We start from the raw sequence: 144,179 nt of genomic DNA on the forward strand, positions 1-144,179 counted from the left end.
AAGGGTAACAGGATGGAAATAAAACTCCGGACAAAGTTGTATATATTTTGTTTATATATGTGCACTGAAAAAAAACGTCGTCATTTTTCTTATCACATAATTGTTAGAGACATTTTTTTATTGTTTGTTTCATGCATAAAAAAATTAAAATTCACGGTAGGAAAAGCTAAAGTAGATACACGTATCATATACAATAATGGTTTTTATACGCATAGTGTTGCTTTCTTTTACCGTTTTTATAACTTCACCATCAATATGATCAAAATGTAAAGTTTGAAAAAAGGCTTTGTTTTACAAAGTATCATGAATAGTAGGTGTACCTTGATAGCAGTAATTAACTGGCAAATATATCATGTGCAGCGTTCACTTGTGTTGTGTTATATTTTTAGGAAGCATATTCCCCTACCAAGCTACACTGTCAAGAAATGTCATAATTGAAAGCATTTTTTATTATAAAACTCGAGAATTTTTACAATACACATAATAAATATATCCCAGAACACTCACTAACATAGGCATTCCCGTTTTTATCATTTGATACGCCAGAGTTTCTATAGGTACCGAATGCCGGTTAGCATTTACAAACGCCAGTTCGACCTTTAACCTTAAACAGATCCAACCAATCACCATCAGCCAGCAGCACTTCCGTCAAATTTGTTGACAAGTGTACCGGCAAACTGAAGCGGTGGTTTTCTCGCTGTTGGTCTGACAGAACAAGACGATTCAGGATCATGGTTTCCTTAACGACCTTGCTTCTGCTTGTGGCGTTGCCTTTAGTCATACTTGCGAAGGATTCAAAAGCCAAAGGCCCAAAAGTCACGGATAAGGTATTTCCCCACCCACTTATTTACACGTGGAATTTTGATTTTATTTGCTCATTGCCCGTGCCTTCAAAAATTTGGGGAAAAAAACATGACATGCCAAACTTGCTGATATAAAAGCAAATATACATGTTTGGCTTTATTATGCTTTATTTACTATTCGAGCTGGTCTTGTATCTAGTCTAAAATAATAGACGTGTTATACGGGATTCTTCCAATCCCTAACGTCTAAACGGGAATGTGCAAAAAACGGGGGTGTTTTAAAAAATATTGAAATTGTTTTAAGTGAAGAATTTTATGGTTGAAATTGATCATAAAGAGTTATATTCATATTTTACCATGTAAGTGAAATGTTATTTTGCACTAAACAAGCATTTAATGCATTAAAACAAGTTGTTTACCTTTCCAATAAAACAAAAGTTGACTGACACAGAAAACAATTATGCGAAGGGGAACAACTCGATACAATCGTAATAACTCGGCCTCCTCCGACAAAGCTTCGAGATAGACCTCGTTGCACAATCGTAACAACTCGGCCACGGCCGAAATGTTCCGAGCGATTTAAAACTGTGCCCTAAAGCCTAATGCAGGTGCCCTTCATGTATCGTTCTGTTTTGACAGAATGAAATGAAGAAAAGCCGTCAAACTCATAATTATAAGTTGGATATTTATTTTTTGTATACGGAACTACTATAAAAAAAACATTATCTGGTAATATTTATTGTTTTTATGATATTTTATAGACACTATATGCTTTAACCCGGAATCCTGATCGGAACAACTACCCACTTTTGATACTAAACAATTTGTACGTGAAGGATTTGCCATATCAAAAATCTTAAAAAAATCCGTCAACGTACAATTATTTGGACTAGTCTTGTATCTAGCCACAATAATGCATGTTTAGCCTTTAGGGAACTTTTTTAACATTTGGATATTCATTTTGTTCCCTTAAAGCTGCACTCTCACAGATATACCGTTTTTACAACTTTTTTGCATAAATTTCTGCAAACCAATGGCAATGATAAAAGATTGCTGACAAAAGATCAGATTGCAGATTTTCAAATATCTTTTAAAAAAATAATGTTTTATGGCTTAAACTGTTACTAACGGTTAAAGAAAAATGCATAAAACATCAGTTTTTGAACTTAAATGTAAAAATCTGTTATCTATTGTTTTGTCAGCAGTCTTTTATAACTGGTTTCCATGCATTTTCGCAAAAATTGGCTTGTTCCAAGACAAAAAATAAAAAAAGTTGTCAAAACAGTATATCTGTAAGAGTGCAGCTTTAGTGCACAAGTCAATTGTAACCAAGGTTTGTGGGTATACCGGGAAAAATGGCTGTGTTTATACCTCTCTGGTGGCCCGGCAGTACTGGGTGAATGTGGCGGTTTTGTTTTCTCGCCGAAAATAGCGGGAAATGGGCCTTACTTAAATACCTAGGATGTCCCCGGGGTTCGGGGGATTTAACCAGTGATTTGTGCCCGCAGGGCGAAGATTTTACTCGGGATTGGCTAAATGAAAGTAAAAAACCCCGCTATTCCCACGACCTTGTGGGGCCGTGGTTACAATTGACTGGTGCATAAGTTAACCCCACAAGTTGACTGATTTATACCAATGTAAAATACATTCTTTGACTGTAACTCCACAATATTTAACACTGCGTTGTTAAATGAAAACAAAAATTACACAAATTATTTTTAGCCAGTACCTTTCTCTTATTACACTAGTGTTTCATGAAACACTTATTCATATCCGCTTCTTTCAACAAAGCATCGTCATTTTTAGCTCACATGAGCACAAAGTGCTCAAGGTGAGATTTTGTGATTGGTCTATGTCCGGTGTCTGTCGTCCGGCGTCAACAATTGGTTAGAATCATCTTCTTCTCCTAAACCGCATGGACAATTTTGATGAAACTTCATAGGAATTATCCTTGGTTGGTGCTGTTATAAAATTGTTTAAAGAAATTAATTCCATGCAGAACTTTGGTTGCCATGGCAACCTAAAGAAAACGTCAACAATAGGTTATAATCATCATCTTCTAAACCACTTGGACAATTTTGATGAAACTTCATAGGAATGATCCTTGGTTGGTGCTTTTTCAAAATTGTTCAAAGAAATTAATTCCATGCAGAACTCTGGTTGCCATGGCAACCTGAAGGAAAAATTACAAAACTTTTTTGGCAAATGCTATGAAGCCTAGTGCTTAAATATTTGGTGTGTAACATTGTCGATTGGTTATCTACGATGTTAATTCAAATTATGCCCCTGAAGAAAAATTCCAAGTCCGTCCGACCATCTGTCTGTCTGTCCGTCGGTCCATTCGTCCGTCTGTCTTGTGTCTGGCTCAACAACTCGTGTCCGTGCTGTAACTTTTTCTTGTATGGACAGCTATTAATATAACTAGCCACATGTGTTCGACATACCAAGACGAAGTGTTGTGTGCAAGACCCGTGCCATTACCTCTAAGGTCTAGGTCACCCTTAGTGTTTATTCCCAATGGAATGCTGCATATAAGAACATAATAGAGTATAAGTTATCATGTCCGGGCTGTAACTTTCTCTTGTATGGACATAATTTAAAATGACTTGCCACATGTGTTTGACATATCAAGACGACGTGTAGCGTGCAAGACTTGTATCCCTACATCAAATGTCACGGTCACACTCAGTGTTATTCACAATGGAATGCTGCATATATAAGGACATAGAGTATAGGTTGTCGTGTCGGGGATACAAATTTCTCTTGTATGGACAGATTTTAAAATAACTTGCCACATGTGTTCCACATACCAAGACGGCACGTCGCCTGCAAGACCTGTGTCCCTACTTTTAAGGTCAAGGTCACAATTAGTGTTTATTTACAATGGAATGCTGCATATAAGTACATGGAGTATAGGCTGTTGTGTCTGGGCTGTAACTTTCTCTTGTATGGACAGATTTTAAAATGACTTGCCATATGTTTTCGACATATGAAGACGACGTGTCATGTGCAAGACCCATGTCCCTACCTCTAAGGTGAAAGATACAGTAAGTGTTTATTCACAATGGAATTCTGAATATGAGGACATAAGAGTGTTGGCTGTCAAGTATGGTTGGTATTTTTTCTATGCTCAGAGGCAATTTAAAATAACTTGCCATGTGTTTGACACATGAAGGCAAGATCAACTTTTTATGTACTTGTTCATAGGTCAATGTCACATTCGGGGGCATTCGTCACACACTGTGACAGCTCTTGTTCAATATTCTTTGAGAAACAAGCTACATGTATATTGATAACAAAGGTTAAACTCTTTTACTCAGGTGAGAGATTTAGGGCCATCATAGCCCTCTTGTTTAACTATTTAGCAGGTGCGCGTTATCTTGCCACTCAATATACTAAGCGCCGAGTTCTGTCATTCTTGGCTAGGAAAACAACAAGTGGGTTATGGACCCGTAGAGTCGCCAAAACAAAAATCGTCAAAGACTCTGAAGCGGCCGTTATATGGACTAAAGTTTAATTTTGAAGAAATACATTACTAGATGGAATGAATATTAAGATTTTTTGGAAATGGACACTTTTTCGCCAGGACAAACGGGCATGAAGGGCAATAACTTGCACTAAGAAATATGACTTGATTACTTAGTTATTTTGAACTAAAGATTTTTTGCAAACTAACTCAGTAACTGTATGGAGAAAATAAAATTGGGAGGAATAATGTTATTTTCCAATCACTTTATTTCAGGTCTTTTTTGACATCGAAATTGGAGGTAAAAAAGAAGGAAGAATTGTCATAGGTTTGTTCGGGAAGACAGTGCCAAAGACTGTGAAAAATTTCAAGACCTTGGCTGAAGGAAGTGCAGAGGTGAGTAGTTGTCGAGATTTTTTTTTAAATATTATTTTATTTTGATAAGAAATAGAACTGAATTTATTAAAATGGTCCAGAATGTAATTATGTACACATGTACATTTTTTTAAATCACATGTATATTACAAACAACTTTACATGTACTGTAAGGTACATGAAACAGTTGATTATATGTTTACCATGCTTAAAACAATTTTCAGGATAAATCATTGACCTATAAGGGCAGCAAATTCCACAGAGTGATCAAGGACTTTATGATCCAAGGTGGGGACTTCACAAGAGGAGATGGCACTGGAGGTAACTGTTATAACATAAATATGTATATAGTATTACTTATATGGTGAGGTACTCAAAGAATCATTGATATATATATCTTTAAGATGGTCACTGGTGGAGCTTGATCCATGACCTCTTGACCTCATTACTCACTCAAGAGGGGATACAGTTGTCCATCTCTCACTCAAGAGGTCATGGTAACAAGCTCCAAAAGTAAATAAATGTCTTCACAATTGAGCTTAAAATATGTTTATAAAATAATTCTGTGTATACATGATCCCGTGCATGTTACCTGGTACTGATACTACTGAAGTGGCATACCGGTAATGAATTAATATGATTAATAACAACCAATTCATTGTACAGGTAAGAGCATATACGGAGAGAAATTCCCTGATGAGAACTTCAAGCTGAAGCACTACGGCGCAGGATGGTTGAGTATGGCCAATGCTGGAAAGGACACAAATGGATCTCAATTCTTTATCACTACGAAAGTCACATCATGGCTGGATGGGCGCCATGTTGTATTCGGAAAAGTTTTGGAAGGAATGGTAGGTTAAACATAAAAAAGAACCCCTACATCATTAGAGAATAACCATTTTTTAGTGACCAAAATTTTGTAAGTAAGAAGATCAAACAATCATCAGTTTTGTTTTGACTTGTTTGTCTATTTTTCAAAGAAAAGATCAGGTTTTCTTGGACTTATTGCTTTAGTTGAGGTCAAGCTATCTGTTACTACATGTAAAAAAGTAAAGTATAACAGATAATTGGAAAATATAAGCAAGAAACTGTGTAAACATGTTTAAAATGATGAAATTAAGGCATATGTTTAAAACACCCCATAAATCTTGCTACAGTATTTCTGGAGTATTCAATGTGGGAAAAAACAGGCAAGTCAAGTCCTTGTTTGGTGTATCTATAATATATACAATTCCCAAACTCCAGGCATTCAATCAAAACCTTGAGACAATAGGTATGTGTATAGCAAGGCCAATAACTTATTCAAGTTTGTCCCCTAAAAAACCTATACAGGAGTGTATACATGTAGCAAGGCCAATAGCTCTTGTTCAAGTTCGGCCCCTTTTATGACTAAAAAAACCTATACAGAAGTGTTGGCGCTCTATCTTAGGCGCTCTTGTTAAAATGAGAACTGTCACTCTCATGAGAATGAATGGGTTTGTGTAATGTATGTGCCACATGTTTCATTCATGATGGTCTTGTATTTTCAGAAAGTGGTACGGAAAATAGAGCAAACTAAAACAGGTGCCCAGGACAAACCAAATGAAGCTGTGATGATTGCAGACTGTGGCTCTTTGCCAGTTGAAGAATCATTTGCAGTAGAAAAGGCGCCATCTGAAGAATAATATGTTAAACCATTTTTTTTTACATTTAAGCTTTCTTTTTTGATAACAGTTAACATTACCCAGATTTATATTGAAATTTGTTGACAAAATTGCTGCAGTCATTAAAATAAAACTATGGGATTTTGAAGTTGAAATAATGTGCTATTAGATAACAGTTTATATGATTTGTCTATGCAAAATGTTGAGAGTAATAGTAATATCACATATTATGTATCATGTATTTAACTTTTTTTACAATAACTTATTTGTTGTATTATTATCATTGTATGTTTAAAATACTATACATTTTATTCATAACATTGATGTATGAACCATTTTCAGGTAGTTTAAAACAAGAACCAAGCTACTCATTACAAATTATATCCTCTAAGAAAGGTTTATGAATGGTAGGCTGTTGTTTGAAAGATTGTCAAAGATTTACATTTTGATCACTTCATTTTTGTAAAGTACATGTAGATAATTTGTGGTACTAAGTGTATTGTTTGTAATTTCTACATGGATTTGACTGTAAAGAAAAGACCAGGGCTGGCTAATTAATGAGTCACAGAGTGTGTGAATCAAATATAACAAAGTACTGGCAACGATATGCCATTAATTTTGTGCTACAAATCAATTTTGTCTAACGATTATTCTGGAATTAAAGTTTATAAATACTTGGTACTAATCACTATCTTTTCAAAAAGCATCATACTCAAACAAAGAAGTCAGGCAATTCATATACTGATGTGTTGATAAGAGGGTATGTACCCATAATCTTTGTCTAGATTTGTGTTGTGTAATATGCGGTCGGTCACTGCATGCTCATCAGCATATTGTGATGACCTTTGATCTTTATATGATATTGAATGAATGTTGGAGTACTTTGGGCTCAATACTTTTGTATGAATAAAATGGAGGATGTATTTCGTGTTGTGCAAAATTCATGCATACATTCATCTAACCTTGAGTCTCTAAACCTTTTATTAACATGGCCCAGGGATTTCTTCAAACAGTGTGTTTGGAAGCAGCAACAAATTACCATGTTTAGCTCTACTAAGCGAAGAATAAGAAGCTATACTACTCACCCTAGCGCCAATGTAAGCATAAAGGATGTATTTCGTGTTGTGCAAAATCCATGCATACATTCATCTAACCTTGAGTCTCTATACCTTTTATTAACATGGCCCAGGGATTTCAAACAATGTGTTCGGAAGCAGCAACAAATTACCATGTAGAATAAGAAGCTATACTACTCGCCCTAGCGTCAATGTAAGCATGTCAGCACAAATAAATCAATACCTGTATCTCGGCAACTACTTGATGTATTGCATCGAAACTTGAAACTATCAAGTCTGATAACTATATTTTTTGCTCCTTTATGAATTGAGAAATTTTGGTAAAGGTTTCGCATTTAATTAATTTACAGTGATCAATGCATGTTTCACTAAAACTTTGCAATCCTTAAACTTAAATGCGGTCGAATAGTGGATTGCGCTGTCTCTGACAGATCTTGTAAGTGGGTCATTTTGTTAAGGAATGTCACAGTACAGTGATAGAGGTTTTGAATATGTGCTATATCTTGGAACCCAACTTAAAAAAAGATATTCACATGAAACATGGTACACAGTTGGTATACCCAATCAGTGACATTGGTGTATATGTAGCAAGGCCCATAACTATGGCTTTAATAACAGTTTTGGAATGATGCCACTTGATTGTTGAAAAAGTCTGCGGCGAAAAAGTCCAACATGGCCATTTGTGAAAACCATTAAATATATTCACACAGAGCCTATCATTAAATCAACAGAACAAAACAGATACATGTTGCCTACCGCTTGCTGTATAAGGAATCTGTGCTGCTGTACCTCCTGTTTATACTTCCTGTATAAGGATGCAGACTATAACAAAGCCAAGCTTAAGACTCCTGATAGCAGACAATGTTTGGTTTTGAGCTCCACTATTCGAAGAATAGGTGGGCTATACTACTCGCCCCAGTGTTTGTGTCCTGTTAAAGTTTTAGGGCAAGTTGGGATTTTCACTTATAAGTCCAATACCCTACATTCAATTGACTTAATACTTCACACAGTTGTTCAGGCCCATCACATGATGAGGTTAGATAAATCCATATTATTCTTTTAGACAAATAATGGCTCCTGATTGACTATGGAACTTAGGTTAAAGTTCTAGGGCAGGTTGGGATATTGTTTAATAACTTCTATACCCTTCATTCAATTGTCTTAATACTTCACACAATTGTTCAGGACCATCACCCAATGAGGTTACATAACTCCATATCCTTAATACAAGTTATGGCCCCTGATTGACTTAGGTTAAAGTTTTAGGCAAGTAAAAGTTAAGGGCATGTTGGGATTTTAATAAAAAAAACTTCTATACCGTTCATTATATGCACTTAATGAAATTCAAAATTATTTACAATCATCTTACAACAAGAAACATATCTCTGTTTTAAGCCTAAATACAAATTATGGCCCTTGAATTTTATTTTATTTTTTTAAAAAGGCATAATTGTATATTCTTAACCACATTTTCATAATGGGAAATCAAGTTATTTGAATGACTTGCATCATTGTTTGGGCGGGCTGGTGGGAGGGCAGCATCAGTCACCTTATGTATCGAATAATTTTAGTAAGGTTTGACATAAAGGGACCAAACTTGGTATTATTACATCGTTATTGTATTCCAAGTCAAAGCGGCGTAGTCGAGCGCGCTGTCTTACAACGGCTCTTGTTTATTTGACTAATTAACTTTGTTTTTTCCTCTCGTATTCCCCATTTTGTGAGAAATAAAACTTCTTAATAGCTTTCATACATGCCATATTTCTGGAGACCATTCAGGGGGATTTGTTCAGAAAGGCTGGAAATTTAGGGGAATTCTGGTAGTATTCATGGGGATTTTTTAGCAGGTTTAAGTTGGCGAAATTTCAAAGTATTTTTAGACGCAAGTACGAAAAAATGTATTCACATATATTTTGCTATGAAAACCTCTATTTTTTTTTTCATTATACATAATTATTTTATGTAATGATTTATCATATTCTTATGATACACTGTCATGTCATACTGAAATTATGTAAATTAAATTTAACTTCCTCCAAAGTCTTTAAAAAAATTCTGCTTAATACTGTCAGCTATGATGACGTTCAGACACTAAGAGAATGGAATGAAAATTATTAATTTCTTCTAGGGATGCAAATGAATATTCAATCAAACGTTTGATATTTTCGAATATCAAAATCGAAATTTGAATATTCGATCTTTTGTTGTTGAATAAATAAAATAATAAACCTTTAGCCTACAACTGTGTTGTTGTGTATTAAAATTGTTTGTCATGTGTTTAGAATGATTGGCCCATTGTGTCAGAGGTGTGAATTTGTTGACAATACACTTAACACTCGTCATATAGAAAAAATCCCTGTTATATTACAATTACTGGCTATCAGACAAGTGACTTCAGAAATTTCAATTAGTTTCGGTAAACTTAAAGTATAGCGTATATTTTCTCTATTGATGTACACAAAAAGAGTCATGATCCACATGTGGTTTCGTTTGATTATTTTAACCTCAATTGGCGTTTTATTCCATTTGACCAGAATTCTACATTGTTTACAAATTTGAAGGCAGTGGAAATGAAGTTCTTTGATTTTGTTTTATGATTGTTCAAAATGTATTGCATTGGGGTATTTCAAAGGCTCATTTGGTGAAATCAGGGTCTGCTGCCCGTACTGGCAACGACAAAGTAGCGTTAAAATGCTCCAGCTATTACTTCAGCATATATAATAATAATAGTTGACTACAACTTCTTAAATGTGTATTTTGGTAATTGAATATTCGATCGAAAGAATTACCTTATATTAAAATATCAATTTTACCATTCGTTTGAATCCCCAATTTCTTCCTGTTCCAAATAATATTTCTTTGCCATTGATCATTACTTCAAATTAATTGATCACTTGTTGTTAAGGTTTCCTTTTGTCATTTATCAAACCTTTTTTAAACAGTCATTTGACCAGTTGTTTTTTTACATTCAGTCTCACTCACATGCTGGGGTTTCACTTTGTTATTATTGCCTGATTTTTTTTTTATTATTATTTTTTTTTAATTCCAGGGGATTTTTATCTGCCACCGGGAGACCGGGGGATGGATCGAAATTCCAGGGGATTTTTATCCCCGCCGGGGGATATGGCATGTATGAGCTTTATTAAACTTTGGCATAAATCTTCGTCTCAAGAAAAGGGGTTAATAATGAAACTGCTTCAAGCAGGATTTTTCATTTTGACAAATGCAATTTTGCAGCATGATGTATCATATGTTTATAGAGGAAAAAGTTAATGCTGGTTTACACTACAATCGATTGCACTGTTTGCAGCATAATGTCAGTAATGAAATACCTTACCTGAAATTAGACGCTTAATATTTACATTCCATGTAGCTTTATGGTCAAAAGGTTTCCATTAAATACCTGTTTTATAAGGAAACTTGAACATAAAATTTGTCTTAATATATGACCAAGTTTTTACCAGAAATCAATAAGCTGACCAAGTTTTATGAAAATTCGATAAGAACACCTTAACATAAAACTATCAAAAAAGGTAATTAAAAGGTAATTAACGAGGGCGGTTATAATTCAACACTAGAACGACTGCCCGCCATCCCTGGTTTTCGCCAATTTATAACCCAGATTTTAATAAACAGTATGCCAAATTAACATAGAGACAACAAGGACACCAAATGTACAACATAGCTCACTCTTGACTTGGTGCTCAGGTGAGTTAAAAAAACTATTTAAACCCATAATAGGATATAATTTAATCAATAACAATTTACATGGAAAGACGTAGCTTCTTTAAAGTTACACAAATTGCTTCAGAACATCAACAATGCCTTGCTTGAATGGAGTTCTTTTCACAATCCCCAGCTGCTCCACCCTGCTGCAGTCCATCTGTGCATTCTGTGGCCTCTTCGCTCCGCCTGATCCTGACTTATCCGCTAAAATATGGTCAAAGGGAAGATTAAAGCTTTCCGCCATTGTTGCAGCCATGTCATATTTGGTCACGTTTTCATCATTGCTCCAGTGGTAAATTCCGGCTACATCCTTTGACTGCAACAAGATAGATGATTTGAACTCATTTAATTAGTTTAGCTCAGCCAAGCAAAACATACACTTCTTAGGTAGTATAGTAATAGATTTTAGAAATAATTAGTACAGTAAGAACACTATTTTGTTCTTGAAAAATTCCCTGTTAAAAATGAATCATTTGCATTATGGCAAAGGGTAAAGTTTTTGCACAGCATTGAACAAGCCAAGGACGCCATGGCTATCACAATTAGTCAATCTTTTCTTTCAAAAACAGACAAATTTTAATTGTGCCACATAAACTTTTCACTTTGAAAAACAAACCGTGTAAAAATTTATTGTGAATACATTTATTGATGGCCCCATTGTGTGTAAGGTAGACCTAAATTATGGTACTGTAGAAGAATGATAGTAAAACAAGTTACCCAAGAAATTTAAATTCTACCTTTGTTCTTCTTTCAGCCAGTTCTCGCAACACAAAAGCGACATCTTTACAGTGAGTGGGAAACCGTCGCTGAAGGTCACACATTTTGGTCTGGTTACTGGTGTCCTTGACCTTTAAAAATAAGACAGTCACAGCACTTTCGTCCAGTCTTTCAATGTCCCCATACAGAATTGGAACCCTTAAGACACAATTGTCTGAAAAATAGACACAAAAAGGTCATGAGATCAAGCTCACCCAGAAGCATATTTTAAGGCCTATTTAAAAATAACTGTACAGGATGTGCCATAAAACAGACTTAGATGTGTAAAAGGCAGTACATATATCAGCTTTAAACTGATTTCAGTATTGAGATAAAACTTGATGATTAGAAAAACTATCACTCCTCGGCTATGTATTGACATGTACTAAGGATTGTAAAATTATGTAATCAAAATCAAAAGTTCATCAAAATGTGAATGTTAAAAATGTCTTAACAATGAACTTGTTCTTTAGTACTAACTGTGGTAGATGATTTTGATAGCAGTACAACTGACCTCTGTTGACCTCCAGTGTAATTTTCTCTCCTTCCACCTTGCTTTCCCCATACAGGTTGAGAGGATTGGGCGCGTCAGTGACCTTGTAGGGTGGGCTCGTCCCATCAAACACATAGTCAGTGCTGATAAACACCACCCATGCTCCAATTTGCTCTGAAACAGTGTAAGCAGACTTTAAGTTCAAATACTTGTTATCATTTGTTATATATGACCAAAAGCTAATTGGACATAAAAGTACCAATCAAGTTAGGGTTCACTCAATGAAATAACATTCTGTCTTGGTGTTTATACCTGCAGGAAACAGTTCAACTTTGCTGAAATGTTATGTGCTAATTCCAACAAAGTAAACCCCACATGCATAAAAGCTTTGACAACCTTGAGAAAAACAACTACTGAAGCTAGTTTATTAAAACTTAGTGTTAGTTTTGTCTGATGGTCTTCACAGCGAGAAGTTGCAACTCTAACAGTAAGGATTTACTATCCTTATGTGTTCATTCTGTGAACTTGCTATCTCTGACTCTGTTTATCTTATTTTACCAATGCAGTATTTTCATTAAGGTTATTAATATTAAATTATTAATACTTTGTTTGGCATTTTTCGACAGGCTCACAGAAATAACCCTGGCTTTATAGTTTCAAGGCATTTTGTTTTAATCAAATCATGCTCATATAGTTATCAAAGTTGTTGAATACAAACGGATCATGATTTTTTATTTTATTTAATTATATCCTAAAACAAGAGGCCGAAAAGGGCCTATGCTCTACTGGCATGGCTTTTGTGGTCATATCAAACCAGAGCATGTATGTATGGGTAAAAGGCAACAGACATATAGTTTATGTTTTGTGTTTGGGTTACCCGAAAACGTAGCACGTTCAACATCTGAGCCCAGAAAGTATTGTAAGCAGATTAGTTGCATGAACTATTTTAATATGTGCCAAGTAAAAGTCATCTGACAAAAAAAAATGCTTTCAAAACTGTACTCATAGTAAAAATTTCTGTAGTTTTAAAAGTAAAAAAAAAATGGTCAAAGTCAAGGGCATCCTAGGACAACATTGATCAATTTGAACAAACATTCACAATCAATTGTGCTGAGATGGATGCACGAACACACAAACAGATTTTCAAACCTTTCCAGATTTATGTTTACCAAACCTGTGAACCCTGGGTGTGGCCAGAAATGACACCAGGTGCATAACTTAAACATTCACAACCAATTTTGTTAAGATGAATGCGCAAACTACAGAACTTAAAGCTAAACAAGAGCACCGCGGAGTGGGTGCCAACGCTCGTCTGTAATTCCAAGTCGAAAAGGGGGGATAACTCAATATTAATTAAAGGCAAAATTATATGACCTGCTATAAACATGCATAGTGTTAATAGGAACACGTGTAGCAAGTTTAATGTGAAAATGTTGAACGGTTTTTGAGTTATGAGGTAAGGTTAAAGTTTTTGGACGACGACGACGACGCAGACGCAGACGACGCCGACGACGCCAAGGCTATCACAATAACTCGACTTTTTTTCTTCGAAAAACAGACGAGCTAAAAATGGCCTTTGGGCTTTCAACAAGAACAAGGCAGAGTAATTCACAAAATCAGCTGCAGAAACAAAAAGCAAATTGTCTCTCAAAATCCTAGACTTGCAAATTGTCTCCCTTAACTCTAGGCTTGAATTTACATGTACATGTAAACTTGTCTAAAAATAGAATTCGCTCATGCAGACCTGGCTAAAAATAGAAAGCATTTCTTTAAAACTTTCATGGCCCATAATCTAGGCATTCATGGGCGGATCTTGCTGGTTTTCAAAAGGAACCGAGCTCTAATGAATATCTAGATACTGTACAAGTTTCATCGAGATACAATCAAAACTGAAGACTGTATCATGTTCACAAGCAATTGTTTACAGACGCACGACCGCACGGATGCACATACTACGTACACATTACCATCGCATAAGCTCTTCTGGCCTTTGGCCAGTAGAGCTAAAAATAGCCAAAAATCAGGACAGTAGAAAAGAAAAGAAAAACTCTTGCCTTAGACAGAAATATGTACAGCTGGATTACACACCTGCAGCCTGGCAGATATAGCGTGTGGCCAGGATATTTTTCTTTCGCGCTGTCTCCGGGTCCTTCTCAAACACATCCACATTTTTCTCCGCAGCACTGTGGATAACCACTTCTGGCTAAAAAAGCAACAAGTTCATTCATACCCTTGTATTACATACAATTTCATAAGTTTACAAGTTTGCATTCATGTATATATATATACAAATATTCAAAACGCATGCAATTGATATGACGCTAAATCAAATTATAAAAGCCCTCGTTAATTACCTTTATTGGTTAAAAAAAAGAACATTAAAATCGTACTTAGTTGATGTGCATTTGTTTGTCAAGGGTTACCATGTGACTATTGGTTTAACAGTTATGAATATTGCTATCAGTATGGTTTGTTGTCATGTCAATTACTACAAAAAAAGTATGATAATAGAACATGCAGATAAGTAAGAACAGACTTTAAATAAGACTACCACAAGAATCACCCTCTAATACCTTAAACTTTTGCACAGCGTCTTTGACAGCCTCTTCATCTGTAATGTTGACCTTAATGAGATCCCCCGAGGTTCGCGAGAAGGCCAGTCCACATACATCCCAGCTAGAGTCTGACTTGAACTCCCTGTAGATGGCTCGACCCAGCAGACCAGACGCCCCAGTTATCATCACTCGCTTAGACATGTCTTCACATCAACTACAGGTTATAAAGTGTGATTCTCCATTACATAATCATGTTATCAATTTTTGCAAATGAATTGCACTGACACACTAGACCTGTACTTCCATGTACAATTTCCCAAAACAATTTTGTTTACAAACCGTACACATGCATCAAACTCAATATGAGATTCTCCATCTATCCTTGCATGACAATTACTCGTTCATTTTCTACACAATGTACCGGAGTCATGCATAACAAATAATAGAAACAAATATTGGTAGTGTCATTAAGAATAAATGCCAAGTTTTGAGTCCTTGTACCACATACTATCAGCTTCAGTGCCAATTACTAAAGCCCCTTAATACCATGTATAAACAGGCACATCGCAGCCGTAGTCCCCAATATTTTGAGAAGTTGCGTCATGGCACTTAAACATTTTCTATAGCCCTGGTCTCGCGTCTCCAATATTTTTAGGAGCCACGCCTATCAGTGTCACATGTTTTTTCACAAAAGCAGTGGACAGACTAATTAGCAAATGTGTCACAAGTTTATTCAAGGATACTTAACAGTGTATAAGTGCATTATTTGATAAATTGGCTATTTCTTATGCATGCTTACATGTTGTTTCTTAATATTATACAGCCATTAATTTTAGTAAAGAATGGAAAGGCATTTTCAACCTAGAAACTTAAAATTTCATAAACGTTTGTTTCGTATTAACAGTGCAGTGATCATTTCAGGCCAGATAATGGGTGTAACCTATGACTTGAGCCCCTCCCTCAGAACCGCAATTGATTTTGTTGGGGGAAAACTTTAACAATTTCTTATCTGAAATGATGCATTTTAGGCGTATTTTATTACTCCAATAATAATAAAATTAACAAGAGATGTTTGTCAAACATTATGTCCACCATAAGCGCCATGTTGTCAGGATTATTTGGACAATTGAATGAAATATGCATGGACCGAAATGACAGCTGATTTTTCATTTACATTGGTTGTCTTTAAGGCAGTTTTAAGATTATGACCATTCAAAGTGTGAGGAGAGTATGTAAAGTTTGTAATCATGTTCAGATGAAGACTGATATTTGCAGATAAAGATGTATCCTCTTAGCAGCAGGGAATTAATAAATATGACATAAATTTTAATGATGAATATGAGTTATGACCTTTGACTCTATGACCTCAAAATCCATAGGGGTCATCAACTGGTCACCCCCAACCTAAATGTAAAGTTTGAGGGCCATGAGTGCAGCCATTGTCGATTTATCACACAGACAAGCTTTTTGCGTTCAAGGTCACTATACCTTGACCTTTGACTACATGACTCCTTAAATCAAAAGGGTCATCTACTGGTCAGGCCCAACCCCCAAGTCAAGTTTGAGGGCCATGGGTGTAGGCATTATCGAGTTATCACTCAATCAACCTTTTCACATTCAAGGTCACTGGGACCTGATAGCTCATTAAATGATTAGGGGTCATGTACTGGTCATGCCCAGCCTCCATGTCAAGTTTGATGATCAAAGGTCAAGGCATTGTTGAGATATCACTTGAGGAGGCTTTGTTAACCTTTTAGCATTTAAGGTCACTGTGACCATGACATTTGGCCTGATGACCCCTTAAATCAAAAGGAGTCATCTGCAGGTCTGACCCAACCTACAAGTCAAGTTTTAGGGCCATGGGTGCAGCCATTGTCGAGTTATGACTCAGGCAACCTTTTATCATTCAAGGTCATTGTGACCTCATCCTTTGACTCGATGACATCTTAAATCAATAGGGCCCATCCACTGGTCAGGCCAAGTTTGATGACCATAGGTCTAAGCATTGATGAGTTATCACTCTGACAATCTTTGATAATCTTTTACCATTAAAGGTCACTGAGACCTTTGACCTGATGACCCCTAAAATCAATAGTGGTCATCTACTGGTCAGACTCAACCTTGATGGCATAACGTCAAGGAACTGTCCTACTGATGGACCAACAGACTGACCGAAATGTGCAAAGCAGTATACACCCTCTTCTTTGAAGGGGTCATATTAAATTAAACGATTTTTATTGGGGATGGGGGCACCCTCTCCCCTGATCTGCTAGTGGGTATGAATGAAAAAATAAATAAATAAAGGTTATGGTAATGGTGTGTTTTCCTAGTTTTAATGCAGAACAAATCATAAAATATACTATCTTTAATTGTCAATTTTCATAAGTGTTAAAAACGCTAATGATCACTTATTTACAGATTTTTTGTGTGATTGGTTGCGTTTTGGTGTAATAATATGAACAAGTAACTGTACATGAGTTCAAAATCCCTTTAAACTAAGTAAAAAGTGCTGCAAATTAAGAGTGTTAAGTGATTTTTTTTTAATCTGGACCAAAGTTCTAACCTCTACTGCACTCAACCAATCTGAGACCCCAATGATCAACACCTTTCCACGTGCCTGACCAAAAGGGGCTTCAAAACACCTGATAGCAATAAATCACCCCTAAGGAAGGCTTAGAGCACCATTTTTCTTGATCTTAATCTTTTATTTTAGCATTTAGCAGATACAACATCATTTAACTTTCAAATTATGCATATATATCGTAAAAGGGCGTGGCTTAAAGGGTATGTACAATGCACGTGTACATGTAGATCTACAGGACATGTATTTGGCCCGCCCACTTTTCGATCATACATCTGTATACAGTTGGCAGCTACAAAATCGAGCGATCATCGGCGTAGCTCCAATAGGCACGGTAGGCCCGGGCCTACACTTCGTTTCCAAAAATGAAAAATACAAAACGTCCAAATCTGCTATAAAAGCTGAAAGGTAAGGGGGATGACAGCTGATGCCTACTTTATATTCAAGTTAACTCTCAAGGTTAACTAAGTATATTTTTTCTTAAAGTTTAGTGCCTTTTTTTGAAGACAGTCGAACCGTTTAACAAATAGATTCGATAATATTTATACAGCAATCGGCAAGCGTATAATTTCAATGAGCGTCTGTTTTACTCGGCTTTACAAGTATAAGTTGCGAAGCGGGAGTATATTTCGAAAGTCATTCAACATGTTTCCCCCTTACCCCGATCCTGGGATTCCGATGGATCGTGGAATGATGAATTGAAACTCAGACTTTTATCACAGATGTGGGAGTTAGGCAGTGTTTTCAAATTTCCATCGAGGTACGTGTGGGAGACAGAAAGGAAAACAAAATCTGTTTGCGTTCGTTTTGTTTCCAAGGTAGAGGATAGGCATGTCGTTCGTGAACAGTCTTTAGGGTTTGTCACTTGCAAGTCAATAAAGGGAGTATATTTTGCACAAGGCGAATATCTGCAAGGCACCGGCTTAGATATTTTGAAGATTCGGGGCCAGTGCTATGATGGCGCAAGAAACATGGCGGACAAGTACTATGGTGTTCAGGCGCTCATCCGTGAATGATTACTAACTACATTCATTGTAAGTCGCTTTGCCTAAACCTGTCATTTGTCCAAAGCTCCAAACTTCCATGCGTCAGGACCACGATGTCTACAGTGTAGGATATCGCATTTGCGTTTGACTACTCTGCAAAACGCCTCACAGCATTTGCAGATGAACTGGCAGAAGACGTTGCTACAAAGCAAGCGATGGAAAGCTGATAAAAGTTTAAGACCTTGTGTGAAACAAGTTAGATGAGCAGGGCAGATGCGCTTCGTACATTCAAGAATGCCTACCGCGTTGTCGACAATGCGCTCGAAGATCTTCAGGAAAATGGTGACGTCAAAGCCCGCGATCACCTCAACGCTTTACTGTAGTTCCAGTTTATTGTTACTCTTGTGACAACAGAGCACATTTTGAGCAATCTAGTAGGTTTTACAGCAGAACTTAGCGGTAATAGTTTGTGCTTATTACTACATGCGACTTCAGTTACCAATTGAACAAAAATGGGAAAAAAACACAGCAAAAACATAGATAATAACTTCAAAAATTTGAAAATTATTCTCAGAACAAAACGTGTTCCATCTAGAGACTTATGTATGATATTTTATAATTAAAAGTAAATCATCAGTTAAAAAGTATCTGTCTGCTTTCTTTTATTTTTCATACACGATGAAAGAGTGAATTTATGCATGAACATAATACATACATATCTCATATACATCTAGGTGGACATGGATCTGTTGGAGGCAATCGAGCAAACGCAGATGGCCATGCAGATATATCGAGCTGAGAGGGTTGACCCCCTTGTATGGATTGCCCTTTATCAGGAAGCTGCGACTTTAGCTGACGAATTCCATGTACATGTGTAAACATATAACCTGTATTTGCAATCCGCCCGGTTAGCTCAATCGGTAGAGCGTTGAACTGTGAATCGGATAACCCGGGTTAGATTCCCAGGCGGACCAGGTCACTTATGTTGTGATTTGTTATGAACTCCTTTCTACGACCATTCGCACTGTACCACTGCCCCTGGCATGTACAAAAGTTGTCAGTTCCCTGCAAATGTGAAGGCACCTAGTACTGGTTAACCGCCTGATAGCCTGCCCAGGATAGGTGTGCGGTGGTTGAACTGTCACTCTTGGACCCTTCAATGTGCTCACACCGGGACCCGGAGTATAAACTACTAACACCACCACCTGTATTTGCATGTTGATTTTATGTGGTTGCCAATAAATACATGCATTGATCCACTGGTGCTTTTAGCAAATCGTCTTAACGCAATAATTTACAATTCAACGGAACACAAATAAATGATAAAAAAACGTTTTTGTAACAGTTCGAAATGCATCGAGATCCGTATTCAGATATACGAGGTAAACTTCTATTAGGTATTTTGCATTCTTCTACCTAGAACAGTTTAATCGATTCGGCTGTCTTTTAATATCGATTGAATGTTTTATTTTTGTTTTACCTAGATTGACCCAGCAGTGCCAAGACAAGCAGCCAGAGAGAGAAACAGGGTGAACTATGATGTACAGGACCCCGGTCGGTATTGGACGGTTTCCCTCTTCTTTGTTGACCACCTGCTTCAAGAAATGGATACTTGTATCCTAAAGAATGAAGAGCACTTCCAGACTCAGTGTTTAAATCCGACCAAATTTGAAGGTCTCCAGCCGGCCAATGTGGACAGGATCTACGAGGCATATGAACCGGACATGCCCAAGACTCGGCAAGAGTTCAGCGAGGAAGTAAGAAGGTGGAATCTGCGATGACAGCTGAAAGATACAAAGCCTTCGACACTGCTGGCGACACTCAACAAGACATCGGAGGCAGCTTATCCCTGCATATACACTATACTGCAGATACTGCTGACCATGCCTGCCACATCCGCCTCATGTGAGCGCTCCTTCAGTTCCATGAGTCGCATCAAGACATACCTTTGTTCTACAAAGACCGGCGAGAGGCTATCCTCACTTGGCGTCCTCCATATTCATCGCGATGTTGCGATAGACATAAATAAAATCATAAAGACATTTGCTTCAGTCAAATGCATGAACTTGGATTTCATTTAAAGACACTCGATATACCAACTGGACACGCTTGTTTAACCATTTAGCATTACAAACATATTTTCTATTTTGAAGCTTTTTTGACAAGTTAGTATCAACCTTTGTATTTCAGTTCTGTTTTTGTGAATCATACGTAAGACAAAAACTGAAACTATTTTGAAGACTAAAAAGGCTCCAGATATACGCCAAATCGCACCATATCGGATCTATAGTTTAAAAAACTCTAGGGGGAGGGCCCCCAAACCCCCCTACCAAGTGGGCCTATACTTCTAAATAGGCCCAGCTACGCCCCTGGCGATGGTTAAAAGTCTAAGGCCAGGTTCAACCCGCTACCACTCAATGAACAAACAAGATATCAGTATTTCATACCAATAATAATACCTGTTTTCGTTTTCCTGTAAGGCAGCTGGTACGGTTACATACCACCATGTATGGAAAAGTTTATAGGCCGGAAACCAAAAATAAATAAATATGGATATTTCAGAAATGCTCTGTTTAATTCATTTAGAGTATTGAATGGACAGTGAACTTGTTTAGCTTTCAAATCAAAATTATTTTTTCACAATATTTATGTTAAATACTTAAATTGAACCATTTCATATTTTTCCTGGTTGTACATGGTTACTCGGCGAGCGATGAAAATGTAGGTTAATAGTGTAATGTTACCTAGGCCAGTTATGTCCCTTTATCTTGGCAACATAACAACAATGATCAATAATTGTCAATTAATGAGATATGTGATGGATTTGCAGAGATAAATTGATTTTTCTCTTCGTATTTGTTCAGGTAAACATTTGTATTGATGAAAATATGATCGAAAAATCATTCAAAGCACAATTTGCATTGACTGATTAATCGAATATTTATTGACCCTGATTTATATTGTTTCTTCAATTCAATATGCCTGTACAAACAATACATTGTTTCAATTCAACGTGTATATTGTGTGTGGTTATACTCCATATAGAAGCGTTTATTTCAGGGTTTGATTATTGGCTAAACTGTAAACATATACTGTACCACGTATTGTTTCAGGATTCTATCTGGCAGCCATATTTCTATCTAGAAATATTGCTCTAAAAACATGTACATGTACATTCAGCTTAAAGTTAAAGTCGGGATTCTTCTAACCCATTTTACCGTAATATTTTTATTTGCCATAACAAAATGGGTAACAAATGATTTCAAGGGGTAATTATTTGAACTAGGTTTGACGCTATTTAAAGGGAGTCCAAACTCAGTTCTGATTCTTGGATTTCTGATTTTGGAGCTAGGTGTATATGTACATGTAATTTTGCACTGGGGTCTTAGATCTTGTTATACTCAGTAATACTGTACATTTTGTTTTGATAAATGTATGCTTTATACTTGGGCAAAATTTAGGATTGCACTGTGAATATTATAAAAGTTTTGCATAACCCAGAGATTTGGCCAGCTAATTATCCATAGAAAATCTGATCACATTTTAATCAGACAATGTGTTTTGAATGATTCCATTTAATAATACCACGGAAGCATCCACATCAATGTTGTATGTAATTGCTTTTGAATTTCACCTAGTCACTTAATAAATAACATAAAATCTGTGTGTGCCAAAAAATCAAGGCTACAGGGGGGGTCTGTCATGTTCATCCTTTCATTCTACACTGTGTTTGTAGTTCATTGAAAGGAAGACGATTAATTACAGTCTTACAATGAATGTCATTTTGCATCTATTATTGTTCTTTTGAATATTTGAACGAACTTAATTTATACAAATCATATATGTGTGTCTTTCAATTTATTTTCAAGCACTGAAATAACCCCTTTATTTTTGACTTAAAAAACCTAGACATTGTATTAAATGTGTCATTGATTGTCTGTTTTCAGGTGTATATCATACAAGACTCATCAATATATGAACATTGGCATAGGGACACACAAATGCCAAAATCACCATGTCACATAAAAACAATGTGGCCCCCTGGGAAGATGTGGATGATAAGCCCTCAAATGGTTGGAAAAAGAACCCTAACCGAGAAAAAACTGAAACTGAAATTACCATGAGAAAACCAAAAAAACTTTCTGCAAAACAAAAATTTATTAGAGCTGCTAGATTCGATGCATTTTACAAACAACTTGGTTCAAAGTGCAAAGATGAACACAAAAGGATTGACTTGGTGTTGGCTTATCCGAAAGAAGATAAAACGTTCTTGGAAAAAGCAGATGAAGACGAGATAGAGGACTACGAAAAACGGAATTCATTACGAGAAAAATTTGAAGAAGGTATAATTGGTATTTGTTAATCCATTTTAATCCTCTGCTTTAATGTCCTGCATTAACATTGTAAATATTGATCAAATGATGTAAGTGGACTTAAACTAGGTCTTTCTCTCATGATAAGGTCTGCAAAAATATTGACTTTCAATTTATACAAATGAAGGACATTTCATTCTAGTGTTTTAATCTGGTATCTTGAATAATTTGAGCAGTGTTATTTACAGGTAATGCTTGTTACTTGTAATATTGGAAATAACCCCTTGACGGTGATACCCACTTAATGCGTCAGGCAAGGCCGATGATACATGCTTTTTTAAAGTCTAATGATATTTAAATTATTCATAAGAAAATCAAGGGCTTAAGACGATCAAGACAGTTGTTACGGCTTCTATTTCTATATTAAGTTACAGCCATCTTGCACTTAGCCCAGGAAATGCTGTTTGAATTATTTCAAGGTTACCTTAAAAATAGTTCCATTTTTGTCCCATTTGAACAATATAAACGACATGTCAATTAATAATTATTTTAATATATTTCATGATTTTATTGTTTAGTCAAGTGTAAATGATTTATAATTAAGAAAATCCAAGTGAATACCAGTTGAAAGCCTGATGAATGAATATTTAAATACAGATCTTGGACTTTTTGCTTTCAAATGATTTATTAACTCAGAAAATAATAATGTCAGGATTTATATTAAACATTTTATCAAGTTGATTGTATACAACAGAATCAAACATCAGAATGTCCCGAGAGTGGGTTATTTATGTACAAGGCCTTAAATCTGTGTATAATTGAAAGGCAGCATTTTAAATACCTTTAAACAAACAATATCAGGCCTAAAAGGTTGATAATTAGTTTCTCAGGCACTTTCTTTTTAACATTAATAAAGATACGGCACTTAATAAATTAAGAATTTTGTATTCGCTATATTTTTATTATGAGTGTCTCTTTATAGGACCATTACAACTGACTTTACGAGACAAAATAGTTAAAATTTAAATATACTTTTATCTTATCTCAAATAATATTTTTTTCTCATGCATAGATATACAATATAAAGATTAGATAAGATTCACACAACTTCCCCATAAACAATTAAGCAATTGATAGTGTTACACAATTTTAAGCATTTGTAAGAATGAAAAAAATGTGAGTAAATTGAAAATGAATGGGGGGGGGGGGGGGGGGGTAAAAATTAGAGGTGGTAACTGAGAAACTAAACTTTATTTATTTGCCTGACAAATTTACAAAGTGGCTTTACTCTGATATTTCTGATGACAACCTCACTATTCCTCTGCTTTAAAGACATTAGCCCATTGCCCAATGCAAAGCTTGACAAAATTATAATAATATTATACCTTTCATTTAAGGTATTATATAATATGAATTATTCATACAAAATAAAAATCTTCTTCCACAGACTATTTGTTATAATATTGGACCAATCAGAATCCTTCTCCAAGTTATAATGAATTCAAGCAATTACATTGCGCAATACTCCAATAGATGTTGTTTTTTTAATCATATCATGTTATCTTTTGAACACATCTCAGAATGTCACCTGGTTGACAATATGAAATTTCATCCTATTCATATTTTTCAATTCAATTTGATGCAAATATTTCCTATATATATCTATTTCTACCTAATTGACTGGAGGCAACATGATTATGTTCATAAAAAAATACATTTGTCAGATGTAATGGTATATTATTAACTCAATTCATATGAAGTGAACCATGAGCCCGAATACAAGAGAAGTACCGGGGTAGGTACATTTTTATAAAAGACTGTAAATAATATGTATTCTATCTCTTCTTTATGTACAACATGCTCCCCTAGCCTCCAAACTTAAAAGCAGAGGTTTGTGATACACTGGGATACTGGGACAAAGTCAACTTCAAGTCAAGTCAATACTTTTATTCTCTCAAATGCATGTACAATATGAAAACATTGAGGTGCATATTAAAGCCAATAGAGGCTCAAATCAGATATAACATGAATAGATATGGTGATAACATTTGAACTTCATTATCTTTAACATGACTAATTAGATTTGATACTTTGAAAATAAGTTAAAGAGCATGTTGTAATGTTATATTCTTGTCATAATACTATTTTATACTATTTTAAAGCAATGCAAGAGTCACCTTTTTTAGTAAGGAACAACGCCCCCCCCCCCAAAAAAAAAAAAAAAAAAAAAAAAAAAAAACCAACAACAAGAAAAAAAAGAAAAGAAGAATACAAAAACATTGAAGTATATGTGAGAAAATAAACAACAGCATAGTACATAGTCCCATTTTTTCTCTCAGAAAATTTAAATTATTGACAGATATGTGTAAAGAGTATGTTACTTTTTATCTTTCCTGTACAACAATAAAAACAAATGGCCTACATAAGCAAGATTTATATCTGAATTCACTGCCCCTTTTACAACACATTAAAAATGAAAGATGGGAGAGTATGGGACAAAAATATGTTAACATTCTGTAACTTTTTATCTCTCCTTTCCAGCGATGAAAGAAGACGGTCTTCAGAAGCAGAGTGTTGTGATTGGAGACAATGTCTATATCCGCATACACTGCCCCTTCCGACGACTCTGCCAAGAGGCTGAACGTGTGTCCTTGGAAATGCCTTTGAATGGGGTAAGCATGGTGATGTTATATATTAAGATAATACAGCTTGGTTGTCCTGTTGTGTATTGTGATTAGTGATCCCAAAGTGACAAGGTTTTCTTTCCTATCCTGACAAGTGTGTTTTAATTTGACATATTATACATCTTACCTTCCTGATTGAAGTCAAATGATAATACAGTTGTTGTTTGTTTCAAAGGAAAATGATTATCTCACTCACTTAATTCTCACCAAGGCAATCCAGGTTTGATACATGTACCTTGCCTGGGCACAGGTGAGTTTTGTTGGTGGTCACCTATTGTCATCCACATGACTGTTCCACCAGATAGATGTTTTCCCCTGAACGCAAGACTCCATTTGCACATTAAAGTGTGATAAATATTACTTATATATGTGATATAATCAATCCAAACAAGGAAAAATGACATATTCAAAATTTTACATTTTCATAATGTATGATATATCTGAAATACATACGGAACATTTCAGAGTCATATCTTGACTATTGACCTTACTAGGTCATTGTATATACTAATTATGTATGTTTATAGTTGCTATAGCTTGATCCACAATAGCAGCCTAAATGAATAATTATTTTTTTTACTAATACACATGCTTCTATTTTAGTGTGAAAGTGATAACAAAGAAGATAACACCCCGATAAACAGATGGATCAAAAAGAAGTTCAGAACTGATAATGAAGGTAATTATGCACGATACGGAGCCATATCGATTCGACCAAAGCAATACAGTATTTTTAACAATGCAATAATATTGACTGTCAAATTTGTAATAAAATTTATTCAAATGATGTAATCTTACACACTCAAAATCAAGATAAACGGACTCAGCATGTATATCAAGAAATGGATGCACCCATGTTTTATTTTTCTAGGATGCACCCATGTTTTATTTTCTTTCAAAAACATCATATTAATGATTGGAGATGCTTTAGTTTAAGTTTTCAGCTCTTTAGGTTCAAATTTTTGTTTTCGTTTAATTCTTCAATACTCATTTTTTTTTAGTACTGTTACAGAATTTTGTTTGATGAAAACTTACTGGTACAAAATGGAAAAAATCTGGGTACATACTCAGTACCATGTTTTAACGTCCTAGCCTGATGCATGATCATAACTCATTTATATTTGTCTGCATGCATTTTTACATTGTCAGAAACCAACCACTGATTCTTTACGATAATCTCCACTCATGGATGAATGGAGTCGTGTAACACAATGGGTCACACAGGGGGTATCCAACAATAGTGTTTTATCATAATTACATAAAGGCTAGCAATATTGTTATAATCAATAAGTAAATATTTCAACACCTCAAAATGGCATCTTTTAAACAGTAGTTAAACTTGACTGGGATGTAAAATGTATATACATGAGGTTTTCAGTCAGAGGAAATGAAAACAACAACACACATTCAAACTTGAGGTATGAGATTAAATAAAGGAATAGTATCTAACCATCAAAAAGATGTTTACCTCATAGGCTTATTGTAAGCTAAAGAGTCGTATCACTCACGTACAGATTGCGCTGCATGTTGCATGTTGCATGTTGATATAACTTCACAAAAGAAATACTTTATGACACTATATAAATGGAAATTTTCTTTTTAATTACCGTACTATTTCTTTTTCAGTTGATTATATAAGTGCTCCTTTCAAGATGGATAACATTCACATATTTGAAGATTATGATGACCCATCCAATTTCTTCCGGCCTGCCATGCGCTCTCTTCTGGTAGGTGTCTTTTTCTAGTCCCTTGCAGACAAACCCCCTTAACAAAGTAAGAGGGCGTATATTATCTGAGGATCCTTGAGTCATCATATGGTCAGATGGTTGGTCAGCACAGTTGTCAACAATGACCATATAGATGTCGCTGGCTTGGTGTAAGACAGTTAATCAACAAAAAAATATAAGGTGTAACTGCAGCCCTGTGCTAAGTCCTCAATGTGTGTAGTAAGTCACTTCACATGGTCTTTCATAATGGTTCTGAATTGTGTCCTTTGGTAAAGCGAAAAAATGAAGACATTTTAGCATTTCAATGCTTGCAATGTTCATGTTTAAATTGAAAACAAATCTATTTATTTAATATCATTAATTTGTTTCTTATAATTTTTTATCCACATAAACCTCTTTATATTTACCTCTGTTACTATAACAAATCATCATAAATGTACAAGCTAGTTGCATAATGGTGTCATTATAAAAAACAACAACAAATATTTGTATTACAGGTTGACCACATGCTGATCAACATCGACCTACGGCATCTTGGTGAAACTGGGTTTAAGAAGGGAAAAAACAAAGGTACTGGGCTAGTTTTAGATCTAGTTTTTAATGATAATTGAAAATAATTTAGCCCCCTGCCCTAGTGTCTATCCATTGTTACATGAATTGCTATGAAGTTTGTCTGTTTAAACTGTTATAAATGACACATGAAAATGGAAACCTTGCTTTTAATTCAAAAAAAAAATCAAGAATATACATGTATCCATCATAGGCAGACTTGATTAAAAAAAATATTCTTATTACATTCTAAATCTGTTTCACACAAAATCGTAATAATTGATATCAACCATAATGGAAGGTGAGAGTTGTGTAGTGGTTAAAACACCAGTTCGGCAGGGAAGCATTTTCATGTCCTCTTAAAAGGACACTGTATTCAGCAAACAGACTCAATGGTCATTCATTTCAGTTTACAGCCATCTTCACAATTGACCTTATACTAACTATATATGATGGTGGTGTATTGGTATACAAATGTACATCTCTCATTCAACAGGTCACAAGTCCCGCTAGGGGCAATTTCATATGGGAAAGTACTGATTCCTAATCCATTGTTAACAACCAAAAATGAGCTAAAGCTCATTAAGTGTTAACTAACTTTTATTTAATACAATTGAAGGAAAAAAACAGGCATGGGACGAAACACGTGGAGGTATATTTCTGCTTGTTGGGTGTAGTACATGTGCATGGATATAATAGCTTTGGGGTTACATGGCATCGGCTTGTAATTGATTATACACAAAATATGTATGGGCTGATTGGTCAGAATTTTTTTTTAAGTTAACAATGTAGTTAACCCTTTATTGTTAACTTATAAGTCTGTATTGTTCCGGCAGTTTCATGGATACATTATGATCTGCAGTATTCCTAACATGATTTGAGACAAATGTTTCAGCTGTACTGGTTTTATTTAAATACATGACAACATTATAATATATTTTACGTTTAAAACACCTTGTAAACTTAAACAAAGTTCTGAACAATCGGGCCATTGTTAATGAGAATTGTGGTATTGATGAAAAAAAGCAAAAACAAAACTATTTGTCAAATAAGTACTTTTTGTGGATTTCATGAGAATTTTAATGCACAAATTTCAATGTCCAACAAACTCGAAGAGGTTTAGACATCTCAGTAGTACCAATAACAAGTGTGCTTTGGTAATGTGTGTATTTCTGCTGTTGTTTACATTGATCCAGCACTATTAAAATGATTTTCAAATAATTAATAACATACAATATAACAGTTTGCTCTTAAATGCTAGGAATATTTATTTTTTATTTATAAAACAATACTGACATTCTTACTTAACACTGATTTTCCAAAAAATAGCTGATTTGATCATTTTTCTTGATATTTTCAATCTGCCTTTTTTCAATTCATAATCAAAATTTCCTAAAGAAACAAGCATGACTGTTTACAGTAGGTTGTGTAAATTCTGTGCCGTTTATTTGCATTTTATATACCCTAAATAATATAGGGTATAAAACTAATTTGAGGACCAGAATCTAGAATTTCATCTTTTCTGAATTAGAAAGTGTGATATATGGTATATTATATAAAAACATGAGTAGCTGGGATTTGGTTTGTTTGTTGCATATCTTAATTTCAGGCTTAGTTAAAGGGTATTACTATACCATCACTTATAGACAAATAACTTTCTTTACTACCAGTGAGTTTAAAACTTGCATTGGATATGTATGTCAGCTAAGAAGGTTCAACCATGCCTCTAAAGCCTGGCTCGCACTGGCAGGATTTAAGCCTCGATGGCTGGCAACTTAACATTGAGGCAATAATCATGGTGAATCAGGATTATCTGCATGCTATTTTTGACTTTGATTGGTCAAGATTTTAATTGTTGGATAAATATTGACCAATCCGTTAACATGTTGGCTTACTTTAACCAATCCAAAGAAATAACCAGTTTGATGTAATTGGTTGCTGATTCTTAAGCTTGATAATTATGTTTGTTAATTTAGTTTAGATCTGCATGATATTATTATCATTTAACTGTTGAAACACATTCACTTAATGTTTTAATGTTTACAACTTGTCTTGTTAATATGGTATGAAGAACCGTGTCAACCGTCACCATCACCCATATGGTATGAAGAACCGTGTCAACCGTCACCATCACCAAATATGTCTGTGACTTAGTTTTATAGGTGTTTAATCTAGGTTCTGTGGAGGATCCTGAAGGACAAAGTCAAAGCAAACAGGATGGTGGTACCACTTTGTTTGAACCCCTTACTATGCTCTTGCTACATGTATATAAGATTGCTAGTGCTAGAATACATGGGGAACTCCAGGGCCAATGTTTGCGAAAGTTCTCAAGTCTCAATCTCAGACAAACACTAAAAAAAATACAAATCTATATGTTATTAAATGTCATTGAAGCCAAGCATTGATGGTGAAAATAACTGAGTATTTATGCACAGTTTTTGGAAAATGCATGTTGTAAAGTAATTTTTTTTAGATATTAAATTATTTATTAACATCTTCGAGTATAAGTTGAGAGTTGGACATGAGACCGTTGGTCAACATGGACCCCGAGAACAGACCTGCCTGAAACAAACATAGTGTTTCTCATATATATCACTGCTCAACACAATACAACCCAAAGAAAGTCAATCAAAAATATCTGATTTTCTTTTTGCTCATACTCTTCACAATGTTTTGTCTTCTCCTTTGGAACATAAGCACTCAGCTGCCTTCTTGTAATTGCTATGGACTGAATGAATAGTATGCATGCAATTCTGCAAATATGTAGTAATCAAATCTTGGCAAAAATTATTCCCATTGAACTGGATTTGCAACATATGTTTCATATCACTTGATTTTGCTTTATCCTTCTTTTTGCCTTGGGGATAACCTTTCGATTATGCTAGGTCAAAGTATAAAGGTCAGGTATTGTGATAGCTGTGGTGTCGTCTGCAGTGTCAGATTTGGTGTCATTGTTGTGGTGTAAAAACTTTTCAAATGTGTAGCAATGGAAATAACTCTGGCTTAAATAATTGTTAAGTTATGCTCCATGACAAGCTTGAAAAATTTGTGCAAAACATAGCTCAATAAAAGTTACAGTCATGTTACCGCTGACAAAACAACCATATGTAGCCTTTTATGCCTAACTGAAAAACAACAGACGGGTATATTTCTACACAAGGTCTATTTGATTAACTTTTTAAAAAAGAAACAAGTTCTGATATATTGCTTTATTTAACAAATCACACACATTGGAATCTCTATTCCCATAAATAATGATTTCTCATGTGGAAGAAAAAAATAGAATTCACTGAAAAAAACCTTCCTACCATACCAATCAATTAGCAGGTACCTTACATGAGGAAATCAAGGCCTAAAATTCCATTAATTACATTGTCCAATGAGGGGATTTTTTAAGCTTCCAGGAAGCATTTGATAATTTATATTTGGAATATTTCAGCCAAAACTGCTGGGAACTGCTGGGGCTGCATTGATGAAAATGTGGAACTTGGAGAACTGCAGAAAGTTGGTGAGTTAAACATGCCTTAAATATGAGTAAATGTATCAGGGTTTTTTTATTGGAAATCTGATAAAACCTTCTTTTGAAAAGTTTGATCAACTCCTTATTACCCCCAAACACGGATGTATGTTTTACACCCCCACCCAAAATTTAACTAGATTGTTCCTCAAAACTAAATAAAACATGCACTTTAGAAACATTTTAATTCAGGCCCCTTAACAGGTCTAAACTAATTTTGAATCCAGATCTGCAGATTTCTACAAGCTGAATATAATAAATCACTTGGCTAACAGTTTTGTTTATGTCAGTGTCCCTTTCAAAGGTCTAGACTATATAGGAGAATTCCAAATACATTCTAAGCCTTATGACTATCTCATGACTTTATCCCATTTACTGTTCTAGACTACATGAGTATCCTATTTACTGTTCTAGACAACATGAGTATCCCATTTACTGTTCTAGACTACATGAGTATCCCATTTACAGTTCTAGACTACATGAGTATCCCATTTACAGTTCTAGACTACATGAGTATCCCATTTACAGTTCTAGACTACATGAGTATCCCATTTACAGTTCTAGACTACATGAGTATCCCATTTACTGTTCTAGACAACATGAGTATCCCATTTACAGTTCTAGACTACATGAGTATCCCATTTACAGTTCTAGACTACATGAGTATCCCATTTACAGTTCTAGACTACATGAGTATCCCATTAGGTCTAGACTACATGACTATCCCATTAGGTTTAGACTACATGAGTATCCCATTTACAGTTCTAGACTACATGAGTATCCCATTAGGTCTAGACTACATGAGTATCCCATTAGGTCTAGACTACATGAGTATCCCATTTACAGTTCTTGACTACATGAGTATCCCATTAGGTCTAGACTACATGAGTATCCCATTAGGTCTAGACTACATGAGTATCCCATTTACAGTTCTTGACTACATGAGTATTTCATTAGGTCTAGACTACATGAGTATCCCATTTACAGTTCTTGACTACATTAGTATTTCATTAGGTCTGGACTACATGAGTATTTCATTAGGTCTAGACTATATGAGTATACAAAATACAAAATACAAGAATCTTTATTTAACGTCGGGTATGTGTTTACAAGAAACATTAGCTCAATGAGCTATTTTCCGACATGAATAACAGACATACATAACATATCAAATAAAAATAACAATTAATGAGCTTGTGATTTGGAAATAAAAGTATATATGTTAAATTGAACACATGTTGAAGCACGCATACAAATACAATCAGGAACATTGGATTAGAGCATTGAGAACAATGATAACACCAAAAAAAGTTCCACTAGTTGGTATATATCACTGTAAAATGGTTAGTTGTTTCAAAAAGATAACTTAAAGGGTAATTATATGCATTGAAGTAGCAAAATTGTAAGTAGCAAAATATACAAGGGAATAACAGCTTTGTACATCGATGTATAGTTTGTAAAAAAAACTTATGATTAATCTAGCATGATAGGAAAAATCCTTTGAAAGTATTGCTTAGAGGAGGGATGATATGTATCATGTTATTTTGATATTACACCTATCACTGTAAAAGAATGTTTATTGAAAAAGTAAAGTGGTTACACCTAAACAAGATACTTGCTGAAAGAAAAACACAAGTAGTTGTATGTGTTGGACAGATGTTATTTAAATTTGAACAATCATAATTAGATATTAGCCCATGTAATTTAATTTAATTTAATAAGTTGTTATTTTAGTCAAAGAAGTCGGCTGAAATCTTTTCTGGTATTTAAATGCCATATCTTGTCCAGTGGGTGTAAGCCATCCCACTGAAAACAAAACTCCTTTTCCGTTAAGACAAAGGATAAAAGATATTCAGTGAAACATCTTATAGTTCTCAATTACTTCTATTTTTTTAAAGCAAAAAGGTATTATTTACACATTGAACATTTACAAGGGGGACCTGTCCAGGTGCTGATCAGCCTTCTAAATTCCAGGTAGTTTTGGGAGACCCTTATTTCATTTGGCAGGCTGTCCCATACCTGACTTGCCTCAAAGCGGAAAGAGTTTTTCCCATATTTAGTTGTTCTTACTGATGGAACATCTACACAGTTTTCGTATCTCAGATTAAAATTACATGTCTTAAAAATATTCTGGTGAGATACCATACAGACATTTGTAAGTTTCAATAGCAATGTATCTTAACCTGCTCAAATTTAATGTTGGCAATTGAACTCTATGAAGAAGATTTTCGTAAGTTGAGGTGTAATCATTAAAAACAATTTTTAAAGCTCTGTATTGAATCTTTTCCAATTTTTCTGTGTTGGTCTTGCTACAAAAATGCTAAACGACTGGACAGTAGTTGAAATTGGATCTGATAAAAGATTTAAAGACAATAAGCTTAGTATTGGTTGTCAAAAAATTGCTTAGTCTTTGAAGAATATTCAATTGCTTAGCTTTTTTGCACATTTTAGAAATCTGGGCATCAAAATTTAATAAACTATCTACTTCAACACCTAAAAGTTTCACTAAGTCTTGCTCTTCACAAACAATGGTGTGATTAAGTATATTGAATTGTTTTATTTCTTTAACAGACCTTGAGCCAACTGAAAGTGCCTGAAATTTGTCAGGGTCAGCCTGCATTTGATTGGAAGTAAACCAGTTTATCAAAATGTTACTTTCTTCTTCAAGAGTGGTCTTAACAATATCAGGATTTTTATCACACACAGAAAGAGTATTATCATCTGCATAATTATACAAAGCTGCATTATTAATAAAGAAGAAAATGTCCCATTAGGTCTGGACTTTATTAGCATTTCATTAGGTCTAGACTATATGAATATTCCATTAGGTCTGGACTTTATTAGTAACCCATTAGGTCTAGACTTTATGAGTATCCCATAAGGTCTAGACTATATAAGTATCCCATTAGGTCTAGACGATATGAGTATCCCATTAGGTCTGGACTTTATTAGTTGCCCATTAGGTCTGGACTTTATGAGTATCCCTTAGGTCTAGACTACATGAGTATCCCATTAGGTCTAGACTACATGAGTATCCCATTAGGTCTAGACTACATGCGTATCCCATTAGGCCTAGACTACATGCATATCCCATAAGGTCTAGACCTTATGAATTAACCATTAGGTCTAGACTACATGAGTATCCCATAAGGTCGAGATTATATGATATTCCAATAAGGTCTAGACTACATGAGTATCCCATTAGGTCTAGACTTTACGATAATCCCATAAGGTCTAGACTACATAAGGTCTAGACTACATGAGTATCCCATTAGGTCTAGACTACATGAGTATCCCATTAGGTCTAGACTATAAGTTATATGATTATCCCATTTACATGTCTAGACTTTATGAGTATCCCATTAGCAAGGCCAAACTATATGAGTATCACATTTACAAATGAAGACTATAGGAGTATCCCATTTACAAATGAAGACTATAGGAGTATCCCATTTACAAATGAAGACTATAGGAGTATCCCATTCAATCCTATTATTATGAGTGTCCCATTTGCAGGTATAGACTAAATGTACATGTATAGAATATGCAATATGCAGGTCTTGACTATATGATGATGGAGAAGGTCTACACAGAGAAGTTTGTGCTTCATGAGGAGTCAGCCTACCATCCAGACATGTCTAAAGAAGACAAGAAGAAATTGCCCAAGGATGATGAGACTCTCAAACACGACCCTCGGCTGGACCTGACCCTGACCTGGCCGAAGAGCTTCTTCAAGGTTTGTTAGAAGCAATTCAGGGCATTATTCCTGAACAGAAATGAAGAAGGAGCAATTTATAGAAATTGCAATGTTGAAAACAAATCATGCTTGGTCCAATACATAAAATTAATTAATGTATCTTATGAGTGTCAACAATGTGGTCAGCACCTTTCTTCATGGCCTCTTTTCATGTGCAAGATTTGTTATAAAATAAGTAGCTTGAGTATTGGTCGTCCTTAAAAGAAAACTGTCATGTCTGTAACTATAAATACCATCTTGTTAAGACAGTTCCATCCAACATGGAAGATATGTAACTATTTTAGGTAAAAGACTCTATGCACTTTGCCTTGTTTCATATCCAGCCATTATGGAAGGCACTCAACTACTTTGGGGAGAAGATGGCCATGAACTTTGCCTGGACTGGGGTGCTCATTTCTACTCTGTGATGTCATAATTTGATTCAGTTCCAGTCATTGTAAAAAATTCGTAACTATTTTGGGGAGAAGATGGCCATGTACTTTGCCTGGACTGGGGTGCTCATTTCTACTCTGTGATGTCATAATTTGATTCAGTTCCAGTCATTGTAAAAAATTCGTAACTATTTTGGGGAGAAGATGGCCATGTACTTTGCCTGGACTGGGGTGCTCATTTCTACTCTGTGATGTCATAATTTGTTTCAGTTCCAACCATTGTGGAAGATTCGCAACTATTTTGGAGAGAAGATTGGTATGTACTTTGCCTGGACTGGGGTGCTAATTTCCACACTATGGCTGCCCACGCTGTTTGGGTTCGCTGTCTTCCTGTACGGACTTGTGGAGAGGTAAATATTTCATTTCTGTTTCATTTATGATAAGCCCCTGTTGTTAATGTACTTTGATACAATGCTAATACTAAAAGTTATTACTTCTAGTACGTTTTTCAATCTGTCTGCAGTGAAGTCACTAATACAATCACCTACAACAAAACCATGAGATTTTAGCCAACACCATTTTCATCCTTTGGGTAGGGATTTTGGCCAAGACAAATTGGAGCAAGCTAACAAAATAAAAATAGATTTTGTTTAAGAATAGGGGCAGGCAAAGTCTTAACAATTTTATCTTTTTATATTTAGAATAATTCTGAACAATTGCATAGTTACTCACCCTTACAAGTGTAAGCCAAAGAAAGTACACCATGAAATAGTTATTCTTTATACCTGTTTCATTCTTCTGGAACTTTTACATAGACATGATATGACATATTTTTGCAGTACTATCTACAGTTTGGCTACACAACAAAGCTTTGTTTGGCTTTTTTTCTTCTTTTTGTTTTGTTTCTTACATGAAATGCATGCTATTAAAACATTGTATGTTTCTAAATGAATTTAAATGGGCTCTTGTTGCATGTTTTCTTTTCATGGTTACAGCATACGCAATACAGCAGATTCTGCAAGCACAGGACAAAGCAAGTATGTGGTCCTCTATTAACTTCTGCTAAATGTTTAGCCTCTATAAACCTCTGCCAAATGTTATGGTGGCAGCATATGATTATAAGGAATACATGATGATTACATTGTTTGAGGGTTTATTAAGAGTTGTTTTTTTTATGACAAACTGGAATCTTTTTAGGGTGCATGTGCTCTAGATTCCATTCAGTCCATTAGTCAGTTTTTTTACACTCAAAACACTTGGATTCTAATTTTAAATTTAAGTGAACCCTAAGATGGTTATTGTATCAGGCCTTTGGGTTTCTATCTAGGATACAAAAGTTATTCATATCAGCTAATATGTCTCCACTTTGACTCGAAATTATATAAGTTTACACTATGCTTCATTAGATTTTGTATTTCTTTTCAAAGCTCAACCCTCACAGATCTGTTCGTGAACATCAAGGGTTCATTCGACAATGATGTGACACCATTCTTTGCAATGTTCCTCTGCATTTGGGGTAGGATGTTTTGTTATTTAAATTCTTGGTTGTAAACCCAAATATACAAGCCCTTATTTAATTCCAAAAGAATACTCTACTAAAAATAATACTGTTAACAATTAGCATAATTCTAAGTCATGTTAAGATGTTGCCTAGGATGTTGTCTTAGTCAATAGTTGACAGAAAGTAAAATCTTACTGTCATATTTTCATTATTAAGCCTGCGCATATGGGTCTACGTCTCTGTAATTTATTGGCTGATTGTTCAGAACTTTGTTTAAGTTAACAATGTTGTTAACAAGGTTATTCTTAGCTTTTAAAGGTGATATATTTCATGATTTGCTTATAAACAAGCAGAGCTGAAACAGTTATTGTCTCAACATATGTAAGAAGTACTGTGGCCCATGAATGTATCAATTAATTTTTCAGAGAAGTAAATATTTGAAAGTTAATAATGATCACATCAACAAATGTTAACAAAGCTCTGACTAAGGGGCTGACTATATTCTCCATTTGTTTACCCACAGGTACAATATTTCTGGAGGTTTGGAAGAGGAAGCAATCTGAGTTGGCTTATCAGTGGGATGTCGACCAGTTTGAGGAAAACGAGCCTGACAGGCCGGAGTTCTACGGGACAAAAGAAAGAATTGTATGAACATTTAAATTATTTATACCACATTATTTTGGTGATCAAAGAAGTAGTGTTTATGCATAAATTAAACTAAACAAGTTATCAACTGGCATAAGTCAAGGTCAAAATTCTGTTCATAGAATAGTTGGATGAAATGCATTTCTGTATTAAAGAAAGAATAATACAGATTTATATGCTTAATTATGCTCACAGGACCCAGTAACGAATGAAGTGGACTGGTATTACCCATTCAAGAAGCGAGCATGGAAGATCTGTCTCTCAACAGGAACCTTGCTCTTCATGGTAAAAAAAGACATAAATTACAACGTTCTGTAGGTTAACATGCTCTGCTTTAGTTTCCAGTAATTATTTTGCCTACTTGCCAGACAGTCACAGGTAGATTTTTGAGTGTTGACAAAAAATATTTAGAAATCAAACAATTTAAAAAGATTACAAAGCGTAGCCTAATGGATTTTTAATATTTAACTATAGCTAAAATATTAATACGGAATATAAAATCTTAATGATTTACATGTAAATGCCCCATGCTGTGATAGTCTTGTGATGAACATGTAAATGCCCCATGATGTGATAGTCTTGTACATGTAAATGCCCCATGAGGTGATAGTCTTGTACATGTAAATGCCACATGATGCGATGGGCTTCTGATGTAAATGTAAATGCCCCATGAGGTGATAGTCTTGTACATGTAAATGCCCCAGGATGTGATAGTTTTGTTCATGTAAATGCCCCATGATGTGATGGGCTTGTGATGAACATGTAAATGCCCCATGATGTGTTGGGCTTGTGATGTGCATGTAAATGCCCCATGATGTGATAGTCTTGTACATGTAAATGCCCCATGATGTGATGGGCTTGTGATGAACATGTAAATGCCCCATGATGTGATAGTCTTGTGATGAACATGTAAATGCCCCATGATGTGATAGTCTTGTACATGTAAATGCCCCATGATGTGATAGTCTTGTACATGTAAATGCCCCATGATGTGATAGTCTTGTACATGTAAATGCCCCATGATGTGATAGTCTTGTACATGTAAATGCCCCATGATGTGATAGTCTTGTACATGTAAATGCCCCATGATGTGATAGTCTTGTACATGTAAATGCCCCATGATGTGATGGGCTTGTGATGAACATGTAAATGCCCCATGATGTGATAGTAGTGTGATGTACATGTAAATGTCTCATGATGTGATAGTAGTGTGATGTACATGTAAATGTCTCATGATGTGATAGTAGTGTGATGTACATGTAAATGCCCCATGATGTGATAGTAGTGTGATGTACATGTAAATGTCTCATGATGTGATAGTCTTGTGATGAACATGTAAATACCCCATGATGCGACAGTCTTGTGATGAACATGTAAATGTTGCTGATAATATAAAATATAAATGAAAGTTTGAAGTAATGTTATGATATTGTATATTTGACTTTGTAGGTGTGTATAGTTATTATCAGCGTGGTAGGTGTTATAGTGTACCGTGTGATTGCGACTGTTGACTACTGCCCTGGCCTCCCAGCAAGCGAGTGCCTCTTCATCTCCACCCTGCTGTCATCCATTATGAATGCTGTGTCCATTCTCATCCTCGGGAGAATATACGACTATGTAGCAAGGAAACTCACAGACTGGGGTACAAGTTTTAAGATAACTTTTTGTGAATTATGCATAGTTGCGATTGATAAAGATTTCTCCATTTTTTACACAAATTACATTATTACATAAATTATAGATTGTCATATGATAAGTGACACACATAGAAATAAATAAACATGAGCATATACATTTATGGTGATCTAGTGGTATAGGTGTCCCCCTCCCATCCAAATGGGGATGGGTTTGATCCCTATGAGGCTGACATTGATCTAGTTATATGTGTTTGCCTCCCAGCCAAATGGGTATGGGTTTTATCCCCACCAGGGTGAGAGTGATCTTGTGGCATAGGTGTCTGTCTCTCACCCAGGTTGTGGGTTGGATCTCCACCAGAGGTACTCTTTCATGGGCTCTGAAAAAGGACAATTATACTGTTTTCTACCCAAGAGTGGTGCTACATAATGAGTGATTCACATTAGCTTTTAGTTGTCTTCACTAACAAGCTGTAATAAATTAGTTTAAACTTAAGGCATACTAATTTTGCCATGTATTTAAACTCAGAGTTTCAAGTTGACAGACACCATCAAATGCATTGTTTAAAGACAGATTTGACTCATTATTATAATTTCATTTCAGAGAACCACAGGACAGATACGAAATACAATGATGCCCTGATTATAAAGTTGTTTGCCTTCCAGTTTGTCAACAACTACTCATCTTGTTTCTACATTGCTTTTGTTAGAGGGGTATGCTTGTCTATTTTATAAGCTTGTCTGGATTTTGAAGGAAATAATTGAGATATTGTCATGACCAAGGTGTCGTTGTCATTGCCGGCATGTTAAAACTTAAACCTTTGCCAAACTGTCAAAATATTCATATTAAACTTTATACACATGTTGCAAAAGACAATGCAAACATGTGTAGCAAGGTCCATGATAATTTGAGTTATGTCTCTAAATAATGAGGGAATAAAAATGGACAAGCTTTGGCATCCCGCCATGGCATATTGTTTCCTTGTATTATACTAAAGGATTATTTCTGTAATAAGTAGAAGTTGTTCAGAACTTTTAACTCATGTATGATGTATAAGAAAATCCAATTTCACACACAAAACTATATAACAAAATAATATACTGCAGCTGTATATAAGACTTGCTAATTCTTTGATTTGGTTAAAGTTAGTCAAAACATGAATTGATTTGACAAATATTTATCCAATAATTACTGTTAACTATTCTTATTACTTCTAAGTGCAATCTAGCCAAAGATAATCTGTGGATAACTTACCAAGTTTAATACTATTGGCTGCTTAACACTTGTCATTTCATTTAGTCCTTTTCATCAAAGAAAAACAAGTTTTTAAAAACTATGGATTTGAAAAATTGCTGATTGTAGATATAAATGTCCATGTAAATAATAATTCATATTGTATTTCAGCGTCTTGATACTGGCATGTTCGGGAATGATAAATACACAGACAATTGTGAGGGGACATGTATGTCACAGCTCTCGTTCCAAATCCTCGTGCTCATGATCACAAAACCACTCCCCAAGTTTGCTACCGATGTTATTATGCCGTGAGTTCATACTGACTTCCTTAATAGCTGTAACAAAGTCATTTGTAGCCTTTTCTGTTTTTCTAGGAAAGAAAACTTGAGGATCCTGGTATTGACATAAATCTACCTGATGTTGTCATGGTTGGCAGCAGCAGCAGCAGTTAGCTTTAGCAAATGTTAAACCTTTCAAGAAATTCCTATTTAAGTTATGTCTGTTACCAATGAATCTTTACAGATATGTAATGCAAGGCCTGATTCTGTAGCTAAGATAACTATTGATTTTAACCTCTTGACCAACTTTGAGCAGTGAACAAGCATAAGCGTATGCTGGGGTCATCAAATTTTTAGTTTAAAAATTATATCCATGTGTTGATTAAATTCTCTTGCAAAGTCAGCAAACACCTGAGATAATGTAATTTCTGCGACATCAATGAGTTAAGAAAGGTTCAAATGAAGTGCCTATAAAACATGTAACAATTATGCTAATAAATAACCTTTAATATATTTATATATGATCAATATATTAACTCAACCATAAATCAATGGCAATATCTTTTTAATATATATATGCTTAATGCTTTTCATCTTATAGTGTTGTGTCTCTGACTTGATGTTTGGTTACTGAGGAAATGGTTGCTAGAAAAATCATTGGGTGGTTAGTAAGTGGTTGATAAGGTCATTGGTTGCTAATGATGTCATTGTTGCTAAGGAGATCACAGGTAAAAAAGAAAGAGGTTGTCATTGGTTGCTTAGTTAGCCATTAGTTGATTATGAATGAAGTTATTGCTTGCTTAGGAAGTCATTTGTTACTATGGATTTTGGATGTTACTTTTAAACCACTACATGAGGCTACATAAATCCCAAATATCAAGGGATTGAGCCTTGCGGTGTCAGAAAAGATTATTTTACTATATGTTTATAGGTCTTGGTAATATTTCAGGCTATTGGGCTTGGCCCTGTAGTTCACATTGCATTATTGTACACTGTTGTACAAAGTCCTTGATATTTTCTTTATAGGTGGGCATTAAAGTTATGGCGGAAACACTGTCAGTGCTGTGCCTGCATTCCTTTTCTAAGAAAACTCTTGAAGATAAACACCAAGCCAGACTCCGAAAAATCTTTGCTAGAAATTGAATGTGAAAAACCGACCCTCGGAAACTTCACCCTTGGCGAATATACAGAGAAATGCATCTTGTATGGATTGATGATGGTAAGAATAACTTTTTCTATCAATCGTGTTAAACCTTGTTAGCTCGACTATTCGAAGAATAGGTGGGCTATACTACTCGCCCCAGCGTCGGCGTCCGGTTAAAGTTTTAGGGCAAGTTGGGATTTTCACTTATAAGTCCAATACCTTTCATTCAATTGAGTTCATACTTCACACAGTTGTTCAGGGCCATCACATGATGAGGTTAGATAACTCCATATTATTCTTTACACAGATTATGGTCCCTGATTGACTATGAAACTTAGGTTGAAGTTTTAGGGCAGGTTGGGATATTTATAAATAACTTCTATACCCTTTGTTCAATTGACTTAATATTTCACACAGTTGTTCAGGACCATCACACAATGAGGTTACATAACTCCATATTATCCTTAATACAAGTTATGGCCCCTGATTGACTTTGATTAAGTTTTATGGCAGGTTAAAGTTTTAGGGCAAGTTCTGATTTTAACTTAAAACTCCAATACCATTTATTCAATTGACTTAATACTTCACACAGTTGTTCAGAGCCATCACATAATGAGGTTAGATAACTCCATATTATCTTTTTTACAAATTATGGCCCCTGATTGACTATGGAACTTAGGTTAAAGTTTTAGGGCAGGTAGGTATATTTATTAATAACTTCTATACCCTTCATTCTATTGACTTAATACTTCACACAATTGTTCAGGACCATCACCCAATGAGGTTACATAACTCCATATCCTTACTACAAGTTATGGCCCATGATTGACTTAGGTTAAAGTTTTAGACAAGTAAAAGTTAAGGGCAAGTTGGGATTTTAATGAAAAAACTTCTATACCTTTCATTCAATGCACTTAATAAAATTCAAAATTATTTACGACCATCTTACCATCCTACAACAAGAAACATAACTCCATTTTAACCCTAAATACAAATTATGTCCCTTGAATATATATAAATATATTTATTTTTTCTTTTGACAGTCACATTTTTACATTCTAAACCAGTTTTTTACCAAGGGAAAACAAGGAGGGCTATACTATATGGCCCTTGATTTTTTATTTTTTTTTTATTTTTTTTTTTATTTTTTTTTAAATTTCTTTTGAAACCCATATTTGTATATTCCTTACCACATTTTCATCATTGGAAATCAAGTTATTTGAATGACTTGCGTCATTTTGGGTGGTGGAAGGGCAGCATCAAAGTCACCTTATGCATTGAATAATTTTAGTTAGGTTTGACATAAATAGACCAAACTTGGTAATATTACATTTTTATTTTATTCACTTCTAAGTCAAAGCGGCAAAGTCAAAGCGGCAAAGTTGAGCGCTCTGTCTTACGACAGCTCTTATTCTTTGACCCTAGCCCTGTAAAGGATGCAGATTTACAGAGTCTGTTTTGCAATTGAATTTTTTTTTTTAATAAATATATATATTAAAGCTCTCAGATGGAACCCACAGACTGTTAAAGGCAATGCCTGCAGATACATCAGTTTACTGTGATAATGATTATATAATATAGATCATTGTAGGGTTAAATACTCAAATGCTCAAAAGCTAAATACTCAAATTCTAAAAAATACACAGATAATTGTTAAGTCATATACAGTGAAAAACAATGTAGTTATTATATAAACATATTCATCTCGTCCAACCATAAATTCCATATTAATTATATTGAGTATATTTTCATGTTCATACCGGCAATTTCAGCTGTTTGCAGCCTCATTTCCCCTGGCCCCGTTGTTGGCAATCCTGTTTCTGATGATTGACATCCGTGTGGATGCGTGGAGAATGCTCTGGGTGAACCAGAGACCTCAGGCTATCATTGCAGAGGATATAGGTATAAAAACCTAATACTGATTAAAAAAGTATTTTGTATTTTGGCGATGTTTCTGTTTCTGATGATCGATGTCGAGATTGTAGGCCATCATTGCAGAGGATATAGGTACATTTTGTTCCATAGTTTTTATATGTGTATTTTAACTTTTAGTTTAGATTTTAGTTGTTTTTAAATGTCATGATTGACAGTTTTGAAAGATTGTAAGTATGAAAATGTCCACACAAACCATGTTTTTTAGTCTGTCATTTTATTTAAAATAATGATTGAGTAATTGCTTGAATACAACAAAACTTTACAGTTTTAATGCAGTGACAAGAAGAGATGCGCATGTCGCCAACATGGTCTGGTCTGACTATTTTTGACTCTTGAATTATTTCCTGGCAAGTGGTTTGTGATCCTGAAATTGCTTAACTTCTACAGGGTTTTGAGCAATGCCTTTTTGATTGCCTTTACATCTTTTTTCCGAATTTTCTGTCTTATCTTGTAATTTCATTGTATTTCAAGGTACGTGGTTTGTGATCCTGAATTTCCTGAACTTCTGCGGGGTTGTGAGCAATGCCTTCCTGATTGCCTTTACTTCCACCTGGGGAAGCAAGTACAGCACGGCCGACAAGCTCTGGATAGTTATCGGGTTTGAGGTATTACATTGCTTAGTTTTACTGATGATCACTAGTCTTTGTCTAAATATACCCAGAAACACCCTCAGTGGGTCTCAAACATGTGACCCCTACTGCTGACACACCTAGCAGCCAAATGATGTTAACATTACAGATTTATTTCATGAAAAGTACAGTTGACATCATATTAAATACAACACAAACACATAAGAATTTTAGTGTATGCCTAAATATTCTGTGACAATACAGTGCTTGTCTGAATATTCTGTGTCAATACAGTGCTTGTCTGAATATTCTGTGTCAATACAGTGCTTGTCTGAATATTCTGTGTCAAAACAGTGCTTGTCTGAATATTCTGTGTCAATACAGTGCTTGTCTGAATATTCTGTGTCAAAACAGTGCTTGTCTGATTATTCTGTGTCAATACAGTGCCTGTCTGAATATTCCGAATCATTACAGTGCTTGTCTAAATATTCCGTGTCAATACAGTGCTTGTCTAAATATTCTGTGACAATACAGTGCTTGTCTGAATATTCTGTGTCAATACAGTGCTTGTCTGAATATTCTGTGTCAATACAGTGCTTGTCTGAATATTCTGTGTCAATACAGTGCTTGTCTGAATATTCCGTGACAATACAGTGCTTGTCTGAATGTTCTGTGGCAATACAGTGCCTCTCTGAATATTCTGAATCATTACAGTGCTTGTCTGAAAATTACGAATCATTACAGTGTACCGGTATGTCTGAATATTCCATGTCTGTATCTATGTAGTGTATGTCTGAATATTCCATGATAATACAGTGAATGTCAAAGTATTCCATGATAATACAGTGAATGTCAAAGTATTCCATGTCTATACAGTGAATGTCTGAATATTCCATGTCAATTCAGTGATTGTCTGAATATTCTATGTCAATACAGTGTATGTCTGAATATTCCGTGTCAATACAGTGTATGTCTAAATATTCAGTGTCAATACAGGGCATGTCTGAATATTTCGTGTCAATACAGTTATTGCTGAATATATTGTATGTTGCAGCCCTTGGACATGTCACTGACATTTGCAATTTGCAATTTGTTTTAAGCTTGTTTGTATTTCAAAGAAAAAAAGTTAAGGTATAATCTTAGCCTTAGCATCATTATTTTCAGCTGCGTCTTATTAATGACAGAAGAGATATGCAAAACCTAAACCTATTTACATACTCAGATAACACTCAAATAATCAGACAAATCTTGGTACGTCTTGTTAAAAGTAATATGCCAGTACATTCATATTGTGTAACTAATCCCATAACTCCTAATCAAAATGGTTTAGTTTTGACCACAAAAAGCAGACAAGAGTTTACTTGTAATTGACAGATATTATGTTTATGTTTCAGCACATTGTGTTTTCTGTGAAGTTCCTGGTGGCATATATGATACCAGACGTTCCTGGGTCAGTGGCGCTAGCAAGACGGAAGGTAATGTTGCCCTAAATATTTTATTATTTATTTTTTTCCATTTGTAATTATTATATTTTCATCATTCCGTATATAAGCTTACTGTATTTTATTTTTTTTCAAAGAATGAAGTCAAAATATTGTCATTGCTGTCTCTTAATTTATGTGTTGTTTAATCATCAACACAAATAGGTGGGGTTATATAGTAAAATATGGGGGAAATATTGTTTGCATGGCAACAGAAATAATAAAAATACCTCACAAAGTAAAAAAGGAATGAGTAAGGTTTATGAAGCTTAGTTAGTAGAGGAGTAAAGTATTGCTATCTAGTTGCTACTTAGTGACTTCTTTTACTTTAAAAACAACAAATTTGATAATTTAAATAACAGAAGACAATACTAGCTATTTACATTAGCAGACAAGTTTAGGCTTTTGTTAAGATAGTATTAGCTCTGTTATTTGCATAAGCTTAACTACAGTTTCAAAAATTATAACTATTTTGATTTTAGAAACATGTCTTAATTCAATCAAAAGGTGGGTATAAGATTTTCGCTTAGACTTACACAAAATGTATTTTATAAACTACTTGAAAACTGACCTAATACTGACTAGTAACACCCTTTTTCGCTTAAAGCTGCACTCTCACAGATTAAATGTTTTCACAACTTTTTTATTTTTTGTATTGGAACGAGCCAATTTTAGCGAAAGTGCATGGAAACCAGTTATATAACACTGCTGACAAAAAATTATATCGCAGATTCTATATTTAAGTTCAAAAATTGATGTTTTATGCATTTTTTTTTAAACCATTAGTAACGGTTTAAGCCATAAAACATTAATTTTTGAACGGAAATATAAGAATCTGTGATCTGATCTTTTGTCAGCAATCTTTTATCACTGGTTTGCAGATATTTACGCAACAATTTGCTCTTTCCAAGACCAAAAATAAAAAAGTTGTAAAAACGGTATATCTGTGAGAGTGCAGCTTTAACACCTATTTCTGAACTGATGTTAAATGTTTATATCATGTCTCTGTATTTCGCTTAATTGTTTTATGTGTCAACAATGTTACTAGGGTTGAAAGCAAAAAAAAGTAAAAACCTTTTTTTTGTTGTTAATTACCATAGTTTAAAAACAGGTGCTGGTAAAACCAATACTATTCTGAAATTTATATAACCAATTTTGAGAAAGAGAATCCAGAATAATTTTATCATTGTTCTTCCATCTAGTTTAAACTTACCTGTATTTGTTTTAAAACAAGTTATTATAACAACATTATATCAATCACTTTCAATGGCACCATGTTACACATGGTGTGTTCTTGTGTCGTGGGGGGAAACCAGAGTACGCGGAGGAAAACCACTTGTTAGGCTTGGTGACAACAAACCAAACTTATGTGCACCCAGGCCAGGAATCGAACCATGGTCTCCTAGGTTAGCTTTCTTCCTTGTTAGTGAACATTTTATGGATATACCACATGAATGCCAGAGTCATAATGGCATTTTTGTGTTGTTTCACACAACATTGCTTCATACTTTTTTGACATTTAACTGCACCAAAATATTCATTTGACTTATTGAAGATTTTGAATTTTTGAAAGAAAATAGAGTGGTAATTCTGACGAGTAGAACAGCGATTTTGTGTTACCTATGGAAGCCCTAAAACCCTTCTGCTTTCATCGCTTAAAGTGTTTGTATTCTGAATTCAATGTTTTTTGGCTTCCATGCTTACTGAAACATTTTATTGTTGAAGATAAATATACATGTAAACATGTATAGTAAGAAATGTGAGTCTAAAAAAAGCATATGAGTTGTTTGTTGTAGCATTATCATGGATGAAAAATTAAAGTATAATGTGTTAACTGTTTGGTGTTTATTTACAGTAATGTCGAAAGAAGTGGCATTTATAGTGGAAGCCTTTTTCTTCTATGTGTGTGATTTTGTTATTGATGTTTGTTTGATAAAACATTTAGTTTTTCTTTAACCTTAACTTTTTTATAATTTTTTATCATCTTATTTGTCATATTGATGTAGCTTATACGCAATAATGTAAATAATATTAAATGCACCAAATTTCCGAGTTATAAAAATTACATGAGAGCAAAGCTTGAATTGTATAATTTCTCGAGGGTATTAGTTTAGTAACTGTTTTGTACCATATCTTCATGGACAGTGTTCAATAAGTAAACTGTATATGAGTGATACATTGTGTTATTTGTTGCACACTACTTATTGCATGGTAAAAGCTGTGCCTGCTTATTACCATTCTGAAATGAGGATTAATGAATGAAACAAAAGAAGGAAAAGGCTGTCCAGTATGGTACTAACACTGATTGTTCACTTAAGCATAAACATATACAAAGTCTTATTACTCTTATCAAAATATTATTGGAGTTATGCCCATTGATTTTTGAAAAAATTGGACAAGCATCGATATCTGCATGTGATTTTTTTGTTTTTATTATTACTGAATACATTTTATCAATTTTTTGGGGCTGAGGTTCTGAGCTTTTGTTCGCCTTTCCATTCATACATACAATGTATATCAAATCTTTCGAGTAACAACCCTTCCTTCATTTACTTTTAATAAACTGTGATCATTTGTTATTATTATAAGTCATTTAATGAGTAATTTCATTTTCTAAACAAACACTCATCTAATTTCACAATAATGTTTAATAATGGTGATTTTTTGTGTGTTTGCCAAATATTACACTTTTGAAAATATTATACAAATAAATCATACTTTTATTGTAGTTGTTTTTCTATGAAAGTTGTCTGTACATAATCACATAGTTATTGTTATTGTTTTTGTATGTTAACTATATTTATTTTAGAACAAAAAAGAAAGAAAATTAACAACACATTTCAGGGACTAACAATTTTACAATTGTTTAATTATCTGTCAATGCTGTCTTCAGAAACGTTTTCAAATCCAAAAGAAAATGGCGGAGGAAGCCTTGAAGGACAAAGAGATGCCGCAATCTAAAAACTTCACACATGGGAAGAATAGCCTTGAGTAGGTAAAGATAACCCCATTAAAGTGCAAGCATTCTCACCCATTGTACATGCAAAATATACATGTCAGGTAAAAGTACACTCATTACAGTAAGAAAATGTGCACCCATTACAGTGGGTAAAGGTGCGCTCATTAGATTAGGTAAAGGTGCACTCATTACAGTAGGTAAAAGTGCACTCAAAACAGTAGTTAAGGTGCACTCATTACAGTAGGTAAATGTGCGCTCATTACAGTAAGTAAAGGTGTACTTATTATGGTTGGTAAAGGTGCACTCAGTTCAGTAGGTAAAGGTGCGCTCAGTTCAGTAGGTAAATGTGCGCTCAGTTCAGTAGGTAAAGCTGCGCTCATTACAGTAGGTAAAGGTGCGCTCATTACAGTAAGTAAAGGTGTACTTATTATGGTTGGTAAAGGTGCACTCAGTTCAGTAGGTAAAGGTGCGCTCAGTTCAGTAGGTAAAGGTGCGCTCATTACAGTAGGTAAAGGTGCGCTCAGTTCAGTAGGTAAAGGTGCACTCATTACAGTAGGTAAAGGTGCACTCACTACAGTAGGTAAAGGTGCGCTCAGTTCAGTAGGTAAAGGTGCGCTCAGTTCAGTAGGTAAATGTGCGCTCATTACAGTAGGTAAAGGTGCGCTCAGTTCAGTAGGTAAAGGTGCACTCAGTTCAGTAGGTAAAGGTGCACTCATTACAGTAGGTAAAGGTGCGCTCAGTTCAGTAGGTAAAGGTGCACTCAGTTCAGTAGGTAAAGGTGCGCTCAGTTCAGTAGGTAAAGGTGCACTCAGTTCAGTAGGTAAAGGTGCACTCAGTTCAGTAGGTAAAGGTGCGCTCATTACAGTAGGTAAAGGTGCACTCAGTTCAGTAGGTAAAGGTGCGCTCAGTTCAGTAGGTAAAGGTGCGCTCATTACAGTAGGTAAAGGTGCGCTCAGTTCAGTAGGTAAAGGTGCACTCAGTTCAGTAGGTAAAGGTGCTCTCATTACAGTAGTTAAAGGTGCGCTCAGTTCAGTAGGTAAAATTGCACTCAGTTCAGTAGGTAAAGGTGCGCTCATTACAGTAGGTAAAGGTGCGCTTAGTTCAGTAGGTAAAGGTGCGCTCAGTTCAGTAGGTAAAGGTGCACTCAGTTCAGTAGGTAAAGGTGCGCTCATTACAGTAGGTAAAGGTGCACTCAGTTCAGTAGGTAAAGGTGCGCTCATTACAGTAGGTAAAGGTGCGCTCAGTTCAGTAGGTAAAGGTGCGCTCAGTTCAGTAGGTAAAGGTGCACTCAGTTCAGTAGGTAAAGGTGCGCTCATTACAGTAGGTAAAGGTGCGCTCAGTTCAGTAGGTAAAGGTGCGCTCAGTTCAGTAGGTAAAGGTGCACTCAGTTCAGTAGGTAAAGGTGCGCTCATTACAGTAGGTAAAGGTGCACTCAGTTCAGTAGGTAAAGGTGCACTCAGTTCAGTAGGTAAAGGTGCACTCAGTTCAGTAGGTAAAGGTGCGCTCATTACAGTAGGTAAAGGTGCGCTCAGTTCAGTAGGTAAATGTGCGCTCAGTTCAGTAGGTAAAGGTGCGCTCAGTTCAGTAGGTAAAGGTGCACTCAGTTCAGTAGGTAAAGGTGCACTCAGTTCAGTAGGTAAAGGTGCGCTCAGTTCAGTAGGTAAAGGTGCGCTCATTACAGAAGGTAAAGGTGCGCTCAGTTCAGTAGGTAAAGGTGCACTCAGTTCAGTAGGTAAAGGTGCACTCAGTTCAGTAGGTAAAGATGCGCTCATTACAGTAGGTAAAGGTGCACTCAGTACAGTAGGTAAAGGTGCGCTCAGTTCAGTAGGTAAAGGTGCGCTCAGTTCAGTAGGTAAAGGTGCACTCAGTTCAGTAGGTAAAGGTGCACTCAGTTCAGTAGGTAAAAGTGCGCTCAGTTCAGTAGGTAAAGGTGCACTCATTACAGTAGGTAAAGGTGCGCTCAGTTCAGTAGGTAAAGGTGCACTCAGTTCAGTAGGTAAAGGTGCACTCAGTTCAGTAGGTAAAGATGCGCTCATTACAGTAGGTAAAGGTGCGCTCAGTTCAGTAGGTAAAGGTGCGCTCAGTTCAGTAGGTAAAGGTGCGCTCAGTTCAGTAGGTAAAGGTGCGCTCAGTTCAGTAGGTAAAGGTGCACTCAGTTCAGTAGGTAAAGGTGCGCTCAGTTCAGTAGGTAAAGGTGCGCTCAGTTCAGTAGGTAAAGGTGCGCTCAGTTCAGTAGGTAAAGGTGCGCTCAGTTCAGTAGGTAAAGGTGCGCTCAGTTCAGTAGGTAAAGGTGCATTCATTACAGTAGGTAGAGGTGCATTCATTACAGTGGGTTAAGATGCACTCATTACAGTTAGTAAATATGCATTCATTACAGTGGGTAGAGTTGCTCTCATTACAGTAGGTAAAGATGCATTCCTTGCTGTAGTTAAAAGTGCACTCATTGCAATTAGTAAAGGTGCACTCATTACGTTAAGTAAAGGTGCACTCATTACGTTAGGTAAAGGTGCACTCATTACAGTAGGTAGAGGCACTCTCATTACAGTAGGTAGAGGTGCTCTCATTACAGTAGGTATAGGTGCACTCATTGCAATTAGTAAAGGTGCACTCATTAAAGTTGGGAAAAGGTGCACTCATTACAGTAGGTAAATGGCACTCATTACAGTTGGTAAATGTGCACTCATTACAGTTGGTAAAGGTGCACTCATTACGGTTGGTAAATGTGCACTCATTACAGTAGGTAAATGTGCACTCATTACAGTAGGTAAATGTGCACTCATTACAGTAGGTAAATGTGCACTCATTACAGTAGGTAAAGGGGCTCTCATTACAGTTGGTAAATGTGCTCTCATTACAGTAGGTAGAGTTGCTCTCACTACAGTAGGTAAATGTGCACTCATTACAGTTGGTAAAGGTGTATTCATTACGGTTGGTAAAGGTGCACTCGTTACAGTAGGTAGAGTTGCTCTCACTACAGTAGGTAAATGTGCGCTTATTACGGTTGGTAAAGGTGCACTCATTACAGTAGATAAAGGTGCACTTTTTACAGTAGATAAAGGTGCACTTATTACAGTAGGTAATGGTGCACTATTACAGTAGGTAAAGGTGTACTTATTATGGTTGGAAAAGGTGCACTCAGTTCAGTAGGTAAAGGTGCGCTCATTACAGTAGGTAAAGGTGCACTCAGTTCAGTAGGTAAAGGTGCGCTCATTACAGTAGGTAAAGGTGCGCTCAGTTCAGTAGGTAAAGGTGCGCTCAGTTCAGTAGGTAAAGGTGCACTCAGTTCAGTAGGTAAAGGTGCGCTCATTACAGTAGGTAAAGGTGCGCTCAGTTCAGTAGGTAAAGGTGCGCTCAGTTCAGTAGGTAAAGGTGCACTCAGTTCAGTAGGTAAAGGTGCGCTCATTACAGTAGGTAAAGGTGCACTCAGTTCAGTAGGTAAAGGTGCGCTCAGTTCAGTAGGTAAAGGTGCACTCAGTTCAGTAGGTAAAGGTGCGCTCATTACAGTAGGTAAAGGTGCGCTCAGTTCAGTAGGTAAATGTGCGCTCAGTTCAGTAGGTAAAGGTGCGCTCATTACAGTAGGTAAAGGTGCACTCAGTTCAGTAGGTAAAGGTGCACTCAGTTCAGTAGGTAAAGGTGCGCTCAGTTCAGTAGGTAAAGGTGCGCTCATTACAGAAGGTAAAGGTGCGCTCAGTTCAGTAGGTAAAGGTGCACTCAGTTCAGTAGGTAAAGGTGCACTCAGTTCAGTAGGTAAAGATGCGCTCATTACAGTAGGTAAAGGTGCACTCAGTTCAGTAGGTAAAGGTGCGCTCAGTTCAGTAGGTAAAGGTGCGCTCAGTTCAGTAGGTAAAGGTGCACTCAGTTCAGTAGGTAAAGGTGCACTCAGTTCAGTAGGTAAAAGTGCGCTCAGTTCAGTAGGTAAAGGTGCACTCATTACAGTAGGTAAAGGTGCGCTCAGTTCAGTAGGTAAAGGTGCACTCAGTTCAGTAGGTAAAGGTGCACTCAGTTCAGTAGGTAAAGATGCGCTCATTACAGTAGGTAAAGGTGCACTCAGTTCAGTAGGTAAAGGTGCGCTCAGTTCAGTAGGTAAAGGTGCGCTCAGTTCAGTAGGTAAAGGTGCGCTCAGTTCAGTAGGTAAAGGTGCACTCAGTTCAGTAGGTAAAGGTGCGCTCAGTTCAGTAGGTAAAGGTGCGCTCAGTTCAGTAGGTAAAGGTGCGCTCAGTTCAGTAGGTAAAGGTGCGCTCAGTTCAGTAGGTAAAGGTGCGCTCAGTTCAGTAGGTAAAGGTGCATTCATTACAGTAGGTAGAGGTGCATTCATTACAGTGGGTTAAGATGCACTCATTACAGTTAGTAAATATGCATTCATTACAGTGGGTAGAGTTGCTCTCATTACAGTAGGTAAAGATGCATTCCTTGCTGTAGTTAAAAGTGCACTCATTGCAATTAGTAAAGGTGCACTCATTACGTTAAGTAAAGGTGCACTCATTACGTTAGGTAAAGGTGCACTCATTACAGTAGGTAGAGGCACTCTCATTACAGTAGGTAGAGGTGCTCTCATTACAGTAGGTATAGGTGCACTCATTGCAATTAGTAAAGGTGCACTCATTAAAGTTGGGAAAAGGTGCACTCATTACAGTAGGTAAATGGCACTCATTACAGTTGGTAAATGTGCACTCATTACAGTTGGTAAAGGTGCACTCATTACGGTTGGTAAATGTGCACTCATTACAGTAGGTAAATGTGCACTCATTACAGTAGGTAAATGTGCACTCATTACAGTAGGTAAATGTGCACTCATTACAGTAGGTAAATGTGCACTCATTACAGTAGGTAAAGGGGCTCTCATTACAGTTGGTAAATGTGCTCTCATTACAGTAGGTAGAGTTGCTCTCACTACAGTAGGTAAATGTGCACTCATTACAGTTGGTAAAGGTGTATTCATTACGGTTGGTAAAGGTGCACTCGTTACAGTAGGTAGAGTTGCTCTCACTACAGTAGGTAAATGTGCGCTTATTACGGTTGGTAAAGGTGCACTCATTACAGTAGATAAAGGTGCACTTTTTACAGTAGATAAAGGTGCACTTATTACAGTAGGTAATGGTGCACTATTACAGTAGGTAAAGGTGTACTTATTATGGTTGGAAAAGGTGCACTCAGTTCAGTAGGTAAAGGTGCGCTCATTACAGTAGGTAAAGGTGCACTCAGTTCAGTAGGTAAAGGTGCGCTCATTACAGTAGGTAAAGGTGCGCTCAGTTCAGTAGGTAAAGGTGCGCTCAGTTCAGTAGGTAAAGGTGCACTCAGTTCAGTAGGTAAAGGTGCGCTCATTACAGTAGGTAAAGGTGCGCTCAGTTCAGTAGGTAAAGGTGCGCTCAGTTCAGTAGGTAAAGGTGCACTCAGTTCAGTAGGTAAAGGTGCGCTCATTACAGTAGGTAAAGGTGCACTCAGTTCAGTAGGTAAAGGTGCGCTCAGTTCAGTAGGTAAAGGTGCACTCAGTTCAGTAGGTAAAGGTGCGCTCATTACAGTAGGTAAAGGTGCGCTCAGTTCAGTAGGTAAATGTGCGCTCAGTTCAGTAGGTAAAGGTGCGCTCATTACAGTAGGTAAAGGTGCACTCAGTTCAGTAGGTAAAGGTGCACTCAGTTCAGTAGGTAAAGGTGCGCTCAGTTCAGTAGGTAAAGGTGCGCTCATTACAGAAGGTAAAGGTGCGCTCAGTTCAGTAGGTAAAGGTGCACTCAGTTCAGTAGGTAAAGGTGCACTCAGTTCAGTAGGTAAAGATGCGCTCATTACAGTAGGTAAAGGTGCACTCAGTTCAGTAGGTAAAGGTGCGCTCAGTTCAGTAGGTAAAGGTGCGCTCAGTTCAGTAGGTAAAGGTGCACTCAGTTCAGTAGGTAAAGGTGCACTCAGTTCAGTAGGTAAAAGTGCGCTCAGTTCAGTAGGTAAAGGTGCACTCATTACAGTAGGTAAAGGTGCGCTCAGTTCAGTAGGTAAAGGTGCACTCAGTTCAGTAGGTAAAGGTGCACTCAGTTCAGTAGGTAAAGATGCGCTCATTACAGTAGGTAAAGGTGCACTCAGTTCAGTAGGTAAAGGTGCGCTCAGTTCAGTAGGTAAAGGTGCGCTCAGTTCAGTAGGTAAAGGTGCGCTCAGTTCAGTAGGTAAAGGTGCACTCAGTTCAGTAGGTAAAGGTGCGCTCAGTTCAGTAGGTAAAGGTGCGCTCAGTTCAGTAGGTAAAGGTGCGCTCAGTTCAGTAGGTAAAGGTGCGCTCAGTTCAGTAGGTAAAGGTGCGCTCAGTTCAGTAGGTAAAGGTGCATTCATTACAGTAGGTAGAGGTGCATTCATTACAGTGGGTTAAGATGCACTCATTACAGTTAGTAAATATGCATTCATTACAGTGGGTAGAGTTGCTCTCATTACAGTAGGTAAAGATGCATTCCTTGCTGTAGTTAAAAGTGCACTCATTGCAATTAGTAAAGGTGCACTCATTACGTTAAGTAAAGGTGCACTCATTACGTTAGGTAAAGGTGCACTCATTACAGTAGGTAGAGGCACTCTCATTACAGTAGGTAGAGGTGCTCTCATTACAGTAGGTATAGGTGCACTCATTGCAATTAGTAAAGGTGCACTCATTAAAGTTGGGAAAAGGTGCACTCATTACAGTAGGTAAATGGCACTCATTACAGTTGGTAAATGTGCACTCATTACAGTTGGTAAAGGTGCACTCATTACGGTTGGTAAATGTGCACTCATTACAGTAGGTAAATGTGCACTCATTACAGTAGGTAAATGTGCACTCATTACAGTAGGTAAATGTGCACTCATTACAGTAGGTAAAGGGGCTCTCATTACAGTTGGTAAATGTGCTCTCATTACAGTAGGTAGAGTTGCTCTCACTACAGTAGGTAAATGTGCACTCATTACAGTTGGTAAAGGTGTATTCATTACGGTTGGTAAAGGTGCACTCGTTACAGTAGGTAGAGTTGCTCTCACTACAGTAGGTAAATGTGCGCTTATTACGGTTGGTAAAGGTGCACTCATTACAGTAGATAAAGGTGCACTTTTTACAGTAGATAAAGGTGCACTTATTACAGTAGGTAATGGTGCACTATTACAGTAGGTAAAGGTGTACTTATTATGGTTGGAAAAGGTGCACTCATTACAGTAGATAAAGGTGCCTTTATTACAGTAGGCAAAGGTGCACTCATTATGGTCGGTAAAGGTGTACTCATTATGGTTGGTAAAGGTGCACTCATTACAGTTGGTAAAGGTGCCTTTATTACAGTAGGTAATGGTGCACTCATTGCAATTAGTAAAGGTGCACTCATTAAAGTTGGGAAAAGGTGCACTCATTACAGTAGGTAAATGGCACTCATTACAGTTGGTAAATGTGCACTCATTACAGTTGGTAAAGGTGCACTCATTACGGTTGGTAAATGTGCACTCATTACAGTAGGTAAATGTGCACTCATTACAGTAGGTAAATGTGCACTCATTACAGTAGGTAAATGTGCACTCATTACAGTAGGTAAAGGGGCTCTCATTACAGTTGGTAAATGTGCTCTCATTACAGTAGGTAGAGTTGCTCTCACTACAGTAGGTAAATGTGCACTCATTACAGTTGGTAAAGGTGTATTCATTACGGTTGGTAAAGGTGCACTCGTTACAGTAGGTAGAGTTGCTCTCACTACAGTAGGTAAATGTGCGCTTATTACGGTTGGTAAAGGTGCACTCATTACAGTAGATAAAGGTGCACTTTTTACAGTAGATAAAGGTGCACTTATTACAGTAGGTAATGGTGCACTATTACAGTAGGTAAAGGTGTACTTATTATGGTTGGAAAAGGTGCACTCATTACAGTAGATAAAGGTGCCTTTATTACAGTAGGCAAAGGTGCACTCATTATGGTCGGTAAAGGTGTACTCATTATGGTTGGTAAAGGTGCACTCATTACAGTTGGTAAAGGTGCCTTTATTACAGTAGGTAATGGTGCACTATTACAGTAGGTAAAGGTGTACTTATTATGGTTGGAAAAGGTGCACTCATTACAGTAGGTAAATGTGCACTCATTACAGTTGGTAAAGGTGTATTCATTACGGTTGGTAAATGTGCTCTCATTACAGTAGGTAGAGTTGCTCTCACTACAGTAGGTAAATGTGCACTCATTACAGTTGGTAAAGGTGTATTCATTACGGTTGGTAAAGGTGCACTCATTACAGTAGATAAAGGTGCACTTTTTACAGTAGATAAAGGTGCACTTATTACAGTAGGTAATGGTGCACTATTACAGTAGGTAAAGGTGTACTTATTATGGTTGGAAAAGGTGCACTCATTACAGTAGATAAAGGTGCCTTTATTACAGTAGGCAAAGGTGCACTCATTATGGTTGGTAAAGGTGTACTCATTATGGTTGGTAAAGGTGCATTCATTACAGTAGATAAAGGTGCACTTATTACAGTAGGTAATGGTTCACTATTACAGTAGGTAAAGGTGTACTTATTATGGTTGGAAAAGGTGCACTCATTACAGTTGGTAAAGGTGTACTTATTATGGTTGGAAAAGGAAGGCTTATTACAATATGTAAAGGTGCACTCATTAGACAATAAGTTGTGATTGACTTATCCCCTTTGGAAAAAAAACTTATTCATTATAAGTTATGGATTATATCAGCTCAACTTCACATATAAAACATATCAATACAAAGCATGTTGTTTTCCTATTTCAGAGCCCATGAGAAGTGATGTAACTGACTGTTGGGTGGAGGGCACCTACTTCAATAAGTTCTACTTTTTCTCAACACCATGTAATCATTTCTCAATGTACAACCTAATAATATTGTAGAAGAACTTCATGTATACTTTATTGTAGTTGTTTAACAGGTGTTGTGAATAAAATGACATCTATGTGTGGACATTGATGAGGAATTGTGGTTTCAGGGATATCAAGGAAACATCCACATGTGCAGGCCGGCAGGCCCTGTGTCATCTGTGCCAATGTAGATTTGTGTCAGTGCATACATTTGTAAAAATATCTTTCATAATTCAATTTTTTATACCTGTGTTAATTGTAAAACCATTCACCATTGCAAAATATTCTGTTTTTAGGTATTCATTTTTAGACTGACACCCAAAAGAAATATATGAATCTTAAAATTTAATGTAATTAAAACAAACTTGATTTTCTTTTGCAATTTTGAAGCACAGCTTCTTTTATGCTGCACTCTCACAGATTGAACATTTTGACAACTTTTTTTTTGTCTTGAAATGAGCCAATTTTTGCGAATATCCATGGAAACGAGTTATACAAGACGGCTTACAAAAATTAGATTGCAGATTTTAATATTTAAGTACAAAAATTGATGTTTTATGCATTTTTCATAAACCGTTATTTTAAAACGGAAATATGAAAATCTGTGATCTGAGTTTTTGTCAGCAATCTTATATCACTGGTTTGCAGATATTTATGCAAAAATTTGCTCTGTCCAAAACAAAAAATAAAAAAAGTCGTAAAATTGGTGTATCTGTGAGAGTGCAGCTTTAACTTGTGTACAGAATGTTACTATGTCTCAAATCTTGTCTGTGATACTGTGATAGATATACCAGGTACATTTGCCATATCAAAATAATTCTATTTTTTATATAATTTGAAAAAATAGCATTGTGAAAATAATGTTGTCTTCATGTTATCTAAAATCAATTGTGTTACATTTTATATATTAAAGGTAAATTGTCATAATATTAGCAGGTAATACATTATATGTCCGCTCAATTTCAAGAAGACATTTACATGTATTTGTAAACTCATATTTCATATCCAGTGCTTCAAGTAAGCCAATTAAGGAGTGTTTTCTTGTGAATTTACTAGCCTTTTTAATTGAACATTCTGCGAAGGTTTTGTTAAGGCTATCAGTTGGCCTGTGTAATGAGACGGTTTTATTGATGCTACCAATTAGCCAATGTAGTGCATCCTCATTCAACAGAGGATTGACAATGATTTATCTAAGGCATAGCATCATTGGTCTGGTTTACATAAAAGGTGTAATGAGCTGGTTTTATCCATGCTACCAATTTGCCTGTGTAATGAGCTGGTTTTATCCATGCTACCAATTGGACTGGAAAGAATAAAGTTTCATAAATGATACCAATAAGCCTGTGTAATTGGAAAATTTTATCAATGATACCAATTAGCCTGTGTAATGGGAAAGTTTTAATCAATGCTACAAATTGGCCGGTGTAATGTGTTTTATTAATGCTATCAATTAGTCTGTGTAATGGGAAAGTTTTATCAATGCTACCAATTAGCCTGTGTAATGGGAAAGTTTCATCAATGATTCCAATAGGCCTGTGTTGTGGGAAAATTTTATCAATGATTCCAATAAGCCTGTGTATTGGGAAAGTTTTAATCAATGCTAAAATTTGCAGGTGTAATGGGAAAGTTTTAATCAATGCTACAAATTGACAGGTGTAATGGGAAAGTTTTATCAATAATACCAATTAGCCTGTGTAATGGGAAAGTTTTGTCAATGATACAAGTTGGCACTTGTAATGGAAAAGTTTAATCCATTATACCAATAAGCCTGTGTAATGGGAAAGTTTTATCAATGATACCAATTAGACTGTTTAATGGGAAAGTTTAATCAATGATACCAATAAGCCTGTTTAATGGGAAAGTTTAATCAATGATACCAATAAGCCTGGGTAATGGGAAAGTTTTATCAATGATACCAATAAGCCTGTGTAATGGGAAAGTTTTATTAATGATACCAATTAGCCTGTGTAATGCCTAATGGAAAAGAATTATCAATTCTACTTATTAGCCAATGTAATGGGAAAGTTTTAACCACTGCTACAAGTTGGCCGGTGTTATCAGAGGGTTTAATCAATGCTACTAGTTTGGATGTTTAATGAGATTGTTTTTTGTATTTTTGCTACCTATTCCCCCCATGTAATGAGATTGTTTAACCAATGCTACCAGTTTGCCTGTGTTATGAGGTGGTCTAACCAATGCCACCAGTTTGCCTGTGTTATGAGGTGGTCTAACCAATGCCACCAGTTTGCCTGTGTTATGAGGTGGTCTAACCAATGCCACCAGTTTGCCTGTGTTATGAGGTGGTCTAACCAATGCTACAAGTTTGGCTGTGTTACCAATGCTACATGTTGGGCTGTGTTACAAGATGGTTTAGTGAATGTTACCAGTTGGCCTTTCTAATGAGGTGGTTTTACTGAGACTACCTGTTGGCCTGAGTAATAAGGTGCTTTTACAAATGCTACCGTTGACCTGTGTAATGTATAATGCTGACCAAATAGAAAAAAGGTAGTTACTAAATTGACAGGATGGACATTGTTTATAATTATTGTATGTTTTATATATATTATCAAAAGAGGTTGTGCTAACATTATGTCACATGTGTCTTAATAAATCACTTCCTTATTATATATCTCAGCTTAGTACCTCGGATCACCAATGTGATATCTGAGCAATAAGAAATCTCTCTTTAATGTTATAAACGTTTTTCTTACAGAATAATTTCTGACAAGTTTATTTAGAGTTTATTTTTAGGGTAATCATCTTTCGTATACATTTATATTTTAGGGTAACTTGTGTGACCTTTTACTATCTGTTAACTTTTCTACTAGTCATTTATGAATAAAAAATTAGAATCTTTATGTAATTTTGCAATTCTTTTACTGTCTGTGAGGCCTGAGCTTTTGCTTGAAGAATGTCTTGTTTATTTGTTGTTTGTCTTCTTGGCTTGTTCCTGTAGTTTCCATATTACATTGCAGGGGCGGGTCCAGGATTTGAAGTTAAAGGGGGTTGAACTTAGGGGTATAACTTTTTGACTTGCACCCCTCTCTTTGAATTGAAATTTATTTGGTTTAAAGTAATGGCATAAGGGGTTCGGGGGTGCTCTCCCAAGAAATGTCCAGCGTTATCTAGTCCGAAAGGTGAATTTAGGGGGTATTTTATTACTCTTTTTTATCCTATATTGAAATTAAATGTAAACTTGGACACCCTGGATCCGCGTGTGCATTGTCGTGAACTTACACATGTGCAGTTACATCATAGATGTATCAAGAATTCTTGCTTTAGCATGCATCTTGAGCCCTAGTGAAAGTTCAGTTCAAGGTCATGGTCAAATGTTTGTTCGCTGTCCTAATATAACAAGTTATATATTCTTTATTGACTGAAAAGGCACAGCAGAAGATAATATGAAGTTTTGGTGAATTCCTGAGCAATCTAAGAAATACTGTATAGGAAATATTTTTAAGCCATGGTTTGTAGGTCCGTGGCCTTGAATATTTAATTTTAGAAATATATGTCAGTGTTCAATTTTGGCGTTCCACATTTAATGTAGGCCACATGCCTAGCAAGTTGATTTTTGTAGAATGCCCAGATTGATTTTCAGAAAGCCTACATACCCATCATAATCACGGTATGTTGTACAGACTGCAGTAGTACTTGACTAGAAAAAATCAAAGAAAGCTTCGTTTTTCAAATACAGCTGGTGTTAGTCACTACAGGACAGAAACATATATCATAATCATGACTGAAGGCTGGAAAACTACACAGATGAAACATGAAAACACCTATGACAGGAACTATCATCAAAACAACAGTCAAACAGACACCAAGGAGAACATCAAGCAATAATAGCAATAGTATTAAAACGAAATAATCAACGTACAAGTTGCATCGTCGGCAACTACGGTACTTTCTTTTGTACACTTTATACACAAGAAGTGTTTCCGAGGTGTCCAACGATGACGTTCTTGCTGTAATTTTCAATAGTCTGTCTGAGATGCTTTAGGGTCAATTGATTAGCATACGATTTCACCGTGTCGTGAGGGAATTTGGAGACTATGACTTCAGATGTAGAAGCTGCAACTCGGAAAGCAATCGTTCTGAAATTACCTAAAAAGTAGAACAACTCGATCTCGCATTCGTACAAAGAAGAATAAGAAACAAATGTAGACAAAAGACAAATCAAGGATCAGTCTTTACCGATCATCCTACAATGCTCGGCCGGTGAACGGACTGTGAATCGGACATCGCACGATTATTGGCCGGCCTTCTTACAGACATTGTAGGATGCCCGGGTGATGGTCGGTCGATGTAACTTGAACTCCCGTGGCCGATGGCGATTCTTTCGGACAATTAGTATAAAATGACCACCCTAGCATTGTCAATCAACCGCAATGGCTTTTACAATTATTCACAATTGTCATACAAGAGATAATATATAAAGGGCTCACCAGATAGGCCAATTTCCCTGCCGAATTCCGTCAGCTTCATGTCTCGTAGTTGAGTGTTTTTGTACTTTGGGTCGGCCAGGTCATAGAACATGGGCATGCCCTCGAACCAGCTGGCTATCCTCTTCATGGTGTCCATGGATATTTCTTCTAGTGGCATCCCAACACGCTGTCTCTTCTTTGAGCCGGTGATGGACGAGGTCGTGGAGGCTTGCGAGGCGTTGTCATCGAAATCTTCTTCATGTTCGATGATGTGGTCAGTGTCTGTGCTCTCTGGATCCTGTTCCGCTCTCTTGCGGGGTGAGGTCCTGGTCGGTGCTTGGGTTGGCTTCTTCGGCGCCTTGCCCTTGCCCTTGTCACTCGCCTTTCCCTTGCCACTCGCCTTGCCCTTGCCCTTGTCACTCCCCTCTGGTGGTTCCTTGTTGTCTTTCTTCGGCGCTTATAAAGGCCCAGCGATGCATCGCTAATCATAGACCGATGTTCGAGCGGTAATCGGCCGATGTATATTACATCGCTCATACATTGGTGAACATTGTTCGTACATCGGTCGACTATGGGTCAATGTTTGGTCGAACAATGATCGGCCGTTGTCTGTTGCCCACCACTCACCCCCGATGACCTCAGATTCAACGGACACTGGACGATGCTCGGCCATACATCGGCCGATCCTTGAAATATGTGTTAATGATGGGTTGCCGATGAGAAGCGATGAGACATCGCTAAATTTTAACTACAACTTATTTTCTCCCGATGACCCCCACCGATTCGCCTGATGACCTCAGTCACCGTCCAATTTCTATGGGTGTCCGGCCGGCAACCACGCCATTTTTATCAAAAAACGCATCGGTTGCCCATCGTATATCCCATCGCTGGATAATGTGACTGATACATTAGTGGTAAGGCGTTGCAACCAACTAAATGAAATTGCTCGAACGAGCCCTAACTCACCGGTGTAAAAATAAATGAAGTGGTCAGCATTGCTAAACATGCGCTTATGTTTTTTTTAAAGATCCATTTCAGAACTAGAAGAAGACTTACGAGAATCAAAAAACTTTAATACGTATAAAATAAAGGTCAAACAGTACCTCATAGGAAACTTGTGATTATACAAATTGTGATGTTTTATTCATAATTATATTTAACTGAGAGTATCTGTCTAATATTGATTCAACATCATCATCATGTCATCATATGCATCATTATCGTCAGCATCAACAGCATACTTATAATCATCATCATCATCGTCATCGTTGTTAGCATCGTCTTCATGTTTGTCTTATGATTATTTGCCATATTTTCATTCTGTTTCAGAGGGCAATATCGAAAATAAGATTCTGTAGTTTTGTACATGATCTTAATATGTCACCTTCTTAAAATAAAGATATTATTATTATTATTATTATTACTACTACCTGTAATTCAGTGCCGCTAAGAGTGTAACGTTCCGCTATGGGCGGAAGTGCGTTCATGACGTTCATAGTACGTTTGTATACTTGGTTGGTTATATCCAAATTGGCATAACCAGTCATCCGTGTGGAGGTATAGGACTTATGTATATAAGGCCAGTCGACCGCTTCGGGGTCGAGCATGCTTTTCTCTGAAGGGATCTGTTGCGTCTTTGGTCTTACACGTTACAAATTGTGGCAGCGGTGGCAGTGGCATTAATTGTCGTTCGTAATTTCACCATGGATCCAAACCATTTATGTACACAAGCATTTCGTTTGTTTTTAAACATGGCTATTTATATTTGCACAGCCAAGTTTCCGCAGTAACAGAGTCTGTTTTACGCCGTCGTTGATTAAACGTTAGCTTTGTCGATAACCAACGTTAACAATACTAACTGACGCTGACGGACGTTTACCTCAAACGTCGACGTCATGAGTGCGAAGCATGATGCCCAGACCTTCTAACATTTCAAATCATTCAGGACTCAGGCGCGTGGCTGCCTATACGCGAGCACGCGGCTGAATACACATGATTCTGAGAGGTTTTTTTAAAAAATCAGCCAAAGTTGCAGTATGCGTACTTGACTACATGATCCTAAAGCTGTCCATTTTCCAGTACTACAAAGCAACCCAGAACGCCCAGAATGCACCATATTGCATCATGGTTTTAAAAAAATTCCGAGGGGGCATGCCAGCGAATCCCCTTAGAACAATTATGAATCCACATGAATAGAGGGCTAGCTACGCCCCTGCAGGTGACATTATTTTCGTCATGAGTTCGATTAACTTGTACTTTAAATTGGACTATGTTTTACACATAAACAAAGAGGTGGATATTTTTTTAACTCCCATGTTTTACCTAAAGTTATGTGTTTCATAGGAATACAACATTTTTATGTTTACAAAAATCATTTCGAATTTGGTAGCTGGGTGACAGGCTAAGAAAAACATTTCACATACTAGTAATACAATACAAAAACACATTTATTTGTAACAAAAGAACGTTGTGGAGAAGAGAATAAAATAGTACACACATATAGTTTTTGGCTTGAAACTGTCGATGTCACAGTATCATTTCAATACACGGCTTCAACATTTAGCTATGACACAAACTCGATTGTACATCTACAAATGTAAGCCGTGGACACACTTACTATCAAAAGAAGGTGTTCGAAAAAGCGAACATTTCTAAAGTCTGCAATTACTTTAATTATGAAAATTATAGCATGCTAATGAGCAAAACACATGTGTACGATTTACACTTTACAGTGGTTCAAATAACAGAACTTGTCTGTATGTTGTAGATTGATGTTCTCAAATTCAAGGAGACCCTTTAAATTTTCTAAACAAACAGAAATGTGTTGGAAAACAGATTGATACTGAATTGGCCAATTTAATTACGACTAATTGCCGTGTGAACATACGAGTGTCAATGCACAAGTCAATTGTAACCAAGCCCCCCCCCCCCCCTCCCCCTGTCCAGGGAAAAGCGGGGGACTTTATCTTTCGGTCCAGCCAAGCCCGGGTAAAATCCCCATTCTGCGGGGGCGAACTGCTGGTAAAATCCCCGCCAAATCCCCCCCCCCCGCACCCGAGGGACTCTAGGTTAGGCCCATTCCCGGCTATTTTTGGCGCGAAGGCAAAACCACCGCATTCACCCGGGACTGCGGGGTCACCTGGAAGGTAAAAACACGGCCCATTTCTCCGGCTATCCCCGGTATACCCCCGGACCTTTGGTGGCCATGGTTACGATTGACTGGTACATTATTCTTCACGCATGTGGAACCCTGAAGATCCCACCCCTCTGCTTCATATCCCCCTGCACCGGTTATTCAGGTTAACAAAACTGCCATATTCGAATAATCTGACTAAATTGGCATCCGATTGTAATACAAACGAAAAAAGCATCACCTACTCATTTTACAAACCGTTGCAGGTTTATTTTGTTTTCTGAAGTTACAAGGCTTGTAACGGTAATTTAACCTAAAGGATGGAGAAAAAAGGTTGAGGGTACCAGTCTATGAGTAACCCTTGGCCAATGAAAAGAGCTGTTCTGTTTTGTCACAACATTCGTACTCTACGACTTCGTTCAAATACATGCGCAAATTAAAAGCGAATCCTATCAAGCTAGAAAATGCATATTTCTTCTAAGTTTTATTTTTTAAATAAGTTTAGACTTTTGGTTTCAACCTTGCACGATTCATTAGCAAACTGTAAGTTAACGTCAATTTTAAAATGAACCGCCAAGTAAACACGATAAGTCACATGACTATCCCCCATGGCAACGAACAATTCAGCCTCAGTTTGAGATTGTTCTCCAAACACTGAAAACGCATTTTTGCGAAAGCGGTATGAATTTGTGTTTTATTCCCTATAAATGCAAAGAAACTTAACAATTATTGTTGAGAATGCACATGCTATGATTGGTTGATAAAGTGATTCAATTTTATGATAACATTTTTCTTAATATAATTGTACGTACTTCATTGATTGATGTTTCTCAGGTAAATTAAAAACGCATTTCAATATACACTTTGTAATACGTGACAGTTTCTAACACAGTAAATTATATATGTAAACATACAATAAAGGTTTAGAATACTTAAAAAATATATCACAGAAACTTATCACAACACGTTCAACTCTAGAATAACCAAATGATATTTAAATGTCTACTATATACATACACATGACATGTAAATATTCAAAGTTGTAAGTTAATATAGTGTGGTTTGGAAATGCACACCAGGTATGACTTTTATGGCTCATTCAAGGTTATAACACACTAAACATTAGTCAAGTTTAATATGACAATAGTTTCAAAGTTTTTATTCAACAAAAAAACTTAACATTCTTCTTCCAAATAAAGTTGAAGCCTCAAGTTGAGAAGTCTTAACTATCATAGACATGTAGTCAATTGAAAATCCTGCCTGTATTTTAAAATTAAGCATGTTATAAGTTTTTGTGATATTCATCAACAAATGTGTAGCTTTCTGAAAAGTGTATTTTGGCCACGCCACCCCCTTATCACCAAAAAGGCAAAAGTATTCCCAACTTATAAATGATGATGGGGGAACTGTATCAAGTGCTATTTTATAGAAAGATTAATACTGTAGTATAAAAATATAAAAAATAGAATTCTTGTGCTTGAGTACTAGTTACAGTTCTCCCATCATTATTTATACAAGCCTAGGAATATTTTTGCCTTTTTGGTAATCAATTGGGGAGGGTGTGTGTGGCAATAGGGGTGTGGCATAACAAAGCACCCTGCCCCTGTTGATAAATGCTGTGGTCTATTTCATAGGTATAATCTAATGTTAACATTTAGGACAGTATTCCATATGCACACTTTCAGCCTTTTCTGTCTGTTTATGTTACAACCAAACTACAGTAGTTAACTACTGTTTGGTTTATTCATTTTTTTGTTCTTGCACATGAAATCTGCATCAGTTTTATTTAAGCAGACACTGACACATAAGCAGACTGTGTTATGAAGATTTGATTAACAAGAATGCATAAAAACAAGTCATATTTAAAGCAAAACATAATGAAATTAAACTGTTTTCTTTGTTTCAAGTGAAAGTTTTTCTAAATGAAAATGAAACAATTTAATACACACGAAAATAAATATTCAAAAATATTTTGTGATTGCATATATATCAAACATTTCTATTTGAACATTTGATATTGAAATGATTTTGCTTTGTTGATATCAGATGTTATTTCTACTTCAAAATACGATTGTCTGTATCTTTTTTGTGGGCACATGAAATATGGTTTCCAATTTAAAATGAAGACAAAGGCTGTGAACAGCATGCACATTGAGTTCTGGCCTTTAGTTACTGTGAGGCCTGTTTCAATATAGGATTTGAGTGGAATCTGCAATAACCTTAAACTGTATAAACTTCAAAAATGTCCAAATGTTGATTTATTCTATTATCTCAACATTGTGTTCAATTTTAGTACTACCTACAGTTCATTCAAATAAGTAGCAAATTAATGAAACTATGACACTAAGACAATTTCAATTTACAACTAAAATTGACTGTATCATGTCTGACTATGTGTACATGAAGTGAGTTTTAGCATGAATAAATTTCAATCAATCAATGTACTATAAATAATTTTACTGCTCACTGTTTATTGGTGTGTGGGATTAACAAGCAATGTAAAAGATTATGGAATGAATATTGAAGACAGTTATGAACATGCTTGTTTAAAATTATAGTTATATAATAATGTTTATTTTCAGATACAGAATGCCTATTGAATGCATTGAGATAGTACGCAGCAAGCTGCGTGCCCAGCAGAAGAACTACATGATGTACATGTATATCCTCGAGATGCTCAAGTGCCCGTCCCTGAAGTTTGTTTGCAACATTCCTTCTCTGCAGGCAAACTTCCAGGTAAATACATAGATCTGTTGAATGTTTAAACAAAATACTAAAACTATTTGAGTTGACAAAGTATCTATCATATTGGCACAAATCCAAAAAAAGTACTTGAATGGGAGTCTTAAATTCAATTTGACAGTCAAGTACTTAAGTAGAATGTTGTACTGTGTGCTTAAACATTTTGATAGAGGCTGCATTCCAATTAAGGTTAAATAGGGACCAGAATAGTTTCAACCGTATTAAAAGCATATCCAACCAACTCTGAACTCTGAGCAGATCTGTCTTATTACATTTATAATGATATTCCACAATTGCAGGCATACCAAAAGCTGAGGGATGAGCATGCGAGCCATACCTGGTACTTTGAAAACAAAGCCAAGGCCGGCAAACCCATCTCTGATGACAAGAGGAAAGTAGAGATCACTTGTCTCTATGAAGCCTTTGGTTGCAACAAGAAGTTAGTTGAGCTGGTCTATGAGATCGCTGATGAGCTTCAGGAGCTGGTCTGCATGGATTTCACCATTCCAACCATGCCTGCAAACCAGGTACTGGTCCTATGGTCTTCCTTGTGCGTCCTTTTGTGCTTGCTTTTCTTGGGTCAATGCACGCTGCTGTTACATTTTTTAATGCCTGTTATATGCATGTTTATTTATCAATTTTGGTTTTATTCTGTTGTTGACTTGCTTCTAACCTGAACTAACTTTACACAATAATATATATGTGTAACGAAATGCACTTCATATTTTCCTACATGTGTGTGACAGGTGTAACTTTCTCTATCGTCTGCTTACCTTCTTGGCCTGTGTTTCATGAACTCTGCTCTAAACTGCGCTTTGTTTTCATGTTCACATCCTAACTGTGCATGCATGCATGTGTTTAACTAACCCTCTTCTAACCTCCTCTGTGTGTTTGTCTGCCTCTGCAAGATCTACCAAGAGTTTCCTGAGCTGCTCAGTCAGCAGACAGACAGACACCAGCCTATCACTTCTCTCTGCGACCATCTTACTAAAAATTATGACCTAAACTTTGGTAGGACTTCTGCCACATTTTGAAATACTTTAATCTTTCCTCACTAGTTCATAATTTTGTTAATGAACTTCAAGTCTTGTTAAGGCCACACAAATATGATTTTTTTAACAAAATATACCCCCTCCCCCCCAAAAAAAATAAAATAAAATAATAATAAAAAATAATATATATACATTATATCTGGGTACTATAGAAAAAATGAAGTGATTCAATCTGTATTCATTCTTCAATCTGTATTCTTTATTTGATTGAAAAAAACATTAGTTATATGTATGCTTTTAAGTTTTATATGCATAATGTCACTAATTTAATTACTTCAGATGACATTTGTCGGCATGTTGTATGGGTCGTAGCCCTGGAGCGGAAGGGCCAGGACGTGTCTCACATAAAGGAGGCCCCGTGTGACTATCACCCCAACAAGATCCACTACCAGTCTACATTCAGGGCTGTCAAGGAGGAGGAGTACACGGTACTCTGTCCAATCACTGAGAATGTCTACCGGCCAGAGGACTTGAAGGAGTGTCCTGCTCCCATGCAGTGCCTGGAAAACTTCCATGAGAAGTATGAGGATTTTATGGCTCAGGAGTTTGGTCCCAGACCTTTCCCTTTCAAGCCAGTAGATCCCATGAAGGGTGAAGCACAGTCCACAAAGCCAGTCACACTTGTGCCTCTACCAAAGATCTTGAATGGGGTCTGGAATGAGGAGACGGTTTCTTATAAGTCTCTGGAAGACAGGAATGCTGCCAGGCTTGCTGGGAATGTGCAGGTCCCAAAGCCAGACAATGAGAAGCGTCAGTATGATCTTGATGTGGCCATCAAGCTTCTCAGTGATACTGAGGATACCAGCTGCTACCAATACAGCACTGAGGACAAGAGCAAGTCCGTGAATATTGTGCAGGACACTGTCAAGCTTCCTTCTAACACTGAGGTTGCTGACCTAGACAAACTTCAAGCCAACTCAGACCAAAGTACTCAGTCTGCTGCTCTGGATGAGGCTGTTCAGGAGCTGATAGCTCTCAGCCAGGCTCCTGTCTGTGACGTGCCAGCAAGTCAGCTTTCTGCCCTCACACCACTGGATGAGGGATTTGTGAAAGCTGCATCCAAGAACAAGCCACTGGCACCCGCCAAAAGAGGTAAGTGCCTTTGTGGTTATCTTTATGGTAATTTTGAAACATTTAAGCCTTTAACTAATCTCAACTTCTGTAAATAATTAATGAGATACATGTATGACAAGTCTGTTTTTTGGGGGGAATTTTTCTGCAGTTTTCTTATACATACATAGCAGGTTTTTTAAACAAGGACAGCAGCATCTCAACTCTCACAATAATCAGCTTTTGCTAGCTTATTACAGACCTTGTTTTAATATTAAACATACAGGTACTTGTTAAGGCATATTTATTTTTTTTGCATGTTTACAAAAGGCCTTACCATGATACATGACCACATAATTTTTACATGATGATTATGTAATTCTGTTTGATGTATGGAAGTTTTTTTTGACACATTTCAGTGGAGCCCAAGTCTGCCCTTGCAGAGGTTGGCCTTGTTGGGAGTGACTGCCCACATGTGTATGCCCACAAGATGCGGCGCATTGCCCACACTCCAACTCAGTCCACTTCCTCGTACTATGAAAGAGTGACTGCAGACAGTGCAAGATCCTTGGAGGCCTCGCAGAAAAGCCATCAGGTGGAACAGATGCACGAGAAGAAGGACAGGCTCGCTGGATGGTTCGATAAACATGTGAGTAACTGAAAAAAGGTTATCTTTCTTACATCATTTCGTCATTGTTGTTAGTTTCTATTGATAAGTGAGTGGATAGTTCTTAAAAAAAAGCCAGGTTCCCCAGATTATTCTCTTAGTTAACAGGTAAAACTTCTAATTTATAGGGAAAAACAACTGTAACATAAGTCCAAGGCTATCCAATTTCAGGCCTGTATTTCTTGAACAATCTTAAATCCCTTTATGTTCAAGCTTAACTCGCTTTTTTTGTCTAGGTATTGTTTGTATAATATTTTCATTCGGAAGAGGTCTTGGACTTTTATCGGAAGTTATCTTTATGATAATCATGAAGAAACCAAGTTTAAGTAAGTAATTTGGCTAGGTGAAAAATATACTTAAGCTTGTTACACATAAGATATTTCGATAAATTAGGGCTAGGGCTTTTAATAATTTAGCAGTTTTTATTCCTGCTCTGGTAATATTATTATTTGGCGTGGACTTATTTCTCCCCATCGAGGGAACTTGTTTATTTGGAAGAATTGCTCACATAGTTTATATTATGTATCTCTTTACTTTATGTTTTAGTTTTAACTTAAATATAAATTTTACAACGATTGGGAAGCAAGTTATTACAACATTATATTAATCTCTCTTGTTGGCATGATGTTACGTGAGAGTGTGGTCATGTGTGGCGGGGAAAACCTGAATACCCAGAGTAAATCCACCTGTCCGGCTTGGTGACCACAAACCAAACTCACATGCACCCAGGCTGGGAATCGAACGCGGGTCGCCTTGGTGAGAAGTGGGTAAACTAACAACTGCGCTAACCGTACAACTTTATGTTTTGTATTTACATGATTTTATCTTGTGTATTATATGGAGACCAAAGGTTGGTTGAGATAGCGTGAGGTAGTGTAGTAGCCTTGGTGTTGGCATGCATAAACATTAACCTTGGTCATAAATCGAAACACTTAAATAATTATTTAAATGAAGCTAGGTATACATCATGAATGCCAGAGGTAATATGCACATGCAGTGATTCATTTTGAAATGTGCTTGAATGCGTCTGTTAGACTCATATATTTCAGAACCATGGGTCCTCTGCTCAGTTTTGTGTGCAAAATACTTTAAAAAAAATATACATGTTTATAGCAAGGGCCATTACCTTGGCTTTAATAATTGGTGAGAAATAGCCCTTGTTTGACCGAAAAACAATTACAGACAAGCATAAGTGCTACATGTAGCTCAATGCAGGTGTCTTAGTTATGTCTCCCCCTCTCTGGGGGAGACATATTGTTTTTGCCCTGTCCGTCAGTCCGGTAGTCCGTCAGTCCGTCCGTACGTCACACTTCGTTTCCGATCGATAACTGGAAAACCGCATGACCTAGGATCACCAAACTTGGTAGGGAGGTTGGTCATGAGGTGTAGAAGATCCCTATTGTTTTTGGGGTCACTAGGTCAAAGGTCAAGGTCGCGGCGACCCCCAATGTAAAAAACATTTCCGCTCAATATCTTGACAATGGTTTGACCTAGGTTCACCAAACTTGGTAGGGAGGTTGGTCATGAGGTGTAGAAGATCCCTATTGTTTTTGGGGTCACTAGGTCAAAGGTCAAGGTCGCGGCGACCCCCAATGTAAAAAACATTTCCGCTCAATATCTTGAGAATGGTTTGACCTAGGTTCACCAAACTTGGTAGGGAGGTTGGTCGTGAGGTGTAGAGGATCCCTATTGTTTTTGGGGTCACTAGGTCAAAGGTCAAGGTCGCGGCGACCCCCAATGTAAAAAACATTTCCGCTCAATATCTTGAGAATGGTTTGACCTAGGTTCACCAAACTTGGTAGGGAGGTTGGTCGTGAGGTGTAGAGGATCCCTATTGTTTTTGGGGTCACTAGGTCAAAGGTCAAGGTCGCGGCGACCCCCAATATAAAAAACATTTCTGCTCAAAATCTTGAGAACGGTTTGACCTAGGTTCACCAAACTTGGTAGGGAGGTTGGTCGTGAGGTGTAGAAGATCCCTATTGTTTTTGGGGTCACTAGGTCAAAGGTCAAGGTCGCGGCGACCCCCAATGTAAAAAACATTTCCGCTCAATATCTTGAGAATGGTTTGACCTAGGTTCACCAAACTTGGTAGGGAGGTTGATCATGAGGTTTAGAAAACTCCTATATTTTGGGGGGTCACAAGGTCAAAGGTCAACGTCGCTGTGACCTCTAATGTAAAAAAATATTTCCGTGCAATATCAGGAGAATGCTTTGATCTAGGTTCACCAAACTTTGAAGTGAGGTTGGTCATGATGTCTAGTTGATTTTGCAATCAGTTGGTCAAAGGTCAAGGTCACTGACCTTGAGGTGAAGAACCGGTTTCTGCTCAATAACTCAAGAACGTTTACACCCAGGAACTTCATACTTGGTATGCCAGTTAGTCATGACTAGTTGATGGCCCCTATTGATTTTGGGATCCATCATTGATTATTTCTCACCTACGACCACACAATGGGGGAGACATGCGCTTTTTCAAAAAAGCAATCTCTAGTTTTCTCATAATTATGGCTTTAATAATTGAGTTAATTGTATGCAGCTAATTATGTAGACAAGTGTAAATTTTGCATGAAATCCATTACAATTCAGAATCCTTTCTTCCAGAGTGCTGTGGTTCACAAGCATGTCATCTCTACCTTTGCTAAGGAGCAGAGCAGAAAGAGAAAAGCCATGAACACACCAGAGTACTTCAAGAGTGCAGCCAAATGTGCAAAGTTAGCTCCCCTGGTAGCAGTTGCTGCCCCTGAGGCAGTCAGCGCTCACAGAGTTACAGCCCCTGGGAAAGTCAGTGCTCCCAGAGTAACTGCCTATGCGAAGCTGGCAAAGAGGCCCATCCAGGAGAGAATCATCCTGAAAGTGAACAAGGGAAAGAACAGTGACTGGACCTCACGCAGGGGTAAGTGTTAGGTTTTTTTCATAATCTTTTACTTATTATGAACTCCTTTGACACTCAACTTTTTATTTGTGGCTTCAAAACTCTGTTAAATGTATTGAATAATTTAAAGAAAAAAAACATTAGCATTTATCTGTCATGTGTATGTGATGCATTTCCATTCTTCCTTAACTTCTTATTAATGATAAGATACTTGTTAGGATTAAATTCATAGTACCGGTAGATTTTTTTATCAAGGACAATTTAGTCAGGATTACTATGCCAAAAATTCATCATAAAGGTGATTCCATACATATTCTTTCATACCATACTTTATGGTCTATTCACATTTTTCTGAAAACTAGTTTATTTCAGAAAAGCTACTAGGTAGTGTGTACCATGGTTTTATCAAATAAAGTAATATAGATAAAGATCAGTCATAAATTTTAAGACAATAAAGTACATACTATCAAGCCAAAAGCTTTCTTACTAATTTACTTCCTAAACTCTGATGTTGTGAAAAATGTGTTTAATTTCACGACTCATGATAGATGTTATATGTATTAAATATTTTGCTGCACAAGGATGTTTATTTGTCATGAAAAATACATTTTTGATGTAACAGACAAAATGACGCTATGGTTGGCAATGACATGGTTATTCTTAATTTAGTTTGTACATGTATATTCTGAGGAAAATAATACAAGTATTATCATAGCCACCAGTCATTGGATGAACAAGCTGCGTTGTTCTTGCACTTTTCATGTTTCACATCAAAATGTTTGACAAGCCCTGGTGTATAAACTTGAGCAAGCCCAGAAAGCATTTAATCAGTGCAAGGCTTGCAGGCTTGTGATTTTATTTACCACCAATGAGCCAATGTATTATATAAGTGTTCTTGTATGTACTTTTTTTGTGAAAAATCTTCTATGTTGGATAGCATTTATAATATATTGCAAACACTTAAAGATAACATTGTACACAGCATACAATGGCATAGCATGCTTATAACATTATGCAAACTGGTATTTCCCGTAATTCTGGTTAAACTATTTCTAGAGTTATCTTTTAATGGCTTAATCAACTGAGAAGACATACTTTGGTTGTTGAATGTTATGCTGTACTCTGGTATTGCAGTGGATAATGAAGGAATTCAATAGGTCATATAATGATATTTATGTGATTTCGTGTTTATCAAAAAAAAAAAAAGATTTTGTTATATATTTCAGTGGTGAACCCTGGCAAGAGAGGATCTTAAATCACAGACAGAGGCTGTCCACTGCTTCATATGATTCTTGTTATGTGTAGGGTTTTATTCAGGAATGCATTTTATACTGAATAGATTTTTGAGAATTTACACATTATTATAACAATGTCTTAAATTTTTGTATTTCTGGTTGCCTTTTAATAAGAACTGTAATAAGCTGTCAGACTTGTCCAAATTTTTGTCCCATAGTATAGTTTTTTTTTTAATTCATTTTTTTTTTTTAGATTTTTTCCCACTGTAAAAAGTAACTTTTGAGAAATACTCCTTTTGTAAGAGTTATTTGGATGGCTGAAAGGTTGTTTGGAAAGTTAGCGGAATTTTGCATAAAAGAACACATTTTGTTGAAAAGATATGTAATTTGGTGCAAATGAAGTTCAATGCAATCTACTTTGATGGTCAAACAGTTGTGTATTTTATCTACATCTTGTGTTACATTTACATTTCTGGTATCCATGACAACACACATATGTTTACTTGACAAAGGTCAAACATTTTTCGTAAAAGGGTTGGAGTAAGGTATTACATGTACATGTTCATATTAATTAGGTAAGGGTAAAGGTAAAACTTCTACAGTAGAATAACAATATAATTTGCGAGGATAATTTGGTGTTAAAATATGTGATGTAAGTGTCGCATCTTTACATCATTTCCTGAAAATTTGAAGACATTATCTTATCGAGCAATTAGATATAGAATTCTGTCTCCCAAATCATTGTTTTTGGCCAGCAACTGGCAGCATTAAATTATGCAGCATTGTTGATTTTTGCAAGGGTCTACGTGGTTAATTGAGAAGTCTGACACTCCAACAGAGTGTTTGAAAACTATTGTCTATGAGTGAGATGAAATATTTAAAACAGGCGAACATAAATCTAAGATGAAAAGCGACATGGTCGGCAATCCATCTGAATCAAGTAAAAACAAGGATATAAGCTGGCCTAAACCTTGTTTCTGAAACCAAATAATTAATCTTTCAGCTTAAGATAATGTCTTCAAATGTGCAGAAAATGATGTCAAGACTCTACATCTACTACATATATTTTATTGCTAAATCAACCTGCCAAATTATGGTTCTATCATACTGTAGAAAATGTATGTTTTTCTCAAATGAACATGAGATTTGACATGCATCAAATACACCATGTGTTGTCATGGATTTCAGCAATATGCATGTAGTATTCTACAGGAGTTTTCCACCATCAATGTATGTTGCATTGAACTTCATTTTCGCAAATTAACAACCCTTTTAAACAAAATTTGTTCTATTTATTTTAAATTTCTAATAACTTCCTGAATAGCCCACATCTATAAAAAATCATTTTAAATAGTTATACATTTTCCAATACTATTCACCTAGTTTTTGTCTAAATAAAGGAGGTCAGGGTTGGCTGTAGGGGAGGATGGAGGCCAACATTTCAAAAATAATTGTATTGAAAATTGCTAAATAAAAACTCAATTCCTGAAATTTTATCATAAAAAATAAGTTTATTTTTTATGGCATTTCTTGAATCAAATCTTTTCATAATTCAAGAACAATGTATTACTGTCAGCATATGTTGCTTTTAATTTTGAATATTTATTAATAACTTGTAAATGGGAACTGGACATTAACTTACATTATAATGACTATTTCACTGATTTTGACTGCTTCATGCCATCATCTTTCTCAAGGTGTTTTAAAGATATAAAGAAACATAAACTTTTTTAAGAAGGTTCTTCCGTTTAGAACCCTTAACATAACACGAATCACTGTCTGAGATACCCATTTTGTCTTTCAGATACCCAACTTAGTCTTTTAGATATTGTTTGTTTTACATACTGTATAATTAAAGGGATTCATGATCAGTTTGGCCTCAAAATCATGTAAAGCAATGGTCTTGATTCAAATGGTAAAATGTTATTCAAAATCAATACATAAACATGTTTAACAAACATACATTTTGAGTGATACACCTTTTACTACTTACTAAATGATGCATTTATGAAAAATATTAGTTTCTTATAACAAGATTGTAACCATGTATTTAATGGCTGAACACGCAATTTTTTTTAAATGATTGGTGATTGCTTTACAAGATTTACTGTGATCTACTATAGTCTCATAAGGTAGAAAAACCGCGCTTTGTGCACCTTTCTATTAAATTAAACTGGGTATCCTTCATAAGAACCAATGTTTTCAACATTTATTGATCCTTTTTGGTATATCAAAACAATTGTATAAATTTCGATAAAACTTATTTGGGAGTAAGAGTGCATCTTTAAAGATGCACTCTTACTCCCAGATAAGATTTGCCACAATTGATAATATTGTTTTAATATTCCAAAACGCATTCACCAATCATTTCATATTTTTTGCACTTTCCGCTATTAAATTCACGGTTACAATCTTGTTATCAGCAATTAATATTTTCCATAAATGCATTATTCAGTAAGTAGTTTAAGGTTTATCAGTCAAAATTTATGTTTGTTATAATGTGTATGTACTGATTTTGAATAAGAGTGTCAATTATTCTGGACAGCTACAGTATGTGGAACATTCAACGTTTTATTTCAGGGCTAGTATACATAAAACATATAAGTCATTTCTTTACTTAAGTAGATTTCCTAAAAAATAAAGATAAAATTAAAAAGTACAAGTGTTTTTAACATTAAATATGTATTTTTTATAAAATTAAAATAAAGTAATTTTGATATTATTTAGTTAAAATACTGTAACACATTTTGCCTTCGTCAGGATGGCTTCTATTCTAATTGACCGTTGGAACAATTTCGTCAAAGACAACAACACAGACTTTCATTTCCGAAGACGTCTAATTTATGGCTCCCTTATTTAAATATACATGAAACACATGCATATAAATTAACTGGTTCATAGCGGCGCAACGCAGTGTCTCTTTGGAAGCAAAACAATCATTATTATCATGTCTGCGTAATTATAATCAGCGTTTTATCTTCTCAGTAAATAAATAATATTAGCTTTTAAATAGCAATGTAACTGTAGAATATATTTAGTTTGTGTTTAAATAGTGCCTACCAGTTTTGGAATTACATATGGCGTTGCCATTTTAGGATTTCTAAGATCTTGTCGTGATAGAATATTAATGGTTGAGTGATCAAAAATATAAGATATCCACTGCCAGATTGCGCCGCCTTATATACTCGACAGTCGGTTTGGATTTTAGGAATTAGGAATTCTGACCAATCAAAAAGTCTTTAGGAAATTACCAGCCAATGGCATCGGTGCTTGGAATTCCTAACCCTAGAAGGCAGTACTTCGGTCGAGCAAACAACAACAATATTATGCATAAATATCGAGTTCAACATACAAATATTAACAAAGGGCAGTAACTGTCGTCATGGAAATATCAATTTAATGCTTTGTGACCTTGGTTCATTTGCAAAAGTCACAATCAAAATAATTTTCATAACCTTGGACTTCCGAGTTAGGAACGCGCGGATGTTACAAAATAGTTCAAATACATACCAGTTCAGAGTAATGCATCATGTGATGCATCTGTTGAATTACGATTTGCTATTAACAAATAACATTGTAAGACAGTTTAAAATTACATTAAAAGTTATAAATAATATTCATGTTCTGAAAATGAACCGATGTATCATGCCGCACTTGCAAGTTCCCAGGTCTCAAAATGGCGGAAATGACAGTTCCATGACAACTTTAGGAATTCCTAAAATCGGTAAATACTTCGAATAAACGTTATTTCACAAGATAAACTATGAATGATTACTTGCATACATTTGCATTGTATTATATTATTTGTGGATTAACATGTATACATAGTGTTTATGAGAATGAAACAGCAATTAAAGATGCACTTTTGCAGAGTCAAAATGTCAATGCAGTAATTTATTACATTTTCCCCACCTTAAAGATAAAAACTTCTCCTGAAGTTTAAAATTTAACACTTTTAACAGTAAACAACAATATATCTGGCTAATGTCCTTTTCTGACATCCATCATCAGAACAGTAAGTCTTTATTATACAGGTAATTCCCGTAGCACTGTAAAGTTGTATATAACCTAACTTTGATTTCACGTCTTAGACACATTTTAATTTTTGTTTTAAGTAACTATATTTAAATATGAGAAAACATTTAGAACACTAAATATTGTAAGATTTTTAAATGCTTCAATGCTGAGCTCCCCTCAGCCGAAGTGGAACGTCCTCAAGAAACTTTAGCTCCAGCGATGTCCGTGGTTGAAAGGCCTCGACGATTTGTGTTTGAGTCTCTAGGGGCAAAGTAGTGGTTCCTAGTGCAATGCTTTTAATAGCTTCATAATTGCTGGATAGCATGCGGGTATGAATCCCACCAGCAGGCAAGGAGGTTCCGGGAAGTACTAAATAGTTGTACTTAAATATTAAAGTGTGGCGATCAATTGGATGTATGCCATCACTCATTTCCAACACACCAGCTGCATACTCGGCAGCAACACCCCTTTGCTCAGGACTGTAGTGTTTCCAGCCCCGTGGTGGCCAGGAGATGGAGTTAGTAAGTCCTATTGACTCCTCTTCGACTTGTCCCCACTCACGGCGGCCTGGTGGAAGGATGGGCATGTTTCCTGAGATTAAGAGGTGCCGCGCTCTATCCTGCACGTTAGAGATGCTTTGATGAGATAGAGGGCTTTGTCTGGACGAGAGATGCATCCCAGGTGAAGTCAATGGGGATCTAATGGTTGTGGTCGAAGGTGTGATGGGGGACGTCATTAAAGTAGCAGCCAAAGTTGGTTTAAATGGAATAGGACTGAACAAACTTGTCAGTGACGGTGTCAAACCGGCTAAACCTCCGGACACAGGAGCGAACATGGATGATGAGGAAGTAATTACTTCAGGCGTTGGACTGACGGTTGCAAGTGTTGCTGTGTAGATTGGGATTGGTGTTGGTATGTATGTTTTAATGCCCGAAACCGGTCCAGGGGAATAAACGGCAGGAGTGAGAGCTGTAATGGGTGTGGTATGTACCAGTGGCGAAGATGATGTACTTGTTGAACCAGAACTTGAGGAGTGGGAACTATGTAGTGCCATGTTTTCAGAGCAATCTGTCAGCAGGGGCATTGATAAGTTCTGTTCTGCGCGGATGTTAGTTGTGGGTTCTGGTCTGATGGGTGAGAGATGTGTTGTGGCAACGTCTTCCACAGCAAGAAGTTCAATGGGAGTAGGTGAACGAATGTCCGCTGCCCTCATTGCCTCGAAGACGATGTTTTCCTTCTGTAGAATTGTAATTAGCAGACTAGGAGATATGCCCAAAATATCAGCGGCTCTATCATGGAGACTGGCATCATCCACACGGGTCCACTTCCCATCCGCAATCCCGGGTCGTGGGGCTAAGGTTGTCTGCCGCCGTTTCAGTCGCTCGATCAACTTTGGATCATTCTGTATCTCTCTCGACAGTTTAATCTGATACAGGACTGATTCCCCAGACAGAAAAATCCGCATCTGATCGAATTTATTTTGGATCGCCACCAATTCTAACATGGGCTGCAACTTCCTCTTCTTTGACTGGGAGTTCAGTGGAGAATGTGTCTTAGAATGGGGATGGGACTTAGATGGAGGTTGAGTCTTGGGCGGAGGTTGGGTCTTTGCCTTGTCCCAGCCGGAAAGCCATGATGTAATTCCCGGTGATCGCCCTGTTGCCCATTTAGTAATAAGATATCTGGCATAGTTTCCTTCTGGGCTATGGAAATCAGCAGCACCATGCGCCTCAATGTATATTTCCGGACATTTGGAGAAATAAAAGAATGTTTTGGAGCTCCAGGTTTCTGATGGCATTGAGTTCATGACATCCATGTGTTTGTTTCGCAGGTGGAAGCGAAGGTCGCCGCAACGTTTAAATTCCCTTGGTTTTCCACTGATGCACAGGGGGCAGACCACCCGCAAGTCTGTCGGAGGTTGACCGTTTGGAGGCTAAAAAAAAATAAAAAAATGAGCATATCAAAGTTGTTTTGTGGCATGTGGCATTTCCTTTTTATAAACATCTGCGTTGCGCTACTAGTAATGGTCAACGGCATTTTAATACTTCATCTCAGCAAGTAAATCGCAGACGGTTGATCAACCCGTCCTCATTACTCATATAATTGTCGCGTGCACGCCTTTCATTTTTCTCCTTATGCCATTACCAAACTCCATCTTCTTAGCAACCTAACGTGATACCTAATTGTAAATGCTCACAGTGTATGCAACTTATAAGATTTTTTTCTGATGTCTTCCTCTTATGCTCTCAGCTGTGTGAATTTGTCAGAAATGTTTTATGTGACCTAAAAAAACTGTTAATGGGAATTAAAACTGTGTCTGGCCGAACCATTTTAGAACACTATCGCTGTGGTATTTCATCAGCCGGTCGATGTGGACGGGCTTGGCGGGTAACTTGGGAGATCTCTTTACCATATACACTAGGTCATCTACTTTCGCGACTACAAGATAAGGGCCCTTCCACGCAGACGCTAATTTGCTGCATATACCGGGTCTGCGACTATTGTCGTACAACCACACAGCAGTACCAGTCTGTAAATGACGCTTCTTCGCATGAAGGTCGTAGAGACGCTTCCGATATTTAGTTTTGCCTTTCAAGACAGTCCGAGCCAAGTCGTGGGTCTGAATGAGCTGGTCGTGAAGCTGAAGAACATAGTCAATTGGGCGACTCGGTGCATCAGATACAGGCGGCATGCCAATAACAGCTTGCATTGGAAGCTTCTCGTCCGAAGACCATCTTGTTTGGTGTTTGTCCAGTGCTTGTATGTACAGAGGACCGATAGGCCATCATGACTTGGGGTAGATACTGGTCCCATGTTCGCTGGTTAGCAGAGCAATACATTGTAAGCATCGTGGCGAGTGTTCGATTGAATCGCTCAACCGTACCATTCGACTGGGGATGCAGTGCAGTAGAAAGTGTATGCTTTATTTGGAGGAGTTCACACATGTCGTTAAATAATTTGGAGGTGAAGTTCCGTCCTTGGTCAGAGTGGATGGACAAAGGTACCCCAAAGCGGGAAACAAAACCATCAACAAAAGCTTTTGATATGGTTTCTGCCTCTTGATTTGGCAATGGAAAAGCCTCAGTCCACCGAGTAAAACAATCACATACAACAAGGACATAAGAATTACCAGCAGCTGATTTTGGCAGTGCACCAAAAATATCGACAGCGACCCGTTCCATAGGAGCGACAACAGGAACGTTCCCAAAAGGGGATTTCATAGGCCGTGAGGTTTTTCGTGAGGTGCATTGTGAACAACGTGTACAATACTTCGCTGCATCCTCCTGCATCCCTGGCCAATAGAACGTTTGGCGAATCTTAGAAAGTGTCTTCTCTGTACCGAGATGCGCAGCTGACGGGATGTCGTGAAAATAATGCAATACTTCTTGGCGCCGTTGAATTGGGACAATAACTTGTAAATGACTGTTGTTTTCATCGTCAACCCAGGTTCGAACAAGATAACCGGTAGCCAACCCCAAGCGATCCCACATTCGCCAAAGCGTTTTAACAACTGTTGATTTGCCGTTCACCTTCTCCCAGGCGGGACGGGAGTTAGATTCTTGAAGCAATTGTATTATGTAAGACAGACAGGGGTCATTGAGTTGTTGAGTCATTATCTCTGGTGGTGACCAGTTCTGTAAGACTGACATTGAAGGCTTGCAATGGGAATCTTTTACAGCTTGAGATCTGGTAACTACCCTTACAGCCGGAAGTTGCTCTTTTGGACACTGTACCTCAGGCGTACTCTCCTCGGCCAAGTCTACGTCATTTAAGATTTGTTGTCTCACACAGCTTGAACAAGGTTTGCGAGAAAGCGCATCGGCATTTCGGTGTTGTGTACCGCTTCGATGAGTCACGGTTAAATTGTATGTACCCAGCTCTTGAAGCCAACGAGCCACTTGACCGGTGGGGTTTTTCAAATTCCGCATCCAGCTTACTGCAGCATTATCGGTTCGCAAGAGAACAGGCTGACCATAGAGGTACGAATGGAACGCTTTCAAAGCCTGTACCACAGCTAGAAGCTCCTTTCTTGTAACACAGTACGACTTTTCATGAACATTGAGTGATTTGCTATGATAGGCTATAACAACCTCCCTGTTGTCCTGGATTTGCGAGAGAACTGCTCCAGTGGCGACATCGCTAGCATCAGTATCTAGTACAAACTTTGCTCCTGGAATAGGATAGCCTAGTATAGGAGCGGAGGTGAGTGCAGATTTCAGAGTCTGAAAAGCAGCATTACATTGAGGGGACCAGTCAAACTTATTTGACTTGTTGGTTACTTTGTGGAGTGGTTTTGCAATATAAGCAAAGTTTTGGACAAATCGGCGATAGTACGAGCACAACCCTAGGAAGCTTTTGACATCTTTGGCGCTCTTTGGCGTCGGCCAGTTACTGACCGCTTCAATCTTGGATGGGTCAGTTGCAATACCAGACTCGGACACAAGATGACCCAGGAACTTGACCTCTTTTTGGAAGAATACACATTTTGCGGGTTTACACTTGAGGCACGCTTGCTGGAGTCTTTGAAAAATGTGCTCCAACCGAGCTAGACCCTCTCCTACTGTGCAACAAGGAACAATTATGTCATCCATATACAGGAGACATTCTTCCCATTGAAGACCACGAAGGACGTTTTCCATTAATCTTTCAAATGTAGATGGGGCATTGGCTAAACCGAAGCTCATAACAGTGAATTGGTAAAGGCCCATGGTGGTGGCAAATGCAGTCTTTTCCTTATCAGCTTGACTCATTCCAACCTGCCAGTAACCGCTGTTGAGATCTAAAGAACTGAAATACCGAGCACCGGAAAGAGAATCTATACAATCGTCCACACGAGGCAGGGGATAGGCATCCTTGACAGTAACGTCATTAAGACGCCGATAATCAACGCAAAAGCGAGGGGTTCCGTCTTTCTTAGTAATGAGAACAACTGGGGATGACCATGCACTTGCCGATGGCTCAATGATCCCCCTTTCTAGCATCTTGTTGACCTCTTCGCACTCTACAGCCCGCTTTCCAAGAGGAAGTCGCCTTGGTGGTTGCCGTAAAGGAGCAGCGTTACCCGTGTTGATGGAATGCTGCACAAGTTTCGTGCGGCCAGTGTCCTCAGATGATTTTGAAAATACTGAGCTATGTTTACAAAGCAACCTCCGAAGACCAATTTTCTCGTTATCATTAAGATTACTAGAACTTCGATTATAAAGATCAGTCAGATGTTCTGGTAGCTCATCTGATGATTCAGCTTCGGTAACGGCGGCAACACGCACTGACTGGCTTTCCTCGGTGAATGACTCGCACATTCCTATATTAGTCCTCTTATGTAGTGTAGTTGGTTCAGAACTGTAATTGATATTTACTACGACATTTTCGGCAGTAGTATTCACAAGACCCCCAAGAGTACAAATTTCCATCTTCCCCATCAGTTCCATAGAAGGCTCAATGAAACCAGTAGGAGTGATATGTTCAGCCTGAGGAATTTTAACTGACACCCACATTCGAGAATTTGCTGGTATCCGGACAGTGTTCCTTACTTCCACTCTACAAATCTGTAAAGATGAACCACCAACCCAAAGAGGAACAACGTCACACCCCATAACAAGGCAGAATTTCCGGTAGTTAATACTTTCCACATGCGCACGAAGGAAATCCTGGCCCAAAATTCCATCTGACTCTATATCGCACACCACAAAAGCAACATCAAAACGCCCTGCGCCCAACTCAATGAGAAGATCGACTTTACCAGCTACATTCATTGGCTGACCATTAACTGTGTGAAAAGTCTGTGACACCGCAACTAGAGTAACATTATACTGTTGCTGGAGCAGGGCAAACTTTTTGATTGACAGAAGCGATGTGGTTGCACCACAATCAATAAGAAAATCAACTGGTTTTGACAAAACTTTGCCAGTTGCATAAAAACCATTATCAAACTTTGTTGCGTCTGCACCTGAACGTGCAGTATGTATTTCAACAATAGAAACATCAGAAATAGATTTGGGTTCGTCAACACATGTCGCCGACACTTGACCCTCAGAATCGGCGAAAATTAGTTTTCCGATAACGATGGTTCATGTGGGGTCACAGGTACATTTTGCGGGTATGGAAATCTTGGTTGGGCAGGACCCTGTTGTGTATTATCGCGAGACTGGTCCCTTTGGAAAGTTGAAGGATTGTGACCTCCGTTACGGTACGTGTTATGGGGGTACCGGCTGCCCTTGCTTCGTTGGGGACAATCTCTCATAAAGTGGCTTGGTGACCCACAACCATAGCAAGTTCTTGGTCTACTTGGATGTTGGCGCGATGTTATTGGCGGACATATTTTCTCAATGCGCTCCAAACGAGTTTCAAGGCGCTGAACAGCAGCCAGAAGCTGGGTATCAGTAGTACCCACATCAACTGCTCGAACAAGTGACGACTGGGATGTCCCAAGTACTGCTTCGTAACGTTCGATGACTTCGACGGCATCGTTCACTGTTTGGCAGTTGTTGTCAATGCAGCGACACTGCATGTCTCCAGACACCTGCTTATATAACTGGTTTAGCGCCAACCGCTCCTGTGCCATGTGATCAAGATCAACATAGGCCTTCTGTGCCAACTGCCGGAGATCATCAGCAAGAGTACCAACAGGCTCCCCACGCAAACGCCGCCTGTTCTCAAACTTAGCGAGCCATAGATTTTGATGTCTACTGCTACCGAACCGCTCTGTTAACCTCTTTTTAAGATAATGGTAGTCCCGCCGCTCAACATCTGAAAGACTCATGTAAAAATTTCTGGCCGGGCCTCGCAGACAACTTGCAAGAACAAGAACCCTGGTTCTAACTTCCCAATTCGATAATTCAGCGCAGTCCTCAAAGTGGGACATGTATTGCTCAAAACTATTGGACCCATCATATGTGTCTGGTTTCATGAAAGAATGCTGCACCGGAACAGAGAAAGAAGTTGGCCTTTGCAGATGGGAATCACCATGCCCATAGCTGTTACTTCGACGGTCATGTATGGAATTGTTGCCCGAAACAGGATTATTATTTGTCCTATTTTGGTGGTTTATAGATGGTGCAGAAAATATTGGTGGTGTGTCGTGTGTAGTATGAATTACTCTTGTGTCACCAGCAGGGTAATTTTGGTCAGTATCGTGATCACCGCTATGCATTGAGTCTGCATCGTCGTCGTCATGAATGGTGTTTAAGTTAAACGAGATGTCAGGATCAGGTGACGCCATATTACGTTTTTAGGTTTGGGTGAAAAATAAAATAAAAATTGTTGAGTGCCTTCTTTATAAAGATGAAAACTATTGACTGCGCTCCCTTCAGAATGTTTTTGCTGATTTGCCCTTTTTCCAGGCGTAAGGGGTTCGGATCACTCAGATTTTAATATTTGTAAAATATCCCACTTCTGACACCAATTTGTAACACATTTTGCCTTCGTCAGGATGGCTTCTATTCTAATTGACCGTTGGAACAATTTCGTCAAAGACAACAACACAGACTTTCATTTCCGAAGACGTCTAATTTATGGCTCCCTTATTTAAATATACATGAAACACATGCATATAAATTAACTGGTTCATAGCGGCGCAACGCAGTGTCTCTTTGGAAGCAAAACAATCATTATTATCATGTCTGCGTAATTATAATCAGCGTTTTATCTTCTCAGTAAATAAATAATATTAGCTTTTAAATAGCAATGTAACTGTAGAATATATTTAGTTTGTGTTTAAATAGTGCCTACCAGTTTTGGAATTACATATGGCGTTGCCATTTTAGGATTTCTAAGATCTTGTCGTGATAGAATATTAATGGTTGAGTGATCAAAAATATAAGATATCCACTGCCAGATTGCGCCGCCTTATATACTCGACAGTCGGTTTGGATTTTAGGAATTAGGAATTCTGACCAATCAAAAAGTCTTTAGGAAATTACCAGCCAATGGCATCGGTGCTTGGAATTCCTAACCCTAGAAGGCAGTACTTCGGTCGAGCAAACAACAACAATATTATGCATAAATATCGAGTTCAACATACAAATATTAACAAAGGGCAGTAACTGTCGTCATGGAAATATCAATTTAATGCTTTGTGACCTTGGTTCATTTGCAAAAGTCACAATCAAAATAATTTTCATAACCTTGGACTTCCGAGTTAGGAACGCGCGGATGTTACAAAATAGTTCAAATACATACCAGTTCAGAGTAATGCATCATGTGATGCATCTGTTGAATTACGATTTGCTATTAACAAATAACATTGTAAGACAGTTTAAAATTACATTAAAAGTTATAAATAATATTCATGTTCTGAAAATGAACCGATGTATCATGCCGCACTTGCAAGTTCCCAGGTCTCAAAATGGCGGAAATGACAGTTCCATGACAACTTTAGGAATTCCTAAAATCGGTAAATACTTCGAATAAACGTTATTTCACAAGATAAACTATGAATGATTACTTGCATACATTTGCATTGTATTATATTATTTGTGGATTAACATGTATACATAGTGTTTATGAGAATGAAACAGCAATTAAAGATGCACTTTTGCAGAGTCAAAATGTCAATGCAGTAATTTATTACAATACCATATGACCCAGAGAGATTCTCAACTTAGGAAAAGGACTTAAGTTAGGAATTGACTTGAGATGTTTTATAAACACCGGCCCAGTTTCTCTACATTTTGTTAACTCATTGTTATATATTTTATAAATAAAGATATCATTACTTTAAAACATCAATGACGTGTTGTTTTCTGTATACCCTTTTTTGAAATAGATAGATTCAATCAGCTGAATACTTGTGATTAAATTGTCTAGCTGTTGTTAAGTATTCATTGGTGATTTATACATCACATTAATGCGAAATTTCTATCCTCTAAAGTCTGTCTTTTTATCCAGTGATTACAGTAATTTTAGAGACTCTCGAACTTGGGACTACATTTCAATGAAATCTGATAATTTTATATAAAGCTTTGAGTCAAATGGTTAAATCTAGAATCGTAATCTTCTTGGAAGGAAAATGGGAGTTATCTCCCATGTGGTATTGTCTGAACACCGGCGTCATCACATATTTGAGTGTTCACGTGGGGTTTAAAGACCAAAATTTTAACTAAGAAGTAGAGGAGTTATCTCCCATATTAGTGGTATTGTCATAACACTGGCGTCATTGACATTGTCAAAGGACAGCTAATATGTACAAGCAGAGATTAAGATCGTATTCTTACTCCAGTAAAATATTATCTCCCATGTCATAACACTTGTGTTAGCGAAATTAGCTAAGAGCAACTCGGAATGTACAAGTTGATATTAAGGACCATGAATTTAAACGAGGAATAAGGGACAGTATTGTCATAACACTTGTGTCATCGACATGTACTTTGAATTGCTCTTGAGTGTACAAGTGGAATTTAAGAACCATAATCTTACCTACATAGAAAAGGTGCTATCTCCAATGTTGGTAGGTTTTGTCGTTACCAACATTGGCTAAATACAGCTATAAGTGTACAAGCGTAACGGAGTTATCTCCCATTTAAGTACATGTAAGTATTTTCAAACACTTGCGTCATCGACATGGCTAAGGCTAGCCATGAGTGCACAAGTGGATTCTTACCTAAGGAGTATGAGAGTTATCTCCCATATCAGTATTTTTTTTCAGCGCTCGTGTTTTCGTTACTGGCTTTTGCACATAACACACAAATATGCATGCCTTAAGTCAAATCAATGGACAGTCGTTGGCATCCGCTGACGGTGCCTTGTAAGTTCGTTTTATGTGATCACCCATTGTTAGCGGGAACTAAGGTTTCATACCTAAGGGGAAATGGTAAAACTACTTTAACTTCGCCCTCCATGCATTCCAGACAGACTGTATTTCAGTTGACAATTATCTTTGATAGATGTTCTAATACCCTCATATAATAGTTAAACATTATTGGTTCAGCAAGATTCGGGACACGGGAGTGGTTAGTTATTCTTTACATGATTAGAACATTCACATATTTGAAATTGTCATTCTTAAACCATAATGAAGACTTTTCTCAAGAATCATCAATTATTGGTCACGTAGACAAAGGTCAGGTTGAGCAAAGCACCAGGACTAGTACCGGGGATTGCCTAATCGTGTCGAATTCTATATCAGTGTTTAGGACCACAAAAGTTTCTCATTGTAATACAAAATTGAGCTCTATCAACAATAATGGGCGTTCAGGGAAGCTTTTTATTATTTTGACATTTAACATTCCACGAGTCTGCCAATTCCAAAACCCGTAAAAGGACTCCAGGTGTCCATTTATAAGGTTTAGGGTGAGCTCCACTCCCTATCTTGAGCACTAGGTGAGCAAAGAGAGATATAATAAAACTACAATTATAGAATGAGTTATTTATTTATGGAATAAAGATATTGTACAAAACACACACATTTGAGTATATCCACTTTATCGAAGTTGCGAGACATTACTTGTAAGCTTCCCATACAAGACTGACAGTACCAACAATCGTATATTTTAAACATACGTTGATGATGTAGTACTCAAAAATTAGTACACTAGTACACATGCAAGTGAGTTTCGCAAACTCTCTATAGTGTAAATACAGTCTCTGAAATAACAAAATTATAGCATTCAAATAGGATATTTGGTGATAATTCACTGAAAGTTTCGAAATTGTCGGTGAATTTCCGAATACAAACGATGAATTACACATTCAGTTCTAAACATACAAATAATATAGTGGAATTATTCTGTGCATTACACGTGTGACATATATATGAATATACATGAGAATATCAATGATATCGAATAACATAAAATGTCATAATAATATATGTAGAAACAGAGGTCGTTCGATAGATGAAAAAACATAATAAATACAGTAAGGATAATTGTTTGTTTCAGTGTAAGATCGTAATACATTTCAATGAGCACCAAAATATACAGTTCACGAGTGGCGTATCCACGAGTGAAATATTCACTTTTGGTGTTCACGAGATAAACGGGATGTTTTCCTCCGTGGGCATACATATACAAATATGTTTTGTGAAACAGCTATAACATGTATATACTTAATTCCTATAACATAATATTCACCGAGGTTTGTTATCAGAAAACATTCACACTCATTTTAAAACTGCATGCGTAGTTTGGCGTGGAATATGAAAACAAAAATTTCTTTGTCATCTTCAGTATAGACGTATAATAATTTCCTATATATAAGAAAGGTTTTTCAAGGGACTATATGCAGTAATTCTATACCCAGCTCAGCCCACCTTGACCGACATTCTTCAAATAATGTTGGGTGTGAAATGGCCCGGATTTCGAGGAATTCAGAATCAAGCACATGACATAACTTTAAAGCCCAATATGATAACAATAGGTAAATCAAATCTCAATCTCAATAGCAATTATTTTACCACGTAACATCAAGGTTATTCGAAATCGTTTATGTTCTTGCCCTTGTTAAAAGCCCCTTCTGAAGTATAATATGTTTATTAAAACTGTGGTCAAGATTCCAAAGAAAACTTATCCTAGACCAAAAAATGTAACTGAGTACACCTGATGGTTAAGTGACTAACTACTGAGTGACTAATTTTCTCTAGAATAAATTTTCTTTCGAAATTGATTAAGACAATTATTATTGATTATCAACACATACCATAAGAAAGGTTTTTTTAAAAGAGTAAAAATATACAAGTTTGGACTATTCTATGCTTTTATATGGCACCAAGAGTTGAGATTGAGATTTGACTTGAGTATAATTTTGTGATACTTTGGCCTGGGGTTGATGTTTTCTTTTATAACAAAACCTTCAATCTGTACAAGTCCCCTTTTTTCAAACATTTGTCGATATTTATTTTTGTATATTAAATTATTATGTAATATTCCCTAATCCAAGTATATATTTTGATATGAAAAGATCATCTCCTTGAAGCTTGATTTGACGTTAAATATTATGTAACTGTGCCTCAAACACCATCGACAATTAAGTTTATTTACCGCCACGTTATTCAAAACGGTTCATCTTCACTAGTAATAGCTTGAGAGTTGTTTTATATGGTGTAATCTTTTTATGCGTTAGCATTATTACAACAATCCCTTTTACACCATTTACCTAATTTAAGGTAAAAATCATTTCCCAACCAAGTGTCATTTATTGTAAGAAATTGTAATAATTGGATGTATTTGGGCACCATTTTTTAAGCACATTATTGTTTAAGTGGAACATTTTAAGACGTGCTCCCTTTCCGTTGCCATGACATCACTTTTCCTGCTTGTTATACAATCCTTTCAATAATAATTGACGAATCACGTTCCTCAAAGCGCACGCATCACGTGATACAATAATACTGCAATATTTAAAATGCTGACTGTGGTAAGTTTGACTGTCCCGTTAGCGGTATTATAATTGTAATACACGCTTCCTCCGTAAGAAGGCTGCTGGTTTCTACCTGAAAGCAATAAAAGACAAAATTACATGTCAAGGTTCCTTGTTTGTGTCCACTTGTTCCTAGTACTTCAAGATAATATTATCTATGTCAACTAATCAGAGGAAACAACAAAGACCTCAACCCTTAGCCAAATCCAAAAACATGACTCAACTTAAAAATTGGCCCCGTATTTTTCCATATTGAGTCACCAAATTTATATCGTTCCAAAATGACGTCTTTTTTCCGATTCTGATGAATATTCCGATGAATAAATGAAACATGGAAACATGTAAACAGGTTGTCGATGTGATATATACGTTACGGGGTTAGAAGGTGGCCCGATATGGGATGTACTGGGAGCAGGAAACCATATTCGCCCTCACTCCTGTGTATACTAGTATCCCATATCGGGTCACCTACTAACCCCGTTACTTTTTATATCTGCTCATAATTGTATAAAGACGAAAAAGAAAATACATTACGCATTATTTCCACTAACTAGTCACGACTGAGACCACTGTTTTTTTGTATTATTTGAAATAAGGACCTTTATCATATGCTATATTCTCTAACCCAGTTTTTGAAATAATTTTGAGCCCCCAAAAATCAAAACATGTTTAAAACTTTTTTTTTAAACACGTTGTTTTCTTTTGTAAGAGATGCATTTCTAAACAATAATATATATACAAAGTAAAACAGCAGTCGCGGCTTGATTGAGACTATTCATTGAGCAATATCACCGTCTTAAGCGGGTGTTTGTCTTTTAAGAATAACCAGGTGATAGTCAATGTTCACAAGGACCAGAAATAAGATCACTGTCATATTGAACATACCACCTTGTTTCTTCTCGTAGTATGATGGAGTTATAATGCCTTGATTTGTGCTTGGGGGTCGGATCCGCGGCGGAGGTCGACCAGAAGGTCGCCAAGGCGTCGTCGTCACCTGTGGCCGCCTGGGACCCGTCACTATATTGTACTCTGAAAATTGTATACAACATCCAGTTTCAGCAAAACAGTCTTTGAGCATATTCTGGTTTACCGTACAGAAAATATTTACACGCATGGGCAACAAACAGTTTACAGAACATATGAATTCTATTAATTGCCATCAAAAATCGTTTGGCTGTTACTGCTACCTTCAACAACATACCATAAACATATAGTTTTTCTTGTCTTTATCAAACAATTTTCATCCATCAAGTTTTAAAATGTATATGTTGACTGTCGTGCCAAAATCTGGTACCTTTCAATGAATATGTTTGTCTCATCAAACGTATCAAATGCCTATGTTTCCATGTCAAAGCCCAAACTGTTTATCTATTTTAGTTGTTATGGTCAAGGTTTTCGTGCCTTTTAATTTCATTTTGGGGACTGCTTACCATTCCCTTACAATGTCATAGTTCCGTCCTACGTTTGTCTGTTACCAACCATTTCATTTGCCAAATATATTACGTGCCAATATATATCTTAGTCTTATTGTCTAAGCTTTCGTAAAGTTACACTGTCTGTGGAAATATACTATCTTCAATGAAGTAGCATAGTCTCGGCTAAAACAGATACCTACCATTCCCAACCATAGTCATGTCTAACATAAAATTGTAGTTTAAAGTGTTTTTATTAAGCCTTATATTGTTACCTACAAGATATATGTGTCACAGCAACAATATCCAAATCTGTTACCTAACTATATGTATCACAGTTACACCTGCCAAATCTGTTACCTACATTTATGTGTCACAGTTACACCTGCCAAATCTGTTACCTACCATTTTGTGTCACAGTTTTACTTGCCCAATCTGTGACCTACATTTATGTATCACAGTTACACCTGACAAATCTGTTACCTACCATTTTGTGCCACAGTTCTACTTGCCCGATCTGTGACCGACATTTATGTATCACAGTTACACCTGCCAAATCGGTTACCTACCATTTTGTGTCACAGTTTTACTAGCCCAATCTGTGCCCTACCTTTTTGTATCACAGTTACACCTGCCAAATCGGTTACCTACCATTTTGTGTCACAGTTTTACTAGCCCAATCTGTGCCCTACCTATATGTATCACAGTTACACCTGCCAAATCTGTTACCTACCATTTTGTGCCACAGTTTTACTTGCCCAATCTGTGACCTACCTTTATGTATCACAGTTACACATGCCAATTCGGTTACCTACCATTTTGTGCCACAGTTCTACTTGCCCAATCTGTGACCTACCTTTATGTATCACAGTTACACATGCCCAATCGGTTACCTACCATTTTGTGCCACAGTTTTACTTGCCCAATTTGTGACCTACCTTTATGTATCACAGTTACACCTGCCAAATCGGTTACCTACCATTTTGTGCCACAGTTTTACTTGCCCAATCTGTGACCTACCTTTATGTATCACAGTTACACATGCCAAATCGGTTACCTACCATTTTGTGCCACAGTTTTACTTGCCCAATTTGTGACCTACCTTTATGTATCACAGTTACACCTGCCAAATCTGTTACCTACCATTTTGTGTCACAGTTCTACTTGCCCAATCTGTGACCTACATTTATGTATCACAGTTACACCTGCCAAATCTGTTACCTACCATTTTGTGTCACAGTTTTACTAGCCCAATCTGTTACCTACATTTATGTATCACAGTTACACCTGACAAATCTGTTACCTACCATTTTGTGCCACAGTTCTACTTGCCCAATCTGTGACCTACATTTATGTATCACAGTTACACCTGCCAAATCTGTTACCTACCATTTTGTGCCACAGTTCTACTTGCCCAATCTGTGACCTACCTTTATGTATCACAGTTACACATGCCAAATCTGTTACCTACCATTTTGTGCCACAGTTCTACTTGCCCAATCTGTGACCTACATTTATGTATCACAGTTACACCTGCCAAATCTGTTACCTACCATTTTGTGTCACAGTTTTACTTGCCCAATCTGTTACCTACATTTATGTGTCACAGTTACATCTGCCAAATCTGTTACCTACATTTATGTGTCACAGTTACACTTGCCAAATATGTTACCTACCATTTTGTGTCACAGTTACACTTGCCCAATCTCTTACCTTCCTGTAGGTGTCACAGTTACACTTGTCCGAGCTCTTATCTACCTGTATTTGTCATAGTAACACTTGCCCAATCTGTTACCTACCTGTATGTGTCACAGTTACACTTGCCCAATCTGTTACCTACCTTTATGTATCACAGTTACACATGCCAAATCTGTTACCTACCATTTTGTGTCACAGTTACACTTGCCCAATCTGTTACCTACCTTTATGTGTCACAGTTACACTTGCCAAATATGTTACCTACCATTTTGTGTCACAGTTACACTTGCCCAATCTCTTACCTTCCTGTAGGTGTCACAGTTACACTTGTCCGAGCTCTTACCTACCTGTATTTGTCATAGTAACACTTGCCCAATCTGTTACCTACGTGTATGTGTCACAGTTACACTTGCCCAATCTCTTACCTACCTGAATGTGTCACAGTACACTTACCCAACCTGTTACTTATCTATATATGTCAATGCAACACCTGCCCAATCTGTTACCTCCTTTAAAAAGCATAGTTTCGCTATCCTTTCCCATTCTGTTAGCTACCACAACGTAGTATAGTTTTGCAATCCTGTTAAATCTGTGACTTACACTAAGGTAGCATAGTTTTGTTGTCCTGGCCAAATTTTGTACCTACCAGTCAGTAGCATTGTTCCGCTGTTCTCGCCGAATCTGTTACCTACACACAGGTAGCATAGTTTCGCTGTCCTGGCCCAATCTGTGACCTATCATAAAGTAGCATAGTTTCGCTGTCCTGACCCAATCTGTGACCTATCATAAAATAGCATAGTTTAGTTGTCCTGGCCCAATCTGTGACCTATCATAAAGTAGCATAGTTTCGCTGTCCTGGCCCAATCTGTGACCTATCATAAAGTAGCAAAGTTTCGCTGTCCTGGCCCAATCTGTGACCTATCATAAAATAGCATAGTTTCGTTGTCCTGGTCCAATCTGTTTCCTACCATAAAAAAGAATAGTTTCGTTGCCTTGGCTGAATTTGTTCCCTACCATAAAGTAGCAGTTTTGTTGTCCTGGCTGAATCTTTACCTACCAAAAAGAAGCATAGTTTCGTTGTCCTGGCTCAATCTGTGACGTATCATAAAGATGTACAGTTTTGTTGTCCTGGTCCAACCTGTGACCTACCATAAGGAAGCATAGTTTCGCTGTCCTGATCCAATCTGCGACCTACCATAAAGTTGCATAGTTTCGTTGTCCTGGTCTAATCTGTGGCCTACCATTAAGATGCATAGTTTCGTTGTCTTGGTCCAATCTGTTACCTACCATAAAGTAGCATAGTTTCGCTGTCCTGGCTGAATCTGTTTCCTACCATAAAGAAGAATAGTTTCGTTCTTGGCTGATTTTGTTTCCTGCCATAAAGAAGCATAGTTTCGTTGTCCTGGCCCAGTCTGTTACCTACCAAAAAGAAGCATAGTTTCGCTGTCCTGGCTGAATTTGTTTCCTACCAAAACGAAGCACAGTTTTAATGTCCTGGCTGAATCTGTTTCCTACCATAAAGATGCATAGTTCCGCTGTCTAGACCCAATCTGTGACCTACCATAAAGTAGCATAGTTTCGCTGTCTTGGCCCAACCTGCCTACCATAAAGTAGCATAGTTTCGCTGTCTTGGCTGAATATGTTACCTACCATAAAGTACCAATCTGTTAGCTACCATAAAGTAGCATAGTTTCGCTGTCCTGGCCCAATCTGTTACCTACCATTAAGTAGCATGGTTCCGCTTTCCTGGCCCAATCTGTTACCTACCATAAAGTAGCATAGTTTCGCTATCTTGACCCAGGCCATTGGAAGCATGACACGTGTATTGACCGAAGTCCTCTTGCTGTATGTCAATGATGTTCAACGTCAACGTTTTCTCGTGCACACCGTCATTGTAGAGGTTTGTGACGTATTTAAACAGATGGAGGGGCAGGGTTGTGCCGTTGTGGGTCCACTGGATGGTGGCATGAGGGGAGGCGGCCACCTTACACTCCAGAAGTGTCTCTCGCCCGATGGCCTGACCTAGTCGACGCACTGTCAGTCGCACTTCGGGGGGAACTTTAAGGAACATTTATTATATAATTAATTGTCATTCGTGACTTGTGAATTAATTAAATATTATTATCTTATATAGAAAAATTCTGTAATGCGATATAACTTCATGGAATCTTGAATTTGTCCAATTCAAATTATTGTCATTCAATACGCTAAAATCATTGCATGTATTTGAATATTTTTTTGATATTGTAATTGAAGCCCTTGCTGCGGGAGATATAATATTAATCAAACGGCACTTTTAGTGTGTAGCAATGCATTACAAGTCTTCAAAATAAAAACTATCAATATATTTTCCCCCAACACTTAGACAGTTGAAAAAGATGTTCCCGCATCATTTAAGGTACCCGTATTTTTCAATGGTTTCCTATGGTGCTTCAAGGCAATTACATTACAGCGCAAACAAAATAGTTTACCAGATTATTGTGAAGTTTAAGTTTAACAACATTTCCCTTTTACATAAAGTTTAAATGGCAAGCAAGTGAGAGCATCTACATTACGATACAAATTTAGGTACTGCCCTCTCTCAGCGTTTTGAAATTTTATTTATTTTCTGAATTTAAACAAAACTAGTTTAATCTTTGACTTAAATGGCTGATTTCATTCACTGTGGAGGGCCGTAATTTATAAAATGGAATCCGATTAGCTACATCGTTCCTATGTCCAATTGATATCAATTTTGAATCCCACCCCAGGGCAAACCTATCCAAGGGCATGTGCATAGAAAGGAAAACCCATTACCTCATTTTCAAACAAAGACAATAAACACCGAATAAGCAACACCAACAAGTAAACATTAACCGTGTGTAGTACATAATTATATGTGAAATATATTTGTTTCTTTCTGAACAGAAATGCATTTTGATATAATCGGAATTTGCCTGACATATAGTTTAAAGAAAAAGGCAAACTAAAGAAAGAAAAACGAGCATTCTAAGCGTACATTGTACAGTAATTTTGAAGATCTTGGTTGCTATTGGAGGCACGCCGTTCTCCGCGTTACACTCGTACGTGCCGTCACAGAAGCGGGTGATGTTATGGAGCCGTAACGTCTCCCCCTGCAACGTCCTCTCACCTGTAATGTACCCAGCAACATATCAACACACACTTTAAGTTAAGAGTTGTCCTCCTTCCTCATTTAGTTTTACTTTTATGAAGGTAATGATGTTGAGGAACTGCAAGGTATCTCCTGTCATCTGTAAGACACACATCTTTCACGTACATCCCTGTCGTTGCCCTTCCTCCTAAATCGTGGTAACACTCCAACAACAATTCCTTTTAACAACTACACATGTACATGTAAAAAGCTTTATGTATAGATTAGAGTTTATTTTTATTTAGAGTAAATTTTCGCGAATAAGTAACCTAAAGGAGCGTTGCGCAGCAGATATAAATGACTTAGTGTTCGTCCCCTCCTAATATCTATCAGCATTAGAATTTAGCCGTGCGCCTGTCAAATAGACTACAACATACTTATGTTAAATCTCAATTGATGTAATTTTGCATAACAATTACGCGGGACGTTCGTATTCGATAACAGTTTGCCTTTTGTTATAATTATTTACATGTGTTGCAGCTCGTGTCTTAATTACACGTGTATTAACGCACACTTAGTCTGATTCTGCAGCGAGCAAAATCTGCACAATAGTTCCACCGCAAACATAAAGTGTGTTTAAACATAACAAAATTGGCCATATGATAACCATGTAAAGTGCACAAGACGTCGTCAAGAAATACATGCAAACAACTCGATAAAGAATGCTAAAGTAGGTCCAAGAAGGGAATATTTTGTCTTAAAACAGTTTTAAGTCACGCAAGTTTCTATTTTCACTTTGTAAACAACCAATCGTTTAGCTTAAACATTCAATAACTTTTTTTGTTAAGGCGTCTAAGCATAGTTTAAAAATACCTTGAGGAGCTTACACGTCTGGCCAACGGTTATGCGTATCTAGATTGCGATAGACGTGATATTAACTTACTTACAAGGTCTAAATATCCTTCGGACTCACCCAAATACTTAAAGACTCGGCCATTTTTTTCCGCATCGAACATGTCCCTCACTTAAAATTCCGCAAAAAAAAAATTACGTTGTACCCCATGCGAATACTGCTTCCAGTTTTAAATGATTGTTTTGTGAATTTAAGATTGTGACTTTTAAGATTGCTCTGTGAGTTACAGATCTTTTTGACATTGTTTTGTGAAGTAAGGATTGTTTTGTTAATTGAAATTTATTTTGTGAAATTAAGATTGTTTTGTGAATTTAAGGCTTTTTTTGTGAAATAAAAAAAGTTTTATAAATTTACGATTGTTTAGTGATTCAAAGATTGTTTTGTGGAACAAATTCTTTTTTATTATGAAATTAAGTTTGTTTTGTTGATGTAAGATTGTTTCGTGAATTCTGTTTGTTCTGTGAATATATTCAAAGATTGTTTTGTTATTTAAGTTTGTTTCGTGAATTTAGTTTTGTTTTGTGATTTTAAGACTTTTTATGAATGAAAGGTTATTCTGTTTTATTTATCCCGATCTTGTGGCTATTCGTTCGTCATGAAAATATACCTTGTAATATTATGCGAGTTGATTTCTATATGATATAGACTGAAATTAATCATTACTAAGCATCGACTGAGGTACTATAGATATTCATTTAACCACAACTATCATTTGGGAGAATTTAAAAAAAAATACCTTTCTGATAGACATGGATCACAAAAGCATTAAAGGTATTTTTTATACTATTAAGTGTTTCATTTTTGCTCTACATATACTAGTATAGTAACCAAATGAATAATTTCTTAGCACAGAAAGTCCCAAAGGGACTTTAAACACTCCGAGTTGTCAGGTAATTGATATATATATGTCTGGTAATATGTACCACGACATTTGAGTATATGAACTAGTAGCTATATTCCCTTGTTCTTTATTTTCTACCATGTTATGTTGTTGTAACTTGAAACGCGCGAATAAAAAAGTGCCAGTCACAGAGTTATACAATAAAACTTCTTGTTTATTGTTAAAGAATCGTTGTAGGTGTGGGTTCAGGGAGGGGGGGGGGGGAGTATTCGAATGCTAATTCTGCTCGAGGGTAGCTAGATATACACTTAAACTACATATAACACGTTTTACGCCTTGTGTTGCACTTTTTTTAAATCTCTTAATAGTTTCCATTAAGTCAAGAAATGTAAAATTGATATAGCTGTCGAATAAGAAACCAGTTAATTCCTTAAATAATTTCACATTTACAATTCCTTCGAACCTTTTGCCAATCTAGAACATTTTGGTCACCCATAATGTCATAATAATAACACGTGAGTTCGCGTTAAATTTGGAAATATATATTAAATAAAGGATATGGAACCAGTTCAGCACTCCTTTAAAGGGGCTATACACTGTATGATGAAATAGCGAATAATAAGGAGAAAATTGTCGAAAACTGACATAAACTTGGTATAGATGTGTACAATGCATTGAAACTAACTAACTGAAGTACCACATAGTTGACAATTAATTTATATTTTGCAGGTTTTTCGTATTTTTTCATTAAAAAAGATTACTAGGTATGTATACCTAATAAATAACGTCATCACTGCTACATCGGAAGGCACTATATTTATTCCAATGAAGACTTTAAACAACTTTTTTCCACGAGACCGCCGCCTTATGAAGCACTGTAAAAACATTATTTTAGAAACACGTTCGTTTAAGTGTTCAAACTACTCACCTAATCGAACTCTGGAAATATAATGATGGCGGGGCTCTTAACGCGGCATAGACTTCCCTTTTTTCAATTAAATTGTTGAAGAAAAAGAACAGTTATCTTTGTTTTAAGACATCATTCGAAGCAAAATGCTGCCTTCCGATGTTGCATTTATGAGGTAATTTATCACAAAGTATACACACACTGAATAATATACTGATTCCAGTCTTTTCATTCCTTGTCAAGTTTTATACATGCTTATCAAATACTTCTTATATACCGTTCACAAATAAGACATGATTATACAACTTATGTACACCTCAAATTCTACCGTTGAACGACAAAATACCTTAAATGAGGAATTCTTACCTTCTGGTTGCTCCGAGTAATCCCGGATAAGGTTAGCCTCCCTGTACCACGTGACTACAGGCATTGGCACCCCGGTGGCGTTACACACCAGCTCCACCATCTTCCCTTCCTGTACCTCAAATTTCGTCGGCTTCCAGTCCTCAATAATTTCAGGGGCAACTGGAATATAAAAGTAAAGAATAAGTAACTAAACTCTCATAATTATTGCCATTGTCAAAACATTCCGAAACAAAGGATTTTCTTAAAGATGCACTCTCACTCCTAGATAAGATTAGCCACAATTAATACTATTGTTTTAAAATTCCTAAAAGGATGAATAAATGTCGTAAACAATAGTTCTTATACCGAGTTTAATTTGAAAGAAATGAGCATAAACTACGGTAATTCTACCTTACGAAACTATAATAGTAGACCACAGTAAATCTTTTAGCATTCACCAATCATTTAATAATTTTGCGCTTTCTGCTATTAAATACACGGTTACGACTTGTTATCAGTAATTAATATTTTCCATAAATGCATTATTTAGTAAGTAGTTAAAGGTTTATCAGTCAAAATTGATGTGTGTTATACATGTGTATGTATTGGTTTTGAATAAGAGTACCACATTAAATGAATAGTATCAGTGACTTATAACAACATATCCCCATAACATTACACATTAGCATGGTCAGTGCATATTTTCTTTACTTTCCGAGCAGTGGGTTCACAACAGTTCACGAGTCAAAAGTTAGATATTAGTTATATTGTATATGGGTTTTATTACTGTCAATCAAAGAACTGCGAAAACGGACGGCTTTTTTCAGCGAGTGTTGCGTTCCTTGCCTATTGTTGTATGCATACCATTGTTATTGGAAATACGTCGTTTCTTCAGACCCTTTACATCACATGTAATACCGTTCTAATTTTAAGAGCTACATAGTTTGGGTTATTTTAACGTGTTTATACACAGATACACACATACAAACATACGCACACATAAATGCACTGAAAGGACGAGAAAACCCATATCAAACCCGTCAAATCTTTCCGACTGTCATGACATATCGCCTACTGTCACGATATTTCTACTTCTGTCACGACATCAGTCCTACTATCACGACATCACCCCTACTGTCACTACATCTCTCCTACTGTAACGGCATCTCTCCTTCTGTCACGACATCTCTCCTACTGTCACGACATCACTCCTACTGTCACAACATCTCTCCTACTGTCACGACATCACTCCTACAGTCACGACATCTCTCCTACTGTCACGACATCACTCCTACTGTCACGACATCTCTCCTACTGTAACGGCATCTCTCCTTCTGTCACGACATCACTCCTACTGTCATGACATCTGTCCTATTGTCACGATATCACTACTACTGTCACGACATCTCTCATACTGTCACGACATCACTCCTACTGTCACGGCATCACTCCTACTGTCACGACATCCCTCCTACTGCCACGACATCTCTCCTACCGTAACGACATCTGTCACGCCCCCCCCCCCCCCCCAACGACGTTTATCATACTGCCACGAAATCTTTTCTACTGTCACGACATCTGTCCTTCTGTCACAAAATCTCTTCTTCTGTCACAACATCTCCCCTATTGCCACGACATCTTTCCTGACATGCGGCGATTTTTAGAACCAACCAACCAAAGGCAATCGAATGTGACCATGAGTAATGTTGGAACAAATGTTCAAAACGTGTGTTCGTGTGTTCTTAAACATTTCTGCGACGTTTTATCATAATTTTGATTATGTTACTGCATTTCGTATTAGTTGCTTCGACATTAGTTCAATACACCTATTTAATCGACAGTAGTTGGGAAATACATGAGACATTACGGTGGGGCATTTGTACGCTAGGGTGACTCATGTTACTGCGAGTTTGTTTGTTCACATGTATAGGAGTTTTGCACGATGTGTCCGATGCGGTGCGAAAAATCCAGGAAGGACGTGGTGCACATCTAACAAAATCAATGTTAAAATCATACAAATTCATACGTGATCTTTTTGTGCTGATTGTCCCGGTTTGTGTGTGGGGACAATGTATGCTTAAAATCGGTGCAGTTCCTCTTTAAGATAGACCATCCCACCTCGTAGCAAACTTGATGTGTCGAATATACTTAAAGAAATGTCGCATGTCGCAATAAGTCGTATTTTGTGTCTCCAATATTCGGCGGACTGAGAATTTTCCAAACAGTTTAAAGTGATCGTAGCCTATGCGCATCCCAATAGCATGCGAGAAACTTTGACTATTCGAAAACAACGGCATCTATTCGACTTCAATCATGAGTTTTGATTTCGTCACATTTCGTAGCAAAAGTCTTTCAAGAGTGCCATAGACATACCGTAACCTTTCACATCTGGTGTGTGCATGGTGTATCATGTAGGCGCTCGAAGGCGGTAACCCAAACCCTTATAAACCCCCAAACCCGAAGGCGGAACCTAAACCCTTACACACCCTAAAACCCAAAGGGGGTAACCCAAACTCATATAAACCCCAAATCCGAAGGCGGCAACCCAAACTCTTAAACCCAATAACCCGAAGGCGGTAACCCAAACTCTTAAACCCAATAACCCGAAGGCGGCAACCCAAACTCTTAAACCCAATAACCCGAAGGCGGCAACCCAAACTCTTAAACCCAATAACCCGAAGGCGGTAACCCAAACTCTTAAACTCAATAACCCGAAGGCGGCAACCCAAACTCTTAAACCCAATAACCCGAAGGCGGCAACCCAAACTCTTAAACCCAATAACCCGAAGGCGGCAACCCAAACTCTTAAACCCAATAACCCGAAGGCGGCAACCCAAACTCTTAAACCCAATAACCCGAAGGCGGTAACCCAAACTCTTAAACCCAATAACCCGAAGGCGGTAACCCAAACTCAAACCTTAATAATAACAATTTGTATGAAGCCATGTGTTGGATTATCTGTTTGGAAATTTGGTTTATATTATTGTTCTAAAGTGCGCTTATCCAGATCATAGTAGGTTTGAGGATACTTGCATTGTATGAAATGATAACTGGACAAAAAATCTGGGCATATTTATTGCAGCGATGTGTGGCTGAGCAATAGGAAGCAATTACGCACTGTCATTCCATTTCTGTGTTAAATATGAGAATGTTGTTTTTGAAGTTCCTATCTTTTTTTATCGTCTACAGGATATATGTTGGTATGCGTCACAATATCTGTCAGAGATTGACGCTTAAATTCAACATGCTCTGACTCATATTTGATGAACAGATAAGCGAATTCTTGACATTTTCTTCTTAGCAGCAACATTCCATTACAAAAATGAATAAAATAGGGTTGTTCGAAAAACATCAAGGCAATTTGCATGTTTTCTCAAGAGTGTTAGCATGATTAACCCCAATTTAATGCACTGACTCACGTAGGCGAAGGCAACACTGTCGCTGTTTCAAGCAAGCGTGAAATCGGGAGCAATATTTCATCGAACTATTTTATAACACTTTTTGGCGATATCTTCTTTCGGGTCTGCTCATTTATTTGACTGAGTAGAGCGTCTCCGGAGAAATCCACCAATAAAATCAGGAGAATGATTGAGCATAAGTCACCTCCGTGTCTTCCACTCGTTGAATAATGAATGAATGACGAGACTATCTTTTCGAGGTTTCTACAAGAGAATTTGATTTAATGTCACTTAAATTAATTCTTCTAGTTAGATTTAGGTTTGTTTTGATTTTAGTTTTAATCTGAATTTCCATGTATAATCATGCTGTCTATCTTCATTGTAATTCATGGATTGTAATTAGAAACTTATTTAATTGTTATTAAAATTTCCATAAAACCATTCTCACTTTTCTATACCGATGTCTGAAAATATGATTTTAAATTTAATATGGACGCTGCTGTTTTACCAATCGTGTACATCTAAGAATAAGTTGATGCTGTTTTGGCTAACTCGTTCATTATTTGACGCCATATTAGCGGCAACTATGCCAACATGGATGAAGCATGCTAATTTCTGATGAGAAACAGTTCCAAGACCTTCGAAATTTTACAATTTGTTTCGGAACAAAGCAATAGAAATATACATAAACGCTTTGAACACCACTTTAATATTTCATTTCAAAACAAATTCTCCTTAAATCCGGTTTTATTTCGACTCGTTTGATACCCAATTGTTTCAAATTGCACAAAGAATCAAGTCGAATTGCTCCTACTTCTTATTCAATCATTTTGTTTTGTATTTCCATTGCTTAATATGTTTTATATTTTACGACAATGGGTTTTGCTCAGCACTTGGAACACCACTATCAAACCTTGACACACCCTGATTATCACTCTTCCTTTAAGTTACCTTTTATATTAAGAATGATGCGCTTAATGAGGACCGGTTTCGTGTTGATCTGACACATGTACTCCCCGCTGTCGTTGTAGCGGACCTCCCGGACCATTATGTTCCAGTACCGGATGTTAGGCCGCTCCACCGAGATCCGGGAGTCATCGATAAACCGGCTGTCGTCCTTACTTATCAGTGTCTTCCGGGGGTTAAGCCAGATCAGCTAGAACATAGCCAGTCAACGTTAATTCCGGCTCCAACATTTACAGACAACAACTTGAAACCAAACACAAGCGTTATGTATGCTTAAAGAGAAGATCCTATTGATATTGTAGGTATCACCTCTGGAAAGTTGATACAATTTGCTAACATTCTGTTATAATGCCTTATTGTACAGGATGACAAATTTAAAACTCATAGCCAATTTCAATTGAAAAATTCTAACATGTATTTGTCAATGAGGTTATTAATAAATCCCCACTATCCTTGGCATGCTTTGTGAGGGACTGCACAATAAAGCTATACCCCTGTAATCTAACATTCAGACTGTAGTTGCGATCATCTGTGAGATTTTTTAATATAAACATACTAGTATCAAAACTTTATACAAATATCTTCATAAAGGCATGACTATATATATAAGGTTTACATTATAGCTGCCCTTGTTCTCGACGGTACAGCGCAGTTCCGCCGTTTCTCCGGCGATAGCGGTGACGTTTTCCGTGCTCGTGTCAAAGATCGGCTGGATAGGGGCCCGGTCCATGGATTCCCCTCCCACGATCGACACCGCTGAAATGAATAAATCATTTTTAAGTACTTATTACATTATCTAAGGTTTACTTGCTCTGAAATGTGCATCGCAGTTCCGCCGATATCCCTGGTAAAGGCGGTTGAGCGAGATACGTAAGTCATTTCCTTAAATTGATTAAAAAACACACACACATTTGTGTTTGACAATCCACTTTTTGCCGTTTGTATAATTCAGACTACAAGTGGAAACGTAAGCTCCTTTCTGAAATATGAATGTAGCGCTTGGAAGCGAGGAGTCATTCAATGCTTACTGAAAACGCTTTAACCCAACACCGCAGGGCCGTGAGCTAAACTTTAACATATTAGAATTGTACTCGTATAAATTATATAGCGTAAAGGACCCCGGACACTGTATACAAATAACCTCATTAATCAATATATAGTTCATAAATAAAGCTAGGTGTATGAAATAAAACACAATCTACATTTATTGAATCATTAATATCACTCCAGACTCTCCAGTGTCTAAACAGTAAAGACAGGTCAATAAGACTATGAATTGTACATGACTGTATAACATGTATATTGATGATATACTAAAACCACATATTTTGGTTTTACCTGGTGAAAAACAGGCCTCACTTCACATTAACAAGTTTAAAGGTTTATGCAATTACATGTATGTATTTATATCAAATTCAACAAGTTATTCCAACAATTATTTACAACAATGCATGCAGAAAACTTAGTTTATTGAACTCTTGTAACGAAATAATGTGAAATATATACGTTCATCTTAATTATTATGATAGGCAAATTTATAGAGATAGTGTCTGAGCTTCTTATTCTTGTTGGCTGTATATGTGCTACTAGTATTTCACCAGCCTATAATACCGATTATGTTTTTCTGTTAAAACTACAGGTACATTAAATACATATTGAAATATAAAATATCTTTTAAATCTTGGACACGAGCACGAACAAAGTCACCGTTGTTGCCGGGGAAACGGCAGAAATGTGTTCTACAGTGCCCAAGTGAAACCTCGGAGGCTCCTGCCTCTTATACACTTCAGGCCTTTGATTTAAGCTATCCGAAACCATCATTTGCTGAAACCCTCGTTATCCCTTAATTTGAAGAAAATTACTCTTAAGCAGAAATAACTCGTTAAATATATTGATGTCTGTCATTTCACAGTGAACATTAAACTAAAGCGATTGAATAATCATACTGGCATCGCAAAATACGTTAAATCATAAAACAAACAAAACGTTTCCGGGGGAAAATCCGATGCAATAAAACGCTAAATGTCGCTTCTTGTTAGCGAGTTGATAAATATGACGGCTGAGTTATTGCTATTATTTGAATTAAATTAGTATTAATTATTACTGTCGATTTCTGCAAACTTGTTAAAAGAGAATTGTACATGGCACGTTTTAAATGTGTTGGGAGAGCTCGAATTTTCTACTGAAGAAAATAATAAAAAATATTCCAACGTTAGTGCTACAGAAGAAATACGTGCAGAGTGTGGGATGCAGCAAGCCTTACACAAAAAGCAAAATATCAGAAAGAAAAAAAATATTGATCTAGAATAACGCAAATAATTTTATTCCTACGTGTGTCCTTTTGGACATAAATGATCTTCCGAATGTAGTTAATGCCCCTTCAAATACCTGGATTTTTCTTACGAGTCCTTACGGAACGCACAAATTCACGGATCCTAACGAATTGGCCATTTTTTCCGACCAATTTAATAGTTGTGCTGCGAGTTATTACGAGCTATTTATGGTTAATTGCGGGCTATTACGATGCATTTACGGCAAAATTCCACGATTTGTTACGAATTGTCAAGGATAACCACGAGCAATTTTGTAGCGAGTACATTACGAGTAAATAACGAAATGTTACTATTCATCGAAGCTTTTATGTGACGCGATAGCTACGACCTGTTTACGTGTGGTCACGAATAGTTACGCGTTATTCCGTAAACAAATTGTAAACTAACCGTAACAAATCGTAAAAAGCAATTGTTTCAAGTCATTTACTGATTTTTGCGAGCAGTTTACGGACAGTTAGGTGTTGTTGTGAGCGGTTTACAAAACTTACGGATTGTATCGACTTATTTACGAAAAGTAATCCGTGGACAATCGGGAGCAATCGGAACTCCTCGGCCATTTTATCGAAAACAGCCTAGGATGTATGCCGATACATCAGTTGAAGTAGTTCGTAAATTTTCGAATAATACCATTAATTATATGTAGTGTTCAAGAGTTGTATTTATTGATCTCGGTTTTAATTGAATGCCAGTGAAGTGTTTTATTGCAATCATAATTAAGATCCCCAAGAGTTAAGTCATAAAGTTTAACTGCTAAATAAGATTACTACGCGATCTATTTGCAGCGGACTTTAACGTACCACTTTTTGAGTATGTAAACCGTCCAAATACATCCGAGGTTGTTTTTGAAAAAAATGGCCGAGGGGCTCCGAATGAATCGGAAGAAGTTTTGACATGTTCAAAAAAACTGCCTCTCTTTGCGCGACAAACTTGTAAGAAAAATCCGTGTACATGAAGGAGGTATAAATCAGACGTTATTTACACCACTGAATTGAGTTGACACTACATGTATTCCAATGAACAATTCGTTAACACGAATTATTTCAAGTCCGCAATTTCGAAAAAAATGCATCAAAATAATTGAAAAAGTTATACACTCTACTCATTTGGAAAAATTACAACAGTTATACGCTGTGCTCATTCGGAGAGTGTTACAAAAGCTACACACTGTACTCATTCGGAGAGTGTTGCAAAAGCTACTCACTCTACTCATTCAGAGGGTGTTACAAAAGCTACACACTGTACTCATTCAGAGAGTGATACAAAAGCTGCACACTGTACTAATTCGGAGCGTGTTGCAAAAGCTACACACTGTACTCATTCGGAGAGTGTTGCAAAGCTACACACTGTACTCATTTGGAAAGTGATGTAAAGCTACACACTGTACTCATTCGGAGAGTGTTGCAGAAGCTACACACTGTACTAATTCGGAAAGTGTTGCAAAGCTACACACTGTACTCATTCGGAGAGTGTTGCAAAAGCTACACACTGTACTAATTCGGAGAGTGATGCAAAACTACACACTGCACTCATTCGGAGAGTGTTGCAAAAGCTACACACTGCACTCATTCGGAGAGTGTTGCAAAGCTACACACTGTACTCATTCGGAGAGTGTTGCAAAAGCTACACACTGTACTCATTGGGAGAGTGTTGCAAAAGCTACACACTGTACTCATTCGGAGAGTGTTGCACTCATTCGGAAAGTGTTACAAAAGCTACACACTGTACTAATTCGGTGAGTGTTGCACTCATTCCGAGAGTGTTGCAAAAGCTACACACTGTATTCATTCGGAGAGTGTTGCACTCATTCGGAAAGTGTTACAAAAGCTACACACTGTACTCATTCGGAGAGTGTTGCAAAGCTACACACTGTACTCATTCGGAGAGTGTTGCAAAAGCTACACACTGTACTCATTCGGAGAGTGTTGCAAAAGCTACACACTGTACTCATTCGGAGAGTGTTGCAAAAGCTATACACTGTACTAATTCGGAGAGTGTTGCAAAAGCTATACACTGTACTCATTCGGAGAGTGTTGCAAAAGCTACACACTGTATTCATTCGGAGAGTGTTGCACTCATTCCGAGAGTGTTGCAAAAGCTACAAACTGTATTCACTCGGAGAGTGTTGCACTCATTCGGAAAGTGTTACAAAAGCTACACACTGCACTCTTTCGAAAATTGTTGCAAAAGCTACACACTGTACTCATTGGGAGAGTGTTGCAAACTATACACACTGTATTCATTCGGAGAGTGTTGCACTCATTCCGAGAGTGTTGCAAAAGCTACACACTGTATTCATTCGGAGAGTGTTGCAAAAGCTACACAATGTACTCATTCGGAGAGTGTTGCAAAAGCTACACACTGTATTCATTCGGAGAGTGTTACAAAAGCTATACACTATACTCATTCGGAAAGGGTTACAAAAGCTACACACTGTACTAATTAGGAGAGTGTTGCACTCATTCGGAGAGTGTTACAAAAGCTACACACTGTACTAATTCGGAGAGTGTTGCACTCATTCGGAGAGTGTTACAAAAGCTACACACTGTACTCATTCGGAGAGTGTTGCACTCATTCGGAAAGTGTTACAAAAGCTACACACTGTACTAATTCGGAGAGTGTTGCACTCATTCCGAGAGTGTTGCAAAAGCTACACACTGTATTCATTCAGAGAGTGTTGCACTCATTCGGAAAGTGTTACAAAAGCTACACACTGTACTCATTCGGAGAGTGTTGCAAAGCTACACACTGTACTCATTCGGAGAGTGTTGCAAAAGCTACACACTGTACTCATTCGGAGAGTGTTGCAAAAGCTACACACTGTACTCATTCGGAGAGTGTTGCAAAAGCTATACACTGTACTAATTCGGAGAGTGTTGCAAAAGCTATACACTGTACTCATTCGGAAAGTAATGCAAAAGCTACACACTGTACTCATTCGGAGAGTGTTGCACTCATTCCGAGAGTGTTACAAAAGCTACACACTGTATTCACTCGGAGAGTGTTGCACTCATTCGGAAAGTGTTACAAAAGCTACACACTGCACTCTTTCGAAAATTGTTGCAAAAGCTACACACTGTACTCATTGGGAGAGTGTTGCAAACTATACACACTGTATTCATTCGGAGAGTGTTGCACTCATTCCGAGAGTGTTGCAAAAGCTACACACTGTATTCATTCGGAGAGTGTTGCAAAAGCTACACAATGTACTCATTCGGAGAGTGTTGCAAAAGCTACACACTGTATTCATTCGGAGAGTGTTACAAAAGCTATACACTATACTCATTCGGAAAGGGTTACAAAAGCTACACACTGTACTAATTAGGAGAGTGTTGCACTCATTCGGAGAGTGTTACAAAAGCTACACACTGTACTAATTCGGAGAGTGTTGCACTCATTCGGAGAGTGTTACAAAAGCTACACACTGTACTAATTCGGAGAGTGTTGCACTCATTCGGAAAGTGTTACAAAAGCTACACACTGTACTAATTCGGAGAGTGTTGCACTCATTCGGAGAGTGTTACAAAAGCTACACACTGCACTCATTTGGAGAGTGTTACAAAAGCTACACACTGTATTCATTCGGAAAGGGTTACAAAAGTAACACACTGTACTCATTCGAAAAGCTGCTGTTTACTTTTCAGTTTTGGTGTAAAAAAATGAATTATATTTGATATACTTAAGGTTATGGATGAGTCATTATAATGTTATTTTACTACATATGTATTTCAATTTGTGAGCGTATATCTGTATCTGTAAAACAAAATCAGTACGCGAAAAGACGTTAACTTTTAAGTATGACTACGTGTTTTAACATGTCTACATACAATGAAAAGATCCGAATAGTAATACCCTTTATTTGCTGACACTTCGAGTATTTTCTTTACAGATTATATCGCGCCATTTGTTAATGCCATAAGAAAAATATTGGCTATAATACTCTCAGCTCAGACAAATTTTCTGATTTGATTTCGGTACTCCCGTAACGATTTGGGTCATTCCAGTAGCGTCTGTGTTTCATTTGTGAAATCATGGAGAAATTTATATCTAGTTATTAGTCTTCGTCGTTATATTCATCTGACATGGACAAGCCAACAGTTGAGACCCGGTACATTACAACGGTCGATCATAGCTGTGGTATTTGATAGGAACCACATTCATAGGGAGTGTCTGTAAAACAATGTATTTTTGCTGGTATTTAAACATATATGAAACATTTTTATTTTATTTTGATGGCTATTACACTGGCGATAGCTTGGCGTTTAGTATCGACCCAGCCAAAACGGTCTTCACGAATTTTGTTTTATGTTTCACTACCCACAAATACCCACAATCATTCCAATTCGGCTTTCCTAGCCCCCTAAACGTCATTCAAATCAGGCTTTGAAAAGGGGGCACTTACTTCAAATAGTCTGATTGTCTGCTAAGCTTTGACATTTGACTTTTGTTCAATAAATAATATCACGGTGAGTTTTCGGCTGTTGGACGAATTCCTGTAGTTCAGTTGGATTTTTATACAACAAACGCAATAGAGAAAATAGAGGGCACAGTATTTACCTTGGTCAAACGTGCAATAAAAACAGCTATTTTGTGGAAGAATGATGATTTAATTCATTGAATATTTCAGTGTGACAGCACGCTTCCTCGGCAAGAATGTCCGAAAATCATTTAAAGATGCACTCTTACTCCCACATAAGATTTACAACAATTAATACTTTTGTTTTAATATTCAAAAAGGATGAATTAATCTCGAAAACAATGGTTCTAATGAAGATTACCTATTTTAATTTGAAAGAAATCGTACATAAACACGTCATTTCTACCTGTGGAGACTATAGTAGATCACAGTAAATCGTTTAGCATTCGCCAATCATTTAATATTTTTTTGCGATTTCAGCTATAAAGTACACGGTTACAATCTCGTTATAAGTAATTAATATTTTCCATAAATGCATTATTTAGTAAGTGGTTAAAGGTTTATCAGTCAAAATTTATATATATCCTCGATACTTCAGTCGGAAACGCTCTGGACTAACAGTCGCGCTTGATACATGGTCGTGGGTTCGAATTTCACTAAATCCACAGACTTTATTCAGTAACATTTTCTTTTTATAAACTTGGAATAATGCGAAATATTGCCAGTTAATTCGTCTGTAGCGACCTATCGATCTTTGGAAATAAACAGGCGGCGAACATTTGAAAAATACTTATTCTCATCGATCCACAAATACGTCCATGAACTCATATTAAAAAGCCTATGTCAGGCCATGTGAAAACTGAATTTTTTGTTAAAAATTTATTACCATATTGCCATTCTACTGATTTTATAATCTATTAACTTTTCACCTTTTTATTTGAAAACTATCCTGCATGTAATACATGAAACATAAGCCGATCAAATAAGCAACAAATGAACAATAGTAAACAGTGTAGAAGTTGCTTTATGCTAAAATAATGTGTTAATTTCCACCATGGTTTAGTTTAAAACAATGTAGTAGCATTATTGAAATAGATTCGGTTATCTTAACATGGTGAACATTTAAAGTCAGATGTATAATGTATTTGGAATGCATAATTTTAACCCTAAAAATTATTCAAATACTTCAGCTTACTGCTAATTTGCAACAGTGTATATACGTATGTCGGACCGTATTTGGTACAAAAACGAATATGGTACAAATTTGTACCATATTCGGTCGAATATGGTACAACTGTCTAATTGTACCATATACGTATCTGCAGTTTTGGGGTAAAATGCCTGACCAAATATGGTACAAACTTGTACCATATTCGGATGAAAAATGTACCACATTCGTTCCGAATATGGTACACACTCATCATCGTCATCGTCATCATCATCATCGTCATCATCATCATCATCATCATCATCATAACTACAATTTGCATCAACGTCATCAATACCATCATGAAAATAATCGTCATCATCATCATCATCATCATCATCATCATCATCATCATCATCATCATCATCATCATCAGCATCATCATCATCATCATAATCATCATCATCGGCGGCCGGTAATCATTGGCGTCAACATAATAAAAAACTTTTTTCATCATCATCATTATAATCATTATCATCGGCCGATAAACATCGCAGTTATCATCATCACAATCATCAAACCCCAATCATCATCACCATTGTCATCATCATCAATTACATCATCATCGTCACCATTAACGCCATTATCATCATCATCGTCATGATGATGACAAAAGTTTTGATGATGATGACGACGATCAAAATTACCGTCATCATCATCATCACAAACTTTTATCATCATTGTCATCATCATCACCATCATTATCACCACAATCATCAAGGTCATCATCATCATCATCAACACCATCATCATCATCACCATTATCATCATCGTAATGAAGATCACAAAAATGTGATGATGATAACTGCGATGTTTTTCGGTCGATGGTGATGATGATGACAAAAGTTTTGTAATGATGATAACGACGGTCAGCACATCATCATCATCATAATCTACCGATAAAAATCGCCGTCAGCATCATCAAAACACATTTGTCATCATAATCATCATCATTATAATAATCATCATCGACCGATAAACATCGCTGTCATAATCATCAAAATACGTTTGTTATCATCATCATCATCATCATCATCATCACATCAATTATCAACACCCCAATGATCATCATCGTTGTTATCTTCACCAACACCACCATCATCATCACCATCAAAACCAACATCATCATATCCATTATCATGATCGTAATGGTGATCACAAAAGTTTTTTTTGTGATGATAATGACAGCGATGTTTTCGGTCGATAATGAGGATGTTGTGATGATGATGACGACGATGAGAATATCATCATCATCATCGGCCAATAAACATCGCCATCATCATCATCACAAATATTTTGTTATCATCATCATCATTATCATCATCGTCGGCCGATAAACATCGCCGTCATCATCATCTAAAATCTTATCATCATCATTATAACCATCATCATCGTCCGATAAACATCGCTGTCATCATCATCCCAAAACGTTTGTTATCATCATCATCATCATCATTATCATCATCATCATCACCACAATCATCAAACCCCAATCATCATAACCACTGTCATCATCATCACCACCACCATCATCATCACAATTTTTTTACCATCATCATCATCACAAATGTTTTGTCATCATCATCATCACATATTCATTTTACATTTTGTATTTTATAATTTGTTTCATTCAAGAGATTCAACAAACTTGTACTTTTTTCATTTATTGGTATACTGACAGGATTTTTCAAAGTAATATTGAAGAACATAGAACAGCATTTAAATTTTAATCCAACTGTAGCATTTTGACCAGACATAATATACATATATACATTCATTTTAGTAGCAGCCAAAATATCCCAAATGTGCTTCGTAAAAAGTTACCATTAAATGAGCAAATGACAACAAATTTCCGGTAGAAGAACATAATCATCAATCACAAAAATAACATAACAGGTTTCCAAACACCGATATACATGTATATTTCACCTGTAATGTCTGTACATGACATCTATGATATCATACCAACCGATTCCACTAACACGCAAACGCAGCCATGCGTTTGCCCATTTTGGCCCCTTGATGATTTCTTTTATTGCCGAAATAAGACCGCTGTTTCTGCCCGCTCTTGTTAATAGGAAACGAACGCTAACAGGATTTCTGTTACTAGTATCTAGTCCAATATCCGGCCGAATGTAAATTCTAGGTGTTTGCAAACTCATTGACCTTATTAAATCTCTAAAGGGTTTGCCGACCTTCGCCAACACAAACTGGATTGACGGGTTTGATTGTATGCAGAACTTAAAAATTTCAACTTGAATGTGAAGTGGTAACATCAGAAATGGAAAAGTCGTTCGCCTCTGTGCCCTCCTATTGTTTATCATATCTTGAAGCTCTTTCAGGGCTGAACACACAGAGACGTCACCGTTGTCGCCAGAGTCACCGTTGTCGCCGGAGTCACCGTTGTCGCCAGAGTCACCGTTGTCGCCGGAGTCACCGTTGTCGCCGGAGTCACCGTTGTCGCCGGAGTCACCGTTGTCGCCGGAGTCACCGTTGTCGCCGGAGTCACCGTTGTCGCCGGAGTCACCGTTGTCGCCGGAGTCACCGTTGTCGCCAGAGTCACCGTTGTCGCCGGAGTCACCGTTGTCGCCGGAGTCACCGTTGTCGCCGGAGTCACCGTTGTCGCAAGAGTCACCGTTGTCGCCAGACGCAGCGTTGTCGCCAGAGTCATCGTTGTCGCCAGATGCAGTGTTGTCGCCAGACGCAGCGGTGTCGCCGGAGTCACCGTTGTCGCCAGAGTCACCGTTGTCGCCAGACGCAGCGTTGTCGCCAGACGCAGCGTTGTCGCCAGACGCAGCGCTGTCGCCAGAGTCACCGTTGTCATACGACTGTTCTAAGCGTGATATTATGTCCTTGTACACGCGTTGATTGATACGGATACTAACGTAATGCATGCCAAATCCTTCTGGGAAATACCCCAATGCAATTGTTCCAACATCACCATCGAACTTTCCATCTGCTGACACAATTGATGAGTGTTCTAGTCCTCGGGTACAAACTACCAGGCACTGCAAATTATATTCTCTCATAAGTGCAATGAGCGTGAGGTTGTCGCCGTATGTCCCATTCTTAGACATATTCTTAACGTATTCATCAAATGTTTCATCATAGACAAAAGTTTCATAGAAATATCTGTTTTCTACAATGTGATGGACTGCTTCCTTACGTAAAGCATCTACGTCTTTGTATATACCAATTTTACCAAGTTGATGCGATATAGCAGCAAATTGACAATTTCCATCCGGATTTGGGTCCATGGCAATATTCACCCCATCCAACAACTGCAGATTTTCATGGTGTGTTGAAACATGATAGTACTTAGTTCTGTGATTTTGTTTCTCTGAGCGGTTCTGTTTTAATGAATGTTTTTTTTAATTTTTCGTTGTTTCTCTAACGCAACAGTTAGGCTAGTCATGTTTTCGACCCCAACCGATTTGCTTACGAATCCAAGTTCGGGTTTGTTCGGTACTTGAAATGACACGATATAAACACCATTTCGTTTTACTTTTTCTACCTTGCCTTCGATAACATATCTTTTGGTTGGCACCCTGGATTTTCGAAAGGGATAGCGAATTAATACTGTCTCTCCTACTTTGTACTTGCTTGGGGAAGTTGCGTTTTTCAACAGCGACCTGTAAGCCTTTTTATTTGCTCGCCGTATGGTTTTCTTTATTTCACGAGAACTATGACGTTCTTTGGTAAAAACATGACTTCTTCCGTAGTAGGCTTCAAAGGGCGTGAGACCCCCAAGAACTCGTTTGAAACTTGTGTTTATGGCATAGGCTAAATCTTGAAGCCCTTCGACCCAGTTAAATCCACGTTTACTTTTTGTTGCAAATAGAATCTTGGCCTTTATAACACTGTTTGACCTTTCACACTTGCCCTGTGATTGAGGATGATACGGCCTACTATTGATCATTTTGATGTTGTACTTGTTCAACAAAAGTTTCATACTAGGGCCTTTAAATTCCAGTCCGTTGTCACATTGGATGATGTCAGGGGCAAGGTTAACCATCAACACGTCCTCTAATGCCTTTGCAACTTCACGCGAACTCTTCGTTTTCAGGGGTTTTGGCATAACGTACCTAGAATAAACGTCCACGACTTGTAGAATATAACTGTATGTGGACCCCTTGTAGCTAACACTTTGATTTTTCATGTTAATTAAGTCAATCTGCCATCTTTTGCCTGGTTCCTCTTCTGTAATTGTCTTTGGCGTTGGCTTGTTTGTAAATCTCGGATACTTCTCATGGTAATACTTGCTATTGTACAGTATTTCAAGGATAGCTTGTTCCGAGAACCCCGTGTAATTTACTTTCAGTTTGTTGTAAATAACCCTTGCTCCACATCCTTTGTTTTCCATGAACATCTTCTCAACAAATCTAGGAAGATCTTCTTTCACAAGGACTTGCTTTCCGCCACACAATAAAGAACCCCGGTCACCAAACTCGAAGTCCTTACGTTTTCTAATCATGGCCAAACAATTATTCTCTTCAGGTGTCCGTTTCTTCACAGGGACATCGAACGATCCGTTTAAACATCTGACAATAATGTCGTACTTCGACCTGGGCAAGCACCCTAATTGCTTCCTTTTTCTCCTAATTGCTTCCTTCATCTGAAATAATATAATAAGTTATTATACATTTATACTTCATTAGTTAATAGAGCTTGTATTGAACACCGCGTGTCGAAAACGAATGTCTCACGACATGAGCTGAGCTAAAATCACTCGTCTGATAGCTCCGCTAAAATTTACAATCCGAACTTCCGGGCAATATGCGCAATGAAAGTAGCAAGTACTTCATGTAAAGTTTCATTGAAATCCAACCGAATTCAAATTCAGGGGAAAAATAGCGGGCAAACTTATGGCGGTCAACGGACAAACGGTCTGTAGAAACCAATGCTACGTGGATGGAAGGGATATAAAGAAGGGGCCCTGGGGGCCTAGGTCGCTCACCAGAAGTCACGACTAGGCAGGGTTCGAAGGTCAAAGACCTATAAACTCCATAAAATTTAAAATGTTCAAATCTACAGATTAAAGGAGCTCGATCTGATTTTGGTGGAAAATACACTTTCGAAAAAAATTGTTTCCAAAAGTCGCTATTAATGATTTTGTGAATTGTTTGGGTTAATCTAAAAATACTGACCAGAGGACATTGCATGACATCAAATACAATCCGAAAAAATAACAAGATTTTTTATTTTTCAATTAAAATACACCAAAATTGGTATTTTTGTCCTATTTATTGAATAGGAATGGAATAGGCCGAAAATATCGCGTTAGTAGATCTAACGCGAAATCCATTTTCCATGCATTTTCAGTTGTTTTACGATAGAATTTCTTCGATATAATTCAATATCCTTTGGTCAGTAGTTTTAGATTAACCGAAAACAATTCACAAAATCATTAATACTTTAATAGCGACTTTTGAAACAATTTTTTTCGAAAGTGTATTTTTCACCAAAATCAGATTGAGCTGTAATAACTGTAAGGAAAATAAAGGCAAAAGCTTCAAAATTAAGTCACTTGGTCAAGGTTTAATTCATCAAAAGTCGAAAGTTCAATAGAAAATGTCACATAACAAATATCAAAGCTCTGGGCAAAGTGGTTTTAGAGAAAAAGATATATATTTTTAAATTTCTCTATATAATAATTATATAGTTAAACTAAGCGTTTTTGTACCAAATACTGTCCGACAGAGCAGTATAAGTATTTCAAGTATGTTTTCATTTATTTTATGCTGCTTTTTACTTTAATTTTCATTTTACAGTGATTAGCGTTTATTTTCTGGGTTATATGGAAATCCACACAGTCATTTGAACGTAAATGAACTAAAAAAGCATTGCAATTTGAAATGCTAACGTCTGACAAGCTTTACCAGTCGGTATATAATTTATTTATGAATCTTTAAAATAAATGTCTGTTTTCATGGGCAAATCTTGCCCAATGTTTGGCTTGGGAGTTCGTGCATTTTGTTTTCAGAAGAAAAGTTAACAAAAATGAAACAGTAGAAGTATGCAGATGTATATTATGTAAATATTCAACACAGGCACGGGACGGTGCCAATTTTTACCCCAGGGGCATAATTTGAACAATCTTAGTATAGGACCCCAAAATTATGTCACATACCAAAATTATGTCACATACCAAATATCAAACCTCAAGGCCTTGCAGTTTCGGACAAGAATATTTTTAAAGATGACAACCAGAGTTCTTCATGAAATGGAATTCTTTGAACAACTTTGGTAGAGCTTGATGCAAGGACTATTCCTGCCAAGTTTCATTGAATTTGGCTTAGCGGGTTAGGAGGAGAAATCGTTTGAAGAAATTGTTGACGGACGCACGTACGGACGCACGCACGCACGGACGATGGACAACTTGCCATCACAATAGCTCACCTTGATCATTTTGTGCTCAGGTGAGCTGAAATGTATCTTGAGAGCTGATGATGGACAACATTTTTCATGAAGTTTCATGACTGTAGCTTAAATATTTTAGCAGTTTAGGAGTTACGCACCCGGAAGGAATGCCACGGACAATTGGATAGACGGACGGACAACTGCAAATGCACTCTGAGGGGGGGGGGGGGGGGCATAAAACATAAAAATCAATGCATGTTAAAACATCAATGCATATTAAGACAACTGAAAATTAAAATTATGTACAGTACTTACTGTCAAGAATTCTTTTGAAGTTTGAAGAAAGTTTGGATTTCAATTCTTTCTAGTCGAAAATCACAACTTTTCTTGCCGACCGCCAAGTCAAATATGGTTACTGACTTCTGAGTAAGACTCGTGTGCAAAATTCCCGCCTTTTTAAAGCGGCACGTTATCAAAGAAAAAATCGGAAACTTCAAAGCTTTGTCGGCTTCTCAGCAATATGACGTCGGAACGACAAATCAACTTTACAAAGTAAGGCCAAATAAAACATTATGTCTGGTTCCGGTGACATGCCCCCAAAAAGTAGGTAGGGTAGGTCGGCATTTCTTTTTATTTTATTTATTTATTTATTTTTACTGATGCTGAGTGAAAGGTGATATAATAACGTTATTTTAATGTATATTTTGTGTGATTAAAGTCTTCTGTGCGTGCAACACTAAGCTTTTTATGTACTGTAAACATGCATAGTGTGCAAGCTGGAGGAGTTTTATGCACATTTAACCCTATAGGTTTAATAATTGTTTCTTTCTGTACGTGTTATATTTTGAAAATATAATTCGCTATAAACGAGACCATTTTCGGTGCTTGCTATGACTAGTACAGTATTTATGCAATTATATGGCAAAATCATGGGTTGTAGAACATTTTAAATTGACTGAATATCAGCGTAAAAAGAAGTCGCAGGGAATGCTTTACGTTGAATGCTTTAGTGCTGTGCAAATTCGTACATTTATTTAAAAATATGAGGTTTTGATTCGAACCTTGCCACAAGATCAATGTATTTCTATTTTCAAAATTTACTTTCCCTTAATCAAGACAACATATTATAGATTCAAAACTTAAACTAAAATTATTAAGTTTTGTTTTATTTTTAGAATGTTTACATGAACGCTTTAAAAACGTTCTTTACAATTCTCTTGAATATTGAGTAAAAAATCGGACCAATTTTTTCGTATTCAAATAAAAAAAAGTTTAGGGTCGGGCGAAAAAAATAGGTAGGGTCGGGTCACCGGAACCAGACAATTTTTTTCTTTTCGCCTAATGTTTAGGAATACAGTCACACCTGTCTAAAGCAGCCAGTCAAACATCCTTATTTTTGGAGAGATATATTCATTTAAAAGAGCTCAAAATCTCTTAAATCGGATTTTGGTGAAAATACACTTTCGAAAAAAAAAGTTTTAAAAATTTGAAAATTGCTATTAATGATCTTGTGAATTGTTTGGGTCAATCTAAAACTACTGACCAAAGGATATTGAATTATATCGAAGAAATTCTATCGTAAAACAACTGCAAATGCATGAAATATGAATTTCGTTAGTTATTTTTTCGGCCCAATTTCTTGTTTATTTTTCGGATTTTCTCATGCAATATCTTCTTGTCAGAAGTTTTAGATTGACCCAAACAATGCACGAAATCATTAATATGGCTGACGCGACGTCATTCGACCAATCGAATGCGACGTCGACATTCCTGCAACGACGTTTGCTTAAAGCAATCATATCTGGACAAAACCTACCAATTATTATTAAAATGTATTAAAATATAAGCATTAATACCGAGGGGTATTAAACGATCAAATTTTCCAAGAAGCGCTGGCGCGCTTCATGGATTTGCTCGCCTACCTTTACCCTTACAAGTTCACACTCTATGAACATAACCAAAATGCGATAATCCTCAAACTTTTACAGAGTTACCTGGAGCAAGCACGTCTCTAGTCTTAGAGTACTAGTACTTAGTAACCAGTACTAAGCAGATACATTCGCCAGTAATTGACAACTGCCCTACTTGAAACAGCGGTAGGGGAAGAATGGCCGTAGAAATCATTTCGTGACCAATCTCCACGAAAGTATCTGGCCCGCCCGGGAATCGAACCCAGGCCGCCTGCGTGCCAATCTGACGCGCAACCGACTAAGCTAGCCGGCGAAACAGTTACACAACCAGCAAAATCCATGTAAAGTGTGGTTAGGTTAGCTGTTTCTGTTACTGCTAGTTACGACGACGACGACGACGACGACGACGACGACGATGATGATGATGATGATGATGATGATGATGATACTTTTGTCACTTCCAATATTAGGTTAATACAATGTATTTGAGTTTGAAAAAAAGTTTACACATTGGCAGACTATTTCATTTATTAAGAAATACATAATTTATGTACCATATACGTAGGCCATTTTCATTTTATGAGTTTTTTTGGTATGTACCAAATACGTTTTGGCGAGCATAGAAAAACTTATTCCAACCGAATATGGTACAATGTTTGTACCATATTCGGTCGAAAATTGTACCATATTCGGTCCGAATATGGTACATTTGTACCATATTCGACCGAATATGGTACATTTGTACCATATTCGTTTTTGTACCAAATACGGTCCGACATACGTATACGTATAAACAGGTATCAAAAACGAAAAAGGCATATCACAAGTCATGGGAAAGGTTTAGGACTGCACCATAAGCAACATGTACATGTTTTACTTCAACCAGTATTTCTTGTCAATACAATAAAACTTGCTTCTATACTAATTTCTATTGCTTAAATAAAGATCATCAGGAATTTCAACCAATATTGTTTAATTGTCACAAAATTTTCTACAAACGACACCGGAGTGTTGCTTTGCGCTCGAATTTCACCAAAACCAATGAAAACAGCGTCAGCTAGGAGCTAATGTTTCCTCGCAAAATTAAATTTGGCAAGGATACAAACAACCGTGCTTTATTGCAATTCGGAACTTAATTCCCGAATCAATGTGGAAGATGTTATCGACGGTTGTCACAAAATTATTCGATTAACTTCTGAACTAATAATGAGACTTTTATCACGGATTCTGGCACGATAATTCGCCCATGAAAAGAAAATTGCCGCCAAAGAACACGTCCATATGAAAAAGCGAGAATGCTCCGAGAATGTTCCCCCAAATCAATGTGCCATACCACTTGGCGGAAAAGTCCCGTTGCTAGTTTCCAATGACACCTGTACGAACATTCAGACTGAATGAATGTGTTCGAGTAATGCTAATTGTTTGCCCACAATAAATATCATTACGTCGTCGTATTTCACTTCTAAAAGAATAAATGGTAAAATCTTTACAAATGTTTGAATATGATATTTGTATTGTGAAAATAAATTTAAATAAATGGTATTACAAGGCCATTTACGTGAGTTCGCCTGTTTTCATGACATCGCGATTGCTTCTTCTATCAGACGTAATCAGTTCAGTTCTGCAAAACAATCAGTTATTTTAAACTCGAGAAAATAATTCATTCTGATTGTTTGTTCCATACTAATCCGTAGTGTAATGTAAAGATAAAATCAATACATCTGCAATGCAAAATGTAGAAAATCCCATTTTTAACGCTGTTGCTTGCTCATTGAATCAACTTGAAGTTTTGTTCAAATTCCTGGAAAAAAGCTTGGTGCATGTGACAAAATACATTTAAAATTAATTGTTGTCACATAAGCATGAAATTCCAAATCCTGTTAAATTGAAAGATTGGCACTAAAGTGCGAGGTTATGCCAGGGTACGGTACGATAAAATCATACTCAAATACTTGTCTGACAGCCCGACTAAGTAAAAGTTGTAATATTCTCTCATCAATGGAATCATCGTACACATCGTTTAAAGATTTCCACAGGTAATCTGTTGGCTAGTTGACACATTAAAACAATGTGATTGGTTAGTAGTAATTATTGGATTGACCAATCAATAAACATTTTGGATAACTTTGACCAAACCGAAAACATAACCGGTTTAAGTTTAACTTGACTTCGGAGTGAGAAGAAAAACATATTAACTTTTACTAAGTCACTGTCGCTGGCACGATGTTGCGCGAGAGTGTGAGCTAGTTTTGTGGTTTTAACTTTATTTATTTGACAACGATTGTGAAGAAATATATATCAACTTTTACCAAGTCACTCTAGCTGGCAAAACGTTGCGCGTGAAGGGTACCGGAGAACCCTGAGTAAACCCACCCGTCCGGCTTGGTGACCACCAACCGAACTCACATGTGCCCAGGCGTGGAATCGAACCCGGGTTGCCGGTTTTATAAATCCAAACACCATTGAGGAATAATGCTGTCACTGTGCTCGTGAATTTCGAAGAAACAGCTGAACACGAAATCATCATTGAAAATGACTTTGATGTAAAACAATTATTTTGAAACGCGAAAACAATACAAAAGACCATCGGCAGAAAGGTCAATTGATTTTATATACTAGTAAGCACGAAGTTTAATTCGAACGCCCAAATACTGAAATGAAATCTCGATATAACCTCTAGATTGATACGAATTACCAAGGTCACTTTGCAGTTTTAAAGAATATCGTCAAACACCACATATCTAAGATCGGTATCATCTGGCAACGGATAATAGGACACACTATGATTATTTTCTATTAACAAATTGTACATAGGCAATGAGCCAACTCTGAGCCCAGGGACACGATGTAAGGACATTTGGTAATAATCCTAATCCTATATTGAAACCTATATTCAAAATGACCCTCAGAGTTATTGAGAAAAGTGTGTTGGGGGTTGAGATCATTTACCCTCGCCATCGGGTCAGTCCCATTTGGAGAGCATACGAAGGGCCATGTATTTCACTTAAGTATGTAAACACAACCCACGCATGCTTCATCGAACGGATTTAATGGGCATTGCGGTTAATGAAGAGGTCGTTTAATGTTATTGGTGACGACAAACGACAGATGTCGACGGGCGGACGGACTTTGGAACCGGGCGAGAAAGATATGTAACATGATACCAGACCAGAGTATCGATTGAACCCTTTATAACAGAACATACTGCCGCCGCTTTTAAAATGGACTGATTCCCTACTTGTAACCACGATTGTCCGGCTTTGAGATAAAAACTTGTCAGATCCTCTCTTTTTGATAACAGAAGCTTTAGCCGCCTGTGATGTATGGTTTGACGCGGCCCAAGGGAGGCGGTGGCCAGAAATTAGCTTCCTGCTGGGTTCCAGATTCTCATACTGGCGGAAATATAGCAATAGAACGGTTATCATTTGGAGAGCTTTTCCATGTCAACGAAGCCCCAGGTGGCTGTGTTTGACCGACGTAGTCTATTCACTGTTTGAACATTATTTGGTTACAAATCTGAAAATGAATGAGTCTCGCCTATATGCCTACAAAGCTTACGATTGATATTTGTTACACATTTAATCATATATATTTTAATACTTTACAGCAGTAACCACTTTCATAATATTTTATAAATAATCCTGTTACTCAAAAATGTACAACACATTGTTTTTTTGTAGCATTTTTATTGTGGTACATGTATATACTTTGATTGTTGATACGATTGTGTCAAGTTGTTCCAAGGGTTTTTGAAATTCATTCAGGTAAATTTGACGAATTATATATGTATACCGAAACCATATCGTTAAGAAGCGTATTATACTAATTTCAATTTCACTAATAACTCAATTGTGACGAAAGCAGATAGCTAATATGATAATATCATTTTCGATTCCGTTTCTTGGGTAGAAACGGTCTAGTCAATAGGTGTGTCCAATTTTAGAGGTCATTACATAATAATCCAGGTGGGGGATGAAACCCCTTTGAAAAAAGAGTATGTTGTTTAAAGTAAATATTTAAAAAGAAAATCAATCGACGCTGCATGTAAGAATATGAGAACCGAAATGGACACGAATAAATATAGGGACGTGAATTTTGTTCTAATTCATACTAGCTTAATTGATAGATGAACTTGAAAAGCAGTAAAAGTAAATTCCGCGGCGTCATTATTCTGCCACTCGCGTAATAAAACCGCCAAGTTCTATGGTCGGTTGAGGGGCCTTCAATCACCAGCATCTACTCGATGACATTTACACATTTTACGTAAATATTGGCAAGAAATGCGAACGTTATAAATATAAGTTACTATTTTGCTATTTAAAACGAAGAATTTCAAAATATTAACCTTTTTATAATGATTGCACTTAATACAAGGTGTTGTACTTCTTGCTTTTTGTGATTTTTTATATTTATTACATCTGCAATATAAAGTATATCTCAATTGATTTACTGTGCAGCTGTTGCTTATTGTACTGTTATGTGGGTATGGCAAAAAAACAACATGTGGCAGATAAAGTGTAGCCACATATTTTAATTCTTATAGGTCTTAATGTCCGTAATTGCTCGTAGAATGCACCAAGTAACAGTGTCTTCGATTAATACTATCATTAATGTATGTTCAGACAACGCATTTTCCCGCAATAAAGTAATGGTGAAGAATAAGAAATTGAGCGGAAACGGGTGTCACTTAGAGTAGGCATCAGTTTCAATAATAGTCGCTTTCGTCATATCAAAAATGGTCCCCACGGAGTTTCTGTTAAACTGAACAGCGGAACGCCCCATTACGCTCCGGACAAATTGAGATTTATAGCATCTCTTGTTTTACACATTGTCATTTGGAAAGATGATGTTTGATATGTGATACATATTGGAGCAGATAATGCGAATATAAATTTTACTTGTAATTGGCATGTCCAACATTAAACATTCATCACTTTTAAGCAGTTCTCGTTATATCTCATAGCAGTTATGCAACATGGAATGCTTTCTTAAAACAGAAGCAGGTTGAATGGGATGCCTTTCATCAAAATCATACCAAAATGGAGAACTAAATACTTCAAAACTCATTATAACTACTCTTCTGGAATAAAGAATTATCATAATTGTATCAGGAAAATTTAACATGGCTCAGTTTGAATTAACTAAACACAGACAAACTTTTCAACATAGTTATCATCTTTGACTTTCTACAAACAATTCTGCGATGCCGTAATGAAAGAGCGTAAAAGTATTGTTTATTTATTTTGCAGCGACGGTAAAACAAAATATAACAACAGTATATTTAGTTTGGGAAACCTTAAGGAACCCCACTTGTCAAGCTTAGTAACGATCAACAAAACTCACAAGCGTCTAGACAACCTAGGACTCGTTTTCTGAAAAGGGATTGCGCTTACCACTGAAAAACACACGGAAGTATTGTTTTGGCAGTAACTTTCATTATACAATGTACATGTTTCATATAAAGGGTCCTAAACATGTTAGGTAGAAAACCTGAATGACGGCGTCAAGGGCGTTTAAGAGGAGTCTGGACAAACAGCAACCCAGTATTCCAACAGTGTGGCGTATTCTCATCAGGTTTTCTTGAAGGAAACAAATCATACCCGCTTCTGGTAACGCTATTTCTCCAGATAGTTTTATCCTGGCCACTCTCTCCTGTTCTTACATTGCCCATAAATATTACTTTCCTGACGCACTCTACGAGTCAAAAATCATTGTCTCGTCTCATCCCGAGAACTAATTGGAAATCAGATTATACGAAATGAACAAGGACCGACATGACTAGCATTAAAAGACATTTATCGAAGAGCCCAGAAGGAGTATCTGTATCTCCGCGGCTCCTTCATTTAGTAATACAATTTGACATGGCTGTGAAACAGTTTAAATATTTTAGTATTTGGCGTTCTATTTTAATGCCTTTATTTGATCGAAGTAAGGACTTGCGAAAGATAAACTGTGAAACAGCTACTTTCACAGCGATGCTTTAAATACGCGATACAAATAGGCCGTCACCATTTAGATAAGTGGTTTCTCTCGTTTTCGTTTCCTTGGTGTTAAAAGCCCGTATTTTAGATCACCCACGGAATGTTTGAATCAAAGCAAATTAGGTAACATTGTTACGTACACTGAAGCTAAACTGAAGTTCAACGTTCATTGCCATGTCTGAAATATAAATGCCTATTGACAAAATGTTACAAAAATAATCATGGCGCCATAAAACTACAACCGTTTCCCACGTTTATAAGATATTTTCTTGTCGAATCAGTTCATAAATATGCCATAAACATATAAATAAAAGTCATGGATGCATTTTCTAGATTGTTAAAGTGTACAACACCACATAAAGTGATATTCTTCTTTTAACATATTTAAAGCGGCACTCTCACAGATTGACCATTTTAACAACTTTTTTTTATTTTTTGTCTTGGAAGGAGCAAACTTTTGCGTCAATATTGTTTTTAAAACACAATTAGAAACTTTTCACTACATCGGTTGTGTTTTTAAAACACAAGTATAAACTTTTCATTACCTCGGCTGTGTTTTTAAAACACATTTATACACTTTTTATTACCTCGGCTGTGTTTTTAAAACACAATTACAAACTTTTCATTACCTCGGCTGTGTTTTTAAAACACAATTATACACTTTTTATTTCCTCGGCTGTGTCTTTAAAACACAATTACAAACTTTTCATTACCTCGTAAGTGTTTTTAAAACACCCTGATTAAATTTTTATTATCTCAGTTATTGTTTTTTAAAACACTTTATTGGACTTTTCATTACCTCGTCAGATTAGTGTTTTTAAAACACACTTTTAAACTTCTCTTCATCTCGGTAGTGTTTTAAAGCTGCACTCTCACAGATTTACCATTTTTACAACTTTTTTCTTTTGTCTTGGAAAGAGCAGATTTTTGCGTAGATATCTGCAAACCAATGATATAAGATTGCTGACGAAAAATCAGATCGTAGATTTTCATATATCTGTTCGAAAACTAATGTTTTATGGCTTAAACCGTTACTAACGGTTTAATAAAAATGCATAAAATATTAGTTTTTCAACCTTAATATAAAAATATACGATCTCATTTTTTGTCAGCAGTCTTATATAACTGGTTTACATGCATTTTCAAAAAATCGGCTCGTTCCAAGACAAAAAAATAAAGAAGTTGTCAAAACGTTCAATATGTGAGAGTGCAGCTTTAATATTAAAGAATAACATATACATGTTCTATTTTTTAGGAAAAACACTTTATTTACCAGTTTCATTCCATAACTTATTTGCAAATAAATTTATGTCATATTTAAAAAAAAAATAAATACATATATTGCTTCATTTCATGTGATATCGATTTGGCAATTAAATCAATATTTGAACAAAGGAGAAGTATTTATCTATTGGCCTTTAAACCAAGTTAATCGCGGATAAAAATGATTTGTTTTTACCAATTAGGAACCATTCGTGCTAACACCTGAATCATGGTAAAACATATTTATAGGTGCATTTACATATTTCATTTATGAACTTTTTATTTTGCTTTGCTTATACCAAAACATACTTAAAAGTAATACGTAACGTATAAAACGAATAGACAACTGAAATTACATTTCTATACAATAAAAGAGTCAAAACCATTGGTAATTAACTTACGAGTTTTAAGTTGTTATATAGGTGTAGATAACATCGACACACACATATAAATGGAATTTATCTTCTATGTCTGTTTTATTAGAGCATTAACAATGTTCGTTACATGGTATATTATAACGTGTATATAGCCCTTTTTGAATTCTTAAGGTATATACAGAAACTTTAAGTTTAACAAAGTGTAAACGTAAACTCCTTGGTTCTACGTCTAAATATTGTTCATAATCAAATGAAATTTTAAGAATTCTATCCATATCTCAAAGAAAACTAATACTAGTACTTACGAACCATTTTTGTTTGAAAGTGTCTATAACTCAACACTTAAATTCGAGATGAATGCATTAACATGGAGAGACTGGTTATACATAGATCGAATACTAAAAATATTATCATTATTGTGGATTTTAAGCCAGTTTTTAATTCTTACATATCCACTAATATATAACGGATATCTTGCTAGTTCTTCGTATACTGCAGCCTTACATGTGTATATCCTTACCTGTAAACAAGCGTTTACAATATAAACATGAATGCATTCTATTTCTTTTGACTTTGTGTGACCCCATACTTCACATGCAGAATTTAGTATCGAACCGGCAAAGCATCAAACAATTGACAAATTGTTTTAAGTTTAAGGTCATATTATTATTGTATTTGTATAGAGTAGTCATAGCCTTAAAGGGACTGTACACCAGATTGGCACCAAACAATATTTTCTGTAACGAATCTCAGAACAATTATTTAATAAAATGTTTTACTCTTTGATATCATAATTGTAAAAAAAAATACCAAAATGTAAAAAAAAAAAACGATTTGGAGTCCGGGTTCGAACCGGGGTCGCCAAAATTGCAGTTCAATGTTATATACACCGTGCTGCGAAGGCTTACTTTTAACGGATGGAATATTTCGGCTATTTACCTAACTTGGTAATATCACGTGATAACATCGACTAGCCAATCACGCATAAGGAATAAATCTACTAGGTACATATACCTACAAATGTTTTTAATGGAAAAATACAAAAATACTGTGAAAAATACATTAATTATAAACTATGTGGTACTTCAGTTAGTTAGTTTCAATGCATTGTACACATCGATACCAACTTTATATCAGTTTTCGACAATTTCCTTTTTTTTATTCGCTATTTCATTATACGGAGTACAGCCCCTTTAATGCCTTTTCCAATTAAATACGAGACAGGAAAACACAACAATATACAATTAAATAACATATGAATTAATCATTGCAGTCTCCATATCTTAACAATACCAAATATTGCGAGAAACCACCTTCCAGCTCTACATTGAACACGCACAGCAGAATTATAATACTCAGATAAACGAAATAATGTTTAGATTCATAAAAGGACGAACACTGGGTGGGTAAACACTTTATAACGATAGACAGTCAATATCATGTCAAGAAACTGCAGACACTGTGTTTGATTTTTCTTTTTTTCAGAAATGATTTAACTGTATTTCGTCTAGTTCATAACAACCCCATGGCGAATAAAATAGCATCAATGGTATGTCTCGTTACGCATCACGTTTGCATTGTACTTCGTACGTATAAAATATAATCAATTTGTCATAATTGTTCAGAAATAAAAATAATATTCTAATCAATGATTCAGTTCAATAAATAATTAGAAAATAAATGACGTCAAATTAAAGGCTTTGTCAAACCTTAGCGTTTTATGATAATATAGATTTGCTTGAAAGGCATTGTCAATGGACACTAATTCCATACTTTAAAATGATGGGCGAGACTAAAATGACTACAATACAAAGCATTCAGCTGAAATTACATTTATTTGAAATCTTCCTCAGAAATTGTTGCAAAAGGTCCATTTATACAGTACATATAATAGATTATTTCAGAGCAAGAAAAATGCCAATTTCATGAACGCTAATAATATTGTGCAACCGTTTGAAAATGTTTTCCCCGTTGGCGAAAACTTCCATTACTTAACGTCCAAGCTGAGTCGATACTTTCAAACAATTTCACAGTCCTCGGGCGACTAAAAGATGGTTATTATAAGCTTATAACATTTCCAACGATTTCCCAGTAATGTGAAAAATTTGCAGTGGCAGATAAGGAAACTGAAGTCAACCTAAAAGACCCGTTAAAAGGATGAAAGAGACTTAAAGAAATGGAAAAACACCATAATTTTGCCTTCGTTCGTCGTCAATTATGTAACTGTAAAACGGTATGACAGAAAAGAATGTTGTATAAGTAAAATGTTTCTTTAGATATATATCACTTAAATCCTGAAAGGTAATACAATTCAATTCAAGTTCGTTTGCAATACGTCTTGAATTATTTTATTATTGAGGTGAAATACGATGAGTTTGACGGTTTTGTAAGCGTCTTGCTTGTCTTAACTTTCAGTTTATTTGACTATTTCATTACAATACTTGAAAATGATTCATAATGAAGAATACCAATTAACAGTTTCGTTCTTAGGAGAGATTCGCAGCAGTATTAATGAGGAATCCTAGAAACCATGTGTTCCTATGAGAGATTTTCAACAGTAGCACAGGGATGTTGAAACTATCTCCAAGGTGTAATATCGCTCCTGAGGATTTCTGATGAAACGGCTCCCTGGTGGCGTCAAATCTGACCATGATATTTGCACGGTGTTCAAATAGTTTCTACAAAAGCGGTACACGCTGTTTGTCTCGTTTGGTGTCTGATAGGTCTCAGCATCGTTCCATCAAAGTTTAAACATGCTATTTGTTAAATTCTGTCTACAGGGCTTGTCCCTGAAAATTCCGTGGTATTATTTAATCTGGTTTTCATTTTCCTTAGAAAATCATGATGTTTGAAATTATAATTACTTTACGTCGAACCAGGGCAAGTGTTAATTTAATTGAATATTTTTTTGCAAAAACCCCCCAAAACAAACAACAACATAAGGACATTAATGTGTGGTCGTTCCGGAGATGTTGCGTAAATCAGTTACCACCTTTGCCCCCTCATTGACCAGCAAGCAGAAAATAAATATTCCCCCAAGCAGTTTACATTATTGCGTCTCTTATTGAAAAGAGTATGATATACGAGTCGTCAAATATGTTCACTGAATTCGAACTATCTGTGGTACGAAGGCATATTGAATCATAGCTTAACAGGCTGTAATATTACCATTGTGGTATATTGCCAGGACTATAAAGCAGGTAGATGAAGGGTCCGGGGCGCAGTCCTGTCATCCTAAATCACTGTTTGCGGAGAAATTTAATTTTTGTTAAATTACGAAGCGCCACACGTTCCTATTGTGGTATAAAGCTTAGATTAGAAAAGCACAATCAATGTAAATCCGATAAAGAAAAGATTTATTTTCACCGTCTGACCGACCAAATACATCTTCTTAAATGAAACAATTTACAGTAACAAATTGCTCAAAGTGAGTGAAACAATTGATATCAACTAGAAGAAGCCTTTTCAAGTTTTCATGAAACCAAATCTTGGGCAGAAGGAAGTTTATAGGAACTCCTGGTAATTTTGTTGCATTAATCAAACGTAAAATGATTGTCATAAAAATAATTAGTTCCTAGAACTTCACTTAAAAATCGTTTTTATGGAGTTAATCATTTTCTAATTACTAAAATTGTTAAACAAATACAAATCAGCTAGCTACAATATTCTCTAGTATTTTTGTGTGTTCTAATAAGGAATTAAACCTTATTTCGACCTTTTTTAAGATGTTTTAAGTGTATTGAGAATGCAAAAGTGCAAACAAATAAATAAAAGGGTTCATTTGAAAGAGTAATTTAACAGTGAACATCGAAGTCTTTAGCAACATTAAAACGTTTAAAACTCCTCTCAAATCCTACGAGAAAAAAGAGAACCTGTCACCAACAAGAAAACTGTCATTACCAAGCAAAGTAAAGTATACTAATAACTGGTCCATGATGTTTCTGGACAACACATGATATTTCACCGAGAAAGAGTGTTACCAATGCCAATTTTTATATTAAAACAGCATTGTTGTCTCATAACAATTTCTCTAGTTTTCACTCCTATAATTATGGCTTGTATGTTGATTTCATTTCTTCTTCTGAAAGACGATCGATGAGTGACCTAACCCCCAAACCGGTTCTAACCTCAAAGTTGTCACAGATCGTATCAAGACTTAACCAGTACAATTTATAGAAAGATGATTAATTGTTTGACTACTTTCCTTGAATAAACCGTCTGTTTTTCAGGTCTTGTGTTAAATTTGTCAGTGTTTTTAAGATATTTAACTTGATATCTTTTGCCTTGCTTCTTGTTTTTAAACTTAAAATTAAAGGCTTTTTTCCACTGTTTAGTTATGATTTAAAGGCTTTTCCTACTGTTTCATTTAGATTTAAAGGCTTTCCCTATCGTTTTATTAGAATTTGATTGATGTTTCTTTTGGGCCGAACCTTTCGCGAGTGCGTTTGTATAAAATAATAATACATTTTAATTTCAAGGCTTTTCCAAAGATTTAAATTTGAGGATTTTCTTATTGTTTAATTTGAACTTAAAGGTGTTTTCTTTCCTATCGTCTCATTTTGGTGCGTTCCGTTTACATTTTCATTTCGAAGTTTTCGTGAGGGCGTTTTGTATTAAACATTCGTTTATGTATTCTGATATAAGAGATACCGTTTATAGTCTCTTGTTTCGTATTTTGAACAATTTATTTTTCTCATGCTCTTTTCAATAATTTCCCTCCTCCCAAATCATTCCCCTGCGTCAAATTTAGCTCGTAAACAAATGTTGCAGGCATGTGAAGGATAAATTTCTAAATAAAGGTCTTGAGTAAACGAAAATACCATAGTACTTAAACAACTTCCTCTATATCTTGACGGTTAGTTATAGCTTTCTTTTGTTCATTCCATGCAATAATTAACACAACCATGATACGCAATATTATGGAATAAAGGAACTATTCAAGAAGGGCTTATATTAACTGTTTTACCCGAACGTTTATCTAGTGGTTCTTAAAAACATTTATTTGGAGATCCAGAATGTCCATTTTCATGTAACATTACTTTGAGGTTGAGCACTCCTAAACTGGTTTAACCCAATGCTATTTGTGTTATGTGTGTTTGTTCTTGTGTGACAGTGTGTGCCGATTGTTGAGTGTCTGTTTTTTAAGGAGCCGAGCCTAACCCTATAGACTTTTTTTATGATATGCTTCGCATTGACAATTCATGGCGTACATCTCCGCAATATATCCCGACAGCAAAGTTTGAAGTGCGTTAGCTTCCGAGTTTTATGAATTTAATAGTCTCCGGTGTTACAAGTGCTGCATTTGCTCAATCAACTGTTAGATTTTTTTTCAGAAAACGAAACTACCACATACAAGCACGGTTTGTTAATACTTTGTTGCGATTTTTCATGACAGCACGTGTTATAGATCTGACCAAAAAAGACGCAAATATAATATCCAAGCAATTGTTCTAAAAAAAATCTAGTGAGTCATGATTTTTTCTCCTTAATTTTTATGTTTTCCATAATGATCGCTGCCCTATCTTAATAGTTTTAACTTTTTGTTTTTCAACGGTGCTCGTTCTTGATTATATTGGGCCAGTCGCGATGCTCATGAGTTTTATCAACTTATACAGCCCGAACAAAACGTCAATTTTCTATTCTATGGTATTTTGTACAAATTATTTACTTGTTGTCCTTCACAAATTTCTCTCAAATCGTGCCCCAGAGTGAGACATCGCTCATAAAGTTCAATGCTCTAGACATATTAAATATAAATTACAATCTAGGAGTACAGTCTGAAATCGGAATGGCATAACACTTTCAACGTTTTCTATGAATTCTTGCCGGATAACCCTCAGTCGGTTATACATTTGTTCAAATCAAGCAAAATTAAGCACACCTATGGGACGAAATATTTTCAATATAACTAGAAATTAAATGATTTAAATTGTGACTGCTGGAATGTATTCTGCCTCTTTTAAGGAATTACAAAAATGTTTTGTGATATTTTTTATCTAAAATCAGAAGGCCAATCATCACAAAAACATGCAATGTGTTCTTTCTTCCAATTGGATGTAATTTACGTTATTTGCGTAACGTTTTCACAACGTGATTTTCCTTGAGTACATGCATTATAGTGCATATCGTATATAAAACATAAATTCCGCAAAATAAAGGAATTTTCGCAGATAAAACATAGTTTGTTAAATACCAAAATTATACGTTGATTAGTTGTGCAAGCCGTTCGCTCCCAATTTAAACCGATGGTCAATGGATTTAATACATTATTTACTTATGGTTTTATTTTGATTCTTTAGATATTTCCAAACTTCAAAAATGATTTTCTCTGAGTCGTATACCAAATTCAAACGTTAATGCATATGTAAACATATTCCCAACTCCCTGAAGATCTAATATTGTATTTTTATTGAGATGGTCTCTCCTCAGTAGTGCCAAACAATTTATGACGGCTGTCATCGAGGCGAGAGAGAGAGGGCAGATGTTAGAGATGCCATGTAAGATGTATGTGTTTTCATCCAAAACTGGCTCCCCTGATTGTAACAGTGTATTCCGAGAATTCTAAAAAAACGGTAGATACATTGCTCATCCGAAATTTTAAATCGCCCTTATTAAATTATTACAGACCCAATCACGAACCGAACTTCAAATAAGTGAATTAAATATTCAGTTTTCCTTGGAACATAAATCCTTGTTCTAAAAAAAGTTACCGGTTTGAAAGAGGAAGCTTTATAGGTTTTGTGTTTTAACTATTGTTAAATGAATGTGTTTTTGCCGTTGTGATTTAACGAATGTCATTTAAACGATCATAGGAGACATATTTCAGCCTGAGTTGTATATAGCATATAAACAAATTTCATATACAGAACAAAACAGAAGTTAATTTCGCCTTATGCATCAAAACATCTCGTCAAACAAATATATACAAGTAAACAAAATATTCACGCACGTGATCAACGTGACTAGATAGCATATATCAATAACAATACAAGTATAGCTAAGACATATGGAGAATGTTCGTGTATGGCAATATTCTGAAGGATAATAGATATAAACAAGGCTGTGTAGTAAGATATATTATGGAAAAGCGTGTAGTCAATGGTTACAACAAGAGGCACATCAGTGCCTGTGCTCCACTGGCCAAAAGGTTCAAGCAAAGACCACCTAACGAACATTTTCGTCAAGTTTCATAGAAATACAATCATCAATTTTTGAGGAGAAGTTATTTAAAAAAAAAAATTACTTTAATAGCTCTGGCTGCCATGTTGTGCAGTGGACCGAAATGATTTGGGCAATTTGAGTAAAGGAGCACCAAACAAACATTTCTGTCAAGTTTTATCGAAAAAAGGTCATCGGTTTCGACGACAAATCGTATAAAGTATTTTTTATTTTTTAGCTCTGGCAGCCATGGTGTGCAGTGGACTGGAACCATTTAACAAATTTTGGTTAATGACCACCCAATGAACATTTCTGTCAAGTTTCATCAAAATCTGATCATCGGTTAATATTTAATCTGAATAGATTATGAAGCAAATATCTAACCTGAACAAGAACTGACGAGATAGAATCGACTTGGTGTTTCACTTACACTTTTCGGCCATTTAAGTTACTAAAAATAGCTGTTTCATAAACTTTCAGAATGTCACTTAAACGAAAATTAATGTTCAGTCTATATATACTTTCCTATGTATAAATGTAAGGTTTTTAAATTGATCTTTTTGTGAGAACTTTATGCTTATATGTTTACTCATAAATTATTATTGTTTAAAAATTATTTAAAGATGCTATACGTGAAAAATTAAGACATTATTTTTTTTTTCTATTAAAGGGAGGTAATTCAGTAGTAAAATGTAATCAAAGCTATTAAAGCATGGCATTTCTTTTCTAACCATGTTGATATTATTACAGTCTATTCAAGCAAGATGCCTTTTGTTTTTACATAGTACCCTAGGTTCTGAAAGACAAGGAGCACTATTCCCAACAGAAGGATGTCACTCCCTATCACTGCATGAGCATCATAATAAAGAAATGTTTACTCAAACTGCAAGCTGCTCAATTGAAATAGGTATTTACCTCAAGCATACAGTTTTATAATGTGGCAAAATAGTTGGACTACTAGATTGTCATTCGGACTAGTAAAATATGCCATTATGCTAGTCCAACTGGCTAGTAGGTTAAAATGTTTTTCGTGAAGACTGCGGACGAGAAGTCCTTAAAGGTTTTTCTATTTTTAACTCTCGCAGCCATGTTGTGCAGCGGACCGGAACCATTTGGGCAATTTTGGTTAAAGGGCATCCCGATGAACATTTATGTAAAGTTTCATCAAAATCTGATAATCGGTTTCTGAGAAGATGTAGTTTAACGTTTTTTTCTATTCTTAGCTCTGGTGCCCATGTTGTGCAGCAGACCAGAACTGTTTGGGCTATTTTGGTTAAGGACTACCCAAGTAACATTTCTGTCAAGTTTCATTGCAATACGATCATCGGTTTCTGAGGAGAAGTCGTTTAAAGGTTTTTCTATTTTTACCTCTGGGGGCCATCTTGTGCAGTGGACCGAAACCATTGAAGCAAATTTGATAAAGGACCATCCAAGGAACATTTCTGTTAAGTTTCATCAAAATCTGATCATCGGTTTCTGAGAAGATGTTCTTTAAAGGTTTTTCTATTTTTTTGCCCTGGCAGCCATGTTGTGCAGCGGACCGGAACCATTTGAGCAATTTTGGTTAAGGACCACCCAAGGAACAATTCTGTCAAGTTTCATCAAAATCTGCCGAACCGTTTCAGAGGAGATGTCGTTTAAAGATTTTGCTATTTTTAGCTGTGGCGGCCATATTGTGCAATGGACCAGAACCATTTGAGCAATTTTAATAAAGGACCACCCAAGGAACATTACTGTCAAGTTTCATCAAAATCTGCCGAACCGTTTCAGAGGAGATGTCGTTTAAAGATTTTGCTATTTTTAGCTCTGGCGGCCATATTGTGCAATGGACCGGAACCATTTGAGCAATTTTGGTAAAGGACCACCAAAGGAACATTCCTGTGAAGTTTTGTCAAAATCCGCTTATCAGTTTCAGAGGAGATGTCGTTTAAAGTAAAAGTTTACGCACGCACGCACGCACGCACGCACTCACGACGGACAATCTGTGACGACATAAGCTCCATGGCCTTCGGCCAGTGGAGCTAAAAATGAGTATACGATCAAAACTTAAACAATATCATTAATTAACAAATTTTCTTTAATTATATGCCTGTACCAAGAATTGACATAAATTTACAATAGTTGTTTTGTTATTATTACTAACAGTTGAGTAAATTGAAACATTCTGGGTTTTACATAACAGTACTTTTTATTAAAATTTGATCGGAGGTCATCGAAACAACTACCTCTTATAACAAAATGAAATCCATCGTCAAATTCCTGTATATGGCATAATACACATAATATTTCTTTTCTTGGCAGCCTATTTTGTCCGTACCTACCAGTTTCAATACGTAACCTGTGCGCTGATACACGTAATTGAGTTAAGTATTTTCTATTGCTTTTGTTTTATAAAATATTAAGATATTCAGCCATACAAAACGTACTATTCAGCGCAATTTTTTAATATAAAGTTTCTCACTGTTGGCAAGATCAGCACGCAACTTTTGTAGAAAATTTCCATAAAACTTTGTATAAAAACCGGAGCAAATATTTTGACATTAAAATTCCCCGTATTCACCAAGACGTCTGAATCTCCACAAGTTAACAATTTACGTTATATGCATCGCTTAATTTAACCCACTGATTAACGGTACAAGAAATGTTAAACTTTTATTAGACTGTTGTACATTGAACCAATATTTAATAATTAGCACGTATATATTAACATATATGGGATAGCGCCCTATAATTATCCGTAAATAGCCGCTGAACATGTTCTTTGCTTAACTCATAAAAGTGATTTGCAAAATTTGAGGTGGATCCTTTCTAAGTATTTTGATTTCGAAAACCCCCAAACTGAACTCGCATAATTGAAGATCGAACCTACAAATGAGTCAAACATTTGAAGCGCAATTTTCGGAGATACGTCATATTTGTTGGTATTTTTGTTAATCCATTTCAAGCTTTTAGAGACTTAATTACCGAATACATTTTAAATATAATACATATGAAGATGGGGGAGGGGTTTCAACATTCTGTGTTTTGTTTGAAGGGATAGAACATACTGAAAGAACATACTGAAAGAACATTATATTTATTTTTTACTACAGTTTTCATTAGTGGCCAGATAGAGAGTAAGAAGTGTTGAGAAGGCACATTAAAATATGTTATTTATGCTTGTTTCTCTTAATAAAAAAGAAACTGTTTTCGTAGAGGTCTACTATTGTGGTCGAGGATGAGACTTGCGCAAACTGCATACCAATGAAGCTGCTTATGAGGCAAAATATCCTTTTAGAAATTGTTTAAAAGAATATAATGTAACGCAAACAAGACTTGCAGAATAATAAGTAGCAATAAAAACCATGTGAGAGGAAAATTGAGTAACTTAAAACCTTATTTTAGAGCCTTATGTGAATGATGAAGCATTACGAAAATTAGCTACACTATACTCTTAGCTATTCTTGTGAAGAATAGGGTTTGAGTGAGACTTAAGATACTGGGCAACAATAATAAATAGGCCGTTTCAAATACGTATATATATTTTATAACTTATCCAGAGTTGTCCAGAGTTGACGTTTTCTCATCAATCAATCAATCAATCAATCAATCAATCAATCAATCAATCAATCAATCAATCAATCAATCAATCAATCTTTATTTCCTCCTATATATAAGATATGCAAATATATTTACAACTTATAAAGTGCTCTAACATTGAGTATTATAGAACAAGTTAACACAATAAGCAAAGTAAACGTATCTAACACAATTATATATAATACATATATATAGTTACACACATGTACATTAGATACTTTTGCTTTCAGATTTTGTAATCTATTTCCTTATCTTACAACGGGACCACATTATTATTTGAACAAGCGATTTACTTAGTGTTTATAAACATAACTGAGATGAGTATAATTAAAGGTATGTATAAGAATACGATACATGCATTTCAGTAGAAGAAATTGGACAAAAATACAATATAAATTTACCGTTTTATGGTTTTATTGGTGGTTATTAATATGATAATAATAATAATAATAATAATAATAATAATAATAATAATAATAATAAAATATTAACCAAACTTTCTGAGGATAAAGCTTTTATTGATTGAATATTGTTTTGCAAATACAACAAGTATATCTAAAAATGTGAATTTTAGAAAGTAAAGTTAATACCCAAATGACACTTTGCATGTGTAAAAAAATATGATTATATTATTTTGAAATATATACAGAACAAAAACAATTTGGCCCATAATGTTGATTTATCACATTAAGTATATAACATATGATTTTTTATGACATATAATGAGTTAAGAAGTTAAATTGCAAAATATGTCATAAATAAATAGCTTCTACAACTGTTGAATTTAATAAATGATACGATAAAACTATACGAATACAGATTCAAATGTGTGACATTGAGCTTGAACCTGCAGGCGTGGATGCTGTACGGAAAACCTATCAATATTTATGACTTCCCATGCAATTTCCATCCGGTTTTTTTTATTTAAATTACAAAGAAGACACATGTCCATTATTTAGTATATACATTTGTTTGTCAAATTGACCTTTGATCAGCAGATCCAAGCGGATTAAGTAGAAAAAAAACATATGGCAGAGACACTGAAAACCTAACTTCAGACGTGGATGTTGTAAGCAACATGTTGTCTGCATGCGGATAATAGTTTTGTCAAGCATTATTAAATTAGGATCATCTTTGAAATTGAAGAACGGACACGGACTTTGTAGCTAAGTATATGCCATAGCTTATGCTATGTGTAACCTTGATATTGCACACAAAGACGTTCAGGGTGTTGTAGACAACATAGATTCCTGATTTACAAAGTATTTGTTTTTGTTATGTATACCAACTAGCGGATTCCTCAGACCATATTTTTTTCCAATTTTAGAGGCGGACCCAGGAATTGACGTTAGAGAGGGCGTAACCCAGAGGCACAACCTTTGGACACTCACACCTCCCTCTGAGAACCGAAAATTAAATGGTTTAAAATGTTGGCAAAGGGGTCTGAGAGTACTTCCCCAAGAAATTTCTAACAATTTCCAGTCCGAAAAGATGAATTTTGAGCATATTTTATCACTTTTTCGTTCGATATTGTCTCAAAAAGGAGACTTTGACGATTTTAGGGGGCTACCGAATTGATATTGTTAATATAAAGCATTTTACCAGTAAAACGTTTTTTTTTTCACTTCATCCAATCGTAAAATATGGTATAATGTCACAGCTTTTTTACGAAAATATTTATGCGAAAAGCTACAGAAACAAGCTCAGTAGGAAAAAGTTTCAAATGACGTCACTTCAAATTACAGCTTGTTTTGACGATCACATAAAGTTTCAAAAACTTATACAATAAATTGTGGCTAACTTAATATCATGGATATCAATTGGTTTATAATCATACTACAATGAAATACAAAACAGCAAGTTAAGATTTTTATCATATACTTGGAATAACAATAAAAGCACAATTCATGAAACATAATTTCAAAGAGCCACGTGAAGCCGACCCTCGGTTGCTAACTGCAGCAAACAATTTGTCAGCACTTAAACTTGATATAAAATATTTATATCGGCTGTGAACTATTTGCACAACATTCGAAGAAAATAAAACACAATTTGTCTGTTTTATTGAGACAGTCAAGGAAATAACATTAAATAACTTGCAAATTGTCACTCGTAGAGATATATATTGCGACTACATGAGTTATGACCAGGCATATTTTCGGTTTTGTTCTATATTACCCAGCTTTATCTGGTATGCAATGATAGTTACGTTTTGCGTATCTTCTCATACGTCAAAAAAAGGTAATCGTTGACGTTTGCGTTCAATGGTTGTCATATTACCTTTGATGCAATTAAAGGGCACGAGAAAAGTAAACGTTGAAGTTTTAGTACAGTGGTTGCCATTGTACCTTTGATGCCGGTTATCTTTAAAGCCAATAAAGGACAAGAAACAGTAAACGTTGAAGTTACGTTCGATGGTTGCCCTGGTCTGTTAGATGTCGGTAAGGGGCGTGAAAATGTTAACGTAGAAGTTAAGTACAGTGGTTGCCCTGTTACCTGAGATGTCGGTAATGGCCGTGATAAGGATGCACATTGAAGTACAGTGGATGCTGTAATACCTTAGATGACGAAAAAGGGCATGGAAATGGTAAAAGTTGCTTACAGTGGTTACCCTTATCTTTAAAGACAGTAAATGGCATGAAAAAATATACACATTGAAGCTACGTACGATAGTTGCTATTGACCTTTGATGCCGGTTAATAAGGGCATGAAAAAAGGGCATGAAAAAGGCCACACGTTAAGGTTACGTACACTGCTTGTCCTGTTATATTTTATGCAGGCCAGGACATGAATGTAAAAAAAATTGTATGTTTAGTATTTTTTCAACAAGTTGTGTGCACTATGGAGGAGGATGTAACTCCATGTTATAGTGCCAACAGCTTTATAGCATCATAAATACATTTCATGTAAAAATACACCTAATAAATAAATTGAATTTATTTTACACCTAAATTATTTATTAGAGTAGCAGAAAGTAGGAGCAATTTAGTATAGCCAGTAAATAGTAAAAGATGCTTAATTATATGCATGCACGATTTATATGATTTTATCTCAAGGAATGCCAAGATTCTGAATCACAGAATCGCATGGAACTATATAATACAAAATGTACATAATAAGACAGAGTATATTTCATTATAAATATTATCAAACAAATGCGTGTATTGCAAATTACGAAACAACGTTTTTTTGGAGCAAGGGTAGGCAAAACGACCCAATATAACTAGTACTGTAGTAGGAAAAAACATCGGAAAATCAGCGTTTAGAATTTTTTTCCTTAGAGAAAGTTGATGTCAATTATTTAAAACATGATTTTGGATTTCGAAAACACACATTTTAAAGTTGCAGTCTTATTAATTACCATTTGTTTTCATACACGCATATTATGTGACATAAATATCAAGAACATAAATGCTGCTCATTTATATTATCTTAAAAGTTAATGTTATGCCATTTTGCTAGTTTTCTTAAAAGGTAAAGCTATTTTATAAAAAAAACGGTGGCATGTAGTTAAACTTACCATTTAACGTGTTAGAATACGTAGCAAATCTCAGAAGGATTAAAACTAAAGTCTTCATAATTCCTATAGTTTCTCGGCACAAATGTTCAAAACGTGTAATCCCTTTCTCGGAGGAGCTCTGTAACGTAATCCCTTATTAGTTCATCATCAGATTTGTTCTATCTCTACCGACGTAGTTCGCGGAATCTCTTTGCTAACACATTCACCATTAATATATTGATATTTGGACAGTGCCATTTTGTTATTAAAACAACATTAAACTTGCGCCTGCTCTGAGCGAGGTCCCGTAGCGATGTTCAATAGAAACTACAATAAGAGACTTTTCCGAAAATCAAATTTATCAATTACGAAGAGTCCATCTTTTTTATCTTTGATTGTTCACTTGCTTGCTGAGGGTTTTTGTTGCAGATTAATTGCATTGTTGAGCACTGGAATTGATTAGATAAAGAGCCACCATAAATAACTCTAGAAAAAGATGAAAACTCCCAACCGATTACGATAGGAGAAGACCACTTTGGAATGGTATAGCAATTAATGAATTTATATGTATACCAACGAACGTGTGTGAGTGCTTTCTGAGGTGTTTCTGTCAAATGATATTGCATACAACCAATTTCAACAATTTAAATGGACTCGCTCATGTTTTGGCACCATTTTCTCCCTCGTATGCATCTGAAAATACTTATATTGTAACTTACACTTTGATACAGAAATTGCACAATGAAATACAAATAGAATATAAAAACATTATTCACAGCCGACATAAATATTTCATATCAGGTTGAACTGGGAATCAAATCCACGTCGGAAGAGTCAAGGACCTATTAGACAACAAAACCACAGGCCCACAAGGACTCAGAGAGAAACATTAGGAAAACTTAACATTTAAGTCTTTTGTTGAAAATCGTTATTTCTAACGCTGTTTAAAGTCGTGGACTTCAAAGACAATATTTGAGCATATATCAACATTCGTTGAAGGGTTCCAGCCGTCAGTTTCTTAGTTTTAACATCGGTTAAAGGATACTTGGATGACAGCAATAAAAGCCAATGAAAAATCTTTAAAAAATAAACAAAACAATATATGGCAACCAACTTATATTTGAATGTGGAATGGAGATCTTTTTCATTAATAAAGTGTCAGGACATTGTACATTCCTGAACAATGTTCTTGAAACATGGAGAAAAGTAAAACAAGTCTTTGACTATGACTTGAACAAAATAAAAATAGCCAAAACAGTTATGTAGATTAACAAAAACGTTCATAATTTAGGACATATGCTATTCTTCAAATATTGGAATGAAAAAGGTAAACAATCATTTTGAACACATTTTCGGTTATAAAACCAATATTTTTTTAAGTTTTTAATTAAATCGCATATCAATATGGCATAATGAGCACCGATTTC

The 144,179-nt window shown here is 36.4% G+C and overlaps 4 protein-coding genes across 13 annotated transcripts; 2 read left to right on the forward strand and 2 right to left on the reverse strand.

Annotated features, from left to right (window-relative positions):
- The first annotated feature begins 623 nt into the window (after positions 1 to 623).
- On the forward strand, positions 624 to 7,210 carry LOC128227675 (peptidyl-prolyl cis-trans isomerase B-like). Its single transcript, XM_052938420.1, has 5 exons — positions 624 to 827; positions 4,546 to 4,665; positions 4,869 to 4,965; positions 5,311 to 5,495; positions 6,174 to 7,210. The coding sequence occupies exons 1-5, from the start codon at positions 732 to 734 to the stop codon at positions 6,306 to 6,308; spliced, it is 633 nt and encodes a 210-aa protein (XP_052794380.1). The 5' UTR covers positions 624 to 731; the 3' UTR covers positions 6,309 to 7,210.
- A 3,831-nt stretch (positions 7,211 to 11,041) lies between these two features.
- Positions 11,042 to 21,056, reverse strand: LOC128227886 (methionine adenosyltransferase 2 subunit beta-like). Of its 3 annotated transcripts, none has more exons than XM_052938804.1 (6): positions 20,908 to 20,957; positions 14,912 to 15,107; positions 14,427 to 14,541; positions 12,360 to 12,512; positions 11,827 to 12,020; positions 11,042 to 11,405 (listed from the first exon to the last, which is right to left on the reverse strand). In XM_052938804.1, exons 2-6 carry the CDS (start codon positions 15,092 to 15,094, stop codon positions 11,157 to 11,159), a joined length of 894 nt encoding a protein of 297 aa, XP_052794764.1. In that variant the 5' UTR covers positions 15,095 to 15,107; positions 20,908 to 20,957; the 3' UTR covers positions 11,042 to 11,156. The 3 variants fall into 3 exon arrangements, with proteins under 3 accessions (XP_052794764.1, XP_052794763.1, XP_052794765.1); XM_052938803.1 differs by having other exon boundaries at positions 11,043 to 11,405; positions 20,920 to 21,056; XM_052938805.1 differs by having other exon boundaries at positions 11,068 to 11,293; positions 20,920 to 21,056.
- A 137-nt stretch (positions 21,057 to 21,193) lies between these two features.
- Positions 21,194 to 60,412, forward strand: LOC128227884 (anoctamin-4-like). 7 transcript variants are annotated; one of them, XM_052938800.1, is made up of 24 exons: positions 21,194 to 21,324; positions 22,408 to 22,803; positions 25,315 to 25,445; positions 26,061 to 26,136; positions 27,084 to 27,184; positions 27,682 to 27,754; positions 29,909 to 29,956; positions 31,173 to 31,241; positions 34,808 to 34,986; positions 35,649 to 35,788; positions 36,374 to 36,415; positions 36,806 to 36,894; positions 37,403 to 37,524; positions 37,720 to 37,809; positions 38,974 to 39,166; positions 39,763 to 39,872; positions 40,564 to 40,703; positions 41,700 to 41,892; positions 43,590 to 43,719; positions 44,224 to 44,357; positions 45,716 to 45,796; positions 46,285 to 46,309; positions 48,696 to 48,797; positions 57,472 to 60,412. In XM_052938800.1, the coding sequence occupies exons 2-23, from the start codon at positions 22,476 to 22,478 to the stop codon at positions 48,761 to 48,763; spliced, it is 2,562 nt and encodes an 853-aa protein (XP_052794760.1). In that variant the 5' UTR covers positions 21,194 to 21,324; positions 22,408 to 22,475; the 3' UTR covers positions 48,764 to 48,797; positions 57,472 to 60,412. The 7 variants fall into 7 exon arrangements, with proteins under 7 accessions (XP_052794760.1, XP_052794761.1, XP_052794759.1 ...); XM_052938801.1 differs by having other exon boundaries at positions 48,696 to 48,793; XM_052938799.1 differs by lacking the exons at positions 29,909 to 29,956; positions 46,285 to 46,309 and adding an exon at positions 28,353 to 28,385 and having other exon boundaries at positions 48,696 to 48,793.
- Positions 60,413 to 89,128: 28,716 nt separating this feature from the next.
- Positions 89,129 to 143,048, reverse strand: LOC128228985 (protein amalgam-like). Of its 2 annotated transcripts, none has more exons than XM_052940585.1 (8): positions 142,774 to 143,048; positions 105,288 to 105,427; positions 104,657 to 104,861; positions 100,329 to 100,487; positions 97,209 to 97,340; positions 95,978 to 96,268; positions 91,989 to 92,129; positions 89,129 to 91,173 (listed from the first exon to the last, which is right to left on the reverse strand). In XM_052940585.1, the coding sequence occupies exons 1-8, from the start codon at positions 142,829 to 142,831 to the stop codon at positions 91,040 to 91,042; spliced, it is 1,260 nt and encodes a 419-aa protein (XP_052796545.1). In that variant the 5' UTR covers positions 142,832 to 143,048; the 3' UTR covers positions 89,129 to 91,039. The 2 variants fall into 2 exon arrangements, with proteins under 2 accessions (XP_052796545.1, XP_052796544.1); XM_052940584.1 differs by having other exon boundaries at positions 91,986 to 92,129.
- Positions 143,049 to 144,179: the final 1,131 nt, after the last annotated feature.

This window comes from Mya arenaria, chromosome 3, assembly GCF_026914265.1.
Source record: "Mya arenaria isolate MELC-2E11 chromosome 3, ASM2691426v1".
NCBI lineage: Eukaryota > Metazoa > Mollusca > Bivalvia > Myida > Myidae > Mya > Mya arenaria.

Coding starts and splice junctions, on each gene's coding strand:
- LOC128227884 (XM_052938796.1), top strand. CDS start 22,476: ATGTCACATAAAAACAATGTGGCCCCCTGGGAAGATGTGGATGATAAG. Junction 22,804..25,314: donor ACGAGAAAAATTTGAAGAAG/GTATAATTGGTA, acceptor TCTCCTTTCCAG/CGATGAAAGAAGACGGTCTT. Junction 31,242..34,807: donor TGGAGAACTGCAGAAAGTTG/GTGAGTTAAACA, acceptor TGCAATATGCAG/GTCTTGACTATATGATGATG.
- LOC128227886 (XM_052938804.1), bottom strand. CDS start 15,094: ATGTCTAAGCGAGTGATGATAACTGGGGCGTCTGGTCTGCTGGGTCGA. Junction 12,021..12,359: donor TACACTGGAGGTCAACAGAG/GTCAGTTGTACT, acceptor TCTATTTTTCAG/ACAATTGTGTCTTAAGGGTT. Junction 11,406..11,826: donor TGGCTGAAAGAAGAACAAAG/GTAGAATTTAAA, acceptor ATCTTGTTGCAG/TCAAAGGATGTAGCCGGAAT.
- LOC128227675 (XM_052938420.1), top strand. CDS start 732: ATGGTTTCCTTAACGACCTTGCTTCTGCTTGTGGCGTTGCCTTTAGTC. Junction 828..4,545: donor GCCCAAAAGTCACGGATAAG/GTATTTCCCCAC, acceptor ACTTTATTTCAG/GTCTTTTTTGACATCGAAAT. Junction 4,666..4,868: donor TGGCTGAAGGAAGTGCAGAG/GTGAGTAGTTGT, acceptor AACAATTTTCAG/GATAAATCATTGACCTATAA.
- LOC128228985 (XM_052940584.1), bottom strand. CDS start 142,831: ATGAAGACTTTAGTTTTAATCCTTCTGAGATTTGCTACGTATTCTAAC. Junction 100,488..104,656: donor CATCATTCTTAATATAAAAG/GTAACTTAAAGG, acceptor TTTATATTCCAG/TTGCCCCTGAAATTATTGAG. Junction 92,130..95,977: donor CGAAACTATGCTACTTTATG/GTAGGTAACAGA, acceptor TACAATTTTCAG/AGTACAATATAGTGACGGGT.